Here is a 121,896-nt window from a genome sequence, read left to right on the forward strand (position 1 = left end):
TGCGTTTAGATACAGGATGACCCAGCTTGTTAGGATCAAAGGACAAAAACAGTTGAGGAGAAGATCTGTGAGGTTTGGTGCGATCAAGATAGTAAGCCAGAGCACGTTTACAATCCAAGGTATGCAAAGCCTGTTCACCTGGATTAGAATGAGGCTTTGGGAAAAAAACAGGTAGAACTATGGATTGGTTAAGATGAAATTCAGACACAACCTTAGGAAGGAATTTGGGATGTGTGCGGAGGACGACCTTATCATGGTGAAAAACCGTGAAAGGTGGATCCGCCACTAGCGCATGAAGCTCACTGACCCTCCTGGCAGAAGTGAGAGCTATTAGAAAGACCACTTTCCAAGTGAGAAATTTAAAATGCGTTGAGGCCAACGGCTCGAAAGGAGGCTTCATCAACGCAGAAAGAACCACATTGAGATCCCAAACAACAGGAGGGGCTTTAAGAGGTGGTTTCACATTGAAGAGGCCCTTCATGAACCTTGAAACTAAGGGATGAGCTGAGAGGGGTTTCCCATGAATCGGCTCATGAAAAGCTGCAATGGCACTAAGGTGGACCCTTATCGAAGAGGATTTCAGACCAGAGTCAGATAAGGACAATAAATAGTCCAACACCAGTCCCACTGCTGTAGATATGGGATTGTGGTGATGTAACTGGCACCAGGAAGAGAAGCGAGACCACTTTTGATGGTAACATTGAAGAGTGGACGGTTTCCTGGAAGCATCAATAATAGAACGAACAGGCTGAGACAGGAGAGCATGAGCTGGGGTCAGCCCGAGAGATACCAAGCTGTCAGGTGCAGAGACTGTAAGTTGGGATGAAGCAGTGTTTGCTGATGCTGTGTAAGCAGTGAAGGAAACAGAGGAAGAGGTATGGGTTCCCTGGAACTGAGCTGAAGTAGAAGGGAAAACCAATGCTGTCTGGGCCACCGTGGGGCGATGAGAATCATGGTGGCTTGTTCCCTCTTGAGCTTGAATAAGGTGCGCAGCATGAGCGGAAGAGGAGGGAATGCATAAAGGAAGAGATTGGTCCAATCCAGGAGAAATGCATCGGGTTCCAGACGGTGAGGAGAGTAAAGTCTGGAGCAAAACAGGGGCAGTTGATGGTTGTGGGGAGCTGCAAAAAGATCCACTTGAGGTGTGCCCCATTGAGAGAAAATGGACTGGAGAGTCGAAGGGTCGAGAGTCCATTCGTGAGGTTGAAGAATTCTGCTGAGATTGTCTGCTAAACAATTCTGTTCCCCTTGGATGTAGACTGCTTTCAGGAATAGGTGACGAGCAGTCGCCCAGGTCCAAATCCTTTGAGCTTCCTGACATAAGGGACGGGATCCTGTCCCTCCCTGTTTGTTGATGTAATACATTGCAACTTGGTTGTCGGTGCAAATGAGGAGAACCTGAGGAAAAAGAAGATGTTGGAAAGCTTTGAGAGCGTAAAATATCGCTCTGAGTTCCAGGAAATTGATGTGGTGTTTCTTTTCCTGGGTGGTCCAAAACCCCTGAGTTTGAAACTCGTTCAAGTGAGCTCCCCATGCATAGGGGGAGGAATCCGTGGTGATGACCAGTTGATGAGGAGGTAGATGAAACAGTAGACCTCTGGATAGATTTGATGATTTCAACCACCAAAGAAGCGACTGTCGAAGAGACGAGGTCACAGATATGTGTCGTGAACAAGGATCCGTCGCTTGTGACCACTGAGTCGCTAGGGTCCATTGAGGAGTACGCAGGTGGAGACGTGCGAAGGGAGTGACATGTACTGTGGAGGCCATGTGTCCCAAGAGCACCATCATGTGATTCGCAGAGATGGAAGGTTGCTGGAACACCTGCTGACAGAGATGAAGGATGGTGTGAAGGCGGTTTAGAGGAAGAAAAGCCCTCATCTGAACAGTATCCAGAATGGCTCCAATGAATTGAAGCCGCTGAGTCGGAATGAGGTGCGACTTGGGTAGATTGATTTCGAACCCCAACAGTCGGAGGAAGTAAATGGTCTGATCCGTTGCTTTGTGAACGGACTGAGGAGAAGGAGCCTTGATGAGCCAGTCGTCCAGGTAAGGGAAGACTTGAAAGTTGTGGGAGCGGAGATAAGCTGCGACCACAATCAGACATTTGGTGAATACTCTGGGCGAGGAGGCTAGGCCGAAGGGTAGCACCTTGTATTGGTAATGATGTTGATTGACAAGAAAGCGCAGGTATTGTCTGGACATCAGATGAATTGGAATGTGAGTATACGCCTCCTTGAGATCGAGGGAACATAGCCAGTCTTCCTGAGAAAGAAGAGGATAGAGGGTGGCAAGAGATAACATCTTGAACTTCTCCTTGACCAGACATTTGTTGAGATCTCTGAGATCTAATATTGGTCTGAGATCTCCGGTCTTTTTGGGTACAAGAAAATACCGGGAGTAAAATCCCAGGCCTTGCTGGTCCAGAGGAACTGGTTCGATGGCATTGAGAAGAAGGAGGGAGTGAACCTCCTGAGCGAGGAGGAGGGATTGAGCCTTGTTGGAAGCAGACTCTTTTGGCAGACTTAGAGGTGGAGGAGTCTGAAAATTTAGGGAGTAGCCGTGGGCGATGATAGCAAGAACCCACTGGTCGGAGGTGATTGCTTCCCAGCGAGTTAGAAAAACTTGTAGTCGACCTCCTATGGGCTGCGGTAGAGGACACGAGGGAGGAAGACTGGCAATGTCCTGGAGAAAGGAGTCAAAAGGGCTGTGTCGACTTAGGTTGAATAGCCGGTTTGACAGCAGGCTGCTGTTGACGAGTCTGTTGTTGCTGCTGACGCTGTCTGCGAGGTTGAGGAGGATGGGACTGCGCCGGTCGAGCAGAAAACCTCCTTTGATATGAAGGTTGTTGCCTGAATGGACGAGGAGGAGGAGGTTTCTTCTTGTTTTTCAACAAGGTGTCCCACCTAGTTTCATGGGCGGAGAGCTTTTGGGTGGTGGTATCCATGGACTCCCCAAACAGCTCATCCCCTAGGCAAGGAGCATTGGCAAGTCTGTCCTGATGGTTTACGTCCAGTTCTGAGGTCCGTAGCCATGCCAATCTTCTCATTGCTACAGAGATAGCAGTAGCACGAGACGTCAGTTCAAAAGTATCATAAATAGAACGGACCATAAACTTCCTGAGTTGCAGAAGACTAGAGGTACATTGCTGAAAAGCAGGAAGTTTACGGTCCGGAATATACTTTTGAAAAGAGGTTACCTGTTGAATGAGGTGCTTCAGGTAAAACGAGAAATGGAAAGCGTAATTACTTGAACGGTTGGCCAGCATTGCATTTTGGTAAAGACGCTTTCCAAATTTGTCCATGGCCTTTCCTTCTCTACCAGGAGGGACAGAGGCATACATACTGGCTCCTGTAGTCTTCTTTAGAGTTGACTCTACCAACAGGGATTCATGAGAAAGTTGGGGTTTGTCAAATCCAGGTATTGGAATCACTTTATATAGAGATTCTAGTTTTCTTGGGGCTCCTGGGATTGTCAAAGGAGTTTCCAGATTCTTATAAAAAGTTTCCCTCAAGATGTCATGGAGGGGTAACTTTAAAAACTCTTTAGGAGGTTGGTCAAAATCCAAGGCATCCAAAAATGCCTTGGATTTTTTAGAGTCAGACTCTAAAGGAATAGACAAGGTGTCTGACATCTCCTTTAAAAATTTTGTGAAGGAGGAGTGCTCTGGCTTAGCAGTAGTATCCTGCACCGATGGTTCCTCCTCATCAGATGTATAATCCTCCTCGGTACCGAGGGGATCATCTGAATCATCCCACAAGTCAGGGTCCCGTACCGATTGTAAACGGCCCTGGGAAAGTGGAGTCGATGTATCAGTATGTTTAGTCTTGTGTACCGATTTACCAGACCGAGTGGAGACGGTACCTGGGGAATGTAGTACGGTACGGGGTTCAGAGACCAGTACCGGTTCCGACACCGTATGAGTAGCATGCCGTTTTGGTTCTGCTGATAGAACAGGCATGGACAAAGATTTTTGCGGTGCCGAAACAGTCGATGCCGATAACAGAGGCTGTTCGACAGACGGCACCGAAGGCTCAGTCGGTACCGACACTGGAAGGTTCGGAGACAAGAGAGCCGGGAGCAACTGTTGTAGTTGCTGCTTAAGCTGGACCTGGAGGATAGAGGCAATGCGCTCATCCAACGTTGGTCCCGATGGCACCGGTACCGGTTTTTTCTTGCTCGGTACCTTCGGTGCCGCTCGACGCTCGGGTGAAGTCGATGCCGATGACGATGCAGAGACTTCAATGGGAGCGGAGCGTTTACGGGGCCGGCGCTCAGTCTGCAGGACTTGGCTCACTGCATGCTCGACTGGCGGGCCTAGAACAGTAGGGGAAGGCTTCTTAGCCGGCTTACCTACAGGAGTCGACACCGACGATGGATCTGGCGGTGCCGAGGTAGTCGGAGTCGACTTGGAAGAAGTCGTCGACGTCGATACCGGTGCACTTTCCATAGCGGTACCGAAAAGGATCCGCTGCTGAATTTGTCGATTTTTTAAAGTTCTTTTTTGTAAAGAACTACAGCGGGTGCAGGTTTCAGCCCTATGGTCCGGACCCAGACACTGGAGGCACCACTTGTGTGGGTCGGAAAGGGAGATAGGGCGCGCACACCGCTGACACTTTTTGAAACCCGGTGACGGGGGCATGAAGGGAAATACTGCTGTAGCAAAATCGAAGCCCGAGGCTTCGATGGTGCCAACAGGCCCCGCCGGGTCAGTTCGATAAAAAAATTAAAAAAGAATAATTTTTTTTTTTTTTTTTTTACACAATAGGGTAAAAAAGAAAGAAAGAAAGAAAATATGAAGAGAAAAATACGCGCGAGCGGGAAGGCAAGTGAAATAGTAGAAAAACTTCCAACAGCCGTTGGAAACACGCGTCTTCTTAGCTCCGCGGAATTAAGAAAACTGGGGACCGCGCGCCTCTGTCGGGCGGGAAGGCACTCGCGCACGCGCGGTGCGGCCTAGCTAGAACTTTCTAAAGTTCTTAGAGTGCAATCACTCTAGAATTGTCCGTACCGGGGCTCCGTCGGTGCCGTCACCCATCAGTCAAGAATATGCTGCCTGCTTGTCCTGGGATAAATGTTACAATGCATAACTTCAAGGGGGCGTACACCTGGATGGAGCATGAAATTGGAATGGGCGTGTCTTCAAATTACCTGTTGAACTTATAGAATACTATAAGTTATGCATGATATACAGCGCACTCAGATGTGCCTTTTTACACCTGGCATAAATGGCTGCACCTTAATTTAAGTACATTAATGCCTACTTTACTCTAATACAAAACTGGGTTCACAGATGTCATTTTAAAATAGGCACTTCCAAAATTGCTAAAAGGGGGTGGACCCTGTTATAGATTTGCCCCTTAAATGTTGGCATGCAAAATGCTGCCTTACCCAGATTTGAAAGGGCATGTCAGGGTGAATGACCCCATCTGCCCTTGTTAAGCCAATATAGAAAGCTCTATACTGAGAATGATGTACTGTATATATAAGAAAAGTACTGTATCTACAGTTTAAGTATGGGGAGTTGCTTCTAGTCTGGGGCTGAGTAGGCCCAGAAGTGATATGCTGTAATCTAATGAGGGGGGTGGTTCTACCACTAGGCTGTGGTGGTGTTCAGTGCTGTGTGCTGGATTATGTTTCTAAGAGCCAGTAATATCTTGGTGTTCATTGTTTTAATTAGAAGTTAGATATATGTTTGAGCATCCACATGGAAAGACAGGTTTGAATATGGAAAGCTACTCAAAAAGGAAATTAGGATGCGGGGGGGGGGGTGAGTGGGAGGGGAAAGGACTGTGTTTCATCTCTTATGTTCATATCTCAGAGGTCAGAAAAAAAAAGTTGAATATCACTGGTCTTGATCCACATCTTTGCCTCTGCAGATGTGCTCATACTCAGCCAAGAGAGAGAGATATGAAGCCTTTCGCTCCACTTCTCACCCTTGAGCTTTAAGAAGCTAGGCTCCCTCACACAAGCAAGTTCTCCAGACTCAGTCAATCAAAAGTACGGTGCTCAGCAGAGCAAAATCAGGATAGGATAAACACTCCACACTTGCCATGCAATGGCTAAGAACAAGCAACCTTGTGCTTGGGTTGGGTGTCACAGTGTGATCATATATCAATAGCCTTGACAACTTAAGAGTTGATACCAAATCATGAGAACAGACAAATGCTTTGTTATATGCAGCCAACCTTCTCTTGAAGGTCAAACACACATCTTCCACTAGACAAATAGGTCCAATGTGCATCCACAAGGACAGCATGATTTGGCTGTGTCAGAACAGCTGGGCTGTGGGACTACTTTCTTGCTAGGGCACTCCCTTGGGGCCTGCAGGAAACACGCAGCCATGGCAGAAAAGTATATATATTTTTATATATACAATATTCATAGATAAATTCTCTCTTCCACAATAAATTAAATACAGCCTAATAGGAAAGAAACAGGATGCTATGTAAAAACTGTGGAATCTTAGGAAAAATTAGGAATTGGTTATTCTTTCAAGTGATCTTCTCCTATATATGTGTACAAATTGGACCGCCTTTTCAAAACTCTCAATACCTATACGCAGCTCCTACAGTAAGAACCTGGATTGTGAAGCTAAGGATAGATTATTTTCTAGATGGCACAGCCATCACCTGAAAGGGATATAAATAGATAAGCAACATCCATATGCACATCCTCTGGAGCAGCTGTGACACTACTATGTCGTTGCATTATCAGCCAAAGCAGGCCTTTCCCGCTCCCAGTACTTCCCATACATGTCTTGGAATAGTTGTTGGCAGGGGATGATGGCTCCGAGCTTGGCACAAATGAGGAAAGAGCCAGCCATCTTACGATGCAATGAATAGGACTCCTCTGGGGGAGGGACAAGCCGATGCTTCAACATGACTGGCACCAAGCTGTGGATTCGTCGCGTTGTGTTTTGTGTCCCAAAATCAAAGGGCTCAGCAGAGGCAAAGGGCTCACCCAGGATCATCACTGCATCTACGTGTGCCTCCTCAAAGACCTAGCAAAGAAGCACATTATTATGAGCATGGCAGAGAGACACAAGTTTATTTCCTAAATCAGTTGTATACTTTTTGGAATAAAAATTGAGTGCACTTTTATGTTCAAATCTTTTTTATTGAGAATACCAAGCAAGAGACATCAGGGAACACATCAAAATCAAAAGAACCAGCATCCAACAATACAACGTAGTTGAATAGACAATAAAACAGAAATGGCAATCCACCCCCTCAGCTCCCCAACCCCACCCTACCAGCAAAACCCCCCAAACCCCAACTCCCCCCACGTTAAACACACAAAAGATGACCAAGAGGTCACTAAGATCCCATAGGCCCATGCTCTTGTGGCCCATGGAACTACTGTAAGAAGTCCCCTCCCTCAAAAGAAAAAAAAAAAAAAGGGGAAGCCTGCAACGACCAATCCCAGTTGCTAGTATGGTGCATAGCAACAAAGCTAAGCAAGACGGTTCAAAAGGAGACTACGTCCACTAGAAGGGAGGGAAGCCAAATAGACTCCCCAGCCCAGCAAAAAACGACATCTGCGGCGAGAGTGACCACCGCCTCTCGAGCCTCCCAAGTGGCCAAATTATGCACCAAAGATCTCCAGGTCCAAAAAGAGGAAAGCTCAGAAGCAGTCCAGCTTTGCAAAATGCATTTGCGAGCAAGAAGACACACCTTATGATACCAGAGTGGTCCCCCCTTAGGAAGGCTCCCGGTAGGTCTAAAACCAGTTGCGCTACGTACCTGCAATGGGACTCCGAAATAAGCCCCATAAGTACTGGACTATAGACTTCCAATATACTTGGACCCTCCAACAATCCCAGAAGGAATGAACAAAGGTATTGGGGTCTCAGCCACATTTCAAACAGAAAGGTGAGTCAATACCCCCAATTTTGTGCAATTGTACCTGAGTGTAATAGGCCCTATATATCACTCGCACATAACACTCTTGAACAGCTCTCTCGTAAAAGCGAGGAACCTCCAGCAGGACATGTAAAATATCCCACCGACTAAGATCCATATGAAGGTCTCGACTCCAGTTCCCTTGAATACGTTACACATCTTTGGGCTCAGTAAACTCCAAGAGGGCCCTAAGTAATGCCGACACCGAAGTGGAGTGGATCGCCACCTCTGCAAAGAAAACCCTAAGGCGCTCCCCCATTGGCTGCGCAATCCGATCCGGAGGGAGTGAGATAACATAATGTTTAGCCTGGTAATAGGCGAAAAAATTGAGTGCACTTTTATAACTCTGGTTTGCAATAAATTATTTTCCTAATGCTGCTTTTCAGCTTTGCATGCAATATGGATAAATGAAGCCTTACCTGCTAATTTTCTTTTCTTTACTCTCTCCATACTCATCCAGATGTATGGACAAAATTACTACAACATCAATACATCTAAACGGTCACGATCACCCAATATCTAAAATTATAAAAATACTAGGAGTCATCCTAGATACCCATCTGACCTTGATCGAACACACAAATTCGGTGACAAAAAAGTGCTTCTCCACACTTTGGAAATTAAAAACCATAAAAAAATACTTCGACCCCCTATCTTTCAGACTACTGGTACAGTCACTGATTCTGTCCATCTTGGACTACTGCAACATCATTTATGTGGGTGTACCTAAAAAAACCGTGAGAAAATTAAGAATAGTTCAAAACACTGCTGTCCGCTTAATATTTGGACTAAAGAAAAGTGATCATGTTAGTCCCTTCTACAAACTGCTGCATTGGTTTCCAATTGAGGCTCGAATTCAAATTCTCTTGCTTTTGCTATAAACTGGTGTGGGGAATGGCCCCCAACTATTTACTACCACATTTCAAACTTTACTCCCCCACAAGGATAACCAGAAATCACAACCTCTTTGCCTACCCGAAGATTACAGGCTGCAGATACCGAACCTTTCTAGATAGAACATTCAAGTTTCAAGCTGGTAGGCAGCAAACTTGGCTAGGCTACTTCATAGACGGCGCCAGGTTGACATACGGCGCTTTTCGAAAAGAATTAAAGACCACTCTGTTCAAAAAATTTATTTCATAGCTAGACTTCCTCCCCCCCTCTCAAAGCTACCGCTCACCATACTGAATCCACTTTTTCCCCATTAACGGTACTTTGTATTCCGTATTCTCTTCAATGTCTTCTTCACCATTTGTATTCTGTTATTCGCTGGCTTTCCAACCATTTCAATGTAATATGTTAAAATTATATTGTAATCTATGTATATCATTCTTCTTGCCAATATGCACCATTGTAATCTCTGATAGCTCTGTGACGTCTTCTCTATCTGTATCTGTATGTTGTAATTCGCTGACTGTACAGCTATTCTTCTCTGTGAACTGCCTAGAAGTCGCAAGATTAAGGCGGTAACATAAGCAATGCCTCCGCTGGGTCAGACCTGAGGTCCATCATGCCCAGCAGTCCACTCACGCGGTGGCCCAACAGGTCCAGGACCTGTGCAGTAATCCTCTATTTATACACCTCTATCCCCTTTTCCAGCAGGAAATTGTCCAAGCCTTTCTTAAACCCCTGTACTGTACTCTGCCCTATTACGCCCTCTGGAAGCGCATTCCAGGTGCCCAACACTCGTTGGGTAAAGAAGAACTTCCTAGCATTCATTTTGAATTTGTCCCCTTTCAACTTTTCCGAGTGTCCTCTTGTTCTTTTATTTTTCGAAAGTTTGAAGAATCTGTCCCTCTCTACTCTCTCTATGCCCTTCATGATCTTATAAGTCTCTATCATATCCCCGCTAAGTCTCCTCTTCTCCAGGGAAAAGAGACCCAGTTTCTCCAATCTCTCAGCGTATGAGAGGTTTTCCATCCCTTTTATCAAACGTGTCGCTCTCCTCTGAACCCTCTCGAGTAACGCCATATCATTCTTAAGGTATGGAGACCAATATTGGACGCAGTATTCCAGATGCGGGCGCACCATCGCCCGATACAATGGCAGGATAACTTCTTTCGTCCTTGTTGTAATACCCTTCTTGATTATGCCTAGCATTCTATTTGCTTTCTTAGCGGCTGCTGTGCACTGTGCCGTCGGCTTCATTGTCATGTCCACCATTACCCCAAGTCCCTTTCTTGGTTACTCTCATTCAATAATATCCCTCCCATCGTATAGTTGTACCTCGGGTTTCTGTTTCCCACATGCAATACTTTACATTTCTCAACGTTGAACTTCATCTGCCATCTCGCCGCCCATTCCCCCAGTTTGTTCAAGTCCCTTTGCAATTCTTCGCATTCCTCTTTAGTCCCAGCTCCACTAAATAGTTTTGTATCGTCCCAAATTTTATTATCTCACACTTCGTGCCTGTTTCTAGATCATTTATGAATATATTAAATAGCAGCTGCCCGAGCCCTGAGCCCTGCGGAACACCACTCGTGACCCTCATCCAGTCCGAGTAGTGGCCCTTCACCCCTACCCTCTGTTTCCTACCCGCCAACCAGTTTCCGATCCATCTATGTACGTCTCCGTCCACTCTATGGTTCTTCAGTTTCCAGAGTAGACACTCGTGAGGCACCTTGTCAAAGGCTTTTTGGAAATCAAGGTATATGATGTCTATGGGGTCTCCTCTGTCCATCTGTTTGTTAATTCCTTCAAAGAAGTGCAATAAGTTAGTTAGGCATGATCTCCCCCTGCAGAAACCATGTTGGCTTGTTATCAAAAGTTCGTTTCTTTCCAAATGTTCATCGATGTGTTCTTTAATCAGTGCTTCCGCCATTTTCCCCGGAACCGAGGTCAAACTCACTGGTCTGTAGTTTCCCGGGTCACCTCTTGATCCCTTTTTAAAGATGGGCGTGACATTGGCTATCTTCCAATCCTCCGGGATCATGCCTGTTTTCAAGGATAGGTTGCAAATTTGCTGCAGTAGTTCCGCTATCTCCTCCTTTAATTCCTTCAGAACCCTGGGATGGATTCTGTCCGGACCCGGGGATTTGTCAGTTTTAAGTTTTTCTATCTGCCTGTGTACATCATCAAGGCTCACTTCCATGGATGTTAATTTTTCTGCTTGATTCCATTGAAGATTTGCTCAGGTTCCGGTATGTTGGTTGTGTCTTCGTTTGTAAATATAGACGAGAAGAACATGTTGAGTCTTTCTGCGACTTCTTTCTCCTCCTTCACCGCTCCCTTCCTGTCTCCTTCGTCCAGCGGTCCCACCTCCTCCCTAGCTGGCTGTTTCCCTTTAACATATCTGGAGACTAAGAAAAATGACTTCTGAGAAGCCTATAAACAAGGATCCTGTGCAGTCCTCAGCTAGTATTTTTCATTCCCAAGCACAATGGTGTATTTAATAGAGAAATATAATTGGGGATAAGGCTATTTTTCTTTCTCTTTCTTTCTTTTTTAAACATGTGGAAACTAATGACAACACATCTATCTAACTCTCCTATTCAACAGTCTTTGACACTAGGCAAAAATAAGTCATGTTCCAAACTAACACTGTACAGACAGCAATAATTTAGAGTGGGTTCTGGATCCATCTGGAGGGACTAAAGGAAAGAAAATTAGTAGGCAAGACCTAATTTATTGTTTTCTAGCATCCTTTCAAACTGCTCCAAATAAATGGGAAGTACCAAAGCAGGGACCATTATGGGCAGGTCCACAGGAACCCTGCAATTAACACACCATCATATATCTCTTAAAACTTCTCACTTCTGGAGGTCGCCAACAGGGAGCAGCAATTCACACAAGCTACTTGAACCAGCCCCCGAGCCTTCTGACGTTGTATCGCATATGCTGAAGCAGGACTTAGAAGCTGTAGCCACAGCCCTGTTTCTCAACCAGAGTTGTCTATGAGCCATATTCACCATAGACATGCCCCAGGCCACAGTGCAGAGCATGTCACAAATAGTTTCTTCCAAGTAGATCAAACAAGCAATGGTTGTCTGGAGGAGGCCACCTCAAAAGCCTGCATCAACGCATTTTCCAGCTTCTGATCCTGCAGATCCTTTTGAACAATTTCCTCTTTCACAGGCAGGGTAGTTCTCTTAGTCACCGCAGTTCTCTTAGGCACCACTGTAATGAGGGAATTCACCCAGGTGAGCTGGAGCTTTTCCTTTTCTTTGGGTACTAAGGGATAGAAATACACCATGGCCCATCCTATCTTAAGCCCTGCATCCAGGGTGACTCACTCTGCTGTAATCCGACCCTGAATATGAGGATGCATGGGAAAGGCCTTAGAAGGATGCCGAAGGCTCTTCCTATTGGATAAAACCTGCAACCTGGACGTCGAACCTGAAGGCTCCTCAATGGATAGAGCAGCCTCAGTAATCAGAGTACTCAATTTTTCTTTATAAAAGAGCTTCAACACTTTCAGGTCATCTCCCTCCTCTAATGGCTCCCTCAGGGACAGTTCCTCTGAGCGACAATAAGGTCACATCAGACAAAGAGGGAGAACATGAAAGTGGTAATCAACAAAAGTAGAGATGAAAAAGATTCTTCAACTGGGACTTTATGGCACTAAAACAAACATCAAACTCAACACAGCCTATGTTGTGGCACCTTAGTGCCTTCCTCAGGAGTCAAACTGTTGATATATTCTGTTTGATGAATTTCACTTAATATAATGGTACACAAAAAAAGCCCAGACACCGAAATATCAATCAACAGTCACTTAAATCAGAAAATGAGTCGAGTCTTATGTCCAAATAAATCAATAAGTGCTATGCTTTCTGTTAGCTTGATTTATTTTGACACAAGGCTCTCTCTTGACTCCAGTGTCAGAGATTTTAAGAAAAGACTCTCAACAAGAAAGAGCCTGGAGTTCTGAGACCTGTCTCGCTGAGGTTTACCAGAAAAGCTGTTTTGAGTGTCAAATCCATCAGCGACACCTCCTTCAGCGACTTGAATGGAGCTTGGCCGAGACCTCTCAGAACTGAGTTGAGATCCCACGAAGGGAACGGGGCTTTGACCAGAGGTCTAACGAGCAGTGCACCCTTCAAGAATATGGCTTTGTCCGGATGAGACACCAGAGAAGATCTGTGATCCCAAGCCCTGAAACAAGAAAGTCCTGTGTCTTTGACCCAAAGGGAAGGTCGGCTTGTCAAGGCCGGCTTGGAGGAAAGCCAACACCACAGAAACTGGAGCTGAAACCGGCTCCACGTGTTCCTGGGTGCACCAGTGCTGGAAAGTCTCCCACACTTTAGCATATGCTAATACTGTAATGGACTTCTTAGACTTGAGAAGAGTAGAAATGACCATTGCATTCTAACACTTCTCATTCAAGAGCCATGCCATAAGAGCAAAGCAATCCGATCTTCTAGGCACACTGGACCTTGGGAAAGGAGATCCGGAGGCACCTGTAGCCAGAGACTGGGACCTGTCTGAAGACGCACTAGATCTGCGTACCATCATAGAGTACCTACAGAATCCTGTGGGGGTCCAGAAAAAGAATGCAAAGCAGCACCACTGCCCGCAGGAGGCCACTCTGCTTTACCCTTTTGTTTAGGAGTAGATGCGGGCTGTTTTTGTGGGCCTCATGCTGGCTTCATTGGAACCGGTAAGGGGGGGGGGGGTGAAGTGTATGCCTCTAGAGCTGTTTTGTTTTTAACAAAGAATTGTGGCAGACTATCTGTCCAAAAAAAATAGGAACGAAAGATTAGATTCTTACCTTTGCTAATCTTCTTTCTTATAAATCCTCCCTTTATTTCGGGACCAGTGGGTTTTATGCATCCTTAGCCACCAGGCACTGTAGAAAGCTTCAGATGATTGAAATCTTAACTCCTCCCTCCGCTAGTATATCCTGGAGCATGCCCATTGGACCCCAGTCAGTCTTCAAGCAGCCAGGAACATCTACAAAAGATAATAAACAAGAGAGCGAGGGAAATGGAGAACTCCCTGCCAAACAAATCAATTCTGCTCATATTAACATATGTAAAACAACAACAATCAAAACTAGAAAACTGCCTGCACTGTCAGAAGGGAGCACAAACCAGGGACCCCTTCCCCAAATTTAATGCTAGATCCAGTCAGATGGCACTCAAAGGCTGGTCCAAAACTTTAAATCCAGCTTACCAGTACTTCAAGGCAGCCTATCAGCGATTCATGCATACATAGGTCGGGTTCCCAAATAAAGGGAGGATTTACAAGAAAGAAGATTAGCAAAGGTAAGAACCTAATCTATTGTTCTTGTACAAGTCCCCTTGATTCCGGGACCAGTGGGACGTAATGGAGCAGTCCCGAAAACATCAGGGTGGGATTGATGAGCTTGCTGCCAACACCGAGGCACAAAAACAGCATCCTATTTTGCTGCCACATCAATTCTGTAAAACTTGATGAAGGTGTGCAAATCTCATCCGGAGATACCGCCGAAGACTAGGCCCAGGAGGAGGAAACCCCTCTGGTAGAAACATAGAAAGATGACGGCAGAAAAGGGCTACAGCCCATCAAGTCTGCCCACTCTTCTGACCCACCCCATCAAGTCTGAGTGCTAATGACCCAGTTCCCTAGCTCGACCCCCGTAGGGATCCCACGTGGATGACCCATTTATTTTTAAAGTCGAGTACACTGGTGGCCTTGACCACTTGCACCGGAAGTTTGTTCCACTGATCCACCACCCTTTCTGTAAAGAAATACTTCCTGGTGTCACCATTAAATTTCCCTCCTCTGAGTTTGAACGGGTGCCCCCTTGTGACCGAGGGTCCCTTGGGGAAGAATATATTGCTTTCCGCCTCGACACGACCTGTGATGTACTTAAACATCTCAATCATGTCTCCCCTTTCTCTACGCTCCTCAAGAGTGTAGAGCTGCAGTTTGTCCAGTCTTTCCTCGAATGGGAGACTCTTGAGTCCGGAGACCATTCTAGTGGCCATTCGCTGGACCGATTCAGCTCGAAGCACATCTTTTCGGTAGTGTGGTCTCCAAAATTGCACACAGTATTCCAGGTGAGGTCTCACCATGGTTCTGTAGAGCGGCATTATGACTTCAGGTTTGCGGCTGATGAAGCCTCTATTGATACATCCCAACATTTGCCTTGCCTTGGATGAGGCCTGCTCCACTTGTTTGGCAGCCTTCATGTCTACGCTGACGATTACTCCCAAGTCCCGTTCTTCTGAAGTCCTAGCTAGTGTTTCTCCATTCAAGGTGTAAGTTTTGCATGGGTTTCCGCAGCCGAGATGCATGACATTACATTTCTTTGCGTTGAAGCCCAGCTGCCATGTCGAGGACCAGTTTTCCAACGTGATCAGATCTTGCGTCATACTATCCTTAAGATTGTTTTCACTTACTATATTACACAGTTTGGCGTCATCGGCGAACAGTGTTACTTTACCCTGAAGCCCTTGGGTCAAGTCTCTTATGAATATGTTGAAAAGGGATGGTCCCAGGACCGAGCCCTGCGGCACTCCGCTAGTCACCTCCGATATCTCAGAGAGGGTGCCGTTGACCACCACCCTCTGAAGTCTTCCACTCAGCCAATCATTTACCCATGCAGTTAGCTTCTCGCCTAGACCCATCGACTTCATCTTGTTTAATAGTCTGCGGTGCGGGACACTGTCAAACACTTTGCTGAAATCCAAGTACACTATGTCCAGAGACTCTCCCAGGTCTAGGCGTTTAAGGATGAAATCCACATGCCTGTCCTGAATATCCTTCAGGACCACTCCTCTGTCAGAAAGGAGGGAAGTACGCTTGGTGACCTGAGTGAGCCACAGCTGAATCCACCTTCGGAGAAGCAAAGCAATTCATAAAACCGATCACCATGAGATAAAGCCTTGGCATGACCCAAGCACATTTCAGGGGACCCTACGAGTTATCCCAAATGTTCCACAGGATACAAACCACATCAGGGTTATCAGGAAAGGAGGCAGTTAGCGGCCTCTGATCACTCATGAGAGAACATTTCTTCTGGACTGGCTGATCTGGCTGCAGTTTTAATTCCTGCAGAGATTCTGTGATGAAGTCCTCCAGACGAGCAGGCTTGAAGAACCTGCGTACTGTGGGATCGTCATCCAGGTCCTGGGACCCATATGGATCCTGATCACGGAGCTCCGCCAAATATGCCACATCAGTGGATGCCGCCAAAACCTCCCTGCGAAAGCAGACGGATTGAGAGAGTGCCCGATCCAAATCGCGGGTATCGCCCTTTTATGCTCCGGGGTCCCTGCCAGGGAACCAAACAAAAGATTCAGGCCAAGCAGAGGTAAAGTCTCCATGGATGGACCAGAAGTCGGTTGGGTGACCACCGGCATGTATTTCTTTTTTTTTTTTTTTTTTTTATTGATTTATAATATATCACAAGTAATACACTTGTTTCAGAAATACAGAACGTAAATTTATCAAAGAAAAAAAAATTATAAGAGTAGAATTCTAATTTCTTTCTGACCTTGGTACTGGAAAAGATGGTAGTCGCTGATAAAGGACCGCATCATTGATCACCTTGACGGACACGGGCTGATGAGGACCAGTCAGCACGGTTTTAGCAAAGGCAGATCGTGTTTGATGAACTTACTGCACTTCTTTGAAGGAGTAAACAGACAGATAGACAAGGGCGACCCGGTAGACATTGTATATCTGGATTTTCAGAAGGTGTTTGACAAGGTTCCTCATGAACGACTACTTCGGAAAATTGCGAGCCATGGAATCGAGGGTGAAATGCTCACGTGGATTAAAAACTGGCTGGAGCATAGGAAACAGCAAGTGGGGATAAATGGACAATACTTGGACTGGAAGAGCATCATCAGTGTGGTGCCGCAGGGCTCTGTGCTTGGACCCGTGCTCTTCAACATCTTTCTAAACTATCTGGACATAGGTACGATGAGCGAGGTGATTAAATTTGTGGACGATACGAAGTTCTTCAGAGTAGTGAAGACGCAGGGTGATTGCGAAGATCTGCAACGTGACATAATCAGGCTCGAGGAATGGGCATCAACATGGTAAATGAGGTTCAACATGGATAAGTGTAAAGTGATGCATGTAGGTAACAAAAATCTCATGCATGAATACAGGATGTCAGGGGCGGTACTTGGAGAGACCTCCCAGGAAAGAGACTTAGGAGTTATGATCGACAAGTCAATGAAGCCGTTTGCGCAATGTGCGGCGTCGGCGAAAAGGGCGAACAGAATGCTAGGAATGATAAAGTAGGGGATCACGAACAGATCGGAGAGGGTTATCATGCTGCTGTACCGGGCCATGGTGCACCCTCACCTGGAGTACAGCATCCAGCACTGGTCGCCGTACATGAAGAAGGACACTGTACTACTCGAAAGGGTCCAGAGAAGAGCGACTAAGATGGTTAAGGAGCTGGAGGATTTGCCGTACAGCGAAAGATTAGAGAAACTGGACCTCTTCTCCCTCGAACAGAGGAAATTGAGAGGGGACATGATTGAAACATTCAAGGTACTGAAGGGAATAGACTTAATAGATAAGGGCAGGTTGTTCACTCTCTCCAAGGTAGGGAGAACAAGATTGAAAGGGAATAGATTCCGTACAAACATAAGGAAGTTATTCTTCACCCAGAGTGGTAGAAAACTGGAACGCTCTTCTGGAGTCTGTCATAGGGGAAAACACCCTCCATGGATTCAAAACAAAATTAGACAAGTTCCTGAACCAGAACGTACGTAGGTAGGGCTAGTCTCAGTTAGGGCACTGGTCTTTGACCAGAGGGCCGCCACTTGAGCGGACTGCTGGGCATGATGGACCACGGGTCTGACCCAGCAGCGGCAATTTTTATGTTTATAATAGAGAATGGCACGGTGGTTGTTACCCATGGCTAGTCGTGAGTAGGCGCGGGTAACCCGCCGAAACGGGGAAAGAAAAAATAGTGGTCGCTGCGGGGACGGGGACAAGGCCATTCACCAACCCGTGGAGCGGTGAATGGTCTTGTCTCTGCAGTGAGGCAATCAAGGATTGCGCGGTCCGCCATCTCCCTCCCTCCACCTCACATTAGATGCAGAGTTTGACGGCTTTCTTTTTTGCCCAGCTGCACGCACGGCTGCTCGAGTTGTTCAATCTTCTCCTCTGCTGCAACTTCCTGTTTTTGGTTGCATCAGAGGAGAAGATTGAACAACTGAGCAGCTGCGTGTGTGCGGCTTTTTGAACGTGTGCGGCTGGGTGAAAAAGAAAGCCGGCAAACTCTGCATCTAAGGTGAGGTGGAGGGAGGGAGTTGACGGAACGCTGCAATTGGGCGGGAAGGGGCTGCTGAACCGCTCAATCGCGCATGTTCCCGGCTCACACTAGGAAGGAGGGAGTGAAAGGGAAAGAGATTCTGGGCCAAGGAGATGAAGAGGGAGAGAAAGAAACCCAGAGCATGAAAGAAAGGGGAGGACGGGCAGGTGAGCCAGATACTGGAAGCAGGAGGGGGAAGAAAGAGGAAAAGAAGCTAGATGGGGTTGATGAGAAGAGATACATTGGTGTGGAAGAGAAAGAGAGGGGAAATCTGGACACTGGAAGGTAACAGAAACAGAGGGGAAAATATGTGCATGGGGGCATAGGGATAGAGACATAAAGGGGACATACATGCCATGGGGATGGTATATGGACATAGGGGGGCAATGCCAGATACATAGGGGAGATATTAGAAATGGGGAAAATAGGAACACAGAAGCGAGATTGTTTGGGGACCAAGCTTGCAGGCTCCAGCAGCTTGCACAAATTACATTGTAACGTGCCACAAAAGTGAGAGGGAGGGAGGTAGATAGATAGGCCGCGCGAGAGGAGCTGAAGGTTAGTAGAAAGGAACAGATGGTGAAGGAGGGAGGGAAGGGTGGTAGTAGAAAGGAATAGAACAGACATTGAAGGAGGGTGGAGAGGAACAGACGCTGAAGGGAAATGTGGAAGACAGAGTGGGGAGAAGACGCTGGAAGGGAAGAAGGCAGATGCCAGACTATGGGGAGCGGAGGGAAGAAGATGGGTGCCAGACCAATTGAGGGGGGGGGGGTGAAGGGAGAGGCACAGTAACAGAGCAAATGGAAGACGCAGAGAGAAGACACACGGTGGATGGAAGGAATTGAATGAGAAGATGAGGAAAGCAGAAGCCAGACAACAAAGATAGAAAAAAAAAATTATATTTATTTTTTTTTTTTTTGCTTTAGGATAAAGTAGTATATTAGTTGTGCTGATAAAAATTTATAAACAAAGCCCTGCCAGCTGAACATCTCTTTCTCTTGTTCAGCAGCCAGAACTTTGATTTATAAGGAAGGAATAAGCTAAATATTGTAGTACTGAAGCTTATATGGATGCTGCGGGAACGGTGACGAGGCGGTGTAGGGAATGGCGGTGACGGGGAGGTGAAGGGGACAGTGGGCCGGGGATGGGGCAGTGGCAGGGACAGATTTTTTTCCCCGTGTCATTCTCTAGTTCACAATTAAACGGGGAAATCCATTAAATTCCATGGAGAGAATAAATAGGAAAATTAATTAATTATTGGAAAGCTGACTACGCTTAACAATCCCACAAAAATTTTTAAATCCAGCTGATCATCTAAATTTACAAGTCTCCAGAGATCTTTTTAAGATCTAGACTCTCAATTGTGATGGTAAAAAGAAAAATACTTAATCCCCAGGTATCGAACCAAACATTTACAGGGGTATGCTAAAAGATAAGAAGCCCCCAGTCTTTTTACTTCATCATGCATAGAAAGAAATTCTTTTCTGCGGTCTTGTGTTATCTTGGATACATCTGGAAAAATCCAAATTCTTTGTCCAGAAAAATCTTGATGTGAATTTCGAAAGTAAAGTTTCATTATATGGTTCAAATCTTGTTCAAATACAATGGAGACTAAAAGCGTCCCCCTTTCCTTAACATCAGAAAGGGATTCCTCCAAGACTGCAGTCAAATCTTTTTGTTCTACCAAATTTCCTTCTTCATCAGCTTTAGTCATAATAGTTGGAATATAATATATTTTGTTAAAAGGAGGAATAGCTGGTGATTTTGGAAAATTTAGTATCCGTAAATTTAGCCTTCTACTGTAATTCTCAAACTGTTCCAATTTAGAATGAACATAAATTTTATCTCTGACCAGAATTGTTGTTACTTCCTTCAAATCTTTTACTTCAGTTTTAACACAAGTCATTTGTTCAGCAGAGTCGTGTTTGGTCTGTTCTATAATTTTTGACAAATTGTCCACTTTTCCTGAGAGACTAAGTACCTCTTGTGTTGACTCAGTCAGCTTGCTATCGAGCCTCTGCAAGGCCTGCCAAATGGTCTCCAAAGTCACCGCCGGAGGGGACAAAAGCAGCGATGAACTCGCTTAATCTCCCAGAGTTGGCTGCTCGGCTGTCTTCCCCACGGGCGCTCCTCCCTCCAGGGTCAGATCCAGGTCTGTGACTTCTGCCCCTGGAATTCCTGCCGGGGCCAAGCTGACGTTGGACACGGCGGTGCGCTGGATATCGGAGGGGACAGTGATACCTCATGCCCTAAGAGGCTGGACGCTCCATCGTCCAAACCTGCAGCAGGGCCTTCTCCCGATAACGGGGTTGTGAGTTGGCTCAAAAACCTCTCGAGGGTTTGCTGCTGTACCGGCGTGGAAGTTCTGAGTTGGGAGGGAGCCGTTCTCAGAACTACCTTCCTTTTAGTGTGCGGCATTATGGAAGAAAACACCGTGAAAACAATTCTGGTGTTAGAAAACTGCAGAGGAATTTATCCGGTTCCACGGGAGAGGTAAGAGAAGCCAGCACTAGCGTGCAGCCATCTTGGATTCCCCTTTTCGTCCACAGGCATGGATTTCTTAACTAAGGGCTAGATTCACTAAGGACACCGATTGTGTCCCGACCACTTTGCGATCACTTAGAGACCCCGACCCAATTCATTAACCTTACTCCTGATCTGATCCGCACATGCAAATGAGGGAGAATGGCATGCAAATGTAGAAAGGCAGCGATTCACTAAAAAATTTCATGACCACCGATTGGGCTGGCCGATCAAAAAATAAGCGACTGCTGAGGACCAGTCGCTCAGGTGCTTTCCAACTGCCCTGCTCTCTGCCCTGACTCTCCTGCTCTCTGCCGCTCTGCCCTCTACCCTGACTCTCCTCTTGCCGCCCTGCTCTCTGCCCCGACTCTCCCCTTGCCGCCATGTTCTCTGCCCCGACTCTCCTCTTGCTGCCATGCTCTCTGCCCCGACTCTCCTCTTGCCGCCATGCTCTCTGCCCTGACTCTCCCCTTGCCGCCAAGCTCTCTGCCCCGACTCTCCTCTTGCCGCCATGCTCTCTGCCCCGACTCTCCCCTTGCCGCCATGCTCTCTGCCCCGACTCTCCTCTTGCTGCCATGCTCTCTGCCCCGACTTTCCTCTTGCCTCCCTGCCCCAACTCTCCTCTTGCCACCCTGCTCTCTGCCCCGACTCTCTTGCCCTTCCCGCAATATGAGCCCGTAGTTTTAACCTGCGGGTTTAAAGGAAGGTTAAAACCACGGGCTCGCAAAGTAAAAAAAAGTTCAAAAGCTCTGTAAGCATGCGCAGACCATCTAGAGGCAAAGAAGATGGACTGCGCATGCGTCGGGATCGCTCTTCAGCGATCCGTGCAGTCGGTTAAGGCGTGACTCCGATCGCCCCCATTTGCATGAGGACACATCGTAAATCTGGTGGCCGGCAACCTCACGGATCTGATCGCTAACAGATCGGATCCATGAGGTTAGTGAATCTAGCCCTAAGTATGCCTAATAGAGCATATTCACAAATTCCAGGGGAAAAAGGTCTCCTATGGTGAGAGCCGCCCTGTGCGCCTCAGACTTAGAGGACTTATGTGGCTCTTCTCCAGAACCGCGCTCGCATTTTGCCGAGTAATCCCGAGAGTCCTCAGACACGATTTTCATGGAAATTGGGGCTAGAGAATGACACGGTGACAAAATTCATCACTATTCCCGTTCCCGCGGATAACCGCGGGAAACCATCTTCATGTCATTCTTTAAAGATAGAGGGAAGAATCAGAGTATGAATGGCCACAACCACTGACCCACAAGCTTTGCTTTGAAGAATGCTGGTGTAGAAGGACTGAGGTTGAAATAGACACTAGAAAATGACATGGGATTATTTCCCGCGGTTAACCGCGGGAACGGGAACGGTGATGAATTTTGTCACCGTGTCATTCTCTAATTGGGGCATAAGGCTCAAGGAGGGTCTCCCCAGAGGTGGAAGGCACTGTATCTGTACAAACTTTGTCCGCCTCGTGGGCCGCAGCGCACATGAAACATTGCTACGCATCCAACAGCCATCCACTGCAAATGAGGTATGAATCTGTTCCATCCTGACATGAGGAGGCCATCTGTAAAGTCTGGATCAAAAATGAAGCTCCTAACTATAAAAAATATAGCTTTATTCAAAGTGGGAAAAATCCAAGATGGCCACCGCGGATGCCGATTTTGTAATAAAATAACCCAGGAAAGGAACAGGAATCCCTAAAAAAAATGGCGATTTGTGGATTTTAGAGGTGGAGAGGGGTAGGGCATGCAGGGAAACCACCCAAAACCCAAGACCCCCCTAAAATCGCTAAAACAGGCTGTCAGTCTGTTACTCACTGTTCCATTATGCTGCATGGGAGAAAATACAGGCAATGCTGGAACAGCATGTAGGGAGATCTAAAGCTTCCGAAAGCTGGAAAGTTGGATTTCAAGTCTTCTGAATGCTCTACCGGCCTGACCACCACAGCCGGTGACCTCCGCCACCCTTGGATACGTTGCACAACCACCTGATGGAAGCACGCAGTCTGGCTCCGATCCCGGTCGCACCTCCACGGAACTGCTCAGCCTGCGCTCCACCCACTAATGGACGAACCTAGGGTGAGCTAGCTCCCAATCCCAGAGCGCTGCAGGCTGTCCTGGGGGCTTACTGCAGCGAAGGGAACACCCCAGAAGCAGACATTCTCCAACAGTCTGCGATCTCCCGCTGCAAGGATGTCTCTGCAGGGAACCTCCACAGCACAAGGGCAAACCTGCAAAGGAATTACTGAAAAAAAATTACTGAAAACTAGCAAAAGAAAACACAAGCAGAAGAGATAAGCTCCTACAGGCTGGCATGCAGAAAGCAAGACTGGGGTCCAAGGATATGCTCCAGAATATGCTAGCAGAGGGAGGAGTTAAGACTTCAATCATCTGTAGTACCTGGCAGTTAAGGATGCATAAAACCCACTGGTCCCAGAATAAAGGGGGATTGTACAAGAACTATGATTTTAAAGAAATATCTATAATAATTAAAACGTATTTAGAAACTAATTTTTTTTTTTTTTACCTGACTAAAGAGGCAAGGAGAGGGGAGAGCTGTGACATGTAAGGCTCCGGTTAAAGAAAAAATTGACAGCTAAGAGGTGGAGCTTGATAGGCAAGGTGTCCGCAAATGCTTAGTAGTAACAACCCCCCCACAAAAAAAAAAAAAAAATACCAACAAAAAACTACTATATCAGGGGAGAGCACTGGCACACAGGCTCAGTCAGAGGACTTCACCACAGCAAGTGTGCCTGCATTTCCCCTGTTTGTCTCTGGAGAAACAGAATGACCACAACATCAACAGTGTGAGGCAAAGAAAATCTGGTGTAAAAACACTTACCTTGGTTTCAAAGCCAGTTAGGAATTTTAAGTCTCGAGATTTCTGAAGGACCTTTGCTCTGTCTCCATCTGCTGCAGCTTTCACCACCTGATGAAGGAGTAGGAGAAGAGGGGTATTATTTACAAAGTACGCATCCTGCTCAAGACAGAAATAGGCACTTTCTATTATTTCCTAGTAATAAGGAGAAATTAGGTTCTTAACTGCTAATTTTCTTTATTTTAGTCTCTCCAGATTGGCCCAGCTTCACTGATGGGTAATAGCTCACCATGGCCAGCAGGTGCAGACTGAGACATAAACTTTTGGCTGTGGTACAAGTGAGCTGTGCATTCCCATATACACTCAGTCTGCCGAATAGCCAAGCAGAACTTAGAAACTAATAAGTGCGAATTGTAACAGTTAACAACACTCCCAACAGGATTAACAACTAACATAGAGCAATACTGTTGGAAATTGAATAGAAGTACCTTCAGCAAATGTCCCCACAGCTTGCCTGCTATGCCAGCTGAGCCAAAAGCCACTGTTCTTTTAATCTCCCCTACACTACTAAAATCACGATATCCTGCATGAAAAACCCACACGTTTTATGCGAATTACAAAAGAAATACAGAGACAGACAGGGTGGGGGCTGTGCCAGTCTGGAGAGACTAAAAGAAAGAAAATTAGCAGGTAAGAACCTAATTTCTCCTTCTTAAGCGTCACTCCAGACCGGCACAACTTCACTGATGGGAAGTAACAAAGCAGAACCCATTATGAGTGGGACCCCGAAAGGGCCACCACAAGCACACGCTCCCCGAACACCATGTCCTGACGCACCTGAACATCCACACGGTAGTGCCGCACAAAGGAATGGAGAGAAGACCAGACCGCCACTTAATAGATATCCATCGAAGGGAACCAGGGAAGACTCGGCCCAAGAAGCAGCCTGACCCCAAGTAGAATGAATCTTGAGAAATTCTGGAACAGATTTCTTTTGAAGAAGATACGCTGAAGCGATAGTCTCCTTGATCCAGCGCGCAATGGTAGCCTTGGAAGCACTGTCCCTCTTACGAGAACCCGCTAAGAGGAGAAAAAGATGATCGATTTCTAGAACTCCTGGGTCCGCTGTACATAAGAGTGAAGGACCCAATAGACGTCCAACTTGCAAAACTGTCTCTGCTCCAAAGAGCTCTTCCGACAACACAAGACCAGGAGGACCCTGGACTGGTTGACGTGAAAAGGCAAAACCACCTTCAGCAGAAAAGAAGGAACCGGCCGCAGCATTACGCGCTCCCTAGAAAACATCAGGAAGGAAGGCCTACAAGAGAAAACCTGTAGCTTGAAAATGTGTCTGGCAGAAGTAATGGCCACCAGGAAGACTGCCTTCAGAGTAAGGTCCTTCAACATGCAGGAGCCCAGAGGTTCAAAAGAACTAACACGAACAGGACCAGATTGAGATCCCAGGTTGGAACCGAAGGAGCAATGTGAAGAAGGACTCTGCCCACCATCGGTCACGGGGGAAACACGTACCTTCTGTGGTAACCGCTTTGCGGTTGAGCAGCCTCTGTAAAGTCTTCTGAAAAGCCTTCTTCTTCCAAGCCACCTGACAAGAAGAGAGGAAGTGATCTGGCAAGGGTCGAGAAAACTCCAGAGCAAAGCCATCCTCAATCACCTCCAGAACCCACTGATCCGTTGTGATCTTGGCCCACCCCTGGTAAAACTCCCACAACTGAGCACCCACCGGTACTACAGGAAGAGCCCACAACGAGTCACGGGGCTGGGTGGGTGGCGGAGGGACCGCCAGAGGAGTCACAGCCCCCTGAAAGGACTGAATATGCTGAAATAAACGGCCCCGGGAAGATCCAGAAGCCAGAATAGGGACAAACCACCTACCAGGGCGGTAATGGTGAAAATCACAGAAAACACCCCGGTGCAACGCCGCCGCCCTCCCTTGAGCAGGCGGGCAATCACGGTCTTCAGGAAGACAGGCATCTTAGAGTCAGTGAGATCTGATCCTTACCAGACAAGATGACCCCCCCAAAAAGGGAAATTTAGTAAGCTTAGCCTTACAGGCCACGTCCACCGACGAACCACAGGGTATGGCGAGTGCCCACACCGAGAGCCATGGACTTGTTTGAAGCCCGCAGCAGATCCTATATTGCATCTGAGAGATAAGAAGCGCCCAGCTCAATCTTAGCTACCTCCTGATCCACCAAGGACCAGTCATTAGACTCCCAGTTATGAACATGCTTGGACCACTGAAAACAAACTTGAGCCACCAGACCACCACACATAGTCACATGGACCGCCAGGGCAGCCACTTCAAAACTCTGCTTAGGAAGATAATCTATCCAACGATCCTCAGAGTCCTGCAAAGCCGAGCAGCCCTCAACTGGCACCATATGCTAAAAGAAAAAAATGCATGAGTGTTACAGGTAGGGCTTCTGATCCTAGATATTTATTGTTTGGAATTTTTGAGGCAATTAAGTGCTTTCCCAAGGCTAGAAATTTGCCTTTTTTGTCAAAGATTACCAAGTATTTTATCCTAGAGCATCTTATATCTTATATTAAGGATATGCATGTTTTACATCCAAATCAAAGTGTTTTGTAAGAACTATAATACTAAGATAGTCCTAGTAGGTATGATGACTACTATTTGGATTGTTTTAGAACATGGTAAAGTTACTCTTCTGCGTTTAGATCTTTCTGCTGCATTTGTTCTTCTCAATCACCAGCTACTCTTAGATAGAAACATAGATGACGGCAGAAAAGGGCTACAGCCCATCAAGTCTGCCCACTCTGCTTACCCACCCCCTGTCTATGCCCTAATGACCCAATTTTCTTATCTTGACCCTCGTAGGGATCCCACATGGGTATCCCATTTATTCTTAAAGTCTGGCACGCTGTCTGCCTCGATCACCTGCACTGGAAGCTTGTTCCAATGATCAACCACTCTCTCTGTGAAGAAATACTTTCTGGTGTCACCATGAAATTTTCCGCCCCTGAGTTTGAGCGGGTGCCCTTTTGTGGCTGAGGGTCCCTTGAGAAAGAAAATATCATCTTCCACTTCAACACGTCCCGTGAGGTACTTAAATGTTTCGATCATGTCTCCCCTCTCCCTACGTTCCTCGAGAGTGTAGAGCTGCAATTTGTTTAGTCTCTCTTCATACGAGAGACCCTTGAGCCCCGAGATCATCCTGGTGGCCGTCCGCTGAACCGATTCAATTCTGCGCACATCTTTACTGTAATGTGGCCTCCAGAATTGCACACAGTACTCCAGATGAGGTCTCACCATGGCCCTGTACAACGGCATTATGACCTCAGGCTTTCGGCTGACGAAACTTCTATTGATACAACCCAATATCTGCCTTGCCTTAGATGAAGCCTTTTCCACTTGATTGGCAGTTTTCATGTCTGCACTGATGATTACTCCTAAATCTCGTTCTGCTGAAGTCCTAGTTAAAGTTTCTTCGTTCAAGAAGTACGTCCTGCATGGATTTCCGCTTCCGAGGTGCATGACCTTACATTTCTTAGCAATATAGAAGTGTCTCTCAACTTTTTTAGCTCCAGCACATTAAAAGGAGTAAATGTTTCTTTGCAGAACCAACCAAAAATTTAATTTGAGAGTTATGCGTATTTATTTAAAGTTCTTTAAGATATATATATGGGTAATTGTAACAACGGTGAAACTAGAGTAGACAGAATAGAATTGCTAATCAATGTAATGGGTGTGCTTGTTATTGAGTGCAAATTAACCCAAAACGTGGCTCAACAGTTAACAAGCAAACACGCATTTAATCATCCACCATCTGCAGTCGTTCTCCCTGGAGTCCTTTTATCAAGCTGCGGTAGGGGTTTAACGCGCGTTAAACCGCCTGCCGCGCTAGCCGCTAACGCTTGCATTGTTTAGCCGGCCGCAGGGGTTAGCGTGTGATGAAATGTCCGACGTGCTAACCCCGCTAGCACGGCTTGATAAAAGGACCCCTTTATTTCGATTTAATTTCTGTCACAGCTGAAAATCCAAGTTCGCAAAGATAAGACGATCTAAACAGTAACAAAGCCTTGATTGCTTTGGTGTTTAAGATGGGATAAGTACTGCATAAAAAAATAAAAATAAAATGAGTTGCCGTTAGTTTTCAAAGACCAATCAAGTCAAGAAAATAAGAAAATGTGAGGCAGCTTCCTTTTGTTTGTATTTTTTAGTCGAGTCCTGTGAAGGGAAAACAAAATGTCGGTTGAATGATTTTTTTAAAAAGAAAAAGCAGTAATGTTAATAATTTGTTGTTATCTCTTTCTTCTTTTTTTGTTTTTGTTAAGAAGGTAAGTAGAGGGGGGAGTGGCTTGGCGCACACGATACATGGACGTGTGATCGTGTCGCTCCGTTCCCCAGGCAGCGGTTTATGATTAAAATATACCTTTTTATCGAAGAAATTTAAGTTTTTGCTGGATCGGGTGCTGTATAAAGATGGCGAATACACGCCAGGCAAAAATTGATACAGCCTTTGCGACTTCCGGTACGGCAAAGCGCCTCAAGCAAGATTTGGCTGCTGCATCTGAAGCCCCACTTCCGGACGAAGAGGAAATTGGGAGAAAAGACATAATGACTGAACTGAAAAAAATCTCAAAACAAATTCAAAAAAACGCGGAAAGCATTCAAGAAGTGAAAGAAGAGGTATTAAATATAAACAGGCAGTTGGAGGCAGTGAATCAGAGAATGACCGTTTTAGAATCCAGAGTGGAACAGATGGAAATGACTGCAGCACAAACCAAGGAGGATAATAAAATCATCAGGGAACTGCAGAAAAAGCTGGTGGACTATGAGAATCGTGGCAGGGGAAAGAACATTAAAATTATTGGATTGGGAGAAAATTTGGAAGGGGGAAACCCGATACAGTTCCTGGAAAATTTACTTCCAAAACTACTTCAGTTAAATACAAAGTTCCCATTAGAGATCGAACGTGACCACAGGATTCCTTTCCAACGGTCCGCTGGTAACTCTAAGCCTAGACCTCTGATCTTTAAGTTATTGAGGTTTAGTCAAGCGATGGAAATATTAAGCTTGGCAAAAGCGGATAGGAATTTAAACTATAAGGGCTCAAAGCTTATATTTTTGCCGGACTTTGAAAAAGGTACTGTGGCTGTAAGGCAGCAGTTTCTCCAACTCAGAACTCAGCTTAAGGAAAAAGGGTGCAAGTACGGTTTATACTACCCTGCAAGAATGAGAATTTCCTCTGGAAACAAATCACTTTATTTTGATGATCCGGAAAAACTGAAGAGTTTCCTTGCAAATGCAGAGCCAATGTCTATGTAAAATGTTTCCAGGAATGAAGAAAGAAGAAGAGAAGAGGAGTGACTGTTTTACAGAGTTATTAATGAGTTTTGGTATATCTAAGAATGAATTTTGTGCTTTGCAAAGAGATTATAGGAATAATTTTATTTATTTATGTTTCTGTTAGTATATTATATTTTGAACAAGTGTCATGATATGTTGATAAGTGGGTGTCATAATAATATATTTATTTGGTAATGGATAGGTTTTCAGAATATAATTAGATATTTTTTAAAGGGGATAATAGATATAATGGAATTAAATGAATATGGTTATGAACTTAAGAAATTTAAGAATGATCTTTTGCTTTTATAAGATTTATGTGTATGGAATGAGATTTATTAATTTAATTGATAATATAATTGTTTTGGGGTAATTGTTAGAGAATGGGGTATTAATTGACTTATGAATTTAAAATTGATTAATTATATAGATATATGAATTTAATTTATATTAGGATTATTTAATTTTTTAGTTACATGAATTGAGTTTTGGGTATGATGATATTATGAAATGAACTTATTTTTGATATTATATTAGATGAACTGTTTTTAATGTTGCCTGGGGGGAGTGTAGGGGTTACATATCCTATGTGCGTTACAAGTTTTACCATTTGGAGGGAGGGATTGGGTGGGATAGGGATGGGGGGGTTATTAATAATATGTTTAATGATGAATTTGGGGAAGAAAGGGGATGGGTATTTTTTTATTTGGAGGGAGGGATTGGGAGGGATAGGGATAGGGGTTATTAATAATATGTTTAATGAGGAATTTGGGGAAGAAAGGGGATGGGTATTTACAGTATTTACTATTGGAAATTATAAAAACATGGGTGTCTAATCATTTTATAATAATTAAAAAGGTATATTATTATTGGAATAGATATTTATTTGAATGATGATTAAGTTTTGTTCGTTGAATGTAAATGGCCTCAATCATATGATCAAGAAAAAGAAAATGTTAGATTTCCTCAAGAAACAGAATTCTGAGGTATATTTCATCCAAGAGACACACTTATCATTTAATGAATCTAGGAAGCTGGAAGGAGGGTGGATTTCAAAATGTTTTTTTGCTCCAGCAAATGGGAAAAAGGCGGGAGTTGCTATATTAATAAGTAAGAAATGTTTAGCAAATTTTCAAATGGTTGCTGCAGATCCTTTGGGAAGGTGGGTGCATGTCAAAATGAGCATGGGAAATAATACCCTTGATTTGTTTAATTTGTACGTTCCAAATTCGAATCAAATGGAGTTTTTAAAAAATATACAAAAATTACTATTACCACTGGCTGCTTCTAATTTAGTGGTGGCTGGAGATTTCAATGCTGTAATGGATCCGATAGTGGATAAGAGTCCAAGTAAAATTATAAAATCATTAGGTTTAGATAATTTGGTTCAATCATGTGATTTAATAGATATATGGCGTATTCTTCATTTTAATGATCGGGAATTTTCCTTTTGTTCTCAAGTGCATAATTCTTTTTCAAGAATAGATTATATATTTGTTTCAAATAAAATAGCTCAGAAAGTGACTAAAGCCATCATAGATCCTATAATTTTATCTGATCATGGTGGTGTTTGGATTGAATTACAATTAGATGAACAAGTTGATGCAAAGCCGATTTGGAGATTCAATAATGCTCTGATTGCAGATTTAAAATTTATTGATGAGTTTAAATAAAAAATGATTGAGTTTTTTCAAATTAATGATTCTGGAGATATTAATATTGAGGTGGTATGGGATGCTTTTAAAGCAACTATGAGAGGGTATATTATTTCATATTCAGCTTATGTTAGAAAACAAGCTAAAAAACAATTTTATGATTTGGAAAAAGAAATCAAAATTTTGTAAAATAAGTTAATTAATAGATGGGAACAAAATACATTACAAATTTTGTTAAAAGCTAAAGCTAAATATAATGAATTATCTTCAAAGCTTGTTAGGAATGATTTGTTCTGTCAGCAAGCTCAGTATTATGGAAATTCAAATAAGGCTGGGAAATTATTAGCAAATTACCTTAGGCAAAAAAAAGGAGGACAAAGATTGTTGTAATAAAAAATAATAGAGGTGATTCATATACTAAAAATGAGCATATTTTACAGCAATTTCTTGCTTTCTATAAGGACCTATATTCTTCAGAGACTTATAGAAATAAAGAACAAGATGGTTTAAATTTTTTAAATTCAATTATAGGTCCAAAAATTCCTGAGCATATAAAAGGAAGTTTAGAAGAACCTATATCTCTAAAAGAATTAGAAGTAGCATTGAAGTCTCTTAGAGTTGGATCCGTTCCAGGTGGTGATGGTTTTACTGTAGAATTCTATAAATCATTTCAAATTAACCTTTTACCATATTTGTTAAATTTGTATCAGCATCAACTGACTAACGGTTGTATTTCAGGTACTATGGCAGATTCGGTGGTTATTGTTTTACCAAAATCAAACAGAGATCCCACTTTGGTATCAAACTACAGGCCTATTTCATTAATAAATGTGGATGGGAAAATTATTGCTAAATTGTTGGCTTTAAGATTGGCAAAAGCTCTCTCTTTTATTATTGATACTCACCAAACAGGATTTGTTGCAAGGAGACATTCTTCTCATAACACTAGATTGGCTTTTCATACTTTAAATTTAACAAAAACAGTGAATGATCCGACTTTCTTGGTCTCTCTAGATGCAGAAAAGGCCTTTGACAAGGTAGAATGGAACTTTATGTATCAAGCGTTGGATTGGTTTGGGGTGGGGTCTGGTTTCATTCAAATGATTCAGACGCTGTATAGCTCTCCTGGTGCAAGATTATATATTAATAATAGTTTATCAGATAGATTTGACTTGCGAAGGGGGGTTAGACAGGGTTGTCCCTTATCTCCATTGCTCTTTGATGTTGTCTTGGAGCTCCTGTTAATTGCTATTAATCAAGCAAAGGGGATACAGAGTATTCCTTATTCGAGTTGGGAATATAAACTCTCTGCTTATGCAGATGATATACTGCTTTATTTGAGGAATCCAGAGACCACCATACCATGCTTACTTGAATTGATAGAGAGATTTGGAAAATTTTCAGGATATAAAATTAATTGGAGTAAGTCTGAAGTTCTCCCGCTTAATGTTCATTGTGTCAAAGGACTATTTGATTCATTTACCTTTGTATGGAAAGACGAGGGTTTAAAGTATTTAGATATCCTTATTAAAAATAATATTGAGGATACAGTAAAGGAAAATGAAAAACTTTTATTAAAAAAAGTTACAGAAATGTGTGAGAAGTGGAATCCGTTGCATTTATTATGGTGGGGGAGAGTTCAAACTATTAAAATGATGATATTGCCTGTTTGCTATCGAATGAGTATGATACCAGTTTTTTTTCAGGGATCCTTCTATAAAAAGTTAAATGGTATTCTTACGAAATTTGTTTGGATGGGTAAAAGGCCAAGACTTGCATTAGTATCTTTACAAAAATCAATTATGGAGGGAGGGGTAAATTTTCCAAATTTTTATAGGTATCATCAAGCCTATATTTTACGTTAGGGTATGTATTGGATCCTCCCAGAGCTCATGGAGAATATCCCAGATTGGTTATACTTGGAATGGCGACTCCTGTTTCCTTTGCACTTGGTTCATTTGCTTAGTATAAAAATACCTAGAAGATACCAGAGCTCCATGGATGACGTCACCCACATGTGAGAATATGATGCCTGCTTGTCCTCGGATAAGACCAAGTACTACAACTACTACTACTTATTTCTATAGCGCTACTAGACATATGCAGTGCTGTAAATAAAAAAAAACAAAAGGAATTGACCCCGAAATATCCACAAAGAAGAAAAGCCAGAGAAAACCAAAAAAACTCTGTGGAGTGACGATGTTCCTAAATGGACTTTATTTGAAAGTGTCAAAGTTCCAAAGGTACACTGAAATCATCCACAAAAATAAATTCATCCACATAAAAATAAATTCATCCACATAAAAGCCTTTAAGGACCTAGTCCGCTAGGGATACAGGACCCAACATGGTCCGCGTTTCGACAAAAAGTCTTCTTCAGGGGTCCCTGGGGGTCCTATAAAGGTGAGTACGTGGGAAAGAATTGTGTGGTGAGCCGGAAGTGAGATACTGCTTGCATTTGCAATGGAAAAACATAGAAGAGAGAGTCCCTGCTCAAAAGAGCTTACAATCTAGTCAAGACAGACAGACTGGCTCAGGTAGGGGAATTACAGAGGAAGCAGGTGGGTTGGAGTTTGGAATAGTACAAAAAAGATGGGGAGAAGAGACAGTTTAAAGGACCTGAAGAGTTTGAGGGAGAGGTTGGGAAGCAGTTGAAAGGGAAAGAGAACAATGAAGAGGAGAACTAGAAACCCTAATTTCCCACTAGGGTTTTTCAGTTTTAACTGAAATCAGAAACTTAAGCTATAGGTTAGAGGTGTCAAACAGCAAGCAATGCCTACCTCAATATAATTGTCTGTGAAATCCTTCCCAAATTCTCGACTAGCTCCAAAGTCCAATAGTGTAACCTGATGGAAGAACAGGAAGCTTTTAAACTGAGTTCAGGGGCAGTAGTCTCATTAGTACGCACAGAAAATAAGTCAGATAGTTCAGCTAATTCACCAAGCAAGCTAAGGGAATAGTGGCCTGCATGACATTACCGTATTTTCGCGGATATAACGCGCGCGTTATACGTGATTTTACGTACCGCGCATACCCCTCGCGCGTTATATGCCTGAGCGCGGTATACAAAAGTTTTTAAACATAGTTCCCACCCCGCCCGACGCCCGATTCACCCCCCCAGCAGGACCGCTCGCACCCCCACCCCGAACGACCGCTCGCACGCGCTCCCACCCGCATCCACGATCGGAGCAAGAGGGAGCCCAAGCCCTCTTGCCCGGCCGACTCCCCGACGTCCGATACATCCCCCCCCCGGCAGGACCACTCGCACCCTCACCCCGAAGGACCGCCGACTCCCCAACAATATCGGGCCAGGAGGGAGCCCAAACCCTCCTGGCCACGGCGACCCCCTAACCCCACCCCGCACTACATTACGGGCAGGAGGGATCCCAGGCCCTCCTGCCCTCGACGCAAACCCCCTCCCCCCAACGACCGCCCCCCCCCAAGAACCTCCGCCCGTCCCCCAGCCGACCCGCGACCCCCCTGGCCGACCCCCACGACACCCCCACCCGCCTTCCCCGTACTTTGTGTAGTTGGGCCAGAAGGGAGCCCAAACCCTCCTGGCCACGGCGACCCCCTAACCCCACCCCGCACTACATTACGGGCAGGAGGGATCCCAGGCCCTCCTGCCCTCGACGCAAACCCCCCTCCCTCCAACGACCGCCCCCCCCCAAGAACCTCCGACCGACCCGCGACCCCCCTGGCCGACCCCCCCACCCCCCTTCCCCGTACCTTTGGAAGTTGGCCGGACAGACGGGAGCCAAACCCGCCTGTCCGGCAGGCAGCCAACGAAGGAATGAGGCCGGATTGGCCCATCCGTCCTAAAGCTCCGCCTACTGGTGGGGCCTAAGGCGCGTGGGCCAATCAGAATAGGCCCTGGAGCCTTAGGTCCCACCTGGGGGCGCGGCCTGAGGCACATGGGCCAAACCCGACCATGTGTCTCAGGCCGCGCCCCCAGGTGGGACCTAAGGCTCCAGGGCCTATTCTGATTGGCCCACGCGCCTTAGGCCCCACCAGTAGGCGGAGCTTTAGGACGGATGGGCCAATCCGGCCTCATTCCTTCGTTGGCTGCCTGCCGGACAGGCGGGTTTGGCTCCCGTCTGTCCGGCCAACTTCCAAAGGTACGGGGAAGGGGGGTGGGGGGGTCGGCCAGGGGGGTCGCGGGTCGGTCGGAGGTTCTTGGGGGGGGCGGTCGTTGGAGGGAGGGGGGTTTGCGTCGAGGGCAGGAGGGCCTGGGATCCCTCCTGCCCGTAATGTAGTGCGGGGTGGGGTTAGGGGGTCGCCGTGGCCAGGAGGGTTTGGGCTCCCTTCTGGCCCAACTACACAAAGTACGGGGAAGGCGGGTGGGGGAGTCGTGGGGGTCGGCCAGGGGGGTCGCGGGTCGGCTGGGGGACGGGCGGAGGTTCTTGGGGGGGGGCGGTCGTTGGGGGGGGGGGGTTTGCGTCGAGGGCAGGAGGGCCTGGGATCCCTCCTGCCCGTAATGTAGTGCGGGGTGGGGTTAGGGGGTCGCCGTGGCCAGGAGGATTTGGGCTCCCTCCTGGCCCAATATTGTCGGGGAGTCGGCGGTCCTTCGGGGTGGGGGTGCGAGTGGTCCTGCCGAGGGGGGAGAAGAATCGGACGTCGAGGGGGGGCATCAGGCTTTCAGGATGGGGACAGGACTTCAAGGGGGGACAGGCAGATCTTCAAGGGGGACAGGCAGACCTTCAAGGGGGACAGGACTTCAAGGGGGGACAGGCAGACCTTCAAGGGGGGACAGGCAGACCTTCAAGGGGGGACAGGACTTCAAGGGGGACAGGCACGGAGAGGCGGGGCAGTGCACCGAAAGTCAGGGCGGGTGAACGGTGAGTCGGGGCAACCAGAGGAGAGTCGGGGCAGTGCACCGAAAGTCAGGGTGAGTCGGGGCAACCAGAGGAGAGTCGGGGAGGGCGAAAGGAGAGTCGGGGTGGCCAGAGGAGAGTCGGGGAGAGCGAAAGGAGAGTCGGGGTGGTCAGAGGAGAGTCGGGCAGCATGCGCGTTATATGCCTGAGCGCGGTATAGAAAAGTTTTTGTACATATCATCGTGATTTCTGCGCGCTATACCCCTGTGCGCGTTTTACAATGGTGCGCGTTATATCCGCGAAAATACGGTACTCTCTTAACAGTATTTCCTTCCACAATGTTCACGATAGATGCTTTGAAATCGAAGACAGGCCCACTCATTAGGAAAACTAGGCAGTCACCTATAGTAATAGCTTCTGGGTGGCAATCAACATCAGCAAAGGAAAACAATAGACAACTCAAACAACAATCAGTGAATACTTCTATTAGCTAGAAAAATAAGTAACTTTAAAACAGTCATTTACACTTGGAAATTTAATTGAATTATTTGAATTTCAGAGCTGTTCAATGTAATATTTTGATACTGTTTCATGGTAGCATTTTACCTCATTTATTTTATTTGGCCATTTTACTATTGTTATGATGTTAACAAAATTGAACCGTATATACTCAAACCTAAACCGATCTGAACATAAACTGAAGTAACCTTTTTTCTCCCCCAAAAAGGAAAAAAAAGTTGACTTGAGTATAAACCTGCCAAGAGTGTGAACTCCTCCCCCTGCAGTCCATTGGAGAGATCAATCTGCCTGCTTTTAAATATCAGCAGCAGTGGAGATCAACTGCTTTTACACCTAAGCAGCAACGAGACCAGCCACAACCACCGAGAGCACACAGACCCGATCCTACCAAGAGTGTGAACTCTTCCCCCCATGCAATCCGCTAAGAAGATCGACTGTCGGCTCCGGGCGGCTTTCCCGCAGAGGAGAGAATCCTGCATTCACCGTGGGCCTCATCTGGGGCAGCCTCCTTGGAGCGGCTGGGGCACGGGCAGTGTGTCTGGGAGGGAATGCATGGATGGGAGAACATCGCAGGGGAAGAGACATAGGCATCCTGGGACTGTCTGCCAAGTCTCTTCCCTGAAGAAGCCCTTTCTGGAAACGTCAATCGCTCCTCCTAAACTTACTTGCTACACTTCATCACTGACGCTGATACCGTGGATTGAAGACAAAGTTTTATTTTATTTTTCTTTCCAGCTTATGATTTATCTTTAATCTTATCTATTGTTTTGCCTTTTGTCTTTGTTTTGTTCTATTTCTATCATTTAAATTTCTCCAGAATTCTACTGTTCAACGGCTCCCCCTTCTGCTTCTATTCCTTTCTCTCCTCTCTTCTACCTTCCAAAGTATTTAGATCAATGCTGTCTTGTTAAAATGTTTATTTTATTTTTATTTTTCCTCTAATTCTACTTTTCACTTCTCTATTACCCTCCAGGTACTTTAGTTAGATTGTGAGCCTTCGGGACAGTAAGGGAATTTTTCAAGTACCTTTCTTATTTCTAATCTTAATGTATATTTTCTGTAAACCGCTTAGAACCTAACGGATGTAGCGGTATATAAGAAATAAATTACATTACATTACATTACATTAAACTGAGGGTTTATATTCAAGTACAGGTATTGGCGAGTGCAGTGGTGAGCTGGGACAGGAGTAATCCATCCTTGTCCTGTCCAGCTCTGCACCCCTGCTCCCTCTTGACTCAATGCAGGCCTCCCCCAGGCCTGCCTTGAGCCCTGGTGGTCCAGCGGTGAGCCAGGACAGGAGCAACCCCTACCATGTCCTGTCCAGCTCGGCACCATCCCACTTCCCTCCCGTACTTGAAAAGGACTACTATGCACGCCTTGGTGGTCCAGTGATAAATCAGGGCAGTAGCAATCCTCCGAAGCTCCTGCCCCATGCCGAGCCACTAAAGGAAATGGCTACCGTGAGTTCCCGCTGCAACCTTGCGAACTCACGGCAGACATTTCCTTCAGCATGCATGCACATAAAATGAACTCTGGTTAATGCATACATTAATGCATGTAATGTACACATTACATTATTTTACGTTACATGCATATCGTTAGCACAAAAATGCACATACACCAGCTCTATGTAATCCGCTTAGAACCGCAAGGCACAAGCGGAATAGAAATCACTAATGTAATGTAATGTAATGTAAGTATTTACACCTAAGCACGTACACACTCAGTTATGCTAGTATTCTATAAAGGAAAATATGTGCACCCTTATAGAATTCCCCCTCAGTGTGGACCCCAGCCACAAACTCCCCTTTTAATGCCCATTTTCTGCATCTATAAACTATACATGAACCAGAGTGCATACTTATCCATGCACTTACACGGAAATGAAACAAATCTGGCACAACACCAAGGGGTAAATTCTATTTAAAGAATAGCACTCCATGCTGAATTTTTAAAACAGCACTCTGAGTTGAGCGTCATTTATAGAACAATAGTTAGAATTGAATCCCATTTATAGAACAATAGTTAGAATTGAATCCCATGCCCAAAGTTGGGTGCCAGTATTTACGTCAGCTGAAACCTAGTGTAAATGCTGGCGCTCAGCTCTTGGCATTTCAGAATGGAAATAGTTTTATTCTGTTCCACAATGCGCGGCAGCGGCAAAGAAAGCAAATAGAATGTTAGGCATGATAAAGAAAGGAATCACGAGTAGATCGGAGAAAGTTATAATGCCGCTTTATAGGGCATTGGTCAGACCACTCTTGGAATACTGTGTCCAACATTGGTCTCCCAACCTAAAGAAGGATATAAAAGTGCTGGAGAGGGTGCAGAGACGAGCAACAAAGCTAATAAAAGGTAAGGAGAACTTGGAATACGAGGAACGACTTAAGAGACTGGGATTGTTCTCCCTTGAGAAAGCACAGTTACTTACCGTAACAGGTGTTATCCAGGGACAGCAGGCAGATATTCTTAACTGATGGGTGATGGCACCGACGGAGCCCCGGTATGGACAATTTTAGAGTGATTGCACTCTAAGAACTTAGAAAGTTCTAGCTAGGCCGCACCACGCATGCGCGAGTACCTTCCTGCCCGACGGAGGTGCGCAGTCCCAGTTAAGATAAGCCAGCTAAGAAGTCAACCCGGGGAGGAGGGTGGGACGTAAGAATATCTGCCTGCTGTCCCTGGATAACACCTGTTACGGTAAGTAACTGTGCTTTATCCCAGGACAAGCAGGCAGCATATTCTTAACTGATAGGTGACCTCCAAGCTAACAAAAAGAGGGATGGAGGGAAGGTTGGCCATTAGGAAAATAAATTTTGTAAAACAGATTGGCCGAAGTGTCCATCCCGTCTGGAAAATGCATCCAGACAATAATGAGATGTGAAAGTATGAACTGAGGACCAAGTAGCGGCCTTGCAGATTTCCTCAATAGGAGTGGATCGGAGGAAAGCTACAGATGCTGCCATAGCTCTAACCTTATGGGCCGAGACAGAACCTTCCAGTGTCAGTCCGGTCTGAGCATAACAGAATGAAATGCAAGCAGCAAGCCAATTGGATATGGTGCGTTTAGAAACAGGATGACCTAGTTTGTTAGGGTCAAAAGACAGAAACAATTGAGGAGATGATCTGTGAGGCTTAGTGCACTCTAAATAGTAAGCCAAAGCACGCTTACAGTCCAAAGTATGTAAAGCCTGTTCCCCTGGATGAGAATGAGGTTTCGGGAAGAAAACAGGTAAGACAATGGACTGGTTAAGGTGAAAGTCAGACACAACCTTACGGAGAAACTTTGATGTGTATGCAGAACCACCTTGTCATGATGAAAAACTGTGAAAGGAGGATCTGCAACTAATGCATGCAACTCACTGACCCTCCAGGCAGAGGTGAGAGCAATAAGGAAGACCACTTTCCAAGTGAGAAATTTTAAATGAGCTGTGGCCAAAGGTTCAAAAGGAGGCTTCATTAAAGCGGAAAGAACCACGTTAAGATCCCAGACCACAGGAAGGGGCTTGAGAGGTGGTTTCACATTGAAAAGTCCCCACATGAATCTGGAAACCAAAGGATGAGCAGTGAGAGGTTTTCCATGGACTGGCTCATGAAAAGCAGTAATGGCACTGAGGTGGACTCTGACGGAAGTAGATTTGAGACCAGAGTCAGACAAAGAAAGGAGATAATCCAACACCAGCCAGCCAGCTAGTGACATTGGATCATGGTGATGCAGAAGGCACCAGGAAGAAAACCGAGTCCACTTCTGTTGGTAACATTGAAGAGTGGCCGGTTTCCTGGAAGCATCAAGGATAGAACGGACAGGCTGAGAAAGAAGTGAATGAGCCAAGGTTAGCCCGAGAGATACCAAGCTGTCAGGTGCAGAGACTGCAGATTGGGATGGAGGAGAGACTGCTGATGCTGGGTAAGCAGAGAAGGGAAGAGAGGAAGAAGTATGGGCTCCCTGGAAATGAGCAGAAGTAGAAGGGAAAACCAATGCTGCCTGGGCCACCGTAGAGCGATGAGAATCATGGTGGCATGTTCTGTCTGGAGCTTGAACAAGGTCCGTAACATGAGAGGCAGAGGAGGAAATGCATAAAGGAACAGATTGGTCCAATCCAGGAGAAATGCATCTGCTGCAAGACGGTGAGGAGAGGAGAGTCTGGAGCAAAATTGGGGCAGTTGATGATTGTGAGGAGCTGCAAACAGGTCCACTTGAGGGGTGCCCCATTGAGCAAACACGGACTGGAGAGTCATGGGATCGAGAGTCCATTCATGAGGTTGGAGAATTCTGCTGAGGTTGTCTGCCAATGAATTCCGCTCTCCTTCAATGTAGACAGCTTTCAGGAATAAGTGGTGAGCTGTCGCCCAGGACCAAATCTTTTGGGCCTCCTGACACAACAAACGGGAGTCCGTCCCACCCTGTTTGTTGATGTAGTACATTGCAACTTGATTGTCTGTGCAAAGCAGGAGTACTTGAGGAAAGAGGAGATGTTGAAACGCCTTGAGGGCATAAAACATCGCTCTGAGCTCCAGGAAATTGATGTGATGTTTCTTTTCCTGGGCAGTCCAAAGACCCTGAGTCTGGAAATCGTTCAAGTGGGCTCCCCAGGCATATGGGGATGCATCTGTGGTGATGACTAGCTGATGAGGAGGCAGATGGAACAGAAGACCTCTGGAGAGATTTGAAGATGTCAACCACCATTGTAGAGATTGTCGAAGAGACGATGTCACAGATATGTGTTGCGAACAAGGATCCGTTGCTTGGGACCACTGGGTAGCCAGAGTCCACTGAGGTGTGCGCAGGTGAAGACGTGCGAAGGGGGTGACGTGCACTGTCGATGCCATGTGCCCCAAAAGTACCATCATTTGCTTGGCCGAGATGGAAAGCTGTGGAAGCACCTGGTGACAGAGATGAAGGATGGTCTGAAGGCGGTTGGATGGGAGAAACGCCCTCATGAGAACAGTGTCCAGTATTGCGCCAATGAATTGAAGTCGCTGGGTTGGAATGAGGTGCGACTTGGGAAGGTTGATCTCGAAGCCCAGAAGTTGAAGAAAGCTGATTGTCTGGTTGGTGGCAAGCAGCACTGCCGGAGGAGAAGGAGCCTTGATCAGCCAGTTGTCCAGGTAGGGGAAGACTTGAAAATTGTGAGAGCGGAGAAAGGCGGCTACCACAATAAGACACTTGGTGAATACCCTGGGAGAGGAGGCCAGACCGAAGGGTAACACCTTGTACTGGTAATGAGAATGATTGATGAGAAATCGCAGGTACTGTCTGGACGTCAGATGAACAGGGATATGAGTATATGCTTCTTTTAGATCCAGGGAGCATAGCCAGTCGCCCTGAGTGAGAAGAGGGTAAAGTGTGGCAAGAGAGCATTTTGAACTTCTCTTTGACCAAACATTTGTTGAGATCCCTGAGATCTAATATTGGTCTGAGGTCTCCGGTCTTTTTGGGAACTAGAAAGTACCGGGAGTAAAATCCGTGACCTCGCTGATCTGGAGGGACTTCTTCGATGGCGTTGAGAAGAAGGAGGGATTGAACTTCTTGACCAAGAAGGAAAGAATGAGAATTGTTGGAAGCAGACTCTTTTGGAGGGCATGACGGAGGAAGAGTCTGGAAGTTGAGGGAGTAGCTGTGGGTGATGATGGAGAGAACCCACTGATCTGTGGTGATGACCTCCCAACGACTCAGAAAAAATTGGAGACGTCCTCCTATAGGTTGTGGTAGAGGAGACGAGGAGGGAAGACTGGCTATGTCCTGGAGAAGGGAGTCAAAAGGACTGAGTGGGCTTAGCTGAGCAACAGGTTTTACTGGTGGTTGTTGCTGTTGGCGAGCCTGTTGGTGTTGGGGCTGCCGTTGCCTCCGAGGCTGGGGAGGCTGAGGGTGCAGAGGTTGAGCTGAAAAACGATGCTGATACGAAGATTGTTGTCTAAAAGGACGAGCAGGTGGTGGTTTCTTCTTGGTTTTTAACAAGGTATCCCATCTAGTCTCATGAGCCGAAAGTTTCTGGGTGGTGGTATCCAGAGATTCGCCAAACAGCTCGTCACCTAGGCAGGGAGCGTTGGCAAGGCGGTCCTGGTGATTAACATCAAGTTCTGAGACACGGAGCCAAGCCAAATGTCTCATAGCGAACGATATTGCTGTAGCTCGGGACGTGAGCTCAAACGTGTCGTAGATGGAACGGACCATAAATTTTCGTAGCTGTAAAAGACTAGAAGTACACTGTTGAAAAGCAGGTAGTTTGCGGTCCGGAAGGTATTTCTGAAAAGTGGCCATCTGCTGGATGAGATGTTTCAGATAAAATGAAAAATGGAATGTGTAATTACCAGAACGATTAGCCAACATAGCATTCTGGTAAAGTCGCTTGCCAAATTTATCCATGGCCTTACCCTCTCTGCCAGGAGGGACAGAAGCATACACACTAGAGCCCGCAGTTTTCTTCAGGGTTGACTCAACAAGTAAAGACTCATGTGGAAGCTGAGGCTTGTCAAACCCTGGAATGGGGATAACCTTATACAAGGATTCCAGTTTTCTTGGGGCTCCTGGAATGGTCAGAGGAGTCTCAAGATTTTTATAAAAAGTTTCCCTTAAGATGTCATGTAAAGGTAACTTCAAAAATTCCTTCGGAGGTTGGTCAAAGTCCAAAGCATCAAGAAATGCTTTGGACTTTTTAGAATCAGACTCCAATGGGATTGAAAGGGTGTCTGACATTTCCTTAAGAAATTTTGTAAATGAAGTGTGCTCTGGCTTACTATCAGGCTCCTGCACAGATGGATCAGCCTCATCTGATGAAAGGTCATCATTGGTACCGAGAGGATCCTCAGAATCATCCCATAAATCAGGGTCGCGTACTGAGGGGAGTCGTCCCTGTGAAAGAGGAGTAGAGGCCTCTACATGTCGGGTTTTGCGTACCGATTTGCCGGAGCGCATCGATACCGTACCAGGTGAAGCGGTACGGAGGTTTGGGTCAGAGAGCGGTACCGGCTCAGAGACTGAGTGAACCACCCGACGTAGAGATTTCAATTCTGCCGATAGAAGAAGCATGGAAACCAAAGAGGCAGAATATCGCGGTGCCGATAAAGTCGATGCCGACAAAATAGGCTGATCGACGATCGGCACCGGAGGCTCAGGTGGTACCGACACTGGAAGGTTCGGAGTCAGAAGAGCCGGGAGAAGTTGTTATAACTGCTCCTTAAGTTGGACCTGGAGAATGGACGCTATATGGTCAGCCAGTGATGGTCCCGAAGGCACAGGTACCGCTTTTCTCTTTTTCAGTACCTGCGGTGCAGCTCAACGCTCAGGTGAAGTAGATGCCGATGAAGAGGCAGTGACTTCAATGGGAGCGGAGCATTTACGGGGCCGGCGCGCAGTCTGCAGGACTTGGCTCACTGCTTGTTCGACTGGCGGGCCGAGGACTGTAGGGGATGGCTTCTTAGCCGGCTTACCTGAGGGTTGCGACACCGAAGACAGATCTTGTGGTGTCGAAAGGGTCGGCGCCGATTTGGAGGATGCCGTCGATACCGGGGTCAATGTCGGTGGAACCTCCATGGCGGTACCAAAAAGAAACTGTTGTTGAATTTGGCGATTTTTTAAAGTTCGCTTTTGAAGCGAAGCGCAACAGGTGCACGTTGAAGCCCTATGCTCCGGACCCAAGCACTGAAGACACCAATTTTGCGGGTCTGATAAGGAAATAGGGCGTGCACATAGCTGACACTTCTTAAAGCCCGGTGAAGGGGGCATGAAGGGAAAAACGGCAGTAGCAAAATCGAAGTCCAAGGCTTCGATGATGCCAACAGGCCTCGCCGGGGCCGACCGAAAAATAAAGAAAAAAATGAAGGGTTTTTTTTTTTTTTTTTAAACAAAGGAAGAAATAAAAGAACAAGAACGTGAAAAAATTCACGAACAAGGGCGTGAGTGGGAAGGCGAAAAAAGGACTTTCCAACGGCCGTTGGAAAAAACGCGTCTTCTTAGCTCCGCGGAAACTAAGAAACTGGGGACCGCGCGCCTCCGTCGGGCGGGAAGGCACTCGCGCATGCGCGGTGCGGCCTAGCTAGAACTTTCTAAGTTCTTAGAGTCCAATCACTCTAAAATTGTCCGTACCGGGGCTCCGTCGGTGCCGTCACCCATCAGTTAAGAATATGCTGCCTGCTTGTCCTGGGATAAAAGGAGACTGCGAGGGGATATGATCGAGACTTTCAAAATACTGAAAGGAATCAACAAAATAGAGCAGGAAAAAAATTATTTACAATGTCCAATGTGACACGGACAAGAGGACATGGACTGAAGCTAAGGGGGGACAAGTCCAGGACAAATATCAGGAAGTTCTGCTCACGCAACGAGTGGTGGACACCTGGAATGCTCTCCCAGAGGAGGTTATTGTGGAATCCACCGTTCTAGGATTTAAAAGCAAACTAGATGCACATCTCCTTATGAGAGGCATGGAGGGATATGGGTGACTAAAATTACGCCAGGTGTACACCTGGCTGGGCCTCCGCGTATGCGGATTGGACTTGATGCACTGAAGATGATGGCAGTTCTTATGCTCTTATGTAACACATGCAATTTTTTTGGAATATCCCTGCCCCACCTCCTTTTGAGTTGTGCGCTAGTGCAATGGTTCTTAAACCTGTCCTGGGGGACCCCCAGCCAGTCAATTTTTAAAGATATTCCTAATGAATATGCATGAGGTAGATTTGCATGCATGCCACCTCTATTATATGCAAATATGCCTCATACATATTCATTAGGAATATCTTAAAATCTCAGCTGGCTGAGAGGTTTAGGAACCACTGCACTAGTGGATTTCAGTGCCTGGTGTTATTAAAAAAAGCATGAAGTAATATGCATGTGTAACTCCAATTATTGCTAATTACCATATTTTTCGTTCCATAAGACACACTTTTTTCCCCCAAAAAAGTGGGCGGAAATAAGGGTGCGTCTTATGAAGCGAATATATAAAAAAAACAAAAAACCCTGGTGGTACCTTTAAATGTTGGGTCGGTGGACAGCTGCCTGCTGCTTGTCGGGGCCCGTGGCGCACAAGCGTGCTAATGCCTGGGCCCAGACACTTCCCTAATTGGACCGGTCTCTGGTGCTTCGCAGGGCTACTGCCTGCTGATTACCGGCACGTCGGGGCCAGTGGCGCACAAGCGCGCTGCTGTGTGGGCGGGCACCACTTCTGAATGACTGCCTCAGTAGAACAGCCTTCCACTGACCCCCAACATTTAAAGGTACCACCGGGGGGGGGGGGGCTGGGACAGAATTTAATGGTGCTGGGTGGCTGGGATTGAATTTAACGGTGCTGGGGAGGTATGTAAAAATGATGATTGATTGGGGGGTGCCGAGTCAGAATTTAAAGGTGCTGGGGGGCTGGGATTGAATTTAAATGTGCTGGGGGTATATAAAAGTAATGATTGATTGGGGGGTGCTGGGTCGGAATTTAAAGGTGCTGGGGGGCTGGGATTGAATTTAAACGTGCTTCAGGGGTATATAAAAGTAATGATTGATTAGGGGGTGCTGGGTCGGAATTTAAAGGTGCTGGGGGTCTAGGATTGAATTTAAATGTGCTGCGGGGGTATATAAAAGTAATGATTGATTGGGGGGTGCTGGGTCGGAATTTAAAGGTGCTGGGGGGCTGGGATTGAATTTAAATGTGCTGGGGTTATATAAAAATGATGATTGATTGGGGGGTGCTGGGTCGGAATTTAAAGGTGCTGGGGGGCTGGGATTGAATTTAAATGTGCTGGGGGGTTATATAAAAGTGATGATTGATTGGGGGGGCTGGGCCACTGAACATTGATTGACCAGGATGCCTCCACCGGTGACCAGCAGCCCTGAGCCAAGCAACTGAGTCATTGAGCTCCCCAACCGAGGAGACTAGTGTCCGTGAGAAGCACTGTCCACTGGGCCTGATCGAGACTCACTCCCTGAACCAGAACGGAAGACTGGAGCCACTAGCACAGACTGCAAATCCCCGAAGTGGGACAGGAGAGTCTAGATCATGCAGCGCATACTGAAGAGGACACATATGAGCCCGAGCCCACCACAACACTTTCAAGGAGGCCACCATGGACCCCCAAGACCTGCAGAAAGATCCAACAGGCCCAAACAAACCTAAGCAAAACTACACAGACTACACAAGCTTACCACGCCACCTGCAGGAGACTGAGAAAAAACTGATTGTAGGGACTGCACAGCCCACTGGTACTGTAGCCAAAAGTTAGCATCTCAGTCTCCACCTGCTGGCAGAGGAACGTAAACTCATCTGTTTCTGTGCCGGTCTGGAGGGATGCTAAAGAATATAGAGTTTAGTTATCAAAATCTTGGTGGGGGGCATCTTAAAAACCCTCAGACAACCGTATGATTTATAGTAATAATTGCATAAAAGGTGGGGGTATCAACTCCCCCAATTCTATATATAGTGCCCAGATTTGCGCGTCTAAATTTGTGCATGCACAAATAGAGTAACGACCCCTTAACCATCAATAATTGGGTGGCAACAACCAATTATTGAATTGGCACGTATCAAAATTTGCTCATGCGTCTGGCTGCACACTGTTCTGTTCTATCTGTGCTAGCACATAACTCAAAAGAAAGCATGGTCAAGGGCATTGTGAAAACTTGTGTCTCTGTGTGCCTGACTTGGGCACCTGTATTTATACCAAGGTTTTAGCAGACATAAGTATGGTCCTTCTTATTAGGCGCAGGAATTGGTACTAAACAGGTCTCTATAAAAGGCACTTGCCAAATTTTTCCGGGGTTTAATTTTGAGCTCCATTTATAGAATTCCCTCCCCTGCAGTGCGTATCTGGGTTCCAGCTAGGGCATTAGCTACCAGTAAATGGTGCTGAAATCATAGATTACTGCTAATGGATTATTTAAAACTAAGTTTAGTTAAAATATACCTGTATTGTTCTGTTTAATAAGAGGAAATAAATAAATGAGTTGTGCAGGGCGTACACAGGGTCCCACTTACCTTGTGTTTCTGCATATCATAGAAGAAGTTGGACCAGTTGGGATCTGTCTGCATGAAGCGGAACTCAAACACTTCTCTCAAGCACAAGCGAAGAATGTTGAAACAAATCTGGGAAAGCAGGAATAGAGAGACTGTCAGCTGGTGATGGATTTTAGTCAACTCCAGTTCTAATTCCCACGCTCTAGAGAGGGTAGCACCAAGCCTGGAGCGTGGCTGTAGACTTCCAGGAAGAAAGGATAAATGGATCTTGCTAAGCACCAATAGCAGGGCCAGTGAATGGTGCTTAAGTGGAAAACTGGCCTAGAGATTAAAGCAGTGGGCTGAGAACCAGGGCAGCCAGAATTCAAATCTTGCTTCTCCTTACACTCCTTATGACCTTGGCCAAGTCACTTTACCCATCACTGCTTCAGATAACTTAGATTGTAAGCTGTCCAGGAGCAGAATACTACCTACTATAACATGACTATAACATAACTACCTACTATAACTAGCCTTGGGCCTCCCTCTGACTGCAAAACAGAAATGTTGTGCTCTTGGTCCCAAACTGGTACAATTTTGAGCAATCTTTAGTTTTGCCAATCTGAAATATTTACAGTGCCGTTTGCCCAAAAGGTTGAAAGAACACTTGACAATGATGCCAAGTCACTTCAGGCTCCAAATTTAGAAACAAAAAGAAGCAAACACTTCTAGTTTAAAATAATATCCATTTAACTCCAACATTAAAGTCAATAAGATCCCTGTTATGTGGTCCTAGTGGTTAGCCAAAGGCTATATGGACTATAGATCATGTCTATGTACTTAAAGGGCATTAATGCAAAATATAATCAATAATGTAATTATATGGTAATGTGATATATTTTATTATTTTAGTATGTTTAAAGTTGCTTTGAGTCTACTGATAGAAATGATATATGAATAAAAGTAAATAAACAGAGAAGTGCGATTTTCCTACCTCATGGTGAACCATAGCTTACAACATAGGTGTCAACCTATAATCTTGGAGGGCCACAAACCAGTTATGAATATTCATTAAGGATATCCTGAAATTCTGTTTGGTTTGAGGCCCTCCAAAATAGAAGTTTGACACTGTTGGTTACATAATATCACTAGACATTTAGGCCCAGTATTCTGACTTCTTGCTTCCCACTTGTATAGGTAATTCTGTCTATAGGAATACAAAAAGAAAGATTAGGTTCTTACCTCGGTAATCTTCTTTACTGTAGATGTGTCTAATGGTCCTGAATGTTAGGATCTTGTATATGTTTATTAAAAATTTTATATACCGCATAATAGCCAAAAAAGGATCCAAGCAGATTACAGTTTATATTTCAAAACAATTTAGAAAAGAACTCCATTCAGAAATATAATAGGAAAGGAAGAAAAAAAAAACAAAAAAAAATTTTTTTTTAAATACTTAAAATTCTATAACAATCAAATACTTAAAATTCTATGAACTAGCAAGTTGCTTGCAGAAAACTGTCAATCATGTTTTCAATTCCACCTCCTTCCCAGGAAGCTGCTCCTGCCCCCTCAGTCTGCACAAAAGCAATCAAGTAGCACTGTATTAAAAGACATAACTGGAAGAAGGAAAACGGGAAAAATTTCCTGACACTACAATTTTGTTCTGCTGTGTAACAAGCAGAGTAAATAACATTAGTGCAATCAGCACTAATTATGTATAGAGTTCGCAGCTACTCGCTTGATCTGCTATCAAGCAGAGACTTGTCAGACTATATGGTCATGAGGATTTTCCTATGCCTCATCTTGGGTTTTTAACCATCCTCTCAGCTCCACTGAGAGATAGAAAATTCTTCAGAAGGCAGGCAAAGCCCATACACAGGGTGGGGCTTCAGGACCACCAGACACATCTACAAGAAAGATTACTGAGGTAAGAACCTAATCTTTCATTCTAGTGCACTAGACACTAGTGTGTCTAGTGGTCCTGAATGCTAGGGACATACCAAAGCAGTCCTCTGAGTCTAGGGCGGACCAACTGAGCCTGCCTTCAAAACAGAAGACCCAAAAGTGACATCATTCCTTGCTGCTACATCCACCCTATAGAACTTGGTAAAGGTATAAAGGATAGACCATTTAGCTGTTCTACAAGTCTCCTCAGATGAGACAGCCCTAGTTTCTGCCCAAGAGACAGCAACCCCTCTAGTGGAGTGCACTTTCAACATGATCAGTGGCTGTTTATCAAAGCACACATATGCGGAAGAAATGGTCATTTTAATCCATCTGAAACTCCAGCTTCTCTTTCTTGACATGACTGGTCAGAATAAAAAGATGATCCGAAAGGTGAAACTCACTGGTAACTTTGAGGTATCAAAGAAACACTCGCTTGAAATCCAGCAAATGAAACACTTTATCCTTTTTCTTAGATCCCATAGGGCGGAAAGCAGGCAAACGGATTTCCTGATTGACATGGAAGGCTGAGACTACTTTCGGTAAGAAGGATGGAACCATGCATAAGGAAAGTCCTACTTCCATGATCCTAAGGAATGGCTCCTTACGAGAAAGAGCTTGTAACTCGGAAACTTGTCTCACTGATGTAATCACCACTAAGAACATCAGCTGAACAAAGCTATCTGGCAGGGTGGCACAGAACTTGGGTTTGTACCCCTCCCGAATTAAGTCTGCACCAATCTGAGACCAAACCGACCAAAAAAAAATGACAGTATGCCCCCTATCTAGGGAAGCTCATCCCCTGGCCTGGCATCATTGTGCATTCTTAGTAGCTGGTGAGAAATGAGAGCCCAAAGCTTGCTGTCTTCTGCCCTCATTGAATCTCTGACGCAATCCCTGAAAGGGTCTTTGTGCCGTTTGGCCTCCTGAATACATCCAAAATTTTCAGGAACCTCAAAAATTGCCCTGTCCTGAACTCCGGGCCATCCAGGATCTGCTGTCTGATAAAGATTTGGGGTGAAGGTCCATTACACTGGCCATCAGATCATCTAAGCCCTTGCCAAATAGCATCTGCCCCTGAAAGGAAAGTCAGCTTAGTGTAGATTTAGAGGAGGCATCTCTTGCCCACTGTCTGATCCAGAGAATCAGTCAAGTGGAGATAGCATAGGCCAGAACTTGCTCAAAACTCTGATAAGATCATACAGAGTATCTGCAATATTGTTCACCCCAGAGAGAAGCATTTGAAGATTTCACTGTCTATTGGGTCAGTGGACTGAGACAGGAGAGTATGACAAGCAAGTGCCACAAAGGAAGACGTGGCTGCCACCTTAATCACTAGAGCCAAAGCTTCAAATTGTCGATTGAGGAGCAAGTCCACTTTAAGGTTCTGAGTATCCTTTAACATCACCCTTCCTTCACTAGGCAGGGATATTTGTTTAGTGATCTGCAAAACCAGCAAATCCACTTTCGGCTGAACAAACAGCTGCTGGAAATCTAGCACCATCAGATAAAGCCTGACCGTAGTTTTAGCCACGTAAAGGGATCCCTTCTGGTGACGCCCAGTAGTCAATGACTAGCTTAGTGATGTCCAAATGTGAGGGAAAAAATACAGTCGAAGCCACAGAATTACATAGAAACATAGAAGATGACGGCAGAAAAGGGCTACAGCCCATCAAGTCTGCCCACTCTGCTTACCCACCCCCTGTCTATGCCCTAATGACCCAATTTCCTTATCTTGACCCTCGTAGGGATCCCACATGGGTATCCCATTTATTCTTAAAGTCTGGCACGCTGTCTGCCTCGATCACCTGCACTGGAAGCTTGTTCCAATGATCAACCACTCTCTCTGTGAAGAAATACTTTCTGGTGTCGCCATGAAATTTTCCGCCCCTGAGTTTGAGCGGGTGCCCTCTTGTGGCCGAGGGTCCCTTGAGAAAGAAAATATCATCTTCCACTTCGACACGTCCCGTGAGGTACTTAAATGTTTCGATCATGTCTCCCCTCTTCCTACGTTCCTCAAGAGTGTAGAGCTGCAATTTGTTCAGTCTCTCTTCGTACGAGAGACCCTTGAGCCCCAAGATCATCCTGGTGGCCGTCCGTTGAACCGATTCAATTCTGCGCACATCTTTACTGTAATGTGGCCTCCAGAATTGCACACAGTACTCCAGATGAGGTCTCACCATGGCCTTGTACAACGGCATTATGACTTCAGGCTTTCGGCTGACGAAACTTCTATTGATACAACCCAATATCTGCCTTGCCTTAGATCAGGGGTGTCAAAGTCCCTCCTCGAGGGCCGGAATCCAGTCGGGTTTTCTGGATTTCCCCAATGAATATGCATTGAAAGCAGTGCATGCAAATAGATCTCATGCAGATTCATTGGGGAAATCCTGAAAACCCGACTGGATTCTGGCCCTCGAGGACCGACTTTGACACCTGTGCCTTAGATGAAGCCTTCTCCACTTGATTGGCAGTTTTCATGTCTGCACTGTGCATAAATGAGCACTGAGAAGAGGAAGCTGGCAGGAATGGCAACTTTAATTTTTCCAGTGAGGTTAAAATAATGCTCGAAAGCACAGAGGCCTGAAGAACCTGCGCACTGTGAGATCTACCCCCTGATCCAGGGTCACCTCCACCTCTTGACTGCTTTCCTCCTGCACAGAAGCAAACTCTGCTAGGGAAACTTCATCCTGGGATAAAAATGGAATGGTATTGGACTTGCCATTCTGGGACAGACTGAACTTCTTGATCCAAGATCTGTGTCTTCATCTGATAGTGGCGCCTGCTAAGGGGAACCCCTGTGCCACCGCCACTGGTTTGCTGAGGACCCTCGAAAGTTAAAATAGGCATTCCACATAAGGCTCACAAAATCCAGGGTGAAGCATTGTACTGGGGGGTCTTGCTGACCCTGGCAGGGACTTCCTGCCAGTCCTCCTGGACTCCAAGGCCGCCACACAATTGTGCTTGGCCAATACGGTTTGGAAAGTTCTGGGAAGGGTCTCTTCCCCTGGGAACACGCTTCCTGTGGATTCCTAGCCCCAGAGGACTCGGAGGAGGCTGAGCCCGAGGCTCCTACCCTTCCCCTGCATGCTCCATGCAAACATGCCGGCCATCCAGTGCAAACATGGCAAGATAAAGGAATAAAAAAGCCTAAGGATTCCATCCCAGTCAATTTTGAACACAATCAAAGGGTTTTGAGGCAGATGGAAGCTAAAAAAAAAAGATGTTTAAAATCCAAGATAGCAGCTGTCAAAACAGCCCGTGGAGACCTCCCTGAAGGAAAAATCACAGGTAAAAGGGTTTTTAGAGGAGGGGGACCAAGGCTCTGGGGTCAGAAACCCTCAAAATCAACTTTTCCCCATAGGCTACAATAGCCTTACTCATTGTGCCTTGTGGTGCCTTCCTGCTTCAGCATAGGATTTCAGCTGGCATCAATGGAGAACACTGAAAAGAATACCCCAAAATAATAAAACCTCAGAGCAGATAAAAAACACTTCTGAGCAATTTGCCTTCCAGCAGAAAACAAACAAACTGAGGGGGCAGAAGCAGCTCCCTGGAAAGAAGGTGGAATTGAAAACATGATTACATAGAAACATAGAAATAGACGGCAGATAAGGGCCCACGGCCCATCTAGTCTGCCCACCTTAATGTCCCTCCCCTACCTTTGCCCTGTGAATAGATCCCATGTGCCGATCCCATTTTGCCTTAAAATCAGGCACGCTGCTGGCCTCAATCACCTGTAGTGGAAGACTATTCCAGCGATCAACCACTCTTTCAGTGAAAAAGAATTTCCTGGTGTCACCTCGTAGTTTCCCGCCCCTGATTTTCAACGGATGCCCTCTTGTTGTCGTGGGACCCTTGAAAAAGAAGATATCTTCCTCCGCCTCGATGCGGCCCGTAAGATACTTGAACGTCTCGATCATGTCCCCCCTCTCTGCGCTCCTCGAGCAAGTATAGCTGTAATTTGTCAAGCCGTTTTTCGTATGGTAGCTCCTTGAGTCCCGAGACCATCCGGGTGGCCATTCTTTGCACCGACTCCAGTCTCAGCACATCCTTGCGATAATGCGGCCTCCAGAATTGCACACAGTATTCCAGGTGGGGTCTCACCATGGATCTATACAATGGCATAATGACTTCCGCCTTACGACTGACGAAACCCCTTCGTATGCAGCCCATGATTTGTCTTGCCTTGGATGAAGCCTGCTCCACTTGATTGGCAGACTTCATGTCCTCACTGACGATTACCCCCAAGTCTCGTTCTGCTACCGTTTTTGCTAGGATCTCGCCATTAAGGGTATAAGACTTGCATGGATTCTGGCTGCCCAGGTGCATAACTTTGCATTTTTTGGCATTGAAGTTGAGTTGCCATGTCCTAGACCATCGCTCCAGTAGGAATAGGTCGTGCATCATGTTGTCGGGCACTGAATCTTCGTCTGTTGTGCATTTGCCCACTACATTACTCAGTTTGGCGTCATCGGCGAATAATGTTATTTTACCTCGAAGCCCTTCTGCCAAGTCTCTTATAAAGATGTTGAATAGGATTGGGCCCAAGACTGAGCCCTGTGGTACTCCACTAATCACCTCCGTCATTTCGGAGGGGGTGCCATTCACCACCACCCTTTGGAGCCTACCTCCAAGCCAGCTCCCAACCCATTTCGTCAATGTGTTACCTAATCCTATAGAACTCATCTTGCTCAGTAACCTGCGGTGCGGTACGCTATCGAATGCTTTGCTAAAGTCCAGGTACACGATGTCCAGGGACTCCCCAATATCCAGCTTCCCCGTCACCCAGTCAAAGAAGCTGATCAGGTTGGATTGGCAGGATCTCCCCTTAGTAAATCCATGTTGTTGGGGATCCCGTAGATTCTCCTCATCCAGGATCTTATCTAATTGGTGTTTGATTAGAGTTTCCATTAGTTTGCTCACTATCGATGTTAGACTCACTGGTCTGTAGTTTGCTGTCTCCATCTTGGAGCCTTTCTTGTGGAGTGGAATGACGTTAGCCGTCCTCCAGTCCAACGGGACGCTGCCTGTACTAAGGGAGAGGTTGAAGAGCGCGGACAGTGGCTCCGCCAAGACATCACTCAGCTCCCTTAGCACCCTGGGATGCAGGTTGTCTGGCCCCATTGCTTTGTTAACCTTGAGCTTTGACAGCTCACCGTAGACACTGCTGGGCGTAAACTCAAAGTTACTAAACGGGTCAACTGAGCCAACCCTTGTCTGTAGCTGAGGGCCGAGCCCTGGCGCTTCTCGGGTGAAGACTGAGCAGAAGTATTCATTTAATAGTTGGGTTTTTTCCGAATCCTTTTCCACATAGTCTCCGTCTGGTTTCCTAAGACGTACAATCCCGCCTGAGTTTTTTCTTCTATCACCGATATACCTGAAGAAGGATTTATCTCCCTTCTGGATGTTCTTTGCTAGAGACTCCTCCATGAGGAATTTAGCCTCCCTGACTGCTGTTTTGACGGCTTTTGATTTGGCCAGGTAGTCTGCTCTAGAGTCCTGCTTCCCCGATTGTTTGTAAGAGATGAATGCTTTTTTCTTCTCCTTGATCAGGTCTGAGATCTCCGCAGTAAACCACTGTGGCTTATTGTTCCTTCGCCGTTTACTTACTGATTTTACATAGCGGTTTGTTGCTTCTTGTATGGTTGCTTTCAAAGTCGACCACATGTCTTCCACGTTATCGGTTTCTTCTTGGCTTTGTAGCGCCTGGTGAACGAAGTCTCCCATTTCTTTGAAATTTGTGTCCTTGAATTTGAGGACTTTGGTTAGTGTAGTATATTTAGTGAAACCTTTCCTGATATTAAACCATACCATGTTGTGGTCACTGGAGGCCAATGTGTCGCCCACCGAGACCTCTGTGACACTTTCTCCATTGGTAAGTATCAGGTCCAGTATTGCCTGATCCCTTGTCGGTTCCAACACCAGTTGCCTGAGGCTTGCTCCTTTCATAGAGTTTAATAGCCTCCTGCTGCTGCCGGAAGCAGAGGTAAGTGTAACCCAATCCACATCAGGCATGTTGAAGTCACCTAGCAATACTGTGTCCCCACGCAAGGTGATATTTTCTATATCTTCGATTGACAGTTTTCTACAAGCAACTTGCTAGTTCAGATACAAGACCCTAGCGTTCAGGACCACTAGACACATTGCACTAGTTCTATTGCATAAAATGGCACATGTGGTAAATAATTTGTACTAACACACATTAACACACTTTAGTAATTTAGCCCCAGGTTCATGGCTGAGATAATGGAAGCTAAAAAATGACTTGCCCAAAGTCACATGAATGTCAGTGGGTAATGCAGGATCTGAACCTTGGCATCCCCAGGCTTCTCCTTCACTCCAAACCAATTCAGTAGAAATGAACTGGTGAGAAAAGCACCTGGGAGAAAGGGCCATGAGCATAGCTCATTGGGGAGAGGCGGGGACAGGGAAAGAGTGAATGTGGCTCTGCATGGTGATGGTGGGAAAGTAAATGGAGATCCATAGTAAAGGTCCACAAACGTGTATTTACCTTTTGCTAAATACAGCAATACTCTGGGCCTGGTTGTATGGGTCAGGGTATGTTAAATGTTACATTTAAAATGTGATATAACTTTCAATCGTTTAGATTCTTTTTTTTTTTTATAATCATGTTTAGATTCTAACCAACAAAAGTCATTAGATATTTTGATTTTCATCACAATATAAATGCTTCTAGGATGCTGGAAAAGTAGTATGATGCTTGATGTCAATTTTTGGTGGAAAGCTATGCTTTAAGAATCTAGGCGTAGTTTTATAAAGCGATTGTTGCAGTTGGCCATGTGTAAGGAGAAATTAGGTTCTTACCTGTTAATTTACTTTCTTTTAGTCTCTCTAGACTGGCACAGGTTAATCTTACAAGCGGGTTATATCTCATCATGACCAGCAGGTGGAGACTGAGATAAAGCTTTGGAATAGTACATATCAGGTGTCTCCCCCTAATTATCGCAGTCTGCCGAAAAGCCAAGCAGAACTAAGAACTATAAACAGAAAAAAACAGGACTCCGAACAGGAGTATCAACTAATAAAAAACAGGAACGCTGTTGGAAAATGCAAAAGAACAAATGCAAATGCAAATAGCAAAGGTCCCAACAGCTCGCCGGCTATGCCACAGCCATTGTTCTTAGATCTCCCCGGCCCTAGAAATATACTAGAACCTGCCGAAAAAGCAAAATCTGCCCGCAAGAACAACACGACAATAGACAGGGTGGGGTCCTATGCCAATCTGGAGAGGCTAAAAAAGTAAATTAGCAAGTAAGACCCTAATTTCTCCTTCTTTAGCAACTTTCCAGACCGGCATAGGTTAATCTTACAAGCGGGATGTACCAAAGCAGTCCCCATCAAGGGTGGGACCCCTGAAGGGCAGACACCAGAACACTCTCACCGAACACTGCGTCCCGATACACCTGAACGTCCACACGGTAGTGTCTGACAAAAGAATGCAAGAAAGACCAAACAGCAGCCTTACAAATATGCACTGGAGACACCAGCAAAAACTCAGCCCAAGAAGCAGCCTGACCCCAAGTGGAATGAGCCTTGAGAAAGGCCGGAACAGGCTTCTTCTGAAGAAGGTAAGCAGAAGCAATAGTCTCCTTGATCCAGTGCGCAATGGTAGCCTTGGAAGCGCCATCCCCCTTGCAAAGACCCGCTAGAAGGACAAAAAGATGATCTGATTTCCTGATCTCCAGGATCCTTTGCACGTACGCGCGAAGGACCTGACCAACATCCAGTTTACGCAACTGTTTCTGCTCCGAAGAACCCTCCTGACTACCCAGCACCGGGAGGACCACGGACTGATTGACATGAAAAAGAGAAACTACCTTTGGCACAAAGGAAGGAACAGGCCTCAACACAACCCACTCCCTAGAAAACTCCAGGAAGGGAGAGCCTGCAGCTCTGAAACATGTCTAGCAGAAGTAATAGCCACCAAGAAGATCGCCTTAAGAGTAAGGTCCTTCAATGATAAGGCACCCAAAGGCTCAAAAGGGAGGCGCATCAGCCCGGACAGGGCCAGATTCAAATCTCAAGAGGGAACAGATGGTTGCACGGGAGGCTTTAGCAATTTGGTCACCCGCAAGGAGCAAATGACATCACGAATGGCAGTCAGACGCTGACCCCGTAATAACCCATGAAAGGCTGGCAAGGCTGCAAGTTGAACCCGGAGAGAAGATCAAGCCAGGCCCCTGTCCAGGCCATCTTGCAAGAATTCTAAGATGTTAGGCAGGAAAGCGCTGTACACCACTCTTCAAATATATGCCAAACCCGCACATAAGCCCGAGAAGTGGAAAGTCTCCGGGACCCCAAGAGAGTGGAGATCACTTTATCTGAATACCCCTTCTTACCTAGGCGTTCCCTTTCAAAAGCCAAGCCATATGACAAAAGGGACCCGGATCGAACATGGGAATGGGGCCCTGAATCAGAAGATCAAGCAAAAGAGGCAGAGGAAGAGAATCTGACACCAGATGCCGCACCAGATCTGCATACCATGGCCCTCTGGGCCACCAGAACCACTAGGCCCGGATGGCGAACAATGCGGAGTAGAACTCTACCCACTAATGGCCACGGAGGGAATACATACAACAGCCCCTCCGTTGGCCATGGTTGAACCAGAGCATCCAGACCTTCGGCCTGACTGTATCTGCGATGACTGAAGAAGCAAGGTGTTTTGGCGCTGATACAAGGTAATGGCGGAATAGAAATCTCTAATGTAATGTAATGTAATGTAATACCCGTGGTCCATGAGGAGCTGACCCCCAAGACTGCACTATCAAGGTGTCCTGAAGAGGTGACTCTGCCCAGACCATGAGCAGAACTGCATCCTGCGCAACTTGAGTGCTCTGACAACTGACATAGGCCACCGCCATGGTATTGTCTGACAGAACCCTGACCGACTTGCTCATCAAGAAGGAACGGAAGGCTAACAGCGCCAGACGGATGAACATTGATCGACCAGGATGCCTCCTCCGTGGACTAGGTGCCCTGAGCTGAGTGACCTAGACACTGAGCTCCCCAACCGAGGAGACTGGCATCCGTGAGAAGCACCGTCCACTGTTGCCCAGCCAGACTCGTCCCTTGAACAAGATGGGAGGTCTAGAGCCACCAACAAAGACTGCAGTGAGCCAAGCCCTGCAGTGGAACAGGGTGATCCAGACTGTGCCTCTGAGATGACCACCTCCGAAGCAGAGCATACTGAAGAGGATGCATGTGGGCCCGAGCCCACCTCATCACGTCGAGGAAGCCGCCATCGACCCCAGGACTTGGAGAAAATCCTGTGCCCATGGAGACCGGGATGCCATAAGTAGGCAAATCTGAGATTGCAATTTGCTTACCGGGGCCTCTGGGAGGAAGACCTTCCCCAAGGAGGTGTCGAACACAACCCCAAGATACTCCAAGCGCTGTGAGGGGGCCAAGGCAAGGTTGATAACCCATCCCAACGACTGCAGAAACTCCTCCACCCAAGCCATGACCCGGATGCTCTCCTGGAATGACTCTGTGCGAATCAAACAGTCGTCCAGGTAGGGATGCACCAGAATGCCCTCTGTCCACCGTGACGACCACCATAACCTTGGTGAACATCTATGGAGCTGTGACCAAACCAAAAGGAAGCGCACAGAACTGATAGTGCTGACCTAAGATCGCAAAACGAAGGAAGCGCTGATGGGAGGCCCGGTTTGGAACATGCTAGTAGGTTTCTGTCAGGTCAAGAAAGGTTAGATACTCCCCCGGCTGAACTGCTAGAATCACAGATTGCAGTGTCTCCATGTGAAAAGATGGAATTCTGAGAGCCCTGTTGGCCCCCTTCAAATCTAAGATGGGCTGAAAAGTCCCCTCTTTCTTGGGCACCACAAAGTAAATAGAGTACCTACCTGTGCAACACTCCTGAGGGGGCACTGGAACCAGAGCTCTGAGATCTAGCAATCTTTGAAGGGTCTGGTGAAAAGCCTGCTTCTTCCACTCTGCCTGACAAGAAGCTAGAAAATGATCTGGCAGGGAGCGGGCAAACTCCAGAGCATAACCATCCCGAATCACCTCCAGGACCCAATGATCGGACGTGAACTCTATCCACTTGTGAGAACTTGCACAGCCAGGCACCCACCGGAACCAGAGGGGGCGCCGGCAAGGAGTCATTGGGCAGGATGGGTTGCGGGGGAACCAGCGGGGGGAATCCCAGCCCACCAACGGGCTCCCCAAAAGGACTGCATGCGCTGAAAGAAATGCCCCCAGGAAAACCCAGAAGTTGGGAAGGTAGCACACCCACTCCCAAGGCGGAATCTGCAGAAATCCCACAAATGAGCCCTACCAGTGCCACCTCTAACACCAGGGCAGTCACAGTCCTCAGGGAGGCGGGGCACTTTAGAGTCTGTCAGAGTCTGAACCAATTTATCCAAATCCTATCCAAACAAAAAGACCCCCGAAAGGGAAATTTTGTGAGCTTAGTCTTGGATGCCACATCCGCCGACCAAGCACGCAGCCACAAGGTACGACGCGCGGCTACCCCAAAAACTATAGACTTGGCAGAGATCCACACCAAGTCATAGAGGGCATACAAGAGAAAAGAGGCCACCATCTCAATCTTCGCCACCTCTTGAGCCACCAAGGTCCAATCATCAGACTCATGGTCAAGAACACGCTTGGCCCACCGAAACATGGCTCGAGCCACGAGCCCCCCCCCCCCCCAATAGCCGCCTTGTCCCCCAAGGCAGACATATCAAAATTCTGTTTAAGGAGAGTCTCCAACTTACGCTCCTCAGAATCACGTAAGGCAGAACCGCCCTCTATGGGCACAGTATGCCGTTTTGCAATAGCAGAGACCACCGCATCCACCACTGGCGACTTCAAAGGTAGCTCTATCCTTCTCTGGGATGGTATACAAACGAGCCTTGGAGCACGAAAACCAAAACGGCACCTACGGCTTATTCCACTGCGCTAGGACAATATCCTGAATATTCTGATGCATAGGAAAAGAGCGGGACGCAGGTCGGATCCCCCAAAGAGGGTCCCCCACACGCGGGGACTCAGGTGGTGTCTCTCAAAGCGTAATAACGAGGAGACCTGTTGAATCAAATCTGGGAGCTCATCTCTCTGAAAAAGACACACCATGGACACTTCCTCGCCGGTAGCCAGAAAAGCCGAAGCCCCGCTACCAGCGGCCGTCTCGAGAGGATCCTGGAGGTCCTCATCCAGATCCACATGCTTCTCAGACTACAAGTCTTCGACCCAGGCCACATGCAGGTGCTTGGACAAGGGAGGAGGAGGAGGGGACACAAAAAGAGTAAAGGAGGGCAAAGCTGCAGAGGGTGTGGAGGGAACAAACTCTCCCCCCCCCGGGCCAACCGCAAAACCCCCCGGCCACCTGAAAATAAGCTCTGCACAAAGCAAAAAATAAATCAGGGGAAAAAACTCCTGGCGACCCCATGGGAACGTCCGAGCAGGGGACCTCGCAGAAACCTGACACTGTTTTTCTAAGTCAGGGGGAAGGTCACCTGAGGTGGCAGAGCAAATGGAGGGTTTGTGAGGCAAAAATGGCGAAGTTCCAGCCAAAAATAACCCCTTCAGGGCCTGTAGCAGCTGGGAAGTCTGAACTGTCCCAGCCGCTAAAGCAGGCAAGCCAGCATCAGCTGTTAAACAAACAGCTGTGAGGGAATCTCCAGCTGCTACTGCAGTAAGGTAATCCTTTTGCCCCTCACCATCGTCGGATAAGGAAATCTCTCCATGGGTGGCTGGGGAAGACCGGGACTCCCTGCAGTCAACTGCCAGCTCGTGAGGCACTTTCTGAGGGAAGCCCTGGTCACCGGCATCCGCTGCTGACGAGGCTCCTCCACCGCTCTGGCTTGCACAGTGTCTACACAGGCCGGCCGTGAGTGCCTCGGGTCTGGAGAAAAACTGAGCACTTCTTCCCCTGAGAAGTGCTCATTGCTCCAGACATGCCCTAGCTAAAAGGAAAGTGTCAGTTAGTTAAAAATACAGTAATTTACATTAAATTTAAAGGGAAACCAACCCTTCAGACCGGCACTACTTCAGGATTTTTGTTTTTATCACAGAACAGACTCCACTTGGCTCTCCAAACAGTATGCCTTACCAATCAGGGGTTAAGGCTTACCATTGCAGCACCTCTAAAAAAATGTGGGGGAGGTGGAGGAAATGGGGGAGGGACCCAGCACACAACCCGCCAGGTTTGACACCCCCGAGGTCGGACGGACCCCCAAACAGGGTCCACCCAAGCTCAATCCGGCACCTAAAAGGGGACAAAGAGCCCTAAACAAATTCCAACAACCCTACTAAGGGAGATGGGTACAACTCACCAACACCTGCTGGAGACTGAGAGAAGACTGAGGTAATTAGGGAGGAGACACCTGATATGTACTATTCCAAAGTTTTGTAAAGTTAACCTATGCCTGTCTGGAGAGTTGCTAAAGAAAGCATGTTTTACATGCAGACAATGGCATAGTAAGGGGAGTGCAAATCACCCCAGTGGCCGGAACCTCTCCGCCCTGCCCCACTTGCCTCCAACCTTCCCCCCCAACCCGTACCTCTGCATTATCTTCGCTAGCGCAAGCAACTTCTTCCTGTTGCTCACGCCAGCCTGGTTCCCCTCTGAATCACTTCTGGGTCACAGGACTAGGAAGTGATGTCAGAGGAAAATCCAACGCTGGCACGAGGAGCATGCTGCCGAAGCCACTCTCGCTGGCGAAGATTTAGAGGGAGGGGGAAGAGAGCACAAGTGTGGAATAGGGGGCAGGAATGGGGGCAGAGAGGAAGGCGTGGGGATGTGAGGGGGGTACCAACGCCCCAGAAACCTCCTACCCTTACTATGCCATTGAATGCAGAGGTCAGTTATAAATTCATGCAGGGGTATGCATGTGTAAAAAGTGGGTACACCAAAAGACAGTATCTCTGTGCAGGAGTTCCTAAGGGCGTAGACTGTACAGAGCAACAATATACACGTGTATTTTGTTAAATATGCACATGCCCACATAGAGCACACAAAGCACAGTTACTTACCGTAACAGGTGTTATCCAGGGACAGCAGGCAGATATTCTTGACTGATGGGTGACGGCACCGACGGAGCCCCGGTACGGACAATTTTAGAGTGATTGCACTCTAAGAACTTTAGAAAGTTCTAGCTAGGCCGCACCGCGCGTGCGCGAGTGCCTTCCCGCCCGACAAAGGCGCGCGGTCCCCAGTTAGGATAAGCCAGCTAAGAAGCCAACCCGGGGAGGTGGGAGGGACGCAAGAATATCTGCCTGCTGTCCCTGGATAACACCTGTTACGGTAAGTAACTGTGCTTTATCCCAGGACAAGCAGGCAGCATATTCTTGACTGATGGGTGACCTCCAAGCTAACAAAAAAGAGGGATGGAGGGAAGGTTGGCCATTATGAAAATAAATTTTGTAAAACAGATTGGCCGAAGTGTCCATCCCATCTGGAGAATGCATCCAGACAATAATGAGATGTAAAAGTATGAACTGAGGACCAAGTAGCAGCCTTGCAGATTTCCTCAATAGGAGTGGAACGGAGAAAAGCTACAGACGCTGCCATAGCTCTAATTTTGTGGCCCGTGACAGAACCTTCCAGTGTCAGGCCGGACTGAGTATAACAAAAAGAAACGCAAGCAGCAAGCCAATTGGACAGAGTGCGTTTAGATACAGGATGACCCAACTTGTTAGGATCAAATGACAAAAACAGTTGAGGAGATGATCTGTGAGGTTTGGTGCGATCAAGATAGTAAGCCAGAGCACGTTTACAATCCAAGGTATGCAAAGCCTGTTCACCTGGATTAGAATGAGGCTTTGGGAAAAAAACAGGTAGAACGATGGATTGGTTAAGATGAAATTCAGACACAACCTTAGGAAGGAACTTGGGATGTGTGCGGAGGACGACCTTATCATGGTGAAAAACAGTGAAAGGTGGATCCGCCACCAGTGCATGGAGCTCACTGACCCTCCTGGCAGAAGTGAGAGCTATTAGAAAGACCACTTTCCAAGTTAGAAATTTAAAATGCGTTGAGGCCAACGGCTCGAAAGGAGGCTTCATCAACGCAGAAAGAACCACATTCAGATCCCATACTACAGGAGGGGCTTTAAGAGGTGGTTTCACATTGAAAAGGCCCTTCATGAACCTTGAAACTAAGGGATGAGCTGAGAGGGGTTTTCTATGAATCGGCTCATGAAAAGCTGTAATGGCACAAAGGTGGACCCTTATCGAAGAGGATTTAAGACCAGAGTCAGATAAGGACAATAAATAGTCCAACACCAGTCCCACTGCTGTAGATATGGGATTATGGTGATGTAACAGGCACCAGGAAGAAAATCGAGACCACTTTTGTTGGTAACATTGAAGAGTAGACGGTTTCCTGGAGGCATCAATAATAGAACGGACAGGCTGAGAAAGGAGAGCATGAGCTGGAGTCAGCCCGAGAGATACCAAGCTGTCAGGTGCAGAGACTGTAAGTTGGGATGAAGCAGTGTTTGCTGATGCTGTGTAAGAAGTGAAGGAAACAGAGGAAGAGGTATGGGTTCCCTGGAACTGAGTTGAAGTAGAAGGGAAAACCAATGCTGTCTGGGCCACCGTGGAGCGATGAGAATCATGGTGGCTTGTTCCCTCTTGAGCTTGAATAAGGTGCGCAGCATGAGCGGAAGAGGAGGGAATGCATAAAGGAAGAGATTGGTCCAATCTAGGAGAAATGCATCGGGTTCCAGACGGTGAGGAGAGTAAAGTCTGGAGCAAAACAGGGGCAGTTGATGGTTGTGGGGAGCTGCAAAAAGATCCACCTGAGGAGTGCCCCATTGAGAGAAAATGAACTGGAGAGTCGAGGGGTCGAGAGTCCATTCGTGAGGTTGAAGGATTCTGCTGAGATTGTCTGCTAAGCAATTCTGTTCCCCCTGGATGTAGACTGCCTTCAGGAATAGGTGACGAGCAGTCGCCCAGGTCCAAATCCTTTGAGCTTCCTGACATAAGGGACGGGATCCCGTCCCTCCCTGTTTGTTGATGTAGTACATTGCAACTTGGTTGACTGTGCAAATGAGAAGAACCTGAGGAAAAAGGAGATGTTGGAAAGCTTTGAGGGCGTAAAACATCGCTCTGAGTTCCAGGAAATTGATGTGGTGTTTCTTTTCCTGGGTGGTCCAAAACCCCTGAGTTTGGAACTCGTTCAAGTGCGCTCCCCATGCATAGGGGGAGGAATCCGTGGTGATGACCAGTTGATGAGGAGGTAGATGGAACAGTAGACCTCTGGATAGATTTGATGATTTCCACCACCAAAGAAGCGACTGTCGAAGAGACGAGGTCACAGATATGTGTTGTGAACAAGGATCCATCGCTTGTGACCACTGAGTCGCCAGGGTCCATTGAGGAGTACGCAGGTGGAGACGTGCGAAGGGAGTGACATGTACTGTGGAGGCCATGTGTCCCAAGAGCACCATCATGTGATTCGCAGAGATGGAAGGTTGCTGGAACACCTGCTGACAGAGATGAAGGATGGTGTGAAGGCGGTTTGGAGGAAGAAAAGCCCTCATCTGAACAGTATCCAGAATGGCTCCAATGAATTGAAGTCGCTGAGTTGGAATGAGGTGCGACTTGGGTAGATTGATTTCGAACCCCAACAGTCGAAGGAAGTAAATGGTCTGATCGGTGGCTTTGTGAACGGACTGAGGAGAAGGAGCCTTGATGAGCCAGTCGTCCAGGTAAGGGAAGACTTGAAAGTTGTGGGAGCGGAGATAAGCTGCGACCACAATCAGACATTTGGTGAATACCCTGGGCGAGGAGGCTAGGCCGAAGGATAGCACCTTGTATTGGTAATGATGTTGATTGACAAGAAAGCGAAGATATTGTCTGGACATCAGATGAATTGGAATGTGAGTATACGCCTCCTTGAGATCGAGGGAACATAGCCAGTCTTCCTGAGAAAGAAGAGGGTATAGGGTGGCAAGAGATAACATCTTGAACTTCTCCTTGACCAGACATTTGTTGAGATCCCTGAGATCTAATATTGGTCTGAGATCTCTGGTCTTTTTGGGTACAAGAAAGTACCGGGAATAAAATCCCAGGCCTTGCTGGTCCAGAGGAACTGGTTCGATGGCATTGAGAAGAAGGAGGGATTGAACCTCCTGAGCGAGGAGGAGGGACTGAGCCTTGTTGGAAGCAGACTCTTTTGGCAGACTTAGAGGTGGAGGAGTCTGAAAGTTTAGGGAATAGCCGTGGGCGATGATAGCAAGTACCCACTGGTCGGAGGTGATTGCTTCCCAGCGAGATAGAAAAACTTGTAGTCGACCTCCTATGGGCTGAGGTAGAGGACATGAGGGAGGAAGACTGGCAATGTCCTGGAGAAAGGAGTCAAAAGGGCTGTGTCGACTTAGGTTGAGTAGCCGGTTTGACAGTAGGCTGCTGTTGTTGACGAGCCTGTTGCTGCTGCTGACGCTGTCTGCGAGGTTGAGGAGGATGAGGCTGAGCCGGTCGAGCAGAAAACCTCCTTTGATATGAAGGTTGTTGCCTGAATGGACGAGGAGGAGGAGGTTTCTTCTTGTTTTTTAACAAGGTGTCCCATCTAGTTTCATGGGCGGAGAGCTTTTGTGTGGTGGTATCCATGGACTCCCCAAACAGCTCATCCCCTAGGCAAGGCGCATTGGCAAGCCGGTCCTGATGGTTTACGTCCAGGTCTGAGACCCGTAGCCATGCCAACCTCCTCATTGCTACAGAGATAGCAGTAGCTCGAGACGTCAGTTCAAAAGTATCATAAATAGAACGGACCATAAACTTCCTGAGTTGCAAAAGACTAGAGGTACATTGCTGAAAAGCAGGAAGTTTACGGTCCGGAACATACTTTTGAAAAGAAGTCACCTGTTGAATGAGATGCTTCAGGTAAAACGAGAAGTGGAATGCGTAATTACCTGAACGGTTGGCCAGCATGGCATTTTGGTAAAGACGCTTTCCAAATTTGTCCATGGCCTTTCCTTCCCTGCCAGGAGGGACAGAGGCATACATACTGGCTCCTGCAGATTTCTTTAGGGTTGACTCTACCAACAGAGATTCATGGGGAAGTTGGTGTTTGTCAAATCCAGGGATTGGAATCACTTTATACAGAGATTCCAGTTTTCTTGGGGCTCCTGGGATTGTCAAAGGAGTTTCAAGATTCTTATAAAAAGTTTCCCTCAAGATGTCATGGAGGGGTAACTTTAAAAACTCTTTAGGAGGTTGGTCAAAATCCAAGGCATCCAAAAATGCCTTGGATTTTTTAGAGTCAGACTCTAAAGGAATAGACAGGGTGTCTGACATCTCCTTTAAAAATTTTGTGAAGGAGGAGTGCTCTGGCTTAGCAGTAGTATCCTGCACCGATGGTTCCTCCTCATCAGATGTGTAATCCTCCTCGGTTCCGAGGGGATCATCTGAATCGTCCCACAAGTCAGGGTCCCGTACCGATTGTAAACGGCCCTGGGAAAGTGGAGTCGATGTATCAGTATGTTTAGTCTTGCGTACCGATTTACCAGACCGAGTGGAGACGGTACCTGGAGAATGTAGTACGGTACGGGGTTCAGAGAACAGTACCGGTTCCGACACCGTAGGAGTAGCACGCCGTTTTGGTTCTGCTGACAGAACAGGCATGGACAAAGATTTTTGCGGTGCCGAAACAGTCGATGACAATAAAAGAGGCTGTTCGACAGACGGCACCGAAGGCTCAGTCGGTACCGACACTGGAAGGTTCGGAGACAATAGAGCCGGGAGCAACTGTTGGAGTTGCTGCTTAAGCTGGACCTGGAGAATAGAGGCAATGCGCTCATCCAACGTTGGTCCCGATGGCACCGGTACCGGTTTTTTCTTGCTCGGTACCTTCGGTGCCGCTCGACGCTCGGGTGAAGTCGATGCCGATGACGATGCAGAGACTTCAATGGGAGCGGAGCGTTTACGGGGCCGGCGCTCAGTCTGCAGGACTTGGCTCACTGCATGCTCGACTTGCGGGCCTAGAACAGTAGGGGAAGGCTTCTTAGCCGGCTTACCTACAGGAGTCGACACCGACGATGGATCTGGCGGTGCCAAGGTAGTCGGAGTCGATTTGGAGGAAGTCGTCGACGTCGATACCGGTGCAACTTCCATAGCGGTACCGAAAAGGATCCGCTGCTGAATTTGTCGATTTTTTAAAGTTCTTTTTTGTAAAGAACTACAGCGGGTGCAGGTTTCAGCCCTATGGTCCGGACCCAGACACTGGAGGCACCACTTGTGTGGGTCGGAGAGGGAGATAGGGCGTGCACACCGCTGACACTTTTTGAAACCCGGTGACGGGGGCATGAAGGGAAATACCGCTGTAGCAAAATCGAAGCCCGAGGCTTCGATGGTGCCAACAGGCCCCGCCGGGTCAGATTCGACAAAAAAAATGAAAAATAAAAAGATTTATTTTTTTTTTTTTTACACAAAAGGTAAATAAGAAGGAAAGAAATAAAATATGAAGAGAAAAATACGCGCGAGCGGGAAGGCAAGTGAAATAGAAAAAAACTTCCAACAGCCGTTGGAAACACGCGTCTTCTTAGCTCCGCGGAATTAAGAAAACTGGGGACCGCGCGCCTTTGTCGGGCGGGAAGGCACTCGCGCACGCGCGGTGCGGCCTAGCTAGAACTTTCTAAAGTTCTTAGAGTGCAATCACTCTAAAATTGTCCGTACCGGGGCTCCGTCGGTGCCGTCACCCATCAGTCAAGAATATGCTGCCTGCTTGTCCTGGGATAAACATATTTACACTTTCTTCAGAGCAGGTGTTAAAATTTGCACGCTCTTTTACAACTAAGCTGCCTTTGGAAAACTTTTAGGTGTCCCATCATGAAATTAACCTCCTATAGTTATGAAACTGATGCAGCCAATAATGCAATAAACTAGCTTACTTTATCATAACATAGCAATCACTGTTCTCTCTAAGCTGCACGGTGCACACCTTTTGGCAGGGAAAATGGAACTGGAAGGTCTGGATGTGTTTTTATTTCATGTGATTGCCACTGCAGATTGCTGTCAAGTTCACTAGCAAAACCTGGTACAAGAAACAAAAGTCATCGTCATGACACAATTCTGGAAGTCTCACCTCATTCCTAATGTCCTGTGAGAGACTGGCACAGTGGTCCAGTGGCACACCAGACACCAGCTCCATTGTGAGAACTCTCTTCGTGGTCAGGTCATCAATCACTTTTGGGACATAGAAAAAAGGATCATCTGGCAGCAACTGCCTGAATGGGGGAGGGGGGTAGAAGGAGAGCAAATGTAGTCAGCATTGCCTGTGAAGAAGGGACTCCCATGCTATTATAGTTCCCAGAGTAGGAAGGAGTCATATGCCAGGAAACTCAGTTCTGCTCGGTGTTTAAGTGATTGCCCTCTGCTTCAAAGAAGAACTGCTGTGATTTTAATGGTTTCTTTCTGCAACATGCAACTGGTGTTAAGATAAGAATGTCTTTTCTCAACCCTTTACTATCCAGGTCAGTATGGAGGGAGCCATTTTGTTGAACAAGAATGCTATGGATGACAGCATCATGCCTCAGTGCAGCATCTCTTTTTATGCTCACCTTTTAACTACCAATATGTTACAGACCTGCACAAAGAATTAAACACAGTTATATTTACAGGCTTCTGCCGACATGAGGCACAACATGTGTCACCGAGAACAAAACTAATATACACAACAGCTGCCTCTCTATTAGCAACAATATCTGTTGAAGTGTCAACTATATCCTTAAGAATATACAAGGCAGCCTATGGCATCAAACTGTATACTACTCCTGGCAGAATGCTGTGCAACTGCACAATGCAGAATTGCATAGTCACATAGAATTCTAGTTTCAAGTTTTATTTAAGATTTTATTCATATGCTTATTAATATTTCTAAGTGATGTACATCAACAAAAGTGGGGGACACGAAAAAAAAATACATGTCTGGACTCTCACTACTGACTTGCAGAGTCTTGGACAGTGTCAGCTATCGGCAGTGGTGCAGCTAGGGTAGGTGCCCCCTTGCGCCCTCCTCTCTGTTCTCCACCGGGGTTGGCTTTCCCTCTGGTGTCACTTCCTGGCCCCACAACCAGGAAGAGATTTCAGAGGGGAGCCAGGTTGGTGGGAGCAGCAGGCTGGAGAAGTTGCTCACACTGGCAAAGATTTAAAGAGGTACCCTCATCAAGATGGCGCCCAGGGTGATCCACTCCCCACTCCCTTACTGGCTATTGGGTCACGGTATCAGCAGCGATTCTCACACGCTGCCTGCCGCTAAGTCTCTTCACAGCAGAGGGGAGGCTTCTGTGTTAGTGGCAAGCAGTATGAGAATTGCTGTCAATACCATGACCCAATGAAGCAAGCCTTACTAGGAAGAGTACAGGGGAGAGGAGGAAGGAAAGTTGCTGGGAAGGGGAAGGGTGAGAGGAAGGAAAGATTTTGGCAAGGGGAGGGTGAGAGTAAGGAAAGATGCTGGCACAGCATGACACAGGAGGAGAGAGAGCTATGCATGGTGAGTGGAGAGGGTGAAATGTTGCACATGATAATTGAGGGGAGGAAGGGAGAGATGGTGCATGGACAGAGATAGAGAGGCACAAGGCAGGGGGAGAGAGAGAAATGGTAGATAGTAGGAAAGAATCAGAAATGTTGGATATGGCAGATGGAGAGAATGCTGCATGGAGGGAGGGATGCAAGGGAGGAGGAGAAAAAGAAGTGATGGACATGGGGTTTGATGAGGGAGAGAGAGAAACACAGAAGGTGGAGGGGGAGAAGGAGGAAGATGTTGGATCCAGGAACAGAATGGAGTGATGAAGAGATGCTTGCAAGGGAGCGAGGAAAGAGAGTAGGAGAAACTCTGGACCATGGGGGAGAGTGCAGAAGGGAAGAGAGAGGGAGATGTCAGGCAATGTCAGGCTACGAGGGTGGGGAAGGAAGGAAGAGGGAGCAGACGCTGGGCTATAAGGGTGGAGGAAGGAAGACGCTGAAAATGGTAGAACCCAGAGGGGGAGGAGAGGATAGATATAACAGAGGGTAGAAATATGTTAACGGGGGGTACATTGAAGATGAAAGGGAATGGAGGGCTGAGGAAGGAATGTGAGAGAAGATGGAAATTTAATAGGTAGCTAAAATGTGAAAAAGAGGAGAAGGGTAAGAGAGCAGTAAAGAGCTAAAAGGAAATGATCAATATGTCGGAGGCAGATGTAGTGAGGGAATAGACAAGAAAGAGTAGAAAAGACAAAAGGATATAAGCTGCTTGAAGGAGAATAAGCAGACAACAGGAAAGCAGAAAAAAAGAAACGAACTAACATGATGGAAAAATAAAACATCCAGAAAACAAAGGTAGAAAAAAAACATTTTATTTTATATATTTTTAAATAAAATCTATAATAATAATCCTCTAAGCGCGCATGCGCACTTAGGAGGATGTGGGGACCTGACATGTGCTGTGTCCGCCCGTGGAAGCGGCTTGAGGCGCATGTGCCACAGCACAGCTGGCGACTCCCCCCTCCCACCCTCACTCACAGCCAAAACCTTCTTGTCGGCTCACTCACCGCTAAAATCTTCCCGCAGCCCCCTTCCCAGCCGCCGCATTTAAATTCATAGACAAACGCTACACCGCGCTACTGCTGGCCTCGCCGTCTTCTGTCCACTGCGGCCCGCCTTCCTGTTTCCGCTAGGGTTGGCCGCAGTGGATTTAAGACACCGAAGACAGCGGTAGCGCGGCACAGCGCTTTTCTGTGAATTTAAACGCAGCGGCTGGGAAGGAGGCTGCGGGAAATGCTGCTGCTGCACAGGAAAGGCCGGGAAATGCTGCTGCTGCACAGGGAGTGTGTGTGTGAGTGGGGAAAATGCTGCTTCTGCACAGGGAAGGCCGGGAAATGCCGCTTCTGCACAGGAAAGGGTGGGAAATGTTGCTGCTGCACAGGGAAGGGTGAGAAATGCTGCTGCTGCACAGGGAAGTGTGTGTGTGTGTGTGGGAAATGCTGCTGCTGCACAGGGAAGTGTGTGTGTGTGTGTGGGAAATGCTGCTGCTGCACAGGGAAGTGTGTGTGTGTGTGGGGGAAATGCTGCTTCTGCACAGGGAAGGCCGGGAAATGCTTCTGCTGCACAGGGAAGGGTGGGAAATGCTGCTGCTGCACAGGGAAGGGTGGAAAATGCTGCTGCTGCACAGGGAAGTGTGTGTGTGGGGGGGAAATGTTGCTACTGCACAGGGAAGGCCTGGAAATGCTGCTGCTACACAGGGAAATGGGTGTGTGTGTGTGGGGGGGAAATGCTGCTTCTGCACGGGGAAGGGCAGGAAATGCTGCTGCTGCACAGGGAAGGGCGGGAAATGTTGCTGCCACACAGGGAAGGGTGGGAGGGAAATGCTGCTGCTGCACAGGGAAGTGGAGGGGACGGAGAGGGAAAGGGGGCCTGGGAGCAATCTTGGTTTGCTTTGGGGGAGAGGAGACAGAAGGGGGCCATGGAGAGACAGAAAGAGAGGCAGGCAGGCAGCGCATTAGAACAAAAGACAGACACACAGAAAGACAGCGGGCAGGGAGAGAGACAGAAAGAAAGAAAGACAAACAGGGTGCCAGAGAGAGAACCAGAAAGAAAAAAGGACAGACAGCGGAAGGGAGAAAGAAAGAAAGGAAGAGAGAGAGACAGGGGCAGAGAGAGACACAGAAAGAAAGACAGACTGACAGACATATATTCTAGCCCATTAATGTAAAGGGCTTAAAAACTAGTATGGATAATAATTAGCAAAAATATTGTTTAAATGTTGACAAATAAACCTGCAGAATTTTGAAATTTTTTGCACAGAATTCCTCCAGGAGTAATATATACTGCATTTCAAGCTTGACTGCTGTAGGAAAGGAACAGGAAAGGGGATGGAATTTGATATCCTGCCTTTCTGTGGTTACAATGAAAACGGTTTACATATTATATACGGACTAGTGTTTAAGCCCGTTACATTAACGGGTGCTAGAATATATGTATGTCTATCTTTCTTTCTGTCTGTGCTTCTCCCTGTCCCTTTCTTTCTATCTCTCTCCCTCCCACTGTCTGTCTTTCTTTCTGTCTTTCTCTCTCCCTCTGGCCCCCTGTTTGTCTGTCTTTCTTTCTTTCTGTCTCTCTCCCTGTCCGCTGTCTTTCTATCTCTCTATGGTCCCTTGCGTGCCTGCCTTTCTTTGTCTTTCTCTATGGCCCCCTTCTTTATCCTCCCCAAAACAATCCAAGATTGCTCCCTGGCCCCCCAGCACACCCCTCCCCCCAAAGCAAAGCACGTTTGCTCCCTGGCCCCCTTTGTCTTCTCCCCCCCTCCCTGTGCAGCAGCATCATGTCCTCCAACTCCACTTCCTTGTAAAGCAACAGTTACCTACCCCCACCCCACTTCCCTGTGCAGCAGCATTCCCTCCCCCTTTATTAAAGGTATAGGCACACTCCTTGCCTCATTCAACCTGTTCAGCCTCAGCTCTCTATTCCCTCTGGGTCCGATTTTGTACATCGGGAACCATGGGAGGTGATCAGGGCTATCAGAGGTGGAGCGGCATGCAGGGCTACTTTCGGGATCGGCCGTTTTTTGCAGCGTCGGATCCTTTGCTTTGGCTGGCCGAATTAGGCCTCTGTGCGTCGTTGGCCTGGAGGAGCCAGTCGGGGCGGTGCTCCCATGCGCATTGGGTGATCGGCCGTTTTACAAGCGTGGGTTCTGGGGAAGGACAGCAGCGGCGGCGGCAAACTTACAGAAAGGGAGGCTTTATCCTTCAGATGGCAAGAGCCACCGTGGCCGACAGGCTCCGCACCGCCGCGTGCATGCGCACTCCTACCTGTGGGTCCCTACAGCTCACTGAAAACGGGAGCACGCAGGTGGGAGTGCGCATGCGCGCTTAGGGCTTTATGATATTAGATACTTTATTTGTACCTGAGGCAGTAAAGAGTTAACCCCCTCCTTTTACAAAACCATAGCGCAGTTTTTAGCTCTGGCTGCAGCGGTAACAGCTCCAATGCTCATAGGAATTCTATGAGCGTCGGAGCTATTACCACTTACGGTTTTGTAAAAGAGGGGATAAGTGACTTGCCCAGGATCACAAGGAGCTGCAGTGGTAATTGAGTCCAGTTTTCCCGGTTCTTATGGCACCATTAGGCTAGTGGTAGTGGGGGGAAGGGAGGGGGGGAACAGTAATCCTGCCTTCCTCAAATCCAGGGAAGCCGGGGGGGGGGGGGGACAGTAATCCTGGCTTCCTCAAATCCAGGGAAGCCAGGGTTACAGAATAGCCAGGGTAGTGTACAGGTATAGAGTCACATATTAACTTTTACAGATATGGTTTTGACAGTTTGCAACTGGGGTTCATTTTTGCCTCTAGATAGCAGAAGCCAAGTCAAAAGAATTGATACCTGAATTTCTGGGCACACTCAGCCTCCCGTGTGTAGTTACATTCCCACTCCAGTTCTCGTCGCAACACCTGGATGCTGTTATCCGGGAAGAGGCCTGAAGAGACAGGAAGTGTCAGGGCAGGGTGTCAGGATCCCAGCCAGAATCATCAAAAACAGGACATGAGGCTCCATGGAAACAACACCCCTGCTGGGCTTTAGCCCAAGGGAAGGAAAGATAAGGTTCTTACCCTGCTAATCTTCTTTCTTGAAAACAGGAATGGTAGTCTTGACCATTGACCATCGTGTTAAATCCCCATTAGTTGCGAGGGTTGTACAGAGCCCACTGTTTGTTTTCATGCTCCATCTCTCATCAGGATGAGCTCCACTTCCCCTCAGTCGGTACCAAATCTTCTAGCAAGTCCTAGAGTACAAACATAAGAGAGAGGTGCAGAGAAACTCCCCGAAACTATATAAGTCTCTTCTGCTCTAAATACAAATATTAAAAAACAACGCTGGTTAACCATAACTAACAAAACAAACAAGGTGGTAATAAGGAAACACCTACCTGTGTGCCATCTGCATCAATAGTTCTGTAGCTTTTATGAGTAAATTCTTCATTCCTGACCCTACCGGGCAGATGATAGAAACAAGACATCTAATATAAGAACATAAGAATTGCCACTGCTGGGTCAGACCAGTGGTCCATCGAGCCCAGCAGTCCGCTCATGCGGCGGCCCTCTGGTCAAAGACCAGCGCCCTAACTGAGACTAGCCCTACCTGCGTACGTTCTGGTTCAGCAGGAACTTGTCTAACTTTATCTTGAATCCCTGGAGGGTGTTTTCCCCTATGACAGACTCTGGAACAGCGTTCCAGTTTTCTACCACATCTGACTAAGCAGGTATGTCTGAAACAGAAAGCAGGCTTGTATACATCTGACAGGGTGGGCATCAAGACTACTATTCCTGTTGGAAGATTAGGTTTATACCTTTGATAATCTTCTTTCTGTTAGTCCCTGGAGGATTCCATACACTAGATGTTCAATCCCAACCCGCAGTCCGGGTGTTGCAGAAATCTACATCTTTTCTGAACACATGCCACACTCCCCCTAGTATGAGAATCAGTAAACAACCCTAGTTCAGTCCCAAAGCCAAGCACATACCTGCAAACCCAGAACAAGGGGGTATGAGGGAGGATTCCCATCAACACAAGTAAATCATGAACTGGCTTGTTCGGCAAAACATTAACAAGTGAGAAATAGACCCAAAGGCAACTCAGAAAAACATTGAGGAACCATTGACCTGAGACTGAAGCGAAAATGGAAGAAGGGAAAGTCAGCGATCCTAGTGGGTGACTCGATCCTGAGGCATGTGGACAGCCACATAGCAGGAGGGAGAGATGATCGACTGGTGACCTGCCTCCCAGGAGCGAGAACCAAGGACATCGTGGACAAAATTGGAAAGATCCTGGAAGGAGCGGAGATGGAAGAGACCACAGTAATGATCCACATCGGGACGAATGATGTCAGCAGGAGAGACTACAGAAGAAGCACGCTGATAGAACAGTTCAAGATCCTGGGAAGAAAGCTGAAGATGAGAACCCAGAAGATAGCATTCTCAGAGATCCTACCAGTACCGAGGGCAGATGTGAAAAGGCAGGAGGAACTACAATCAATAAATGCGTGGATGAGAAAATGGTGCAAGGAAGAAGGGTTCCACTTCGTGAGGAACTGGACAACGTTCTGGGGCAAGAGCAAGCTCTACAGGAGAGATGGACTGCACCTGAGCGCGGCGGAAACTAGACTTCTAGCAAACAACGTCAGGAGAGGAATAGAACAGGCTTTAAAACTAAGAAGAAGGGGAAAGCTGACAATCGACCAAGCGTCAACGATTCGGAAGAAGGTATCCCGTGAAGATACTGAGGGGAAAAAAGGTTGGGAAGAAACAAGAGACAAATTACAGGAGTCAACTAACCCAGAAGAGGAGGTTAGAAAGATTGTAGCAAAAGAGAAGAAACCAAAGACCAAAGCACAGGGAAAGGAAAGAAGATAAGAAAATACCAGGATCTAAATTGCGTATATACTAATGCAAGGAGCCTAAGAAACAAAATGGGGGAATTAGAAGCCATGGCCAATGCAGAGGACATAGACATCATTGGAGTCGCTGAAATATGATGGAATGAGGAAAACAAATGGGATACAGCACTGCCGGGGTACAAGCTCTATCGCCAGGACAGGTCAGGATAGAAAGGAGGTGGAATAGCCCTAAACATAAAAGAAAGCATACAATCGACAAGAATGGACACAGCAGAGACACCAACAAGCTGGAATCGCTATGGGTTAAAATACCGGGATGGAAAGGGCCTGAAATAAAGATGGGCCTATACTATCGTCCACCCGGGCAAACCGGAGATATCGATGAAGAAATGGAAGCCGAGATGAAGCGAGAATGCAAAAGTGGTAACACGGTTATTATGGGAGACTTCAACTACCCTGGGATAGACTGGAGTCTTGGAAGCTCAAGATGGGCTAGAGAGACAGAATTCCTGGAGGCTACACAAGATCACTTCATGGAGCAGCTTGTTAGAGAACCAACGAGAGGAATTCCACTCTGGATCTAATCCTAAATGAGTTAAGGGGACCTGCAAAGGAAGTGGAAGTAGTGGGACCGTTGGGAAAGAGTGATCATAATATGATCAAGTTCAAGGTTCAGGTTGGAATACCGAAAGGAAAGAGAACCATAGTGACAACTTTTAACTTCAGGAAACGAAACTACGAAGCAATGAGGGAAATGATAAGGAAGAAACTTAGGAACACTTCCAAAAAATGGCAAACGGTAGAACATGCCTGGCCTTTTTTCAAGGACACGGTGAGCGAGGCGCAAAATCTGAATATCCCCAGATTCAGAAAGGGGTGCAAAAAGAGTCAAACAAAAGACCCAGCATGGATAACTAAAATAGTGAAGGAAGCGATAGGCAATAAGAAAAATTCATTCAAGAAATGGAAAAAGGACAAAACTGAGGGGAACTAGGAAAGAGCACAGGAAGTATTAAAAAGAATGTCACCGTGTGGTTCAAAAAGCCAAAAGAGAGTATGAAGAACAGGCTAGCCAGGGAAGCACGAAATTTCAAACCGTTCTTTAGATATGTTAAAGGGAAGCAGCCGGCTAGAGAGGAGGTGGTACCGCTGGACGATGGAGACAGGAAGGGAGTGGTGAAGGAGGAGAAAGAAGTGGCAGAAAGACTTAACATGTTCTTTTCATCTGTATTTACAAATGAAGACACAACCAACATACCGGAACCTGAGCAAATCTTCAATGGAGACCAAGCAGAAAAATTAACATCCATGGAAGTGAGCCTTGAAGACATACACAGGCAGATAGAAAAATTAAAAACTGACAAATCCCCGGGTCCGGAAGGAATCCATCCAAGGGTTCTGAAGGAACTAAAGAAGGAAATAGTGGAACTACTGCAGAAAATTTACAATCTATCCCTGAAAACAGGCGTGATCCCGGAGGATTGGAAGATAGCCAACGTTACGCCCATCTTTAAAAAGGGATCAAGAGGTGACCCGGGAAATTACAGACCGGTGAGTCTGACCTCTGTTCCAGGGAAAATGGCAGAAGCACTGATAAAAGAAAACATCGATGAACATCTTGAAAAAAACGAACTTCTGATAACCAGCCAGCATGGTTTCTGCAAGGGGAGATCGTGCCTAACGAACTTATTGCACTTCTTCGAAGGAATTAACAAACGGATGGACAGAGGAGACCCCATAGACATCATATATCTAGATTTCCAAAAAGCCTTTGACAAGGTACCCCATGAACGCCTACTTCGGAAACTGAAGAACCATGGGGTGGAAGGAGATGTACATAGATGGATCAGAAACTAGTTGGCGGGCAGGAACAGAGGGTAGGAGTAAAGGGCCACTACTCGGACTGGAGGAGGGTCATGAGTGGAGTCCCACAGGACTCGGTGCTCGGGCCGCTGCTATTTAATATATTCATAAATGATCTAGAAACAGGGACGAAGTGTGAGATAATAAAATTTGCAGACGACACCAAACTATTTAGTGGAGCTTGGACTAAAGAGGACTGCGAAGAATTGCAAAGGGACTTGAACAAATTACGGGAATGGGCGACGAGATGGCAGATGAAGTTCAACGTTGAGAAATGTAAAGTATTACATGTGGGAAGCAGAAACCCGAGGTACAACTATACGATGGGAGGGATGTTATTGAAGGAGAGTACCCAAGAAAGGGACTAGGGGGTAATGTGGACATGACAATGAAGCCCAGTACGCATTGGCCGCTAAGAAAGCAAATAGAATGCTAGGTATAATCAAGAAGGGTATTACTACCAGAACGAAAGAAGTTATCCTGCCGTTGTATCGGGCGATGGTGCGTCCGCATCTGGAGTACTGCATCCAATATTGGTCGCCGTATCTTAAGAAGGATATGGCGTTACTCGAGAGGGTTCAGAGGAGAGCGACACGTCTGATAAAAGGTAAGGAAAACCTTTCATACGCTGAGAGATTGGAGAAACTGGGACTCTTTTTCCTGGAGAAGAAGAGTCTTACAGGGGATATGATAGAGACTTACAAGATCATGAAAAACATAGAGAGAGTAGAGAAGGACAGATTCTTCAAACTTTCAAAAAATAAAAGAACAAGAGGGCATTCAGAAAAGTTGAAAGGGGACAGATTCAAAACGAATGCTAGGAAGTTCTTCTTTACCCAACGTGTGGTACTGAGGTTCAAGAAAGGATTGGACAATTTCCTGCTGGAAAAGGGGATAGAGGGTTATAGATAGAGGATTACTGCACAGGTTCTGGACATGTTGGGCCGCCGCGTGAGCGGACTGCTGGGCACAATGGACCTCAGGTCTGACCCAGCGGAGGCATTGCTAAAAAAAAAAAAAAAAACCCCAAAAAAACCCTGCAGTGTGCAGCAAGCACTCCAAGAAAGATCTTCGGTAATGTGTATACTCACAGAAACTTCCCACAGAATCTGGCAACTTCCTGGAAAATGTTCAAGTCTGTAATGAGAGTAACCAAGGCAGAAAGGAACAGGCTACTCCAAACAACTAAGTGAATACAGAGAGGGCAGGGACTAACAGAAAGAAGATTATCAAAGGTAGAAACCTAATCTTCCATTCTGTTATGTCCCTTCCAGATTCCATACGCAAGGTGATGTACCAAAGCCATGGTAACTAGGGAGGAACAGAAGAGCCTGCCCACAAAACCGAGGTCCTGAAAAACAACTTCAAAATGTGCCACCACATCCATTCAGTAAAACCAGGTAAAAGAATGAAGAGAGGACCAAGAAGCCGCCCTGCAAATTTCAACAGGATGAATTGTGCAAAATTCCGTCCACGACACAGCCACACTTCTCATCAAGAGTGCTGTAAGTGAAATTGGCAGCTGCATGCCACGAGTGATGTTAAGCCAAGGAAATAGCCCTTCAAATCCATCAAGTGGTCAAGGACTTGGATGCTGGCCTGCCATGGTGACATGCAGCAGTGAGAACAAAAGTGATCAGACAGCCCAGAACTCAATTTATCCTTTCCAAATAAGGGAGCAAGATCCTTCGGATATCTAATTTGCAGAAGATCTGATCTTTGCGCTCCGAGCCTGCTGTATGAAAAGCTAGCTATCTAACCTCCCGATTGACTCGGAAAGCCGAGATTACCTTCAGTAAGAAGGAAGGTACAATACAGAGGAAAACACCCATGTCTGTACTATACCTTCCTTCTTCCTTTGGCAAGAAAGAAGGTACAGTACAGAGGAAAACACCCACGTCTGTAATATGGAAAAAAGGTTCTCTGCATTAAAGAGCAGAAACTCCAAAATACACAGTGCTGAGACAACGGTGAATAGAAAATCCATTGTGAACATCAGGTCCAGAAGAAATACATCCTATAGTGGTTCAAAGGGAGCCTCATCAAGGCTCTGTAAAATGATGTTAAGAGCCCCAGAAAGGAAAGTAAGACACCAGGAAGGATGCAGATGAAGCATCCCCCTCATACACCTGGTCAGATCTGAAAGAGAAGTAGACAAACTAGCTCCTTTGCGCGCTCGAAAACATGCAAAGCCTGCAACCTGAACTTTCAGGGAGGCCACTGCCAGACTTCTGGCTAAACCTTCCTGAAGGAAAGCCAGGACTACCTAATTGGGAGCCTGCTCAGGTTCCACCTAATTCTTAGCACTCCCCTGTGAGAAAAGCCTACCAGACTTTGGCAGAAGAAGCCAAAGTAGAGGGTACGTCGGTAACAAAGGAGTTGAGATAACTATCTCCAAATAACCACTCATCATCAAGGCTGAGCGCTCAAAAGCCATGCCATAAGACCAAAACACCATGGGTTCTCCAAGGACAGCGGTCCCTTACTGAGAAGATATTGATGAAAAAGGAACCTGAGCTTCTCTTCCCGCTAAAGACATGTGAGAACTGCACCCTGCGGGCGGTGAGGCCAAGCCAGAGCCACTAGAAACACCAGGCCAGAATGTGTCACTGTCCGGCAGATGACCAGACCTATCAGAGGCCATGGGGCAAACATCATATAGGAACTTGTGAGCCATCCAGGGCCAAACCAAGGCACCTGACCCTAGCTTCCACACTGTTTGTCGATCAAAAGGTGCCCGACCTTTGAGATCTCTGCCAAAGCCAACAAAACTCTCTGGGGCAAAACCCGGCTTTTGTAAGAGCAGACAGACCGGCTCCTATGAGAGGAACCAGGTTCATGAGACCAGGAAATGTTGGCCGAAAAAGACTGCCAGAACATTGGCAACTTCAGCCCCATGGGCTGCTGAGAAAGACAGAAGTGCTTCCGCCCAGTGGAATACCACCGATCTTTCTTGCCCAAGAGAGAGAGAGAGAGCACTTAAGTTCTCTTGCGATGTACATGCGCTACTGCCGTGGTGTCGAAGAAACTTGCACCGCTGGTATTTCTGAAAGGGCTGGAGAGTAAGTAGCGTCAGCAGAATTTCCCAAAGTTCCAGACGTAGTAGACCAGGAATGGGCCTCGTAAGGAGCCCGCAGCCCAACAGGCTGACATCCGTCCTAAGAGTTATCCACTTGGAAATCCGAAGAAGCCAGCCCTGGCCAAGAGCCACCACTGAAGCCACCAGCTCAATCGCTGCTAGCTGGTTCCGTCCAGAGGAGCAGCATCTAAAGGGGGAAAACTCAGCGGAGGTCACCAAGTCATGAGGGATTCCCACCAAGGACGCATGGGTGCTCTGGCCCAGGGGATCGCCTCCTAGAAGGCTGCTTGAGACCCCACAACCTGCACATAAATCCAGACCAGTCGCTAAAAATCCTGATGCTGCTACCTCCACCGAGGCCTCTGTGGGGTTAGGTCAGCTTTTAAACATAAAATAGCTTCATACATCATGTGGATGAATTTGGGAGCAAACCACTACCCAGGTTGCCTAGAGGGCCCTGGGAAGGGCCTCCTGCACTGGCTTCTGGTGTTTGTCCACCGGCACATGACTGCGCTTTGCCGGGAATTCCAAGTCCTCTTTCTCCAGCTCCTGACAGAATTTCTGGCCCAGAAAACACTCCAACTGAACACCTAAACCACCAGAAGCAGAAGGGTAGGTGAAGCCCGAAGCTCCTGCCCCCCTCAAGCGCCGTGTCGCACGTAGAACAATGACCCTCTTCAGATAGGCATCCGCCACAAACCTGACATAAATTTGAAGTATATCCACCTGCGGAGTCCATCTGTACTGTTTTCTGTCAAAACTAAGGGATACTGAGGCAGATGGAGGCTTTTAAAATAAAATTGGGAAATCGAAGATGGCTGCCACAATAGCGATTCTAGCACCTAAAATGGCCTGTGAAGAAAAAATGCAGGGAAGGGGTTTTAGGGAGTGAGGGTTTTGATCCCTAACATCAGAAACCTTCCAAAATAACTTACCCACTGTGCTATGCTGCTGTGCTGGAGCTGCTTAGGGAAACCTCAGATCAGCAGTGAGAGAAGTTTTATGCCTCTGACAAGCCTGGAATCCAACAGATGGCTTGCTTCTTCAGAATGCCTGGCTTCAGATCTCCCACTGAAGCTGTGCGACGTCGTGGTGGGAGAAACATAGTCGGCCCCGATCCTGGATAAACCACGAAGGGACCTGCTCAGTTTGCATTCAAGCCCACTGTGGACAGAACGTGGGCATGTCACTCAACGCCACTGCAGACGAGAACTACGGATGCAGACTGGTCACTTAGGAATCATGCGAGGCATGTGCCTGTGAGCTAAAGACCTCAGCCCTGAAAGTCTGTATCTTTTCGCAATCAGAAATGCCCCAGGGTGACTGGGATCCTCTGCAGCACCAAAAGCCTCCAACCAGAGAATAAAAAACCTGAAAATAATAAAGATTAAACTTGAGCAGAATAGACAGGTCCCTACTCCTCACTTGTAGACAGTAAGACTGAGGGGGTGGAGCTCATCCCAGAATGATAGGAGGTGGAGTATGAAAACAAACAGTGGGCTCTCTACGACCCTCACAACTAATGGGTGTTTAACCTGATGGATAACACTACCAGTCCTGTTGCACAAGTATCTGCTTTGGATGGCATCTTTCACCCACAGAGCTTTATCCAGATAAACAGAACTTTCAGAAAACCAGTAACTCTGATAACTCTACAGAGAGCCATACAAGATAACGTCTATCCTACAAAGGTCTTCCCACAGTGAGAAAGCATGTAGTTCTGTCTTACCTTCTGGAAGCACGACGTTCATTTTCAGTATCGAGAGCAAATTATCAGTGTCACTGTTGATGCTTTCTGCAATCCCTGGGTACTGTCACACAAGAAAGAACAAAACAAGAATGGTGATAGCACCAAACTCAAAGCATGTGTATCAGAGGATGGATAGAAAACCCTAAAACAGCAGGAGGAGGGTGTGGCGCAGTGGTTGGAGCTTCAGCCTCAGCACCCTGGGGTTGTGGGTTCAAATCCTGCGCTGCTTCTTGTGACCCTGGGCAAATCACTCAGTCCTCCATAGTCCTAGGTACGTTAGATAGATTGTGAGCCCACCTGGACTGATAGGGAAAATGCTTGAGTACCTGGTTGTGAAACTACTTAGATAACCGGTATAGAAAAACCTAATAAAACTCGAAACTACATGTAGAAGACAGTGCCTAATTTATAAAGGCACCTATACAAGATAAGGCAAAACAAAAAAGTAAGCCCCTGGAAATTTTTTGCTATTTTCTCAGCAATCACTTAGAATTTCAATGTGATATTTTACAGCTTTATTTGTTGTTACTACTATCTACAGTACACTCTCTGTTAACTGGAATTCAATTAACTACAACTCTCAAGCAACCAGAAAAAAAATCTAAGAAATACTGTAATGCTTTAAATAAAAATGAAAATAAAATCAATTTCTGGTGGAAATTTAAGTGTAAACTTGGCACGCCACACCCGAGTACACCCACGCTTTGCCTACCACATGTCCGGTAGTTTGTCTTGAACAGTTTATGGTATGGCATAGTATGGGGTATAGTATTAGTTAGGCCTATTTTTGATAGTAATTCTCAAGCAAGCAGAAACTACATTTTTCTGAAATCTATCAATCCCTATGGGTGCCGGTTAACTGAAAGTCTACTGTACATTTTATATGTCAACGGAATGAGATTATCTTTAAACATGGTGAAGTTAGATTTTTTAGCATGACCACCCAGCAATTATCACACATTCAAAAATGTCTGCACTGTAAAACTAAAATTATCTGAAAAAGAAAAAAAATGAGATATAGGCTTATTGTTAACTAGTCTTTAAGCCCGTTAAATTAACGGCTGCTAGAATAGATGTCTGTCTGTCTGTCTTTCTTTCTGTCTGTCTCTCTGGCCCCCTGTCTGTCATTCTTTCTTTCTCTCTCTATGCACAGTGAGAGCCGGGGGTGAGGAAGGCCGCCGCAGCTGTGTAACTTTTTTTTTTAATTTGAAAGCTGCCGCCGCAGCCGAGGCCACGCATGCGCATTCTCATGTCCGCAACGGATCAGGGAACACGACTTTTGAGTGCGCATGCGCGGCCTAGTATTTTATTATATTAGATTATGTCACAGTGACAAACTTTTATAAACAATAATCTGAATGTGAATAATTTGTGTTTGATAATATGATAATTTACAGATAATTTCTTTAAAAGCATTTCAGATTAGAACAGCATAAGAACACAAGAATAGCCTTACTGGGTCAGACCAATGGTCCATCTAGCCCAGTAGCCCATCCTCAAAGTGGCCAATCCAGGTCACTAGTACCTGGCAAAAACCAAAAAAGTAGCAACATTTCCTGCTATTGATCCAGGGCAAGCAGTGGCTTTCCCCATGTCTGTCTCAATAACAGAGTAGGGACTTTTCCTCCAGGAAATTGTCCAAACTTTTCTTAAAACCAGCTATATTAACTGCTCTTACCACAACCTCTGGCAACACGTTCCAGAGCTTAACTATTCCCTTAGTGAAAAATATTTCCTCCTATTGGTTTTAAAGGTATTTTCCTGAAACTTCATTGAGTGTCCCATAGTCTTTGTAATTTTTGACAGAGTAAAAAAATCAATCCACTTGTACCCGTTCTACATCACTCAGGATTTTGTCTTCAATCATATCTCCACTCAGCAGTCTCTTTTCCAGGCAGACGAGCCCTAACCTCTTTGGTCTTTCCTCATACGAGAAGAGTTCCAGCCCCTTTATCATCTTGGTCACTCTTCTTTGAACCTTTTCTAATTCCGCTATATCTTTCATGAGATAAGGCGATCAGAACTGAGTGCCATACTCCAGGTGAGGTCGCACCATGGAGCGATAGAGGTATTATAACATTCTCAGTCTTGTTAACCATCCCTTTTGTAATAATTCCTAGAATCTTGTATGCTGTTTTGGCCGCTGCAGCATATTAGGTGGAAGGTTTCATTGTATTGTCTACAATAACACCCAGATCTTATTCTTGGGCGCTAACCCCCAAGGTGGACTCTAGCATCTGGTAAGCACAGTTACTTACCGTAACAGGTGTTATCCAGGGACAGCAGGCAGATATTCTTGACTGATGGGTGACGGCACCGACGGAGCCCCGGTACGGACAATTTTAGAGTGATTGCACTCTAAGAACTTGGAAAGTTCTAGCAGGCCGCACCGCGCACGCGCGAGTGCCTTCCCGCCCGACGGAGGCGCGCGGTCCCCAGTTAGGATAAGCCAGCTAAGAAGCCAACCCGGGGAGGTGGGTGGGACGCAAGAATATCTGCCTGCTGTCCCTGGATAACACCTGTTACGGTAAGTAACTGTGCTTTATCCCAGGACAAGCAGGCAGCATATTCTTGACTGATGGGTGACCTCCAAGCTAACAAAAAGAGGGATGGTGGGAAGGTTGGCCATTAGGAAAACAAATTTTGCAAAACAGATTGGCCGAAGTGACCATCCCGTCTGGAGAATGCGTCCAGACAATAGTGAGATGTAAAAGTATGAACTGAGGACCAAGTGGCAGCCTTGCAGATTTCCTCAATAGGAGTGGAACGGAGGAAAGCTACAGATGCTGCCATAGCTCTAATTCTATGGGCTGTGACAGAACCTTCCAGAGTCAGTCCGGTCTGAGCATAACAGAAAGAAATGCACGTTGCGAGCCAATTGGACAGCGTACGTTTAGAAACAGGATGTCCCAATTTATTCAGATCAAAGGGCAGAAAGAGTTGAGGGAATGATCTGTGGGGCTTAGTATGGTCTAAGTAGTAAGCTAAAGCCCGCTTACAGTCCAAAGTATGCAAAGCCTGTTCTCCAGAGTGAGAGTGAGGTTTCGGAAAAAAAACAGGCAGAACAATGGATTGGTTGAGATGGAATTCAGAGACAACCTTAGGGAGAAACTTTGGATGTGTACGCAGAACCACCTTGTCATGATGAAAGACGGTAAAGGGTGGGTCTGCTACTAGTGCATGGAGCTCACTGACCCTCTTGGCAGAGGTGAGAGCAATCAGGAAGAGAACCTTCCAAGTGAGAAATTTGAAAGAAGCCGTGGCCAAAGGTTCAAACGGAGGTTTCATTAAGGCTGAAAGAACCACGTTAAGATCCCAGATCACAGGAGGAGGTTTAAGAGGTGGTTTCACATTGAAAAGTCCTCGCATGAATCTGGAGACCAAGGGATGAGCTGAAAGGAGTTTCCCATGGACTGGCTCATGAAAAGCAGCAATAGCACTGAGGTGGACTCTGATGGAAGTAGACTTGAGACCAGAATCAGACAAAGAAAGAAGGTAATCCAAAACGGTCTCCACAGCAAGGGACGTAGGATTATGATGATGAAGAAGACACCAGGAAGAAAACCGTGTCCACTTCTGATGGTAACATTGCAGAGTGGCCGGTTTGCTGGAGGCATCCAGAACAGAACGAACGGGCAGAGATAAAAGAGTATCATTTGAAGTCAGCCCGAGAGATACCAGGCTGTCAGGTGCAGAGACTGGAGGTTGGGATGCAGAAGGGTCTCCTGATGTTGTGTGAGCAGAGAAGGAAATTGTGGAAGTAGAATAGGTTCCCTGGAACTGAGTTGAAGTAGAAGGGAGAACCAATGTTGCCTGAGCCACCGTGGCACAATCAGAATCATGGTGGCCTGTTCCCTCTGGAGCTTGAACAAGGTCCTGAGCATGAGAGGCAGAGAAGGGAAAGCATACAGGAAGAGATTGGACCAATCCAGGAGAAATGCATCCGCTGCCAGACGGTGAGGAGAGTAGAGTCTGGAGCAGAAGTGGGGCAGCTGCAAAGAGGTCTATCTGAGGAGTGCCCCACTGAGCGAAGATGGACTGCAGAGTAAAAGTGTCCACTCGTGAGACTGGAGAATTCTGCTGAGCTTGTCCGCTAAGGAATTCTGTTCTCCCTGAATGTAGATAGCTTTTAGGAATAGGTGGTGATCTGTGGCCCAAGCCCAAATCTTCTGGGCTTCCTGGCACAAGAGGCGAGAGCCCGTCCCACCCTGCTTGTTGATGTAGTACATCGCAACTTGATTGTCTGTGCACAGTAGAAGGACCTGAGGAAAGAGAAGATGCTGGAAGGCCTTGAGGGCATAAAACATCGCTCTGAGTTCCAGGAAGTTGATGTGATGTTTCATTTCCTGGGCTGTCCAAAGTCCTTGAGTTTGGAATTCGTTCAAATGAGCTCCCCAGGCATAAGGGGAGGCGTCGGTGGTGATGACAAGTTGATGAGGAGGTAGATGGAACAAAAGACCTCTGGAGAGATTTGAGGATATCAACCACCATTGTAGAGACTGATGAAGAGAGGATGTCACAGATATGTGTTGTGAGCAAGGATCCGTCGCTTGGGACCACTGGGTCGCTAGGGTCCATTGAGGAGTGCGTAGGTGGAGACGTGCGAAGGGTGTGACATGAACTGTGGAGGCCATGTGACCCAAGAGTATCATCATTTGCTTGGCAGAGATGGAACGTTGATGAAGCACCTGCTGACACAGAGATTGGAGAGTGTGAAGACGGTTGGACGGCAGAAAAGCTCTCATGAGGACTGTGTCCAGCACCGCTCCAATGAATTGAAGTCTCTGAGTGGGGATAATATGAGATTTGGGTAGATTGATCTCGAACCCCAGAAGTTGTAGAAACATGATGGTCTGGTTGGTGGCCTGGAGTACTATCTGAGAAGAATTGGCCTTTATCAACCAATCGTCCAGGTAAGGAAACACCTGAAGGTGGTGGGAGCGTAGAAAGGCAGCCACCACAATCAGACATTTGGTGAACACTCTTGGAGAGGAGGCCAGACCAAAGGGTAGCACCTTGTATTGGTAATGACAATGGTTGATCATGAAGCGGAGGTACTGTCTGGAGGCCAGATTGACCGGTATGTGAGTGTATGCTTCTTTGAGATCTAGGGAACATAGCCAGTCGCCTTGATTGAGAAGAGGATAAAGAGTAGCTAGAGAAAGCATCTTGAATTTCTCTTTTACCAAGCATTTATTGAGATCGCGAAGATCTAAAATGGTTCTGAGATCTCCTGTCTTTTTGGGAACTAGAAAGTAACGGGAGTAAAATCCCTGCCCCTTTTGATCCAGAGGAACCTCCTCTATGGCGTTCAGAAGAAGGAGGGATTGAACCTCTTGAAGAAGGAGGGAAGACTGAGAAGTGTTCAAAGCAGACTCTCTTGGCAGACTTTGGGCAGGAAGAGTCTGGAAATTGAGAGAGTAGCCGTGGCGGATGATGTTGAGGACCCACTGATCCGAGGTGATGATTTCCCAACGGCTTATGAAATGAGTAAGGCGTCCTCCTATGGGCTGCTGAAGATGGGCAGAAGGAGGGAGACTGGCTATGTCCTGGAGAACCAAGTCAAAAGGGTTGAGTTGATTTCTGTGAAGGAGGAGGTTTCACCTGCTGTTGCTGCTGTGCTAGTCTAGCAGCTTGCCTCTGTTGTTGCCTCTGACGCCTGGGTTGCTGCTGGGTCTGAGGTAAAGGACGAGCCACAAATCTACGTTGATAGGCCGATTGTTGGCGAAAAGGCCTAGTAGGTGGGGTCTTCTTCTTTGTCTTAAGGAGAGTGTCCCATCGAGTCTCATGAGCTGAGAGTTTCTGAGTAGTGGAGTCCATGGATTCTCCAAACAGCTCATCCCCCAAACAAGGTGCATTGGCCAGTCGATCTTGATGATTGACATCGAGTTCTGAAACTCTGAGCCAGGCCAGTCGCCGCATAGCTATCGACATAGCCGTGGCCCTAGAGATCAGCTCAAAGGTGTCATAGATTGATCTGACCATGAACTTGCGCAGTTGTAAGAGCGATGAAGAAGTTTGGCGAAAGGCAGATTTTTTACGGTCAGGGAGATATTTCTCAAAAGATGACAAAGTCTGAATGAGATGCTTAAGGTAAAAAGAAAAATGGAAAGCATAGTTCCCTGATCTATTTGCTAGCATCGCATTTTGATACAACCTCTTGCCAAACTTATCCATGGCCTTACCTTCTCTGCCAGGAGGGACAGAAGCGTATACACTAGCCCCCGTGGATTTCTTTAAAGTAGATTCCACCAGTAAGGACTCATGGGGGAGTTGCGGCTTGTCAAAGCCTGGAATAGGTATGACCTTATATAAGGAGTCCAGTTTGCGGGGAGCTCCTGGGATGGTCAAGGGTGTCTCTAGATTTTTGTAAAATGTCTCTCTTAATATGTCATGGAGAGGAAGTTTGAGAAATTCCCTTGGAGGCTGGTCAAAATCCAGAGCATCGAGAAATGCCTTGGATTTTTTGGATTCAGCCTCCAAGGGAATAGAGAAAAGAGGTAAAAGAAGTTGCATCAGGTTTAGAGGATGGATCCAAAACAGAAGGATCCTCTTCTCCTGATGAACACTCTCCCTCTGAGAGAAGAGGGTCCTCTGAATCGCCCCACAGATCAGGGTCCCGCACTTGAAAACTGCGGTCCCGGGATTCCGGTGTGGAGGGTTCTAGGTGTCGAGTTTTATGCATCGACTTCCCAGACCTCTGTGAAACGGTACCGGGAGATGTTATAGGCTGTGTCGGCGCCGATGTTTGAACAGCCTGGTGTAAGGATCTCGGTTCCGGCGCTAAGACTGGCATAGATACCGAGGAAGTGGTATGCATCGGTACCGACAAGGTGGATGCCAACAAAGGAGGCTGCTCCACTGTCGGTACCGGAGGCTCAGACCGGACCGGGACTGGAAGGTTCGGTGTCAGAAGGGCAGGTAACAGCTGCTGTAGTTGTTCTTTAAGCTGTACTTGCAGGACGGCGGCAATGCGCTCGTCCAGTGAAGGCACCGGTACCGCTTTTTTCTTCTGCGGTACCTTGGGTGCCGCTCTACACTCCGAAGAGGAACCCGATGTCGAGGGGCTTACCTCAATCGGAGCGGAGCGCTTCCGCGGGCGCCTCGAGGTTGGCAGGATTGGGCTCGCTGCCACTGAGACCGGAGGGCGCTCCAGCGGGGAAGGCTTCTTAGCCGGCTTACCTGAAGGGTGCGACGCCGGCGCGGTGTCGACGAGGCAGGTGCCGACTGCGTCGGGTTCGAAGTGGGGACCGGTGCCGCCGAATCCGACATCTCGGTACCAAACAATAATCGCTGTTGGATTTGTCGATTTTTTAAAGTTCTCTTTTTAAGAGTGGCACAGCGGGTGCAAGTAGACGCTCGATGGTCAGGACCAAGACACTGTAGACACCAGTTGTGCGGGTCTGTGAGTGAAATTGGTCAAGCGCACCGCTGGCACTTCTTAAACCCGGGTTGAGGGGGCATGAATGTAAAAACGGCTTCAGCCAAATCGAAGGCCGAGGCCTCGATGGTGGCAACAGGCCCCGCTGGGGCGAAACCGAAAAAATGAAAGAAAAACGAATTAAGTTTTTTTTTGTTTTTTTTAACAAAGAAAATAAAATAAAATGAGGGAAACAATATTTCCCAACGAGTTTACGCGAGCAGGAAGGCGAAAATAGAAAAAAGTTTTCAACAGCCGTTGAAACGTGCGTCTTCTTAGCTCCGCGGAAACTAAGAAACTGGGGACCGCGCGCCTCCGTTGGGCGGGAAGGCACTTGCGCGTGCGGCCTGCTAGAACTTTCCAAGTTCTTAGAGTGCAATCACTCTAAAATTGTCCGTACCGGTGCTCCGTCGGTGCCGTCACCCATCAGTCAAGAATATGCTGCCTGCTTGTCCTGGGATAAACTATGATTAGGGCTATTTTTCCCAAAGTACATCACTTTGCAATCATGGGCAAGCTGTCAATATCGATCAAAATGAGACTCAGACACTGCGTGAACAAGGTTTCAGAGCAAAGGTGATAGTGGCTGTGTAACATCTTAAGAACTGAAAGCTCAGCACTGTGAAGAACTGCAAAATTCTGGCAGTTGTTAAATGTATTGTTGAATGACATTTTACTGTGTTTTAGCTGGATCATCTTTAACATGCAAAAATCACTAGGTATTAATGATAAAATGTCAGCATAAACAAAGTTTAAGATAATTAAATGTTGTTTAATACTGTAGTAATACATTAAGTATGATGACTAAATAAAAATGTAAAATTTCTCATTGAAATTCAAAGTGGTTGCTGTAAAAATAGCAAAAAAAACTGTAGACAGTTAATTTTTTTGTGCCTCACCTGCATGTCTTTATAAAATCATTCCACCAAACCCACATAAATCATGGCTAAAAAAAACCACATGTAAATTGTGACTCCACCCAGATCGCCCCAGGAACACCTACACGCAGTTTGCGCACAACTATGTACCCACTTGTCACTTTCATGAGTATAACTGACTGGGCAACTTCATAAAAGACCAAAGGCTAGGGATCAGACTGGCAGAGTTCGGAGGGATATCAGGCTGGCATGTGACTTGTAAGACAGCTTTGATAATGATTTGGTCAAGGTTTCAGAAGAGATACCGAAAGATTTTTGCTAGTGTTAAGAAGAGAACCCAGGCCTTCACATAACTTCACTCATCAGGATTTTCTTGTAGTGAAATGTCAAACTCACCTGGATCTTCATAGCTACCTCCCTGCCATCATTTAGCACCCCCAAGTGCACCTGCCCAATGGAGGCAGCTGCAAATGGTTGCTCCTCGAAAGAAGCTAACTTCTGCTGCCAGTCAGGGCCCAGCTCCTCCACCAGAACCTTCTAAAACACCAAAGTGAGAGAGACACCAAGAGGTGTCATTAACACGGACAGACCTCTGGACATAACTTACATATTAGCAAACACTTTGTCACAGAGCTTCACTTACAAGCATTTGCCAAGTGGGCATAAAGTCTGCACTCTGTCTAACTCGCTCAAAGATCTTCTGCAGCTTAGGGCTGATAAAGCTGCTGTCTGCAGAAAGAGAAGGAGAGAGGGGAGATTTGGGAATCATACAGGTACACCATCATGCAGAAAACCAGTGACACACTTAAGACCACACTGCTATTAATCAGCAGTCCCTGTGTGCATTACATTTTTTGGCAAGGCCACGCTATCAAACAGTGGCTCCTGTGAGCATTATGTGGTTTGATGAGACAAGCTCCTATCTCAAAATGGCTTGTGGGACCTACAGTGACAGTCTCACAAGACTGCTGATTGAGGTTCCAGAAGCCATTTTGAAGCAGCAGTTGGTGTGGTCAGCACATACTAAAGGGGAATGCTCCTGCTCCCACTAGGCACCAACAACATGGTATGCCTGGGAAAGGGGCTGATGCTGATGGGTGGGTCTAGGGGGAAGGCTCTGTCTGGTTGGGGAGGGGAGGGAGAGAGTGGTGCTGTTTGGGGACTGAGAAAGGGCTATTTTTGTTTTCAACTTTGGTTTTAGTCGAAACCGAGTAGCTAATTAAAGCCGGAGATTCGGTTTCGGTTGAAAACCAAAATCTTAGTTATGCGGTTCAGTGAGGCCACATTATTACTACAGAATAGCCCCAGAACTGCTATTAGACAGTAGTCCCTGTGCGTGTCACGTGGATTGGCAAGGTCACACTATTAGACTGTAATCTCTATGTGAATTACATTTTCTGGTGAGGCATGCTGCTGTGAAATGGTAGCCTCTGTGTACATTACGTGATCTGGCAAGGAAGCACAACTATCTGATAGTATTCTCTGTACACATTGCATGGGTTGGGTTGTTCTAACAGACTGTAGCCCCTACATGCATTATATTTTCCAGGTAAGCATATTGCTATGAGATAGTTGTCACCGTACCTTGAATGCTCAGCATCTGTCCTATTTTCAGTGCTGCCCCTCGTACCCGGCACAACGTATCCACTATCTTTTCAGCATTGGCCTCCGACAGAAAGGAACTGGAGTCCAACATGGACTGAGTATCTGGGCAGACAGCATAGAAACAATCTTAAGATTTGGTGTAATTATTAGTACTCCTTACCCCACCATTATAAGAATGAACCACCGCTCTGGGACTGTACAGAGCTCTGCATGCTGCTGACACTTCTTACCTTTAGGCTTCTCCCCATTCAGAGAGTTCCGTGCCAGTTCTGTTAAGGTGCCAAATCCCAGGCTTACTGCCAGACCTAGAAGTGAAAAACCCTACAAGTCAAAGGTTTTCCAACACACTGCTTCACACTGATACTGTGGCTGCAAAGAGCACAGATTGAAGGCGATACTAGCAGTGCTCTGAAGAAAACAGTTGGAAGATCGTGAAATGATGGCCACCGTCAGCTGCAGAGAGCACAGACTGAAATAAACACAGCATATTGGGAAAGCAATTATAGAAGGCTGATCCTTTTTCTATTGTTAATAGCTAGTGCGATTGCAATATACATTTTGAAACTTACAAGGAAGTTTTTTCTCGGCCAGTGATAGAAGTGTGCAGGGGCGCTTGCATGTTGCTGGCCTACTTTTCAGACGTCTCTGTCACGGCTCTAGGTAGACGCCTAGGGCCGCTTAAGCTCGCCCAAGGCCACTTTCAGGCGAAACCATGCCTTCGCCCAGCCTTGGGCAAGCTTAAGTGTCTCAAAGCGTTTCCCTCAACACCGACAGACGGAGCCTGCCTCAGGGTGTTTTTTTCAAAAATCTGCATTCCGACTGGTTGCTAGACAGCAATAGGATGTCTACTGCTGCCTGCAATTGGGACGCCCATTTATAGAATAAGCCCGTAACTGCACACTCGCCCTCAAAAGTACTGACAATCTGTGTATTTACATGTGTATTTAAAGGCACCTATTTTCTAGACTAGCCTTTAGTATATGGGTAAAAATATGGGACGAAGCTGCACTCGCAGCATCCCTGCTAATGAGAAGAAAAATCAGACATTGGCAGACGTCTCTAGTCTAAATACGATTGTAATTGGAGAATAGTATCTGTGAGAGGGATGCACCAGCAGCAGCCAGCAGAGGGCTCCCTTGTCCAAAGTGAATCTCCTGTTGCCAAAATATTTCATCTTTTCAGGCCTTAAAAAAATATGTTTGTTGATGCTGTCATATTAACTATAGCTCCTTTCACCTCTTATTGCCCTCACAGGTTGATATAACTACATCTCTTCAAAGAACTCTCAGCTCTTTGCAGTCCTGTGATGGATTTCATATTACATTTTTATTATTTTATTTATAAATGTCCATACCGTTTTATTCCAAAATGGTTTACAAAAAGGTTACATACATAAAATATTAAAACAGATCAGAACAAATAAGAGCAAAAGCAGAAAGATTCAATCCTTACAAAAAGTCAATGCTCAAAGAAATGCATCAACAAATAGTTGTGTTTTCAACAGTTTCCTGAATGAACTTCTGTCACTACTTTTTCGAATTTGGCCAATAAGGTCATTCCACAACTTTACTCCTGCACATGAAAAGGTCATAGCATTCGTTTCCTCATATTTAGGATTGGCCTTTGTTTTCAACGCAATGATCTTGACGGTTGGTAACCAGACATCAAACTCTTTAAAAATTCAGATATCATGCCATAACATAATTGCTTTATATTGGATTCTAGATACAACTGGCAGCCAATGCAGTTGTCGGAGACCTTTCCAAAGCTGCCCTGTAAGTTTCACAGCCAATTGGGTTTCTAGCACATGCACAATGCATATAAGATAAATTTGGATATACAGTGGTACCTTGGTTTGCGAGCATAATTCATTCCAGAAGCATGCTCATAAGCCAAAGCGTTCAAATATCAAAGCAAATTTCCCCATAGGAAATAATGGAAACTCGGACGATTTGTTCCACATCCCAAAAACTGGCTAGTGTGAGGGAGACGTTGTGCGTGTAAGATGTGCACATAAGCTGTGCTCTGGTTATGTGACTGCATTAGCTTTCATCCTTCTCTCCCTCTCCCAAACAGATTATACTGCAACTGCCGACTATGAGGGGGTGTCGGGGGGAGGAAATCTGCTGAGTCGAGTCAGGATGCCGATGACATCTTCCCTTGACAGAGAATAAAGAACAGTTATTCAGCTTTCTAAAGAGCTAATGGACATTCTCCTAGGCACTAGCATTTATTCAAGTTCAGGGTCCAGCGCATACAATCGCTATGGGGGGGGGGGTGCCCACTCTTCGCTATGTTGGATACTGTAATTCACAGAGGTAAGACTGGGACACACTAGCACGCACTGACTCCAACAACAAACTTCCTGTAGGTCTTGTAGTTTTCGCTACCTGGGACGTGACCCTTTATACCCACTATCTGTGACAAATTCATTCGGACATATTCACGCCCAGTGGTACCTGCTGAGGCTGCCCACTGACAATCACACAGCTTTCCTTCTCCAGTGGCCCGTCTGCCTGATACAATTTCTCTCCTCTAAGGCGTCCTGCTTTGCCAGAAACATAAAGTAGCGTCAGAAGAGGACTTTCCGGGCTCGATACTGCATGGGCCTGCTCCGTCCATGTGACATCACCAACTGATGTGACTGAGCGGATTAGCTATTCAGGATTCTCCAAGACGTCCAAGTATCCGGGCAAGATCATGCTCATCGACGTGCGTGCGTGGCATACACGCTCGTGTATCGAGACAATGCTCATTTTGCAAGTTAAATATTGCAGGACTGTTTTGCTCGTCTTGCAAAAAACTCGCAAACCGCGTTACTCACAAACAGAGGTTTGACTGTACAAGTTTTATCTCATGCATATTTATTGTAAATATCCTGAAACCCCAGTTGACTGTAGGATCCCTAAAACAGGTTTGGGAAGACATGAAGTAGGGATTCCTAAGCCACATAAATTCTGAAGCATTTTATGGTTGAGAATTTTTTTTTTTTTTTTACCTCCAAAATTGGCAAGACGACTGATTCGAGAAGCAGGAACTTTCCTCTCCCTGGCTTTTTCATTCAGCTGCAAAATAGGAGGGGAGCTATGTTAAAAACAAACAACACTCAAAAATACAGCAAACCTGAAATATAAAGTAAGGTGACAAATGGAGCCAAGCCATGACGGATCCAGTCCAGAGCTTCTATCTCTTACTCAGTCCAACTCCAGACCAGTAGGGAGGCTCAGCCAGATCTCACTTCATCAGCTGACTCTTAGGACACAACTCAAGTTCAAATATGACAGAGCTCCATGACAACCCCTAATCCAGAATCAAGTATGAAAAGGGGACATAGAGCTCCAACTGGAGAATTAAGAGGTAAAGACATTTTGCCCCCATAACTTTAAAGAGCCAGGAAGGGGGAATGAGGTGACAAACAAGAGCACGAGAACTGTAGCACAGGAGGACTTCAGAAACATAGGTGACCCATGAAATGTTCAAGTGTCCTCTCTGTACAATGCCAGTTATCTGCCATTTGCCAGTCATGTCACTTAGCCAGGGCTTCATAAGTCTTGTAATGGAATGGTACCAACTATTAGAGCCACCATGCTTTTGTTACTCAAGAAGCATTCGCTTGAAATTGGAAGAAGACATAAGTGTGGGACAATTAACTATGAATAGCCATCCTACCGTTCAAGCTCTCAATTATATAAAAGCACATCCTGAGCTTTGCAATCTATGTCCTCTGTGCAGTAACATAAGTGCTGGTGTAATATCTTTCCAGCTGTTGTGTCCTTACTTTTTGCCTGGGAGGTTTGCCCTGGGTTTCTCTCTCCACCTTCTGTTTGCTTTCTCGGGCTTTCTTCATTTCATCTGCTGTGAGCCCTCGCACAACAGTGTCCTGATAGATGGATCTAGCATGTCGCATCCCATGGACTCTGTCCTCTCTAGCAGAGTGGCTAAACTGATTCCAAATAAGAAGCCCTGAAGGCCAGTACTGCTCTGCAGAAGGTTTCCTTCGACTGGAAATGTCAGTCACTGTGCAGGAGAAAGAACTGCATTTTCTGAAACCAGCTCCTTTAGGGAGAGACATCCCTGAAGCCCATTCTGACCTCACAACCCGATGAGCTGCAACTTCTTCCACTGCCTGGGAAAATTCTCCAGCAATTCCCTAAAATATATGCATATAAAGAAGAAATAACTATCCAACACAAGGTTTTAAACATAATTCAGTGTAATAATCCCAGGATGATTTAAAGGCGCGGTATCTACAGCACAGAGTTGAAGACCCTGGTTTGAAATGGATCACTTCCTATGCTACTTTGGCAAATAAACCAGCATCCTGTTCTCAAAACTCACAATGTAGCTCTTGAAGGGACATGCCATGAAGTTATTAGGTAGTATATTTAAAACAAATCAGCGAATTATTATTTTCATTTAGGTCTGGTGTCTGTAATTGGCACCATTGGTGGCCACTTTAAAAGCAGATACCGATTGTGTGTCAAATCACACAACAGCACTGGGTAAAAAATCATGTCTCTGGCAAAAGTGGGCACCAGAAATGTAGGCCAGGGTTTTCCTGGCCTACATTTCCGGTGCCTACCTATGATGTGAATTGCGCCTCCATAGGCGCTGTAGGTCGTCTAACGTCACTTCCAGCATTAGCCATGCCCACAGTGGCGTTAGGCAGTACGGAGTGTAAATACCAGTAGCAGAATAGGACAAGAGTCTGCAGTTGTGTATACAAGCAGGGTGTGCAATGTAACAACAAATTTAGAGTTACAACAACGTCAAAGAGAAGATATAACTCTGGCAAAAATAATAGAATTTATGAAATGTGAACAGGTAGTTACATTATCCCAACAACCTTGGCAAGTAAAAAAACTTTGGGATCAATGGAAAAAAATGATAATCAGAGATAATATCTTATATCGGAAAATTTTTGACCCAAGGGACAGACATCCTGTTTATCAACTGGTTGTACCAGAAAAATATAAAATCGAAATAATAAAATTATATCATAACTGTGGAGGACATTTTGCCACTGAAATTACTATAAAAAACATTAGGAAAAAATATTTCTGGATAAATTTGTGGAATGATGTAAATGAATGGGTCAGAAAATGCAAAATATGTAGGCAGTCTCAAGTGCTACGGAGGCACAATTCTGGCACTGGGAGGTACCTTGAAACTCAATTAAAAATGTTGTTTCAATAACGTTTTTTACTGAGTTTGGGTGTCTGCCAACACCTAAAAAAATGGTGCCATTTAGAAAATCTGGGCCTTAATGTACAATTAAGCTCTGGAATTCACTGCCAGAGGATATGGTATAAAGCAGGTAGTATAGATGAACTTAAAGGCTGAAGAAGTTCCTAGAGGAAAAGTAAAAAAACAAGGTAGGCTTGGGGAACGCCACTGTAGCAAGGATGCTAGGTTGTATAGAAAGAGGAATAACCAGCAGAAGAAGGGAGGTGTTGATGCCCCTATATAGGTCATTGGTAAGACTACACTTGAAGTATTGTGTTCAGTTTAGGAGGCCATATCTGGCAAAGGATATAAAAAGACTTGAAGCAGTCCAGAGGAACTCAACGAAAATGGTAAAGGAAATTCTTTTTCATGGAGAGGGTGGTGGATGCCTGGAATGCTCTCCTAAGGGAGGTGGTGGAGAGGAAAACAGTGATGGAATTCAAAAAAGCGTGGGAAAAACACAAAGGATCTCTAGAAAACAAATGGTATAAATTAAAGAACTAAGGCCAGTATTAAACAGACTTGTATGGTTTGTATCCCATACATGGTGATTCGATGTAGGATGAGCTGGGGAGGGCATCAATGGGAACTCCACTAACTTGGAACCTGAGGAGGTTACTTGCCAGACTTTACAATAGATATCCTGCAAACAACGGGATGGCTGGTTAGGCTGGAGTGAGTTTAGACAGCAACTTCAGCAGTTGGAACCTAGGACAATACCAGGTAGACTTTAGTCTATGGCCCAGAAATATCAAGGAAGAGACAAGTTAATTTAATCAATGAGAATAACTAATGGGCAGATCAGATGGACCATTCAGGTCTTTATCTGCTGTCATTTACTACGTTATCCATAGGCATAACCAGGATGGAAATGTCTACTTTTAGAGATCTTGCCAAGAACTTGTAATCTGGATTGGCCACTGTTATATTGCAAAGTGTATATACTGGCCTTTAAAGAGCTTTGATCTGATATAGTGTGACAGTTTTTAGGTTATGTGTTATTCAAATATTTGCTAAGTCAATTTCTCAGAAGAACTTTCCAAATACTGTGAAGATTTAATATAATCATACTTAGTTTCAGCTGGTACTCCTTTCATATGCTTTGGAAAAGTGAGAAGACCACAGCAAAAAGGGGGTTTATCATTGGGAGGATTGAGGTATACCCTCTTAGGTATTTTAACAATGCAAAAATGGGAAAGGGGGGGATACACAAAAGAGGATATGGAGGTGGGTTTGTTCTAGTTTTGATTGTTAAAATAAAATGTATTCTTAATTTTGTTAGTGTGTTACGCTGCATATTCTCCTTAATAAAATTATTATTGATATAAAGAGAGACCACAGCAAGATTTCAACACAAATATCTGAGATAGGTGATCATCTTGGGTGGTTGAGTTATGGGTTTTGGTACTCATGAATAGGTTAACTGTATGGATGATCTTGTACAGCACTGTGTCCCATAGTGGTGGTTGTGCAACGGAGTAACCATATCACTCCATGTAAAAGGGACCAGATTAGACTAGTCTTGAACGTATCTTATTATATACATGGAGTTGCCCCAAGTTTCAAAAAACAAAACTACAGCACCACATGAGATGGAGTGGACACACAGCTTCATGGTTAGAACAGTGGGCTGAGAACCAAAGAAGCCAAGGTTCCAATCCCAGAGCAGCTCCTTGGGATCTTGGGCAAAACACTTAGGCCAAAATTCTGTAACGAGTGTCTAAAGTTAGGCACCTATTTCAGAGGCGCCCAACTAGATAGCTGCTTATCTAAATTGAAGAACAAGCTCAATTAAGCTTTTTAATCAGCACTGATTGAAACCTAGGCGCGGTTCATAGACAGTAACGCGGAAAACAAAGGCGCGCGCCAACAACTGAGCACAAGATGGAGGTGCGCGCCGAAGAAAAAGACTGTTTTTAGGGGCTGCGACGGGGGTTTTGTTGGGAGCCCCCCCACACTTTACTTAATACAGATCGTGGCGGCGTTGTGGGGGGTTGTAACCCCCCACATTTTAGTGAAAACATAACTTTTTCCCTAAAAACAGGGAAAAAGTTAAGTTTTCAGTAAAATGTGGGGGGTTACAACTCCCCAAACCCCCTACAACGCCCTCACAATGCGGCGCGATCTGTATAAAGTAAAGTGGGGGGGTTCCCCCCACACCTCCCGTCGTAGCCCTTAAAAACAGTCTTTTTCTTCGGCGCGCACCTCCGCACTGCGCTCAGTTGTCTGCTCACGACTTTGTCCCGGCGCGCTTTTGACCTAACACCCCTAGGCGCCTATCAAGAAAGCACAATTCTGTAACAAGGCGCCTCTAAAAATGTAGACGGCCTTCAAAAAAATAGGCGTATGCATGTTAGGCATGGGCGTGGCTACGTGTTAGGCGCCTTCTTACAGAATCACTGCTCTTAAGTATGCTTAAGCGCTCGCATGGGCGCCTAACTTTTAGTTGTGCCTTGAGCTGGCCTATTTAATGGTCACCTCCAAAATAGGTGCCGTTCAGCGTGATTCACTAAACAGCACCCAATTTTACTTTAATCACGCTGAACAGTGCCTATATACCTAACTTTTGGGCGCTTCTTATAGAATTTGCCCTTTAGTCCTCTGTTGCCTCACAAACTTTTTTAAAAAAAATTATCTTTATTAGGCAAACCACACATGGCAAACACAAAAGAGTGAGCCATAAAGCACAGTTATTTACCGTAACAGGTGTTATCCAGGGACAGCAGGCATATATTCTCACATGTGGGTGACGTCATCTACGGAGCCCCAGCGCGGACAGCTTTTCAAGCAAACTTGATTGAAGTTTCAAGTTTGCTATGCTGCACCACGCATGTGCATGCCTTCTTGCCCACTAGAGGGCGCATCCCCACCTCGTGGTCCTCAGTTCCATAGCCAGCAAAGAAGCCATCCCCGGGGAGGAGGGCAGGTTGTGAGAATATATGCCTGCTGTCCCTGGATAACACCTGTTACGGTAAGTAACTGTGCTTTATCCCAGGACAAGCAGGCATGATATTCTCACATGTGGGTGACCTCCAAGCCAACCAAAAAAGGGCAGGTGGGAGGATGGCAATTTAGGAAAACAGATTACGCAAAACTGACTGGCCAAACCGGCTGTCACTCCTGGATAACGTATCCAGGCAGTAGTGGGAGGTGAAAGTATGAACCGAAGACCAAGTGGCAGCCTTGCAGATATCCTCCACTGGAGTAGACCGGAGGAACGCCACAGAAGCTGCCATCGCTCGGACCTTATGTCCCGTGACCCGACCATGAAGCGCGAGACCAGCCTGAGCGTAGCAAAAAGAAATACAAGCAGCCAACCAATTGGACAAGGTGCGCTTGGAAACAGGACGTCCCAACCGATTAGGATCAAAGGACAAAAACAAATGAGGAACCTTCCGATGAGACTTGGTGCGTTGAAGATAAAAGGCCAACGCTCTCTTACAGTCAAGCGTGTGAAGCGCCGCCTCCCCAGGATGAGAGTGGGGCTTCGGAAAAAACACCGGAAGAACAATGGACTGATTGAGGTGGAAATCAGACACAACCTTAGGTAAAAATTTAGGATGGGTGCGAAGAACCACCTTGTCATGATGGAACACAGTAAAGGGTGGGTCCGCAACCAAAGCCTGCAGCTCGCTAATCCGACGAGCGGACGTGAGCGCAAGCAAAAAGATCACTTTCCAAGTGAGAAACTTAAGATGAGATTTGTCAATAGGCTCGAAGGGAGGCTTCATCGGTTGAGCCAAAACCACATTAAGATCCCAAACTACAGGAGGAGGTTTCAAAGGAGGATTAACATTCACTAGACCCCTCATGAAACGAATCACCAGAGGATGAAGAGAGAGAGATCGACCCTCGATATGCCGATGGAAAGCAGCAATCGCACTGAGATGCACCCTAATGGAAGTCGTCTTCAGCCCAGACTTGGACAAATGCAACAAATATTCCAGAACCGAAGACACCGGAACCGAACTCGGATCCAGATGATTCGAGGAACACCAGGAAGAAAATCTGGTCCACTTCTGAGAAAGCACAGTTACTTACCGTAACAGGTGTTATCCAGGGACAGCAGGCAGATATTCTTAACACATGGGTGACGTCACCGACGGAGCCCTCGGTACGGACCTTTTTAACTAGAAGTTTCTAGTTGGCCGCACCGCGCGTGCGCGAGTGCCTTCCCGCCCGACGGAGGAGTGCGTGGTCCCCAGTTAGGATAAGCCAGCTAAGAAGCCAACCCGGGGAGGTGGGTGGGACGTAAGAATATCTGCCTGCTGTCCCTGGATAACACCTGTTACGGTAAGTAACTGTGCTTTATCCCAGGACAAGCAGGCAGCATATTCTTAACACATGGGTGACCTCCAAGCTAACAAAGAGGGAGGGGGGATGGTTGGCCATCATGAAAATAAATTCTGTAACACCGATTGGCCGAAGTGACCATCCCGTCTGGAAAAGGCATCCAGACAGTAGTGAGTAGTGAACGTGTGAACTGAGGACCAAGTGGCAGCCTTGCAGATTTCCTCGATGGGCGTGGAACGGAGGAAAGCTACAGAAGCAGCCATAGCTCGGACTCTGTGGGCCGTGACAGCACCTTCCAGTGAGAGACCGGCCCGAGCATAGCAGAATGCAATACAGGCAGCAAGCCAATTTGAAAGTGTCCGTTTGGAGACAGGACGACCCAAACGGTTGGGATCGAAAGACAAAAATAGCTGAGGGGATGTACGGTGAGCTCTGGTACGATCAAGGTAGTAAGCAAGGGCACGCTTACAGTCCAGCGTGTGCAACGCCTGTTCTCCAGGGTGCGAGTGAGGCTTAGGGAAGAAGACGGGCAGCACAATGGACTGGTTAAGGTGAAAAGCCGAGACCACCTTGGGAAGGAATTTAGGGTGGGTACGCAGAACAACCTTGTCATGGTGAAAAACAGTGAACGGTGGGTCGGCAACCAGTGCATGCAGTTCGCTAACCCTCCTGGCAGAGGTGATGGCAATTAGGAAAAGCACCTTCCAGGTAAGGAGCCTGAGCGAAGTTGTGGCAAGAGGCTCAAATGGAGGTTTCATGAGTGCTGAGAGAACCACATTCAGGTCCCAGACGACAGGAGGAGGCTTGAGAGGCGGTTTGATATTGAAGAGCCCTCTCATAAATCTGGAAACCAGAGGATGAGCCAGGATGAGCCGTGAGGGGTTTTCCGAGAATAGGCTCATGAAACGCAGTGATGGCACTGAGGTGGACTCTGATGGAGGTAGTTTTGAGGCCAGCATTGGACAGCGAGAGCAAATATTCCAATACAGTTTCCACCGCTAAGGAGGTGGGTTCCTGATGATGCCGGAGACACCACGAGGAGAATCTGGTCCATTTCTGATGGTAACATTGGAGGGTGGCCGGTTTCCTGGAGGCGTCCAAGATGAGGCGGACCGGCTGAGATAGATTCTCTGGAGAGGTCAGCCCGAGAGAAACCAAGCTGTCAGGTGGAGCGAAGACAGATTGGGATGCAGTAGAGACTGATGCCGCTGCGTAAGTAGAGTAGGAAACACAGGAAGAGGAATGGGCTCCCTGGAGCTGAGTTGGAGCAGGAGGGAGAACCAGTGTTGGCGAGGCCACCGAGGAGCGATGAGAATCATGGTGGCGTTGTCCTTGCGGAGTTTGGACAAGGTCCGCAACATCAGAGGAAGTGGAGGGAATGCATACAGGAACCGATCCCTCCAATCGAGCAGGAATGCATCCGGGGCCAGACGGTGAGGAGAGAAGAGTCTGGAACAGAAGAGGGGCAGTTGATGATTGTGAGGTGCTGCAAAGAGGTCCACCTGCGGAGTGCCCCATCGAGCAAAGATGGAGAGCAGAGTCGGAGGGTCCAACGTCCACTCGTGAGGTTGAAGGATGCGGCTGAGATTGTCGGCCAGGGAGTTCTGTTCGCCCTGGATATAGACCGCCCTGAGAAAGAGATTGCGGTCCGTGGCCCAGGTCCAGATGCGTAGAGCCTCCAAACAAAGGGGGCGAGATCCGGTGCCGCCTTGCTTGTTTATGTAGTACATGGCGACTTGATTGTCTGTGCACAGGAGGAGGACTTGAGGACAGAGGAGATGTTGAAAAGCCTTGAGGGCGTAGAACATGGCTCTGAGTTCCAGGAAATTGATGTGATGACGACGCTCCTGTGGGGTCCAAAGTCCCTGGGTGCGTAGATCTCCTAGGTGAGCTCCCCACGCATAGGGGGACGCATCCGTGGTGATGATCATAGAGTGAGGGGGTAGATGAAAAAGTAGACCCCTGGAAAGATTTGAGGAGTTCAACCACCATTGGAGAGATTGCTGAAGAGATGATGTCACAGAGATGGGATGAGAAAGAAGATCCGTAGTCTGTGACCATTGGTTGGCGAGAGTCCAGAGGCATGCGAAGGTGGAGACGTGCCAGAGGAAGGACATGCACCGTCGAGGCCATGTGACCTAGGAGGACCATCATCTGTCGGGCAGGAATGGAGGGATGCATGAGCACCTGACGACAGAGGTGGAGCAGGGTCCGCTGACGATCGGAGGGGAGAAAAGCCCTCATTAGTGTGGTGTCCAGAACTGCTCCAATGAATTGAAGTCGCTGGGTGGGAAGCAGATGCGACTTGGGGTAGTTGATCTCGAACCCCAGGAGGTGGAGGAGAGAGATGGTGTGATGAGTAGCCTGTAGCACAAGTTGAGATGAAGGTGCTTTCACCAACCAATCGTCCAAGTAGGGGAACACCTGGAGGTTGTGAGACCTGAGGAAGGCCGCTACCACTATAAGGCACTTGGTGAAGACCCTGGGTGAGGAAGCGAGGCCGAACGGTAGCACCTTGTACTGATAGTGGTGGTGCAGCACCTGGAACCGCAGGTAGCGGCGAGAATTCTGATTGATGGAGATGTGAGTGTAGGCCTCTTTGAGGTCCAGGGAACATAGCCAGTCGTGTTGAGAAAGAAGAGGGTAGAGCGTGGCAAGGGAGAGCATTCTGAACTTCTCCTTGACCAGACACTTGTTGAGGTCCCTGAGATCGAGAATGGGACGGAGGTCTCCCGTCTTTTTGGGTACCAGGAAGTAGCGGGAGTAGAATCCCTGACCCCTTTGATCTAGAGGTACTTCTTCGATGGCATTGAGAAGGAGGAGGGATTGAACCTCCCTCAGGAGGAGGGGGGTTTGAGATGAGTGTGAAGCAGACTCTACGGGAGGGTTGTCTGATGGAAGAGTCTGGAAGTTGAGAGAGTAGCCGTGGCGGATGATGTTGAGGACCCACTGGTCCGATGTGATGACCTCCCAACGGCTGGAGAATATGGTGAGACGACCTCCGATTGGTTGTGGAAGAGGTAGCGAGGGTGGATGACTGGCTATGCCCTGGAGAGAAGAGTCAAAAGGGCTGGGATTGCTTAGCAGGCTGGAGAGGCTTGGAGGGTTGAGTGGCCTGAGAACGAGCCTGGGTATGGTGCTGTTGTTGACGGGGCCGCCGAGGTTGTTGAGGAGACGGATTGAGTGGCCTGGCTGAGAACCTGCGCTGATAAGAAGACTGAGGTCGATAAGGACGGGCAGGCGGAGCCTTCTTCTTTGGTTTTATCAGGGTGTCCCACCTGGTTTCATGGGCGGAGAGTTTCTGGGTGGTGGAATCCAGTGACTCACCAAAAAGTTCATCCCCGAGACATGGGGCGTTGGCTAGACGATCCTGGTGGTTGATGTCCAGGTCGGAGACTCTCAGCCAGGCCAGGCGGCGCATGGCTACGGCCATGGCAGAGGCACGGGAGGTGAGCTCGAATGAGTCGTATATCGAGCGGACCATAAACTTGCGCAATTGAAGAAGGCCAGAGATGTGCTGTTGGAACAGTGGAACCTTGCGCTCCGGGAGGTATTTCTGAAGGGCGGACAGCTGCTGAACCAAATGTTTCATGTAAAATGAAAAATGGAATGAATAATTATTTGCCCTGTTGGCCAGCATGGCATTCTGGTAGAGCCTCTTGCCAAACTTGTCCATGGTCTTACCCTCTCTGCCAGGAGGGGTAGAGGCATAGACACTGGAGCCCTGAGTCTTTTTCAAGGTGGATTCAACAAGAAGGGACTCATGGGGCAATTGAGACTTATCGAACCCTGGGATAGGGATGACTCGATAGAGGTTGTCCAGTTTACGGGGGGCCCCCGGTACCGTAAGGGGATTCTCCCAGTTTTTGTAAAAAGTCTCCCGTAGGATGTCATGCACGGGAAGTTTGAGGAACTCTTTAGGAGGTTGTTCGAAATCTAAAGCCTCCAGGAAGGCTTGAGACTTCTTTGAGTCAGATTCTAAAGGAAGGGACATGGCTGCAGACATCTCCCTCAGAAATTTAGAAAATGAGGACTGCTCCGGTTTGGAGGTGGCATCGGGTGCCGACGGGTCCTCATCAGATGAGGAGGGATCCTCCTCGGTACCGAGAGGGGATTCCTCCCATAAGTCAGGGTCCCGGACCTCTGGTGCATGTCGGGACACCGGGGTGGAAGGTGCGGTATGGCGGGTCTTGGATAAAGATTTCCCAGAACGCACCGAAACGGTACCAGGAGAGGAAGATCGGCGTCGATCCCGGTCCCGGGAAGAATGACGCACTGCTTGGTGCCGAGGAGGATCCGATGTGGTATGGGAGTGAACCACTGGATGGGTATGAAGCTGCTCAGCCGAAAGAATCGGCATGGAGGTGTTGATAGGTACCGAAGGGGTGGATACCGGGGGTTCGGTACGGGGCTCGGGCCGGTCTGGTACCGGAAGGAGCGGTGCCAGGATAGTGGGCAACAGGTGCTCGAGTTGTTGCTGTAACTGTTCCTGGAGTTGAACTTTTAAGATGGCCGAGATACGGTCATCTAGGGGTGGCATCGGAACCGCTTTCTTTTTCTTCGGTTCCTTAGATGCCGCTCCACGCCCCGGCGATGAGGAGGCCGATGACGAGGCACTCACCGAGATCGGGGCGGAGCGCTTGCGGGACCGGTGCGATGCCGGCAAGGTCGGTGTCGCCACCGTAGTTGGAGGGCGCTCGAGGGAAGAGGAAGGCTTTTTAGCCGGCTTACCTGGCGCCAGAGACGCCGATGTGGGGTCGGGCGGTGTCGAAGTAGACGCTGCCGATTTCTGTGGTACCGCTGTCGAGGAGTCCATCGCCGACCCGGAGCCGAAGAGAAGAGTTTGTTGAATTCTTCGGTTTTTAAGGGTTCTCTTTTGAAGAGTAGCACAGCGGGTGCAGGAGTCCGCCCGATGCTCCGGACCCAAACACTGTAAACACCAATTGTGTGGGTCAGTGATGGAGATCGGGCGTGCACACCGCTGGCACTTTTTAAAACCGACCTGCGGGGGCATGAAGGGGAAAACAGCCTCCGCAAAATCGAACCCCGAGGCCTGTATAATGGCAACAGGCCCCGCCGGGGCAAAATCGAAAAAAGGAGAAAAAAAGCAAGTTTTTTTTTTTTTTTTTTTTTACAAAGCAAAAGAAAAAGATACCCGAAGGCAAAAGAAGAAAAATTAGGAAAAAAAGCGCGAGCGGGAAGGCAAAAAAGTGGTTTCAACGGCCGTTGAAAAAACACACGCGTCTTCTTCGCTCCGCGGAAACAAAGAAACTGGGGACCACGCACTCCTCCGTCGGGCGGGAAGGCACTCGCGCATGCGCGGTGCGGCCAACTAGAAACTTCTAGTTAAAAAGGTCCGTACCGAGGGCTCCGTCGGTGACGTCACCCATGTGTTAAGAATATGCTGCCTGCTTGTCCTGGGATAATAACAAAGCCTAGTCGAGACCTTGCGCGAGGCTTCCAGAACCTTCCTCACAGACTGAGAAACCTGTGAAGTCACGGGGAAAGGAACCAAGCCGGCAGATGTAAAGACTGAAGATTGGGATGCAACAGCGAACCCCGACTCTGAGACAGCAGAGAGGGAAAGACAGGCAGAAGCAGAGGCTCCCTGACACTGAGTTGAAGGAGCAGGGAGAACCAGTGCTGACGAGGCCAACGAGGCGCAATGAGAATCATAGTGGCTCTGGACGCCTTGAGATGAACCAACGTCCTCAAGATCAGAGGGAAAGGAGGAAACGCATAAAGGAACCTCCCTCCCCAGTCGAGAAGAAAGGCGTCGGCCTCGAGACGGTCCGGGGAGTACATCCGAGAACAATAGAGGGGCAGTTTGCGAATCTCCGGGGAGGCAAACAGATCCACCTGAGGAGTCCCCCAGCGGTCGAAGACCTAGCGCAAAACTCGGGAGTTTAGCGACCACTCGTGCGGCTGGAGAAGACGACTGAGTTTGTCGGCCAGACAATTCTTCTCTCCCTGAATGTAAACCGCCCGCAGGAAGATGTTCTGGGAGACCGCCCATTCCCAAAGGCGCAGGGCTTCCTGGCATAGGGACCAAGAGCCCGTTCCCTCTTGTTTGTTCACATAATACATGGCCACCTGGTTGTCCGTCTGCACAAGGACTACCTGATCGTGCAGCAGGTGGCAGAACGCTCGAGAAGCCAGAAAAATGGCACGAAGTTCTAAAACATTGATGTGACAACTCCGGTCTTCTGCCGACCATAGACCTTGAGTCCACAGACCGTCCAGATGAGCTCCCCACGCGTACTCCGAAGAGTCCGTGGTCAGGACCTTGCGATGCGGAGGAACGAGAAAGAGCAAACCCCCGGAAAGATTGGAAGAGTTGGTCCACCAACAGAGCGAGCGTCTCAAGGAAGGAGTCACAGTTATAGGGGAGGAGACTGGGTCCCGATCCTGACGCCACTGGGAGGCCAAGGTCCACTGAGGAAGCCTCAGGTGCAAACGGGCGAACGGAGTGACATGGACCGTCGACGCCATGTGGCCGAGCAGAACCATCATGCGCTGCGCCGAAACTGAGGGCAACAACGAAACCTGGCGACTCAATCGAAGCAGGACCTCCAACCGTGGCGGGGGGAGGAACGAACGGAGGCGAACCATGTCCAGCACGGCCCCGATAAACTGAAGGGATTGAGTCGGGCACAACTGAGACTTGGGGAAGTTCACTTCGAACCCCAGATGTTGAAGGAAGATGATAGTCTGTCGGGTCGCTGAAATAACCCCTTCCTTGGAGGACGCCATGATCAGCCAATCGTCCAGGTAGGGAAACACCTGCAGCCCCCGAGATCTCAGGGCTGCCGCGACCACCACCATACACTTCGTGAAGACTCGAGGGGACGAAGCCAGTCCAAAGGGGAGGACCCGATACTGGAGGTGCAACTCCCCCACCTGGAACCTGAGGAACTTGCGGAAGGTGGGATGCACCGGAACATGAGTATATGCTTCCTTCAGGTCCAGGGAGCACATCCAGTCCCCCGATTCTAACAGAGGGTACAGGACTGGAAGGGACAACATACGGAACTTCTCCCGGACAAGGAACTTGTTGAGCCTCCGGAGGTCCAGAATGGGGCGTAAGTCCCCTGTCTTCTTCGGGACCAAAAAGTAACGGGAGTAAAACCCCCGTCCCCTTTGGTTCGGGGGCACGGGCTCCACCGCCCGAAGGCTCAACAAGGACCTGGCTTCCGACAGGAGAAGAGGAAGCAGGTCTCGACAGCCAGGAGAAGCCCCCGGCGGATGTTCTGGCGGCATGGCTAAGAAGTTTAGCGAGTAACCCTCGGAGATGATCCGGAGCCCCCAAGCGTCCGACGTGATCTCGGCCCAGGCTGGAAGAAAGGCCTGCAATCGGCCCCCGATAGGAAGGGGGTCCTTTGACAGTACGGAGGGGGCCCACCCCCAACCGCGCATCACGTCAAAAAGACGGAGCCGGTTTAGACGCCCCTTGCGCCTGAGGCTTTGGTTGGGATGCTCTGCCCTGCTGAGGGAGACGCCGGGGCGGAGGCCTCGAGAAAGCCGGTGTCGACTTCTGCGGGTATCGCCACGGAGGAGGTCTAAACGGCTTCTGCGGCGGGGCCCGGCGTTTAGGACGGACCAATGAGGCGATAGAGCGCTCATGTTCAGACAAGCGTTTGGTCGCCGCCTCCAAGGACTCATCGAACAACTCGGAGCCCACACATGGAAGATTGGCCAGACGTTCTTGCAAGTTCGGGTCCATATCCAGGGTACGAAGCCATGCGAGACGGCGCATCGCTACCGCAAAGGCGGATACACGAGAGGCCAACTCAAACGCATCGTAAACTGCGTGAAAAAGGTAGAGACGCAGCTGAGACAAATTGGCCATAAAGGTACCAAAATCCCCCTTGTGGGAATCCGGTATGACCCCATAATACCTGGGCAACGCCTTCACCATCTGCCTTAAATAGGATGAGAAGGTGAATGCGTAATTAAGGACCCTGGCAGCCATCATGGAGTTGGAATAGAGGCGACGACCAAACTTGTCCAGGGTCCGTCCCTCCCGCCCGGGGGGGACCGCAGCAGAGACCCTAGAAAGCTGAGACTTCTTCAACGCCGACTCCACCAGCAACGACTGGTGGGACAGCTGTGCTTTGTCGAAGCCTTTGCAAGGGACCGTACGGTACTTCGACTCCATCTTTGATGGAACCGCTGTGACTGTAAGAGGGGAGTCCAAGATTCTCAGGAAGGTCTGATGTAGAACCCTGTTGATAGGCAGACGAGGAGTCTCCCTTGGGGGAGAGGGCAAATCCTGCTCCTCCAAAAATTCCTTCGTGTATTGAGAGCCTGACATAAGGTCAAGGTCCAAAGCCCTCCCCAGCTCAAGCACAAATCTGGAAAAGGAGGAGGGCTTCGAAGGCGGAGAGGGAGATCGAGAAGCCCGCGTCGCCAAAAAAGAAGGGGAAGCCTCACGGGAGTAACGAGGCTCCTTACCGGTGCCAGACCCCGAACCCCAAGAAGCCGCACCCAGCAACCTCGATGGGGTCGGGGACCGCCCATGCCCCGAGGAACCCCTGCGGGAAGTCCCCGGGGTATGAGGCACCGAGGCACGCCCCTTCCGTCTCGGCGAAGTCCCTCGAAAACTCCACCTCAGAGGAACGGAAAAGCCTCGGATTATTGAGGCGGAGCTCGGAGACCCGCAGGGTCTCAGCCTCGGTGAGTGAGGAGAGACCGCGGCGGCGAGGAGAGCCCCGTTGACGTTTGGGCTTCCTCGGCCGATGCTTCGCCCGAGGCCGACCCGAGGGAGAGGAGCCCCGGGAGGACTTCGACGAGGAAGAAGAGGAAGAGATCCTCCGCACCTTGTCCCGAGGCCGCACGCTCCGCTCAGGCTGGTCAACCGAGGTCGAGGGCAAGGTCGGGGTCGAGGCCGAAGTCGAGGATACCGAGACCGAGGCCGCCAAAGCCGGGGCTGACGAGGCCGAAGACGGCTGGAGGTGCGCGAGGGCACCGGACAGTTCCGAGGCAATAAGCGCACGGAGCAAGTCTTGAAAGACGGGAACCCCCATCATAGTCGGCAGATCCTGGGCCAGCGGGTGCTCCCTCGAGGGCGACCTCGGTCTCGAGTATTCCCGCGGGGCACCCGACTTCGACGCTCGGGGCGGGGCCGAGGACGGCCCACCCGCCCCCGTCGATGAGCCCGAGGATGGCTTCTTCGAGGCTGGAAGAGAAGAAGGAAGTGAGGACTTACCCACCGTCGACTTCGGGGTCGAGGACGCCGGCCTCGACGAAGCAGGCTGTCGGGGCGAGGTCGAGGGAGTCGAGGCCGAGGTCAAGGCAGGGGCCGAAGCCGAGGCCGACGTCGAGGCCTTCCCCGCCGCGGGGTCGACAGCGAAGAGCTCCGCCGTCCGAGCGTGAAGGCGGCGGAGAGCTCTCGGCTGAAAAGTAGAGCACCGAGTGCAGGAGTCGGTCGGGTGCTCAGGACCCAGACAAAGTAAGCACCACCGGTGGGGATCGGTGATGGAAAGCAGCCGATCGCACCGGGTGCACTTTTTAAAACCCGTCAAGGGACGGGACATGGGCCCAAAAACCGGCCGGGAACGAACGAGGTCCCGCGGCCGCGGCTACCGGGAGCCCCCGGAGCCGAACGAAAAAGGTTATTATTTATTTTTTTTTTTTTACAAAAAAAGACACACGAACAAAATAAAAACACAAATTAAGCACAGCGACCGAGAAAAAACCACTCAGCCGCGGTGTCAGAAGGCAAATTAGAAGAGCACAAATTCCACAGGGCTTCTGGCTCCGCGGAAAAAACTGAACTGAGGACCACGAGGTGGGGATGCGCCCTCTAGTGGGCAAGAAGGCATGCACATGCGTGGTGCAGCATAGCAAACTTGAAACTTCAATCAAGTTTGCTTGAAAAGCTGTCCGCGCTGGGGCTCCGTAGATGACGTCACCCACATGTGAGAATATCATGCCTGCTTGTCCTGGGATAACAGCCAATTTCATGTTATACAAACTAATTAACAGTTCAATATTTATGGCAACTTGTCCTGCTTGGTTCTTTTTTTCTTTTTGTCTACCCCTTACCACTAAGTCCCAAGCACAAGCAGACAGTGAGCCTTCCAGAGAGAAGAAAATACCTAATGTACCTTAACATAAGTTGCCTTGAACTACCACTGAAAACAGTATGAACTTCCAGTTCTAGTTTCCCTGGTGGGTAAAACCAGGACTACCTCAGCTTATCCCCTCAACATAGAACCATAGTGGCGTATTTTCAACGCACTTAAACTTACAAAGTTCCATAGTAAACTTTGAAAATGAGCCCCAAAGGATCAGAACAACAAAAGATATGTGGAAATGAATGATTTACCTTGTAGCTTGCAAGCAATAAGCTAGTATGTAGCCGAATGGCTCTTTGCATAGACTTCCATTGAGATTCCAGAGCAAAGCTGCGAGCTACTGAATGAACCTGCTCTCTCGGCATCTCAGCAAGCCCCTGCCCAATGCGTGCCGCTTCACGCAGCGCTGAGCCTGTTTCACGCCACATGCTACCTTCCTAGAACAGCAAAATCAATTTTTATGTTTATTTAAACTTTATATACTGCCTTTACTGAAGAACAGCCAAAGTAGTATACATAAAGGGAGTGAAAATCATTCATCAAGAGCATACATTCATAATCAAAATTAAAAGTTAAAATACTATCAAAAAGACTCACAATCCCCGAGAAACTGAAAATCCCAGAGAGTCTTCAAAAGCCAAACAGAAAAGATGGGTTTTTAACTGAATACCCAAGGAGACACTTTCATATGAAGTTCTCAGGTCCCAGAAAGAGGTTCCTGTATCCTAGTTCAGTGCTGCATTCATCGATTTGTTTAAAAAAAAAGAGGCAGTATTCTTTTCCTATTCCCAAATACTTGTTACAAGTCATTTCTTTCTCACTGCCATTTTTGCTAAAAGCCTCCATTGTACTTTTTCCTTGCTCACTGCATCTTCATCACCTGAGCCTTGTATTCTTCCACACTGGTGCTATTCATTACTTTTCTAGGGCTAGATGCACTAAAGTTAGCAATAGTCGCTAAACCTGTTTTCACAGCTTTAGTGACGATCACTTTAATCGACCTGATGCACAAAACGCCACACAGCGTGTTTTTCTGCTCAAGCGCCCATTTTCTGATCCGACCATGCAAATTAGCTAAAACCCCATGCAAAATAGCCAAGCGATTGATGCATTAACATTGCTTGGCTATTCCACAAAAAAAATGGGGTTTTAGCGATCGGAGAAACAGACTGGTCTACCTGTTGGCAACTGTGTTACTGACAGGCCTGCCTGGGTTTGTTTGTTTTTCTTTTTTTTTCAATGGCAGATATTTTGCACGTTACACATGCGAAATATCTGTCCCATAAAAAAGAATGAAAAAAGACCCCCACCACTAATTACAGCCCTCCCCTATGACCTCCGACAAACGCAGCACGAGAAAAAATTGGCAGGAGGGATACCCCATGTCATGCCCCCTTCCCTGCGCCAGGCACCCCTGAGCCACTGTCGCCACTCCCCCTTGAACCCAAATAAAATGGCAGGAGATGCCCACTCCCTCCTGCCACACAGAACACCCCCGTGCCATGCCACCCCGTGTCAGGCACCCTCGAGCTACTGACCCCCCCCAAAAAAAAAATGGCAGAAGGGATGCCCACTCCCTCCTGCCACCAGACACCTCCTCCCACCCCACCTCCCCCAAACCTTTTTAAAAAGTTGGAAGCAGGAAGCCTACTCTGAGGCTCCTGTTTCAGGCACGCCAGTCATAAATGACGGGTCTTTCCCGCCCCGGTACATCATGTGATGCACAGAGAGAGGCCAAAGGCCCTAATTGGTTCAGTCGCCTATGGCCCCTTGGGGCCTAAGGCTGGTGGGGTCAGCTCAGAACACCCCAGCTCTAGCACCCCCCACCTTGTCCCTTTGCAGAAGCCAGCAAGAGGGATGCCCACTCCCTCTTGCGAGCAGGCCTGTCTCTTCAAAATGGTGGGCCTTCCCCTTACCGGTGCATCCTGGGGTACACCGGGGAGGGACCTAAGGCCCTGAACTAAGTGGTGTGGTGGTATACAAGAATAAAGTTATTATTATTATTATTATTATTAGCCTGGATACTTTAAGCCCCGGGCAGAAGCAGCGCTCTGAACAGGCTGCTCCTGGCCTGCCCTCTGCTGCATCACTGATTACATCACTAATGACGCGGCAGAAGGAAGCCCTGGTAGTCAGGTTCACTGCTGCTACTTTGGGAGGCCTGAAAGTTAAGGTCTTAAGGGGGTGGGGGTGTCGATCGGGAAGTGCTGCACAGAGAGATAGAAGGAATGGAAGGCTGCTGCATAGGGGAATGAGAGGGAGGGATGGAAAACTACTGCACGGGGGATAGGAGGGATGGAAATGTTACATATGATAATGGAGGGAAGGGAGAGATGCTGCATGGAGGGGAATAGAGAGGTTTAACCCAAGGCACAAGGCAGGGAGAGAGAGATGGTAGACAGCAGAGAAATAGAACTGTTGGATATGGCAGTGGAAGGGAAGATGGATGGTGAGCACAGAGAAAGAAGAAAACGTCATATGGGCACGAGACCCTGGTGAGCAAGTTAACAGAAGACAAACAAACCAGAGCCTGGGACTAACATGATCTGAATAATAAAATACCCAAAACAACAAAAGGTAGAAAAATAAGTTTTATTTTTTGTTTTGCAATTACAATATATCAGATTTGAAATGTGTGTCCTGCCAGAGCTAGTGTTAGACAGTGAGAGTGAGCTAGGACCTAACAAAGAGAGGAAAAGTATTTTTATTTACACCACAGCACTGGTGTGGGATTGGAGAGAGCAAAGGGGAGTGGGGTGGGTGAAGAGGTTACAAAAATAAACCTACCAGGTCATTTGGAAATATTGACCAGGCAGGAAAATTGAATTGAATCAAAAAATAAATTCAATAGGCCAAATTGAATTGAGAAATTTTTTCCTGAATCGGGCAGCACTAATGTGCATCACTTTGCATTTGTCCAAATTAAATTTCATCTGCCATTTGGACGCCCAGTCTTCCAATTTCCTAAGGTCTTCCAGTAATTTTTCACAGTCTGCATGCATTTTAAGAACTCTTTAACAATTTAGTGTTATCTGCAAATTTAATCATCTCATTCGTCATTCCAATTTCCAGATCATTTATAAATATGTTAAATAAAACTGGTCCCAGAATAGATCCCTGTGGCACTCCACTATTTACACTCTTCCATTGAGAAAAATGGCCATTAAACCCTACCCTCCGTTTTCTGTCCAATAACCAATTCTTAATCCACAGTCAAACATTGCTTCCTATCCCATGATTCTTTAATTTTCTCAGTGTTCCAAATTTGTATTTTTTAAAAATTTTTTCCACTATTTTACCAGGCACTGAAACCAGTCTTACCAGTTTGTAATTTCTAGGATCTTCCCAGAACCTTTTTAAAAAATCAGCATTAACATTGGCTACCCTCCAATCCTCAGGTACTATGGATGATTTCAGTGACAGGTTACAGATCACAAACAGCAGATCAGCAATTTCATGATTAAGTTCTTTCAGTACATTGGGATGTATACCATCTGGTCCAGGTGACTTATCATTCGTTAACTTGTCAATTTGGCTAAGTACGTCTTTCCAGGTTCACCAAGATTTCTTTCAGTTCCTCCACATTATCACCCTTGAAAACTAAGTAGATTTCATATATCATCTTCCATAAAGACAGAAGCAAAGAATTCATTCAGTCTCTCCCCTATGGTCTTACCTTCTCTGAGCGCTCCTTTGCTCCTTGATCATCCAAGAGTCTCACAGATTCCCTCACAGGTTTTATTCTTCTGATGTGCCTAAAAAGTTGTTACTATAAATTTTTCCCTATTTGGCAAATTTTCCTTCATTTTCTCTTTTAGCATTCTTTATCTATGCTTTACATCTAACTTGCCAGTGCTTATGTCTCTTCTTATTTACTTAATTTGGATCCTTTTTCCATTCTTTAAAGCACAGGTGTCAAAGTCGGTCCTCGAGGGCCGCAATCCAGTCGGGTTTTCAGGATTTCCCCAATGAATATGCATGAGATCTATTAGCATACAATGAAAGCAGTGCTTGCAAATAAATCTCATGCATATTCATTGGGGAAATCCTGAAAACCCGACTGGATTGCGGCCCTCGAGGAGGGACTTTGACATCCCTGCTTTAAAGGATATTTTTTGGCTCCAATAGCATCTTTCACTTCACCTTTTAACCCCACTGGCTCTTGTTTTATCTTCTCTTCACCTTTGTTAATACATGGAATACACCTGGTCTGGGCTTCCACGATGGTATTTTAAATAATGTCCTCACCTGGTTTACATTCCTAACCTTTGCCACTGATCCCTTTAGCTTCTATTTAACAATTTTCCTCATTTTATTGTAGTCACCCTTTCAAAAATTAAATGCTGCTAAGTTAGAGGCATTAATTGGTGCTAATATGCATGTAATTGAACGTATGGTCTATTATACGGTAGTTCCTGAAATCATAATAAGGCAGTGTATCAACTGTAATCTATTAGAAAGGAACTCCAGCACCAAATAGAAAACAGCATCAATCATACAGAAGGGTATGATCTACCAGTGAAACTAGCAAGTGCCAGATCTGGTGACTAGTCATTCAGAGAAGAGCAGAGGCTTAAGATGTCCAGGTCTTTTTTGTTTTTGTGTGTGTAAAGAAACCTTATTCAAATCCTATGACCATCAGGCTTTCAATTTCTTCTTTATTTCTAAAGAAGGCACTATTCTATAAAATTAGCGCCTAAATGCTAAAGTGGATGTGTACATGGGTGGATCAGGTGTGTGTTCGTAAGTTCTAGAATACTATTACTTAGGTGTGTGTCCATAAGTTCTAGAATACTATTACTTAGGTGGACAACTACCAAATAGATGCAACCATTTACACCAGTGGTTCCCAACGGGGGCGCTACCGCCCACCAATGGGTGCTGAGAAGTCTAAGGGGGGCATTTTGTGTCCAAGTCATATTGAGGGGGTGTTGAGGACCAGCCGCTGCCCCCTTGAGCAAATGGCAAATCCAATGGCCACTGATGGCAGCACTGTTGTCTTTGTTTTGAATCTTCAACTTTTGACGCTTCAACTTCCACTGATGGCAGCACTGCCGTCTGTTTTGATTCTTCAAATTTTTGCCGACACAGCAACGTTCTCACCAAGTCCCGCGTGATTGCCCCAAAGCTTCTTCTCCGACACAAGCTGCCCAGGCGGAAACATAAGTGCATCAGGGAGAAGCTTTAGGGACTTGGCGAGAATGTTGCCGCGTCCAGACACCTCAAAGAGAAAACTATGAAGAGCGCTCGTAAAGGTGACGGGAAGGGAGGAAGATGGCCCAATGAGGGGAAAAGGTTGAGTGGCGCTGAAGGGAAGTGGAGGGAGAGGGAGGAAATGTAACAGACGCTGAAGGGAAGGGAAGTGAGGAAGGGAGAGAGAGAAGGAAGCAGACGCTGAAGGGAAGTGGAAAGAGATGAAGGAACAAACGCTGGATGGAAGTTTCATCACATCAAGCTCAGTTCTCTCACTAATAATATTATATTCATTTTTTTAATAACATTTTTTAAATCATACTGTGAGCAATATTGTTATTATCTTCTAATAAAATAATTTTACAAATTTGTCTTTGTTTTAAGAAGAACATAAGAACATAAGAAGTTGCCTCCACTGGGTCAGACCGAGGTCCATCTCGCCCAGCGGTCCGCTCCCGCGGCGGCCCATCAGGTCTATAACCTACCTCAAGTTCTATCTGTACCCCTCTATCCCTTTATCCTCCAGGAACCTATCCAAACCCTTCTTGAACCCCTGTACAGAGTTCTGGCCTATCACTTCCTCCGGAAGCGCGTTCCATGTGTCCACCACCCTCTGTGTAAAAAAGAATTTTCTAGCATTTGTTCTAAACCTGTCCCCTTTCAATTTCTCCGAGTGACCCCTAGTGGTTGTGGCTCCCCTCAGTTTGAAGAATCTGTCCTTATTCACTCTCTCTATGCCCTTAAGGATTTTGAAGGTTTCTATCATGTCCCCTCTAAGTCTCCTCTTCTCCAGGGAGAACAGCCCCAGCATTTTTAACCTGTCAGCGTATGGAAAATTTTCCATACCTTTTATCAGCTTGGTCGCCCTCCTCTGCACTCCCTCGAGTACCGCCATGTCCTTCTTGAGGTACGGCGACCAGTATTGAACACAGTACTCCAGGTGCGGGCGCACCATTGCGCGATACAGCGGCATGATAACTTCCTTCGTCCGTGTTGTGATACCCTTTTTGATGATGCCCAGCATTCTGTTTGCTTTCTTTGAGGCTGTCGCACATTGCGCCGATGGTTTCAGTGATGAGTCGACCATCACCCCAGGTCCCTTTCCAGGTTACTCACCCCTAGCAGTGTTCCCCCCATTTTGTAGTTGAACATCGGGTTCTTTTTCCCTACATGCATGACCTTGCATTTCTCTACGTTAAAACTCATTTGCCACTTTTTTGCCCAGTCTTCCAGTCTCGTTAGGTCCCTTTGTAAGTCTTCACAGTCTTCCGTGTTTCTAACCCTGCTGCAGAGTTTGGTGTCATCAGCAAATTTGATAACCTCACATTTTGTCCCCGTCTCCAGATCGTTAATAAATATATTGAATAGTAGAGGCCCCAGCACCACCCCTGCGGAACTCCGCTCGTGACCCATTGCCAATCTGAGTATTGGCCCTTGACTCCAACCCTCTGTTTCCTGCCCGCTAGCCAGTGTTTGAAACAGAGGGTTGGAGTCAAGGGCCAATACTCAGATTGGCAATGGGTCACGAGCGGAGTTCCGCAGGGGTCGGTGCTGGGGCCTCTACTATTCAATATATTTATTAACGATCTGGAGACGGGGACAAAATGTGAGGTTATCAAATTTGCTGTTGACACCAAACTCTGCAGCAGGTTTATATAACATGTACAATATAGTTTACCCAAGGGGGGCACTGTCGAATCACTCACTGAAAACTTGGGCTCCGATTTAAAAAAGGTTGGGAACCTATGATTTACACCAACCTCTGACATGGCATAAGTAGTTGTGCCTAAGGTTAGGTGTGTGCATGCCAACTTGCACTGTATTCTATAATGGCAATTTAGTGCAACTGCTATTATAGAATTGGTGCTTAGTGCATTTTCTACATCTAAATTTTGGTATACTTTCTTGAATCTACCCCAAAGTCTCTATATACTATCTCTAGGGTCCAGCATCTCCTGTGGAGGAGTGTGTGGCGCAGTGGTTGGAGCTACAGCCTCAGCACCCTGGGGTTGTGGGTTCAAACCCCGCGCTGCTCCTTGTGACCCTGGGCAAGTCACTTAATCCTCCATAGCCCCAGGTACGTTAGATAGATTGTGAGCCCACCGGGACAGATAGGGAAAATGCTTAAGTACCTGATTGTAAACCGCTTAGATAACCTTGATAGGCGGTATATAAAATCCTAATAAAACTTGAAACTTGAAAACTTGAAACTCTATCTTCCATATCCTCAAACCCTTCATATCCTGCATCTCCCTTCCATCTACATTAGTTCCTCCCACATCCAGCATCTTCCCTTCACCTTCTTAAATTCCTCCCATGTCCTGAATCTTCTATCTCCATTACCACTTTTCATGTGTCCACTATCATCTGTCCCACTTTCTTGTATTCAGCATCTAAATCCTTCTCCATCTCTCCCCATTCCCCTATGCCCAGGTTGGACAAAAATCAATGATTAAAAAAAAAAAAAAAGTCAAACACACAGATTGTCAGAGTTGGCCAGGACAGGAGATGGGAGGGATGTCTCCTGTCCCGGCACACATCACCAGGTCATATGGCAGGCTTGATGGAGGCTTGCAACAAGGCCGGGGGGGGGGGGGCATTGACCTGAATATAAGCAGAGACCCACATTTTTTGGCCCAAAAATCTCAGCTTATATTCAAGTATATATGATACATCTGCATTGATTTGAGAACCTAAATGTGCAAGACTTGTTTGAGAAGTCCTTATTAAAATGTCTTTCCCAATTCTCAGCCTGTGCTTGCAATTCCTGGGATTGAAGGTCATCATCTCCTGTGGACTGCAAGTTCAGACAATCTGCAATGGGTCTCATTAGGTCACATTCACACAGCCAGTCATTAGTTTTTGGTTTTGGCCAAAACCAGATGATAAGTTTTGCAAAAGTCTAAAAACATTACTTTTCAAGAAGTCCCTATTAGGGGCTGAAGGAAACTCAGACATTATAATTAAATGTTTACTATTTAGAACGACAATGTTGGTGGTTTTAGATGGCCTGCCTTACATTTGCATGTATATATCTATATAGTGTGTATGATTCTATGTATAACTGTATGTAGTGATATGCTGCTTGTAACCCTCCTAGAACTCCTACGTGCAAGGATTTGAAGCAGTGGTGTAGCAAAGATAGGAGGCGACTGGGGCAGTGGCGCCGCACCCCACTCTCCTCTTTGTCCCCTGCTCCTTTCTCACCCCACAACCTTCCATCGTACCTCTTTAAATCTCCGCCAATGCAGCAGCTTCTCCTGCCTGCTGTTTGCATCGGCGTTGGCTTTCCTTGTGCCATCCCTTCATGGTCCCACCACACGGACGTGATTTCAAAAGGGAGCCAGGCTAGAGCGAATAGCAGGCCTGAGAAGCTGCTCACGCTGGAGAAGATTTAAAGAGGCATGAGAGGGTGGAATTCAGTGTGGCGTGGGGGGCAGAAGGGTGCCAGTGCCCCTACCAAGATAGCGCCCAGGGTGGTCCATCCCCGCCTGCATCCCTCCCCCCCTTACTACGCCACTGATTCGATGGGATATAAGATTCCACATAACAGTATTGGCAGAAAGTGTTCAGAGTGTTTCAGTAGCAGTCTGCCTCTAAAGGGGCAAAGATATTTGTGGAGAGACGATGCTACTTCTAGCCAGGAGGCTCAGTAAAGCAGCCGATGAGGCAGGGTGATCAGTGGTGCCCTGAGCCAGTGCCTCACCCAGCTTGTGCCAGCAAGCAAGCAGGCATCCCTCTCCTCCCGTGGTCCAGCATCTGTCCTCCTATACCCCACTGTGGTCCAGATCTTTCTCCATCCCCTCCCCAAATGCCAAAACCTGCAGCAGCAATTCACACAAGCTACTTTGTGACCGGCCCAAGTACCTTTTGCAATCTCCCAAGACACAGCGATCCTAAATCGCGCATATTTGGCTGCCCTCCCACTCATTCAAGAGACCAGCATCACTCCCTTTTTCTTAAACTTTCCCCACCCTAATCTTACCTTTAAAACCGTCTCCGAGGTCGCAGCAATTCATACAGTTGCCTTCCCGGTGTCCCGCCCCCCCCCCCCAAGCACAACTTCCTCTTTCCGGCAGGGCGGGGCTGCAGCCGAGGCAAAGAAGTTGAGAGGAAAACCCGAGAACGGGAAGAGGGTCGGGTGTTGGAAAGTTTCCTACCGCTTTGCTTCTCACATCACCGGAGGACGTCGGGCCGGCTTTGACGCCGTGTCGGGGTTGGCCGGGAGCCGCTTGGAAGAAGAGCGCGGGAACCGTCCTCGGGAAAACCGTGAGGCGCGAGAGCTCCAGCCCCGCGAGATTCCAGAGCCGCACTTTGAGATGGGCTTTGCGCATGTCCGGTAAAGCGAATTGGCCTCGCGAACTTGTGAGGCGTCTCTTAGAACGAGGTTGCGCTGAATTTACCCGTGCGCGGGCTTGCATATGTACAGTACTTGCCCCACACAGGAGCCCCAGTAGAGTAAACTCTTTGTGCTCAGGGAGAAGTAATCTTTGGGTTTAGCACCTCCAATAATTTTTAAAAATTGGCTCTTTTTTCGTTCCCACACCTACGACCTTGCTATGCCTTGTAGTTTTATTTTACTGCTGGGAATTTAAGAAAGAATTTTCCCTTTTAACCACTTTGAATATAATTTCACAAGGCATTCTCTGTATGTAAGGTATGTTCTACACCAGTGTCTCGCAAACTTCACCAAACGTGGTGGCCGCGGCTCGAGGACTTCCAGAAGTGCACCGACATCAACGCAATAACGTCACGTGCATGTGTGATAACATCACTTTGACATCCACGCATGCACGAAGGCCCTGGAATGGAAGAGGTGTGGAGAGAAGGAGAGGCGCCGGTTGACTGCCTATAGGATGTGCCTCTCATCGTGAGAGGCATGTCTTGTAGGCAGTCAACCGGTGCCAGGACCACTCCTCCCTGGTGTCTTGCGGTACACCTGGAATCTTGGGTGGCACACAGTTTGCGATACTCTATTGTACACAACATATGTACTCTCTTATACATTGTTGAATAGATTGTCCATGCACAGTGTACCACTCAGTCTTTAATCATGTGGCAGCCACGAGGTCAGAAACATGGACACTCCATTGCAAAATTGCACCATTGAAGAACAACATGCAATATTGCGCTTTCTTTGGGCAGAGAGAGTGAAACCTGTGGAAATTCACCATTGGATATCAACTCAGTATGGACATAGCGCCATGAATCAACAAAAGGTTTATGAGTGGCTAAAAAGATGTAAAGCAGGAAGAACAGATGTAACTGACAAAGGTCATTCTAGTTGCCCATCAACATCACGCACACAAGAGCATATTGACAGGGTGGATGCCTTGATTAGAGAAGATTAACGGATAACAGTGTCTAAATCGGCTGCAAATTTGGATATCGGCTGTGGATCTGCATTTGCCATAATTAGTGTGACCATATGGCTCCAGAAAAAAGGGGACGGATTGAGACATCTGGGTTTTACTTCCATTGAAAGCAATGGAAGTAAGGAGAACAGATTGA

General features: G+C 47.1%; 1 protein-coding gene across 3 annotated transcripts; it reads right to left on the bottom strand.

Moving 5' to 3' along the window:
- Window positions 1-6,349: 6,349 nt before the first annotated feature.
- COQ8B (coenzyme Q8B) lies at window positions 6,350-121,057 on the bottom strand. Of its 3 annotated transcripts, none has more exons than XM_033957145.1 (15): window positions 120,546-121,057; window positions 111,444-111,629; window positions 95,373-95,744; window positions 94,593-94,659; window positions 91,825-91,899; window positions 91,574-91,696; window positions 90,633-90,718; window positions 90,386-90,526; window positions 81,671-81,752; window positions 72,989-73,082; window positions 67,719-67,860; window positions 46,735-46,842; window positions 33,218-33,283; window positions 23,476-23,562; window positions 6,350-7,003 (listed from the first exon to the last, which is right to left on the bottom strand). In XM_033957145.1, the coding sequence occupies exons 1-15, from the start codon at window positions 120,804-120,806 to the stop codon at window positions 6,698-6,700; spliced, it is 2,196 nt and encodes a 731-aa protein (XP_033813036.1). In that variant the 5' UTR covers window positions 120,807-121,057; the 3' UTR covers window positions 6,350-6,697. The 3 variants fall into 3 exon arrangements, with proteins under 3 accessions (XP_033813036.1, XP_033813038.1, XP_033813037.1); XM_033957147.1 differs by lacking the exon at window positions 120,546-121,057 and adding an exon at window positions 120,371-120,426; XM_033957146.1 differs by lacking the exon at window positions 111,444-111,629.
- Window positions 121,058-121,896: the final 839 nt, after the last annotated feature.

The sequence above is a fragment of the Geotrypetes seraphini genome, chromosome 8, assembly GCF_902459505.1.
Source record: "Geotrypetes seraphini chromosome 8, aGeoSer1.1, whole genome shotgun sequence".
NCBI classification, from domain to species: domain Eukaryota; kingdom Metazoa; phylum Chordata; class Amphibia; order Gymnophiona; family Dermophiidae; genus Geotrypetes; species Geotrypetes seraphini.

Coding starts and splice junctions, on each gene's coding strand:
- COQ8B (XM_033957145.1), bottom strand. CDS start 120,806: ATGCAAGCCCGCGCACGGGTAAATTCAGCGCAACCTCGTTCTAAGAGA. Junction 95,745..111,443: donor TATTGCTTGCAAGCTACAAG/GTAAATCATTCA, acceptor CATATATTTTAG/GGAATTGCTGGAGAATTTTC. Junction 67,861..72,988: donor GAGTGTGCCCAGAAATTCAG/GTATCAATTCTT, acceptor TCCCCCATTCAG/GCAGTTGCTGCCAGATGATC.